The 144,179-nt window shown below is 37.3% G+C and overlaps 1 protein-coding gene across 3 annotated transcripts; it reads right to left on the reverse strand.

The window, feature by feature from the left end:
- Positions 1 to 54,717: 54,717 nt before the first annotated feature.
- LOC150079457 (RNA-binding protein 5-like) lies at positions 54,718 to 106,642 on the reverse strand. 3 transcript variants are annotated; one of them, XM_090384058.1, is made up of 2 exons: positions 106,536 to 106,642; positions 54,718 to 57,676 (listed from the first exon to the last, which is right to left on the reverse strand). In XM_090384058.1, exon 2 carries the CDS (start codon positions 57,658 to 57,660, stop codon positions 54,883 to 54,885), a length of 2,778 nt encoding a protein of 925 aa, XP_090240184.1. In that variant the 5' UTR covers positions 57,661 to 57,676; positions 106,536 to 106,642; the 3' UTR covers positions 54,718 to 54,882. The 3 variants fall into 3 exon arrangements, with proteins under 3 accessions (XP_090240184.1, XP_090240183.1, XP_090240182.1); XM_090384057.1 differs by lacking the exon at positions 106,536 to 106,642 and adding an exon at positions 106,208 to 106,525; XM_090384056.1 differs by lacking the exon at positions 106,536 to 106,642 and adding an exon at positions 106,066 to 106,525.
- Between the last annotated feature and the right edge of the window lie 37,537 nt (positions 106,643 to 144,179).

A 144,179-nucleotide genomic window follows, 5' to 3' on the forward strand; every position in this document is an offset into this window, starting at 1 on the left:
TTTGCCTTTAGCCAGCGGGTGGTTAATTGCTGGAACAAACTTCCATCTGTCGTGGAAGTTGATAGGTTAAATAAATTTAAGGAGGAACTGGACAGGCATTTGGAGGGAATGGTGTGATTTTTTTTTTTTTTTTTTTTTGGCTGATGCTGCATAAGCTCCTACACTTGCTTTCTTGCATCACGTGCCACTACTACAAGGAAATGAAGAAAATAAATCTTGCAGATCATTACATTTTGCATTCATGTAATGCCAAGCATGAGGTTGGAAATGCTGACAAGAGAAAGGCTCAATTGGAGAAGAGACCATCATCAAGTTGTGATCTAATGTCCAAGAGCAGTACTTCTCAACCTTTTGCATCCCACCTATTACCTCTTCATTCAATAACCATTGGTCCCACCATAGTAAAAAGAAAAACCTCACTTTTTCTAATTGATGTATTTTTACATTTATAAGTAGTACTATAATTTTGATATGTTTAAGGATTTAATAATTGTAATAATAACAAGCTGTTGTTCCATAAATTATTAATGTAACTAATAGATGACAGACAGTGGTGGATTAAGGATAGTTGGGGCCTCTAGGCAAATTATATTTGGGGGGGCCCCCAAAAAATAATAAAAAATAAATAAAAGTTAGGTGGCAAATAAATGAAATTTTGCACTTTTGAATTTTTTGCTTAAATTTTCGCTTAAATTAATCAAGATTTTTATGATGTTTACTGAAAATATTAATCTATTTTAGAACACTATAGGAAAATGTCTTGGCTTGGGGCCCCCCCAAAGCCTAGGGGCCCCCTAGGCAAGTGCCTCATTGCCTTAATGGGTAATCCGCCATTAGCTGCAATGGCTCAATACATTCTGCGTTATACATCAATTAGTTAAGAAAAGGAGGAATTACCTCTATGAACATTTCTGTGCTGATACTCTCCATTGTAGAATTAACTATGCAAATAATTTACATGAATTCCTCATGCTCTTAGATTGAATCAATGATTTTAAACAGTAATCTGAACTGTGCCAATACTTTCTGTTGTTGAATTAACTATGCAAATAATTTACATGAATTCCTCATGCTCTTAGACAGAATCAATGATCTAATGCACCACGTAATCGGTGGCCCATGGACGCTAAACCTGAACCCAAAATTACATTGAATTACCAATCAAAATCTTTGAGCATGGGAAGACAATAAGTCCATACTTTAAAAACAATTTAAATACTTTGAAACCAATTTAAACAACAAGTCCCTCCTTTAAACACTTTAAAAACAAATGCTAAAAAATAAAAAACGTTAAGAATCCACTGAAACATTAAGGAATTAAAAGAATTTTGTTACTTCCCTGAAGCGGAGGGGAGGGGTGCTTTTCAACTAAAGTCATGATCACAGAAAAGTGAAACCATGAGTTTTGTGACAGAATTTATAGAATGGAGATTAGTTGCTATCTTGGTGCATGCGCATGAAGGACCATGAATCTAATATGGGGGTGGGAGTGATGTACATAGACTGAATTTTGATGCAATTAATAATTTGGTATAATCATGTTGGATGCTAAGTATTTTTGCTTCATTGAATAGAAAGGTGTGGCATTCACTGATCACATGGACAGATGTTGAATGTTGCTTCATCCTCATATTGAGTCCATAGCAAAGAAATCCCTAGTATGAAGAGTTGCAATCCTTGCAAGACAGACTGTAGACTAAATCATTTATTTGGAGCGTGGTAGCGGATCAGACTGAGTGATTATTAAGGGCTGCACATAGTTTGTTTCTTGGTGGGTTTGGCTATGATTTTGAATTGTGTCTTTGAAAATACTATTTAGTTGTTTGTCCATTGTTCAATATATTGTAAAGAAATAAAATATTTTTTTATATTATTATTGATGGCTGGTGCGGTATTATGTAATCTATTTTTTGCTTGTAAACTTATTTCGTTTATAATAGGAAAGGGGTAGCCTCTATTTTGAAATCTGTTTCTTAATGTTTGTATTTCTGTGTTTAGGACTGCTTCGGATGTTGAGTATTTGTAAGCATTGAGAAATTGATTTAGGATAATGGACCTTTTATAAGTAAAGGGATGATAGCTCTTGTAATGTAGAAACATGCTTGTGTTGGTGTACTTTCGTTTCAGTATTTTCTTTTTCCATTGTCAAGTTTAATCTTGTATCAATATTAAAGTTCAGTGAAATGTCCTGTATGGTTCCGGAATCTGTGATGTAAAATATATCATCAAGATTTCTACCGTAGTAGTTGAAATGTGGAAGAAAGGGTTTTAAATGTATTATTTAAATACTGGTAAACTAATAAACCATTCAGATTTAACCCCATGGGTAGACCAAAAAACTGTTTGAAAACTTTACCCTGGAAGGTAATATAATTGGCTTCACTTAAAAGTTTTATCAAATCAAAAATAGCAGGAGTTTTGTATGGTTGATAGCAGTGCTATAGTCTTAAAATTAGCAGAAGGTATACTCTGTGAACGTTACATACGTAGAGATTATACAGTGCTTATTAATCGAATTCCAGAGGGTATACAGTGTATACCCATGTATACAGGGTGTTTCAAAATTATTGGTACAAACATTTAGGGGGAGGTAGGTAACATCTAAAGGAATGTGAATCGCATAGGAACCCATAACCAGAAACATCACCGAAGTCGGTACATGGCGCTGTTCATCAGTTCGCAAGAGGGAAAATTTCTGGTTTACTCATTCAAGCAGTAATTGCCGCACAAAGAGCATGCATCGATATACGAACTGTGAGCTGGTAGACATGCACCTAGTGTATGGATTAGCAGAGGGCAATGGACGAGCCACTCAACAAATTTATGGAGAACGCTTCCGAGACAGACATATACCGAACCACCGTTTGTTTGCGCGTGGGCATCAAAATTTGTGTGATTATGGGTCATTTAGAGGTAACAGGAGTAGTGTGAGCAGACCACGTTCGACGCGAACTCTCGCCATGGAAGAAAGTGTGTTGAATGCTGTCCAGAATGATCCTACTACCAGCACACATGCCGTTGCCTCTGCATTAGGAGTGTCTCGTTGCAGTGTACAGTGTGTCTGGCACGATGACTCCTTACCAATCCTTTCATCTCCAAAGGGTTCAGTTACTGCTCCTCCAAGATCATCCTGGACATGTGACTTTTGCGCAGTGAGTGTTCAAGACTTGAATTTTCCAACCTGTGTTTTGTTCACGGATGAGGCTTATTTCACTCGGGAAGGCTTATTCAACCAGCACAATGCTCATGTGTGGGCTCACAACAACCCACACAGTGTGCGCCCCCATGCGGTATAACATCGTTTTGCAATAAATGTGTGGGCAGGTATGGTCGGTGACTGCTTAGTCAGCCCATACCTGTTACCATCCTGCATGAACTCCGCTAAATATCGGATCTTTCTTGAACAAGTTCTACCAGGGTTACTTGACGATGATCCAGCAAATGTGAGATGCAACATTTGGTTTCAACATGACGGGGCCTGCCCATTATGGAAGGTGTGTTCGTGACCATTTGAACAGGCATTTTGGGCGTCGATGGATTGGCTGTGGTGGACCCGTTGCCTGGTCCCCACGCTCACCTGATTTATCGAGCCTTGTTTTCTTTCTGTGGGAGGGCCCTCAAATCTATCATGTATAAACGCCTGTGGAGACGGAAATGAATCTCGTGGCGAGACTCGTCTGCACTGCTGCTACTGTCAAATAAATTCCAGGTGTGTTTGACCATGTCCGCCTATCCATGCTGCGTCAGTATCACGCATGCATCGTGTCTCATGGTGGAACCTTCAAGCATCTGTTGTAACATCATGAAATGCATCCATCTCGTACTCCACTGTTAATATTATGTCAAATAAATGTTTGCCACTAATTACTGTCTCGTGTCATTTCTGCTTCTTGTGCCTCTGCTACTACTTTCTCGTGACGTTTCCGGTTTCCTATGCGATTCACATTCCTTTAGATGTTACCTACCTCCCATAAACATTTGTACCAATATTTTTGAGACACCCTGTATATATACACTGGCCTACCATTAATATCCAGATATCTGCCTTTAGACAAAAAAGAGCTTTTATTGTGTCATTTAATATTCTGTGCCGAAACCTTTTGCTTTTAAGACGGCTTTAAATCTTCACGGAATACTCTCAACCAGCTTTTTATAAATGCCAGGTGATATGTTCCTCCACTCGGCCTTTAATGCAGCCACCAGTTCAGCCTTGTACTTTGGGCAATCTCAACGTGCACATACTCAACGATTCAATACTTCCCAAAGATAGGATTTAAATCAGCATTCTGGGATGGCCAATCCAACTTTTCCACACCCATATCCTCAAACCACTCTGTTACGACCCAAGCAGTATGGAATGGCACATTGTCTTGCTGATACAGGTATGGGCTTTCCCCGTAGTACTGCCATAATGTTGGAAGTAAATAATTGGCCAAGCTGTCCTGGTATTTTACAGCATTCATGGTTTTGTCAATAACAACTAATGGGCACAAGCCAAACCATGAAACGAGTCCCATACCATGACACTGCCTCCATCAACCTTCATTGTTGGGAGGATACAATCAGGAAGGAACTGTTCTCCTGGCATTTGCACCACTCAGGAACGGCCATCAGACTGGTTAGAGCACGAAACTCGATTCGTCTGTCCATAGGACTGTTTTCCACTGCTCTACAGTCCAGGATTCGCGCTCCTTACACCATATTAATCAGCGTCCAGCATTTGTTAAGGTGATCAATGGCTTGTGAACAGCTGCAACCACTGTAACCCATATCATGCCAGGTTAAAACGTATTGTACTAGTGCTGACATTAGTCCCAACACGCTCACAAAATGGCAAATTAAGATTTTCACGCACAGTTTTTCACAGAATTCTCTTGTTCTGTTCTGTTATTTTTCGGGGTTTACCAGATTCAGTCCCATTCCTCTGCCATTTACATATGATGTCACTAACTCTTGACCTGGGGATCCCCAGAGTGACTGCGATGTCTCGTACAGAATGCTTGCTTATGTGGCATCCTCCTATTATTCCATGTTGGAAGTCTGTTAATTCTGTTGAATGTGTTACTTGCATGCCCACTTTTGCAATTGTCTGTTTGAAGCCCAGTGTACGTATTTATAGCAGGTTCTGTGACGTGTTGCATGCATAGGACCTGTTTCCACATCCACTGAGGGGTGTCCGGATATTAATAGTAAGGCAGTGTACATAATGCCTAAGATAAGTATTGCAATAAGTACAAGTATAACTATAATATTTCCTAAGATTGCTTAACTTAATAACTATAAGTATTGCCTAAGAATCAAATTCTAATAAATTTATTTTTTAATTTTCCTTAAATATTTTAATAATACTTGTTTTTTCAAGTCTTTCAAAAACCAGAAGGTACATGCTATTCACCTAAAAGAATTCAGAGGGTATATAGCATATACTTACTTATTAACCAGCCCTGGTTAATAAGTAAGGAGTTATTGTTTAACATATCCCAGACAATGTCCAAGGTGTATTCAACATTCTTGTTAGTGTAAAGAGGTGACATGTAGTGAAAAAAAGATTGTCATTAAGTACTTTATCTTTCAGGTTATTAAATAGCGAGTCATTTTTTTATCCCAAACTTTAGTTTGTCTGAAAAGTTTGACTTTATTATATATGTGGGAAGATAACACTGAGAATGCAGAATTCTTGCATGAATGTATGAAACGATAGGACAAATGGGGAAACCAGTCTTATGTAGTTTAACCTGGCCGAAAAGTGTGGGTATATTGTACGTTCTAGCTTTTCATTGTTTTAACTGGGCCATCGTAATTTAATTGCTTTTCCAGTATGTCGTTAATGTCTTATTATAATGGTTGACTAAATTGGAAAATAGATCCAGATTGACCTCTTGGTAAGTCAAAGTATATGACAGAATGGAATTTAATTTGATATAATCTTGTTTGTCTAAAAGTACAACAGTGTCACCTTTGTCTGCCATTTGTATCATGATATCTTTGTTTTTTTGAAGGTCATGCAGAGCTGAGATTTCCTTTCTATTTAATTTGGGAAGGTGCAGGCTTTTCAGATTATTCAGATGAAGGATTATGTCTTTCTGTGGAATGTTCCGAAGTCCAAATTTGACGCCTATAATAAGTTGTTTCTTAGGGCAAATTGTAGGGAGGTAAACTGTAATTTAAAACTTTGGACAAAAGTGAAATTTGGTCACGGGTTAGGGAGCTTGTAAAGAGATTAGTGACATGGGGCTGAGCAGGCATGTCCAAGTTGAGCAGGGTGGTTCTGGATATGTAGGTTTTCCATTATCCGGGATACTCTGTTTAGTTTATTTCTGTGTCAGTCTCTAATTTCCAAAGCTAGTGCTTCACGATGAAAATTGACAGTGGTTTTTAATGCTGACCAATTGTTAAGGTGTGTAAGTATTTTCTTAATTTATTAACATTTGTTTAACTTGATGCAGATATCATTGCTTAATAGAATAACGGAATTTCAAGGCAAGGCTAATGATTCTATGTGATGTGGCGTAAGCTAGTTTATTTATGCCCGCTAAATTTTGGTTGAATTTGACGATGGCAAATTTTGGAATAATGTTTTGTTGGAGAAATATTTTATTTCTTTACCATAAATTGAACAATGGTATAAACTAAATAATATATTTTCAAAGACACACAATTCAAAATCATAGCCAAACCCACGAAGAAACTATATGCAGCCCTTAGTCCGACTCAGTCCGATCCGCTACCACATTCCAAAAAAAATGATTGTCTACAATGTATCTTGCAAGGATTGCAACTCTTCATACCAGGGATCTACTCCCTGTACACTCAACACGAGAATGAAGCAACATTCAATGTCCTCTGATTCAGAACTTGCATTCCATGTGATCAGTGAAGGTCACACCTTTCTATTCAACAAAACAAAAATACTTAGCATCCAACATGATTTCACCAAATTATTAATTGCTGAGACTCTAGAAATTAAATTACATCAAAATTCAGTCAATGTACGACCTGCCCCATATCAGATTCATGGTCCTCCACGTGCATGCACCAAGATGGCAACCAATCTCCTTGACAAAACCCCAGACTGTCTGTGTAATAAAATTATAGACAGTCTGTCATGAGCTATCAATAGTGCAGACAGTCTGTCACAAGCTGTCGTGACCGACTGTCTGCAGTGCTCAGAGAACTTCAAAGCTATAAATTCTGGCACAAAACTCACGGTTTCACTTTCCTGTGATAATGACTTTAGTCGAAAAGCCCTGTCCACTTCAAGGAACTAAAAATTCTTTTAATTCCTTAATGTTTCAGTGGATTCTTAATTTTTTTGTTTTAACATTTGTTTTTAAAATGTTTAAAGGAGAGACTCATTGTTTAAATTGGTTTCAAAGCATTTAAATTGTTTTTAAAGTATGGACTTATTGTCTTCCCGCACTTAAAGATTTCGATTGGTGATTCAATGTAATTTTGGGGTCCGCGAGCCACCGATTACGTGGTGCATTGGATCATTGATTCTGTCTAGGAGTGCGAGGAATTCATGTAATTATTTGCATAGTTAATTCAACAACGATGTGTATCAGCACAGAAGTGTTCTACAAGACATAATAAAGGTAATTCCTCCTTTTCTTAACTAATAAATTATTAATGAAAAACAAATGACAAAATTAAAAAATTTTATTAATGAGAAATCTGGGGTTGTGCCTCATTTATAAGAACATTAATTCTTGGATTACTGGAAGAAATAGCTAGTCGAAGCATAGGCTGAAGTTGGAGAAAGTTTTTTTCCTTAGTTTTTAGTTGCCATGACAGAGAAACCCAACTTGCAAAGATATGTTGAAGGAAACAGTACAAGTTCCTTAACAGATACATTTTTGATTAAATTTAAGCAAAACGTATCCAAAGACAAACTCTAAAAGCTTTAGACTTTGGAACACTTACTAATTCAATGAGGCTACCTTGCTCTGAAACTGTAAGCGACAGCTTTTGTTTCACATTCAGAATGAATGGATCTAGTACCCATGAACAATCAATTTTAGGAGCATACTGAGATGCAAGACACTTATTGAAATGTGTTTCCAGTTCATCTAAATGCTAAGAAACGAGCTTGTCAATATTGTTAATGCCATACCCTCTTCAGTTGACAATTTCTGAAAAACAATGAAACATATCAAATACTCCTTCATTTACCCTATTTTTCCAAACAATTAATTTCTTTTTAAATGCTTTTGTCGTAGTTGAGTGGAAGATAGATGCCTTGTAATTGCAAATTTAGTTCATTAAGAAGTAAGAATATATCTGCCAAATTTGCCAATTTTGAAACCCAATTTGTGTTATTGGATAACTCTGCTAGCTTTAATTTTTTTAAAACCAAGAAACTCCTAATTTTCTCACTGAGTTCAAAGACACGAGCATCAAAGATCTTTTCACACTACAACTATCTAACTTCCACATGTAACAAGAGTCGCACAATTCTGTACCCATCTCATCACAAAATACTTCAAATAATCGGCTATTTAGTGCATTGGCTTTGATGAAATTCACAACTTCAATACATTAACATTTAGTAAGACAGTCCAGCCAACCCTGCCGTCATTTACAGACAACGCAGCAGTATTTCAATACACACCCTCTCCTGCTGGCCTAACTACATGGAAAGAAAGAGTGACATGACCAAAACAAATACAAATGAAAAAACTGAAAATAATAAAATTACACAAATATATATATATATATAATGAAACATTAAACAGAGTCCAAACTCTGGTTTTGGCTCATCGCAAAGAGCTACACTGCTCAGAATCTATTGTACCAGGAACTCCGTTTAGGAAAGCCAGCAGAACAAGGAGCTGTCAAGAACAGAAATTCCAGCAAAAGGAGCTGGAGTTGCAGTGAACTCATGGCTCCACCAAAGCAAAGCCATTCAGAACAATCACACAGAATTCTAGCTAATCCAGCAGTACACTATATTGCATTACCAAATTACCAATCCTAGGCTTCCATATGAGGGAGTGTCTTTCGCCTAACAAATATAGCAGTTGCAAATTCTTGGGAATACAAGAAGTTCTCCTGTTTACCAACTATAATCATCTCGCAGCCTTTTTCATAAGACTGAGATTACTCACCCAAGATATCAATTGAACTCTTAGATCGCTATACTTCTCACAGTTGTACATATGTTCCCATGATTCTCTTTCACCACACTGGCAACTAGATCTTTTGGTGATTCCTAAATTGTGCAACTTTGCATTAATTGAACCATGACCAGTCAATAAGAACATAGCTTGTAAGTTTGGTGCAAACCATTTAAACTTTATCAATGCAGCATTTCTTTTATCAGAGAAAAATTTTTGTCCTTTATCACAAACACTCCAATGCTTCTGCCAGACATTTATCAGAGCATCCCAGATTCTTGCCTTTTCCTTCTTGGGATCTGCTAAGATACCCACCTCTATATTCAGAAAGAACTGGGACTGGCATGACAGATGGAGTATGCTAATGCACAATACACTAAATGCAGACCAATAGGCAATTTCTGGTCACAACCTGCAAAGCTGGGGTTGATGCAGTCCTGCATGACATGTACATCCTAAGTAGCACTGACTTCAACACAGTCAGATAACACACAAGACAGTTCTGGAACCATTACTTTACCAGCAAGATGTTCGATGTACCATGCAATGTGTGGCTTGAAAACTGCCACGTGCAACTTTGTAAACTTTTGCAGTGGTGCCATCTCTACAAAGACCAACAACACATTTCCAATCCAGGCCATTATTTGAAAAGTAATCATTTATAACACAGAATATTTCTGAGCTTGTCATTTTTGTTGGCATACTACAAACCATAAAAACATCATGAAGTATTTCCTCTTCACAGATGTATTTAACATATCCCATTAAAATGGCACCATTCAAAATATCCATGGATTTCATCTAAGTGAAAAAAGAAAAGCTTTGATTTTTTCAGATGGAAAATGAGTTGATCTTCAATATCACCAGACATGCTTTCAATGCAATGCTTAACTGTATCATTTGAAAGTGGGATTGTAGCAATCTTAGTTACAGCTTCAGTGCCAAGAATCTCTGCAGGTGTCTATCATTGGTGGTTTTATCAATGTTTCCCCTACTGTATGGCTCTTTACTTTTAGCATTTTGTAAAGAGACTAAAAAAGGATACCCGAATGGCAGCGAACCAACATTTGTAAAAGAAAGCATATTTTTTGTTGAGGTTTCATTGCTGAATTAAGTCACTGGAAATACTCGATAGGCTTATCTTTTGGGATTGGATGTCTTCCCTGTAAATGTTGCTTCAAATTTTGAGGCTTCATTCCTTAACTGGTTAATGTTTCTTCACAAACGACACATAATGGAAGAGGTGCATCATCAGTTTCTCTCTTTGGAAAGCCATACTAAATGTATCTTTCATTTTACTTTCTTCTCAGACTGTCTCTTCACCACTTGAATTCTTCCTTCAGAACTCGTTTCTAAAGAGATGAATCCAAATTTTACTCATTTTGATTCTGAGGGTAAAAAATGTAAGTATAGAGCAATAAGTGAAAATGAAATTGGATTTAGAGTTAATTATAATAATTATTGCCATTGCATTCAAAATTAAGACACATTCAACCAAAAACTATTCTGGGCTACTCTACATTACATATTTTGTCTTCATTTGGTTTAATTTTTAAGGAATACCATGAAATGCAGTTGTATTCTGTTGCATTTATGGCATATTGTAATGAAAATGAGAATGTTCACTAAGACCTTTTTTATCACTAAATCAGAATGCAACAGGGAGCTAGGAGGAAAAGAACACAATTGGCAGTATATATTTCCCATGATACTTAAGCATTTTGAACTTTCTCAGAAAAAGACATCAGGAGGTAGTTAAAAGACAAGGCACCAAAAGGAGTTCATTTGTTCATTGTTTCACTTAGGTAGGGGGAAGTGCGAGTAGGGTGACTGGGAACGGTTAGGTTCCTAAGAAAATTCAGTTGCATTCCTGCTGTACAAGCCTGTTTCAGTCTGGAGGTTTGTCAGTCAGCAGGAGGCATTTGCAGAAAGACTGAAAATGAAAAATTTCTGGAACGGGCTTTATAATCAGATTAACCTCGATTTATCACTTCCTGCCATGTTTTTTAAAAGTGCTTAATACTGTAAATTAAGTAACATTTTCTTTGGCCCATTCTAGTCATAACAATAAATTGCCAGGAAACCATACCCTATTAGGGCACCAATATTCCCCTTAGATAGGAGGGCAAAATATTCAGTCTGCTTGAATGGCACCTTGAAGGCTTTCAAGTTCCACTGGTTGAGAAACAATGGCTTGGAGGACCACTCGCCTCAACCATGTACTTAGAAGGGTTGTTTGTGAGGAAAAGGATCAAGAGTGTTGGCTGTGTGGTTAGCATTGTCTGGTAATCTGGTAGGTAACTGAACGATGTGTGTGAGGTCATTAGTAATTGCATAAGTCTCACATCTCAGCCAGCTGGAGTTGTGTCACTAGAAAATGGAAGCCAACTGGAGTTGTGAACATTAAAATCATCAAGGACACTTACCTATTACGAAAGTTGGACTGGAGAATGTCAAGTTTCAAAGTCAAAGAGTTCCAAGTGATTCGGGGAGTCAGGAGAATGATAGAGGCAGCAGATAAATCTAACAGAATGAGGTAGAGATTTTAAGTCAGAGAAGATCGAAAGGAGGGTATTTCAAATTACTAAGTGTCTGACAGGAAATATCAGAGTGGACATATGCACAAGTACCAGCTTTAAAGAAAAAGGAATCATACAACAAATAATTAGGACAAATGAGATGAGCAGGGGTTGAATCAACTGAAAATTGAGATTCTGTCAGAAAGAGAACATGAGGTTTTGCACAATGTAAGTGGAAATGGACATCACTGAGATTGGAACTGAGACTACATATATTTGTGAAATGAAAGGGTTTGGGAGGTTTAGATCTTTTTACAGATAAGTTTGTTCTATTAGTTTGACAATTCATGATGCATTGAGTAGTAAGAAAAGGTGCAGTGGGGGGAACATACTGTATGGATAATGAAATTCTTAAATATGGCGTACATACAACAAGAATATACCCAGCTCCTTGACATAACGTGACCTCAACAATGCCCCCCCCCATATATACACTACTCAGACTCTCCAGTCACTATCTGGTACAACAAAGGCAGTGGGATTATACACTAGATAATCCAGAAGCCTCCTAAAGAGTTACCATTAGGTTCGGCCCAGTAGACTATCTAGCAGCTGGCCTGCAAACACAGTTTTAGAGTTGTATAATCCTCAAAATGTAAGGAAGATTGAATCTTGCCATGATACCCATCATAACTTGAAAATACATCAATCACACTGTATAATGGAAGAGATGGGGATTGGGTGCCAGAGCTTTTTTCTGGAAACTAAACATGAGTTCCACAATTTCAAGCCTCCAATAAGTAAAGTGGTGGTATTGCACTGGTTTATGTAAATCATGAAACACCCAGTATTGCCTGGTAATAAAGAGGGGAAGCATTCCTATGTGCAGTGTAGATGCCATGTGTTGACCCCTGCTAACTTCTAGATGTCGTATTTCAGGACTTGCACATGTGGATTATTCTGTTACCAACAGTCCCCCCATTGTGAAGGTGTTCAATGGTAGAAGAAGAAGAATGAATGGACTTGGCCAAAATTCAGTATACTTGGCTTTTCTGAAAATGTGTTTTGTGAAAATTCTAGGATGCTAAGCATCAGAAATTAATCATACTATTAAAATCATATTCTATTACTGAAAATAATAAACTCAAACTACTTAAAAAATCTGCCTATAAATTTGCAAAAACAAACTTATTAGAGTTAACTGATATTCATTTGATGAATATCATTTCTCCAAAGCTTAACATTTCTGTATGGACAATTGGATACAATTTTCTATATTATGGTTACACTGCATTGGGAATGTTGTATTTAGGTCTGGAAACTGAAACTAAGAAAAGACAGAACTTCTAGAGAGGGTTCAAAGAACAATAACCAGACGTGTTGAGCAGAAATTGATCCACATATGATGAATGGATTAGAAAGTGTGGACTACAAAAGCTTGGCAATTAGTTATCTGAGGGGAGATCTGATTGAGGTGTATGAAGTGCTGAAGGGGTTGAGTAAGATTCATGGGGAAGTTCTATTTTTTCCCAAAAGTGAGATAAGAACTAGAAGATGCAAATATAAAATCTCAGGGAATAACAGAAGACTGGATTTCATGTTTGTTGTTTGTTTGTTATTTGGTTTTAGGAGCATTAGCAACTAAAGCCATATTGCTCTGGGGATATGTGATGGTCATTCCCTGACCTTTCCACATCCTCCGTATTTGGTGGTCATGGGCTCGAACCCCAGTCTAATCAAGAAGCGTGTGCTACGCACTGCTGCTCCTGCTCCCCCCCCCCTGGATCTCATGAAGTTCACTATGAACAGGAGGCTGTTGAACACTGGAATAAGTTGCTTCCTGTGAAAAAGGCACTGAGTCTGGTCCATTTCAAAGAATTGAATTCTGTTCTATTTTATATTCTTTTTTGGTTTATGCAGAAACAGTATGCTTTCTTGCATCTTTTGGTCTTAATAATATTACATGACTAATTAGAGACGATTATATAAAAAAATAGCCTAAGAAGCAGTGAAGTGTGTGTCCTTAATTTTTGGTAAATATCTGATATAGTTTTCTTTTTTTGGTGACACCATCCAACTTCTTAAAAAACACAAAGGGTGCCTGATCAGTCAAAAAAGGTTGCAGCAATAATCTAAACCAAATAGCTTTCAAGTAAAATGTGCTAAAACTGTTCAGAAATATTAGCAATGATAAATGATGGAAGAAAGCAAGCATAAAAACAGCTTATACAGCATAAAAAAAACCCCCATTTCACCTATTCACCCCCACCCCAAAAATTTGTCTATTTCTTCCTAGAATTTATTTAAATTGTCAATTTCCACAACCGACGGAAGTTTGTTCCAATAATCAACCAACTGTTGGCTAAAGGCAAATTTTACAGTATTTATTCTGCAACCATCCTTCCTCAATTTGAATTTCTGCACCCTCGTGTGTGGTCTGGGCAAGAGGAAGAATCCCATCAGAACCTTGAAGAGTATTTCTTAGTTAACATGAAAAGTCTAGTAGTTTCCAAGATTAAATCCTTGAATACTTCGCATTTAAAATTTTCTGTTGGTAACATCATCAGTTGGTCCCACTGTATAGAATTTATAAACTGTCTAAGACCATTTTACTCACCTCTATGAAAGCAAACACACCTCCCTTTACCCTTGATGGTAGTTAAACTTTAAGCAATCGCCTTGTATCCAAATCTCCAGCTTCATTGTTGGCTTACATTGAAGCTTGTAACTTGTTATATTTAGGTTTTCCTAAATATAAAATCAATCTGAGAATTCTCAGCTTAGCAAACTTGCTTCTTGTCCAAATGATGGGGTATATATTATGCAAAAAGGATATTATACAAAATGGTGGAACAGGACCAGGGTATGTCTGCCAGGGGCAAAAGTTGATGATGCTGTAGAGCAGATATCATCTTTTAAGGGCATAAAAGGTGATATTGTTATCACCTTTTATGATATGTTATCTTACTCTTAAGGTTATTAGTGACGTTGGCACTAATAACCTTAAGAGTAAGATATCTGCAAATTTACTTAACAAGTACAGGTCAATGTTGAAAAAAAGTAGTCACAAGTTGCAGTTAATTTGAAAGTATCTGCAATTCTATCCAGACACGACATGAGGGAGTATATGATGAGAGCCTTGTCAATCAGTTCCACCCTGGAGAGATTATGCAAGACTAATGGGGTAGAATTTTTTCCAGCATGGTCTGCACTTGTTAACAGGAGAGACTGCTTTTAGAGAGATGGGATACACTTAAATAGAAAGGGTGCAAGAATATTTACTGTTGCTGTCGAGGCAGTGTTAGGTGGGCCAGAAAACTACTAGCTTGGGAGGATTCACAGACTAAAAGATCAACAGTAGCTGCAGGCAGAGGCGAAAGTGATTCTTGCACTGCTTCTACTCGAATGAGCAGCAGCCTAGAGAGCAAGTTTCTAGGGATTTCAAGAACTGCTTTGAGTCGGCATGGAACAAGTAAACACATGGGTTGCACTGAGGTAACTAACAATACAAACAAGTGCATGTACACTTCAATGTACACCAATGCTAGAAGTATGTAAATAAATTTGATGAATTTGAAGTGCTGGTCAAGACATCAAAGGCAGTTATTGTTGGGATATCAGAGACATGGTGTCACACAAATATAAGCAGTGCGGAATTGGAATTTGGGGTGTACAATGTGTACAGAAAGGATAGACCGAGGGGGCTATCCTGTTAGTTAAGAAACACAAAATCTAAGGAGGTGCATCCAGTTGACATTGGTCGACAGTGCAATGTTGAATCAGTTTGGTATGATATAAGCACTGGGAAAGGGAAAATGAGAGTAGGAGTGTGCTGTAGGCCCAATGACTCTGATGAGCACAATGAACAACTGTGCAGAGAAATAAGATGGGCCAGCAAATCAGAATGTCTTGGGGGATTTTAACTTTCCAGATATTGAGTGGAACTTGTGGATTGGTCACTCACACACCAGCAACACTTTTGTGGATTTATTGTAGGACTGTTTTCTATAGCAACGATTGGGGGCAACAAGAGGGAGTAATATTTTTGATCTGATTATTAGCAGTGATTATTCATGCATTAAGAATTTGCAGATAAAAAGGAACCACTAGGTGACAGTGATCACAGTGTACTGATGTGGGATTTACTTAAAGACGTAACTATCATCAAGGGTAAAGGGAAGGGTTTTTGCTTTAATAAAGGTGACTACAGTGGTCTTTTTTTAAATTCTATACAGTGGGATGAATTGATGATGTTGAAAACAGCAAATTCTAAATGGAAAAAATTCAAGGATTTAATCTTGGAAGCTACCAGGCTTTTCATACCAACAAAGAAATACTATTCAAGATTTAAACCTAAATGGATGTCAAAGGAACTAATGAGGCTTGTGGCAGAAAAGAAAAATGCATAGGATGCATATAAATTATCAGGTGACAAAGAAGCCTATGGCAGATATAAGCTAGACTGTAATCAAGTAACCAAGGAGGTTTGGCAAGCAAAGGCTGATTAAGAGAAATCCTTGACAAAGGATGCAAAGAAAAAAAAGACTTTTTACTTATGTAAACTCTAGAAGGGGATGAATCAGATTGGTCCACTTGATATTGATGGTTCTACTGTTGATCCTGCTCAGACAGCTGACAAACCGAATGAGTATTTTGCATCTACATTCACACATGAGGAATTCTGTTAAGGAAGGGGAGGACAGAAGTATAGTAAACTCTAACAGGGAGATGAATGATTTTGTAATAACTGAGAACAAAGTGGAGGACAAATTGTTGAAATTAAACATAAAAAAGGCCCATGGGTTGGATGGAATCTATCCAGTTATATAAAGGAGGCAGCAAGGGAAGTAAGCAAACCATTAACCATAATCATGAGAGAATTCTTAGATTCAGGTGAGGTCTCCATGGACTGGAGATGTGCGCATGTAACCCAAATTCAAAGTGAATTCAAAGAGTGATGCAAATAATTACAGAACTGTTAGTTTAACTTCTATTCTGGGGAAAATAATGAAGTCACTGGTTAAAGAAGCATTTAGACACAGCATAGGTTTGTTAAGGGGAAGTGTTGTCTGAACAATTTGACTGGATACTACGATGTGGTCACAAAGGAACTGGATTCAAAAAATAATTTTGATATCATATACTTAAGTTTCAGGAAAGCTTTTGATACTATTGCACATGGAAGACAGCTGTACAAATTGGAGTGGTACGGCACTAAGGGTTGGTTGTACGGCACACAGGTGGCTATGTTGAGGAGAGTTTGACAAATGACAACACATTACCTGCATGGCCTTTGGCTAGATACTGTCTAAGTGGTGCCTTCTGTGGGCATTCTGCTGAGGGGGATCACTTCAGCGAGTGTCCTAAAGTTAATGAATCTCCCAGTTATGCAAACTATTGGAGGAGGAAGCTCCCCCTCAGGGCATTCTGCAGTGGACAAGACATGTCCCAATTATGAACATGCATTAGATGTCATTCATCATAGAACTTATGGGTAGTATTCCATATTGCGGTGCCCTGCGGTTGAGTTGACCCAGAAGTTCCATCTACCAGTGCATGAGACTGCTGATTGGCATTTAATAAAGCTGCTGCCTCCATGACATCTTGGAGTCTGCTGTGTTGGGACTGGTGGCCCTTGCCCCTGTGGGATGGTTCAATTGATGTGGTTTCAATGATGTGATCGCCCATTACTGTATTTGTCTTGTTATTCCCTAATGGTACTGCAATACTAGGAGATTAGGTCTGTAGGAGTTTTTCAGTTGAATGTAGTTTTGGTTTGACTGACCATTAGAACAGGTTATTAGATAGTGAGCATTAGATAATAATAGTAACCTACCTCCTCACTGTTGGGATGTGGGGTTCCTGACCCCAACCATGAAGCTGAACGGTTGCTCACTAGTTGAATCTTTTTCAATTTTCTTCGTTTGGTTGAGATGACCAAAAATGCCTGGTCTGTTATTTGTTTGCTGACAATTAACCAACCTATGTAGATGGTTCAGATGATAAATAACAGATGTGCTTAAGATGCATGCATGTGCAAGGGCTCATTCAAATGAAATGAAAAGAAAATGAAACAAATTTACCATTTGAGGGGCTTGACAGACTGGATGTCAAGATCAGGGACTTCGTGGTTCCTGCTCAATGCTACAGATCAATGTCTTTTGGTCATGTTGCTTAGCACTACAGGGGCAATGCCTTCTGCAGGCACTACAGATACAGGAACTGTCCCAAACTGGACAAATCTCCGATATACGCTAATTGCTGGAGGCATAAGGATCCTCTCTAGCTACAATGCAGTGGATGAATTGTCCACAATATAACAGAGTGCTGGATATCGTATGACGCAGGACCGCTTACGGTTAGCCTACCAGCGTGGTTCGGGTCCTCACAGTTGGCTGTGAATTATTTTGATATGACTGACTGCCTTCCCCTGGTGGCTGTTGGGCACACCTCTGGGGTTGCTTGTTGATAATGTAAGCCAGGAGGTTTCCCACCTGACAGGTGACCTTGGAATTAATCAATAATAAAGGTGATGGAACTTTGCTTCTCTAGTCGAGTAAGCTTAAAGTCATTGTAATTGTTATGAGTTAAGATAGTAGTAACCTACCATCTCACGGTAGGTGTGTTATGGACCATTCCCACCACAAGGCTAAATGGTCAACAAATGTAATCTTTTATTTTGTTTGTTCTTTTTGGCAACCTAGCTGGGAGTTGTGTATGTATCACTGTTATAAACATACATAGCTCCCAGTCTTTTCATATACTCTAGATGAAAACCAGACACATAAACAGCAACCCAGATGGCATCTGGGTTGCTGTTTATAACACATTTATGATGTCTCCATGAATATCCTTGCTTGATAATCCCTTTTTGTAAAGATATTTTATAACAGATTGATGTTAAATTTTTAGGTGAAATAGCATGAATGTCTTCACGTCTTTCTTTGTCTGTCCATATGTAATAACTCAGTTCCTACTTGATGTTCATGAAAGTTTATTTGGGCATTTTAAAAAGATCTGCCAAGCCATTCCAAATTTCATTAAAATCAGCACCAATAGAAATCTGGTAATTATTATATCTTTGTCCATCTCCATCGTTGGCACTAATAATATTAAGAGTAGGAGACCGGCAGAATTACTTAACAAGTACAGGTCACTGTTGAACAAAAGCCGAGAATTAGGGTTGAATTTGAAAGTGTCTGCAATTCTGCCCAGACACGATAGGAGGGAGTATATGATGAGAGCCTTGTCGATCAATTCGGCCCTGGAAAGATTGTGCAAGGCTCAAGGGGTAGAATTTTTTTCAGCCTGGACTGTACTTGTTAACAGGAGAGATTGCTTCTACAGGGATGGGATACACTTAAATAGAAAGGGTGCAAGAATATTTGCTGATGCTATCGAGGCAGTGTTAGGTGGGTCGGAAAACTGCTAGCTTGGGGGGAGACAAAGACCAATAGATTGACAGTAGCCACTGGCAGAGGTGAAAGAGATTCTTGCACTGCTTCTATTAGAATGAGCAGAAGCCTGAAAAACAAGATGCATGGTATTTCAGAGACTGCTGGGAGCCATTGCGGTACAAATAAACACATGGGTTGTGTTAGGGCAGCTAAGAATAGAAACAGGTGCAGGTATACTTGCATGTACACCAATGCTAGGAGTTTAGTAAATAAATTTGATGAATTTGAGGTATTGCTCAAAACATCAAAGGCAGATATTGTTGGGATATCAGAGACGTGGTGTCACACAGATATAAGGGATGCAGAACTGCAATTTGGGGAGTACAACGTCTACAGAAAGGATAGACAGGATAGGAAGGGGGGAGGGGTTATGCTATTAGTTAAGAAACACATAAAAACCAAGGAAGTGAAGCCAGTCGACATCGCTGGACAGTGCAGTGTTGAGTCAGTTTGGTGTGACATAAGCATTGGGAGATCAAAATTGAGAGTAGGAGTGTGCTATAGGCCTAATGACTCTGATGAGTATAATAAGGAACTGTACAGGGAAATAGAGTGGGCCAGTAAATCAGAGAGTCTTATAATGGGAGATTTTAATTTCCCAGATATTGACTGGAATTTGGGGGCTGGTTACTCACACACTAGCAGGGCTTTTGTGGATTTATTGGATGATTGTTTTCTACATCAGCATGTTCAGGAGGCAACTAGAGGGAGTAATACTCTTGATTTGATTATCAGCAGTGATTCTTCATGCATTAAGAATCTGCAGATAAATGAACCACTAGGTGGCAGTGATCACAGTGTGCTGAAGTGGGATTTACTGAAAGAGGTAACTACCATTAGGGGTAAAGGGAAGGGTTATTGCTTCCGTAAAGGCGACTACGATGGACTGAGACAGTATTTAAATTCTATACAGTGGGACCAACTGATGATGTTACCAACAGCAAATTCAAAATGGGAAGCATTCAAAGAACATATCTTGGAAGCTACTAGGCTTTACATACCAACTAAGAAATATTGTTCAAGGTTTAGGCCAAAATGGATGTCAGATGAACTAATGAGGCATATGGCAGAGAAGAAAAATGCATGGGATACTTACAAATTAACACATGACACAGAAGCCTATGATAGATACAAGTTGATATGCAACCAAGTTACAAAGGAGGTTAGGAAGGCGAAGGCAGATTACGAGAAATCCTTGGCAAGGGATGCAAAGAAAAACAGCAAAGAGTTCTTTACTTATGTAAACTCTAGAAGGAAGGGGATGAATCAGATTGGTCCACTTGATATTGATGGGTCAACTGTTGATGATCCTGCTCAGGTAGCTAACAAACTAAATGAATATTTTGCATCGACATTCACACATGAGGAGTTATTCAGCAAGGGGAATGCCAGAGGTGTATTCAACTCTAGCAGTAAGCTACAGAATCTTGAAATAACTGGGAGTAAAGTGGAGGAGAAACTGTTGAAGATAAACACAAGAAAGGCACCCGGGGTGGATGGGATCTATCCAGTTATATTAAAGGAGGCAGCAAAGGAAGTAAGCAAACCCTTAGCCATAATTATGAGAGCTTCCTTGGACTCAGGGGAGGTACCCATAGACTGGAAATGTGCAAATGTGACCCCAATTCACAAAGGAGGATCAAAGGCTGACACAAGTAACTATAGACCTGTGAGCTTAACTTCTGTTCCAGGAAAATTAATGGAGGCACTGGTTAAAGAAGCACTGCAGGATCATTTAGACAAGACTTCAGTTATAGCTCAGACACAGCATGGTTTTGTTAAGGGGAAGTCTTGCCTGACCAACTTGATTGGATACTATGATGCAGTCACAAAAGAACTGGATGCAGGGAATAACTTTGATATTATATACTTGGATCTTAGAAAGGCTTTTGATACTGTTGCACATGGAAGACTGCTACACAAATTGGAGCAGTGTGACATTGGAGGCAAATTGCTGCTATGGATAAAGGGGTGGTTGAGTGGGAGAAGACAGAGAGTGGTAATCAATGGACACTGCTCATCGTGGAGTCCCTCAGGACTCAGTGTTGGGTCCATTATTGTTTTCTGTATTTATAAATGATATTGATGATGGTATATCAAGCTTAATGTCCAAGTTTGCAGATGATACAAAGGTTGGCAGGGTTGTCAAGGACACTACTGACACTACATTGCTGCAACAGGATCTGGAAAGGTTGAGCAGATGGGCTGAGAGGTGGCAAATGAAGTTTAACATTGACAAATGTAAAGTACTACACATGGGAAACAGCAACCCCAGGGCAACGTATCAACTCTGTGGTACTACACCGACAGTGGTAGAGAATGTAAGGGACTTGGGGGTGATTGTGCAGGCAGATATGAAGTTCTCTGAGCAGTGCAGACGGGCTGCAAGAGTAGCTCATGGAGTATTGTCAATGATATACAGGAATTTTTCCAGCAGGGATAAGGAGGTGATTATTCCATTGTATAAGGCAATGGTCAGGCCACACCTAGAGTACTGTATACAGGTCTGGAGGCCTCATTTCAAGAAGGATGTAGAGCTGCTGGAACGAGTACAGAGAAGGGCAACAAGATTAGTGAATGGAACAAAGGGGTGCTCTTACGAGGAAAGGCTTAAGTTTTGCAAATTACAGTGTCTGGAGACTAGGCACCAGCGAGGTGATCTGATAGAGGTGTATAAAGCCTTGAATGGTTTAAGCATGCTCAATGCTGATGGGATTCTTCCTCTAGCTCAGAAAAATCACCTGAGAGGGCATAAATTCAAATTGAGGAAAGACAGATGTAGGATAGACGTGCGGAAATTTGCCTTTAGCCAGCGGGTGGTTGGTTGGTGGAACAGACTGCCATCCCTTGTGGTGGAGGTTGATAGCCTAAATAAGTTTAAGGCTCAGCTGGACAGGTATTTTGAACGAACAGAGGGGTGAAGTGGAAGTGGTTTTTTTTTTTTTTTTTTTTTTTGGCTGATGCTGCATAAGCTTGCTTTCTTGCATCAAATGCCTCTACTAATGCTAATGCTAATGCTAATGTAATAATTTGACTCCTAATGAATGAACTTTCATGAAATTTTATATTTAGAGCTGTTTTAGAAATTTGAGTCATCCCAAATTTCATTAAAATTGGATCAAGAGAAATCTGACGATCATCTCTTTGTCTCGCCATCTGCACATAATACCAGGAACTGAACTTAACTGGCGTTATATGCAGTGTGTGCAATTCCCTGGTAGGAAATTGCATTCCATTATATCCAGAGTGAAAACACCTATTCCTCCTTTTTTACAGAGCGGTTCCATTTACTATATCACATGTCTGGATTGCAGAATGTTATGTTAGTGAGACTGCCAGGAGGCTAAAAGATTATGTCTCAGAGCACATAAGGTAGCTCTCCGCACTGCTAACTTTGAATGCTCTACTGTTATTATTATTATTAGCCATACAGTGCAAGGAAGCCTGAGGCTTATGCTGCACCAGCCAAAAAAAAAAAAAAAAAAATTCCAAGTTATCCAGAGAGAGAGAGAGAGAGAGAGAGAGAGAGAGAGAGAGAGAGAGAGAGAGAGAGAGAGTAGAAAGGAATCACCAAGAAACAGAAGAATGATGATATCCAGCTTAGGACTCTGGATGTGCCAAGCCCATACTCACCAGATGTGAGCCCCTGTTGCTGAACATTAGTGGGTCGAGCACCAACACAACATTGAAACTGTCGACTATTCCCTTGATCAGTGCCAGTGTGCATGGCTTGAGACACTCCACATAATCAGCTGTAACTGTCTATGAATCTTAATAGGGGAGTTCACATACACCCCATTATGGAGTCTGTCATTCTACAGTAAGATGAGTGCTAGCGTTCCTTACGCATGCATAATACTGTGTTACCGACACCAGAATTGTGATTTTACAATCATGCCCAGTCACCTTCTGTTATTTTATCCAATACATATATATATATACATACTCTTGGACACTACTTTTAAGCCTATGTTCTATTTTTATTAAATTTACAGTTGTGAAAATGTTGCAGTTATGCAGTGTTAATGCTAATGTAGGATTAAACAATTAAACATAATAAGAGCATTGATATATTAGGTCAAAGTCTCGATGGATTTTTGTTTTGCGAGTGGTAGTGAAAATTTTTATTATTTTGGGCGGGAGGTATTACCAGTAATTAAGGCCTAACTAACTGGCTAGCCATCATTGTTCTAGCAGTTGTTGATTCGCCTATAGTTCTATGTTCACAATTTTTTGTTTGTTATTTGGTTTTTAGGAGCATTAGCAACTAAGGCCATATTGCTCCAGGGATATGCGGTGGTCATTCCCTGACCTTTCTGCATCCACCGTATTTGGTGGTCACGGGCTCGAACCCTGGTCTAATCAAGAAGCATATGCCACGCACTGCTGCTCCTGCCCACGGACGTGCCGGTGTTAACAATTAACATGAACTCAAGTTAAGAAATATATAAATGTAAAGTTTGAAAAGATTAAAGGTTTAAAGTTAGAGGAGAAAGGAAATAAAGGGAATTATTGAAGATTAAATCAATAAAAATAAGGAAAATATCTAGGAAGAATTAGGAAGGTAACATTCCTTCACATGGCCATCTCTCTCTGCTACTTCCTCAGGGGCTCTGAGCAGACAGATAGCCATAGTAAAAGAATATCTCATGCATACCCGTTTCTGTAGTCTCAATAACAGTTTTGCTTAGCAAGTACTCATGCTAAGTTATGGATGTCCTAATGTAATAAGGCAAATAAAAATTTTAATAATTAATTTAGTTTAAAATTTTTGGATTATAATTAGTTGCAAACTGGGATTGGGACCCAAAGCGCAACAACTATGCATCAGAGAACAGTAAACCCCCGCTATTCGCGAGGGTTACGTTCCTGAGAAATTCCGCGAATACCAAAAACGCGAATACTGAGTTATGGCTCCCATAGTAATAAAGGGGTTCCGTTCCAAAGTATGATATAGATAAGAAAAACTAATCTAAAATTTTGTCTATGTATGCATTATATGTACCTTCATAATATGACCATTAGAAATGCAAGCATATGGCATCGAAATGAAAACAAGAAACAATTTAATATTAAATGTAATATTTATTAGAAATTTAACAAATCTTTCAAACCAGCGCCTTTCCTAACTAAAAAACTTATCCCGCCAGTGCTATCACCTGTTTCGCTAAAGTGCTGATAAAAGAGTTTTGCCTTTTCATGAATGATGAGTGAACTTAACGGAATTTTATTTTGAGTTCGGTCTTCTATCCACAGATTTAAAGCCTTTTCCATTTTTTATAATTTAACATCACGAGTTAGAGAGCAAATTTTTGAAGCAATTGGCGTGTTTTCACTTCCGATTTCTTGATTGATCGTACCGTTGACTCATTGATTTTATAATGTTTTGCCACTGAGGAAATGCTTTCACCATTAGAAATTTTGTCTAATAACTCAATTTTATTCGCTAATGTCATCACCTTTGATCTTTTTTGATCAAAGGTGATGATTCTGATCAAAAGATCATTCTTTGATCTTTTCACATTTCCCTTGTTATTCGTAGCCATATTTTTGTATGGGTTAGAAAGAACTTGTCCACAATAAAGTCACTTTCTTCCGTTAACACACTCGAAAAAGTCTGTTTTACACTGCAAAACGGTAGATTTATCGCTTTTGTAAGCATATCAATTTATAAATTTATTCAATTTATAAGCATATAAATTAAAAGCAAATGACGAAACTTTCCATGATAAGCGCATAACACATACTGAACAAGGATTAGCGAGAAACATCCACGCCGCGATTTTTTCACCCCTCTCCCCCCACCCACTGAGCGCTGTTTTGACCGGAAAAGATAATTTTAGCCACGCCCATTTTTTTTATGGCGGAAAATGTTCACGCCACTTTAAAAATTCACATTTTTTCAGGTTTCATTTTATATTAAATCAGAGACCCGCGAATAGCGGGGGTTTACTGTAAATATAAAAAGTATGTAGGTATTTACCTGCGAACACTATAGCTGAAAGCACATGCAATCTGCCCGTGAGATGCTTTATAGGAGGTTGGAGTCGCCATCTGGTCTGTTTTGTTGGTTAGTCTGTCGATAATAATTATACATGCTTAAGAGATGTTAATTGGTTTGTTTGCGATTATGTGACCTGTATTAAATTTGTAATCGATGGTTAGAAATTACGGTGGTATTCACTGCAATTCCTAACCATCGATTACAAATTTAATACAGGTCACATAATCGCAAACAAACCAATTAACCGATCCTTTAAGCATGTATAATTATGACCGACAGAATAACCAACAAACCAGACCACATGGCACCTCGGCCTCCTATAAAGCGGGTCCCAGGCAGATTGCACGTGCTTTCTCATACCAACCACCAGCTATAGTGTTCGCAGGTAAATACCTACATACTTTTTATAATTACTCTGATGCATACCCATTGTGCTTTGGATCCCAATCCCAGTTTGTAGCTAATTAGAATCCAAAAATTTAAAACTAAATTACAGAAACTCCCTGACTTACATAAGGGTTGCATTCCGTGGAATGCAACATAAGTCGGAATTTCCCTAAATAAGCATTTAGGGAAAGTATATACATATTAGCATTAGCATTAGTAGAAGCATATGATACAAGAAAGCAAGCTTATGCAGCATCAGCCAAAAAAAAAAAAAAAAAACCCACTTCCATTTCACCTCCATTCGTTCGAAATACCTGTCCAGCTGAGCTTTAAATTTATTTAGGCTATCAACTTCCACAACAAGGGATGGAAGTCTGTTCCACCAATCAACTACCCGCATATCTATCCAACATCTGTCTTTCCTCAATCTGAATTTATGCCCTCTCAGGTGATTATTCTGAGCAAGAGGAAGAATCCCATCGGCATTGAGCATGCTCAAACCATTCAAGGCTTTAATCAGATCACCTCGCCGGTGCGTAGTCTCCAGACACTATAATTTGCAAAACTTAAGCCTTTCTTCGTAAGAGCAACCCTTTGTTCCATTCACTAATCTTGTTACCCTTCTCTGTACTCGTTCCAGCAGCTCTACATCCTTCTTAAAATGAGGCCTCCAGACCTGTATACAGTACTCAAGGCGTGCTCTGACCATTGCCTTATACAAGGGAATAATCACCTCCTTATCCCTGCTAGAAAAATTCCTGTATATCATTGACAAGACACCATGAGCTACTCTTGCAACCCGTCTGCACTGCTCAGAGAATTTTATATCTGCCTGCACAATTACCCCCAGGTCCGTCCTTTTCATTCTCTACCACTGTCAATGTAGTACCACAGATTTGATACATTGCTCTGGGGTTGCTGTTTCCCATGTGTAGTACTTTACATTTGTCAATGTTAAACTGCTCAACCTTTCCAGATCCTGTTGCAGCAGCATAGCTTCAGTCGTGTCCTTAACAACCCTGCCAACCTTTGTATAGTCCGCAACCTTGGACATTAAGCTTGATATACCATCATCAATACCATTTATAAATACAGAAAACAATAATGGACCCAACACTGAACCCTGAGGGACTCCACTAATAACCTTAGTCCACGATGAGCAGTGTCCATTGATTACCACTCTCTGTCTTCTCCCCCTGAACCATCCCTATGTTTACCTACGAACACTATAGCTGGTGTTTGGTACAAGAAAGCACATGCAATCTGCCCGGGAGCCGCTTTATTAGCATTAGCATTAGTAGAGGCATTTGATGCAAGAAAGCAAGCTTATGCAGCATCAGCCAAAACAAAAAACCACTTCCACTTCACCCCTCTGTTCGTTCAAAATACCTGTCCAGCTGAGCCTTAAACTTATTTAGGCTATCAACTTCCTCGACAAGGGATGGAAGTCTGTTCCACCAACCAACCACCCGCTGGCTAAAGGCAAATTTCCGCACATCTATCCTACATCTGTCTTTCCTCAATTTGAATTTATGCCCTCTCAGGTGATTATTCTGAGAGAGAGAGGAAGAATCCCAACAGCATTGAGCATGCTTAAACCATTCAAGGCTTTATACACCTCTATCAGATCACCTCACTGGTGCCTAGTCTCCAGACACTGTAATTTGCAAAACTTAAGCCTTTCTTCATAAGAGCACCCCTTTGTTCCATTCACTAATCTTGTTGCCCTTCTCTGTACTCGTTCCAGCAGCTCTACATCCTTCTTAAAATGAGGCCTCCAGACCTGTATACAGTACTCTAGGTGTGGCCTGACCATCGCCTTATACAAGGGAATAATCACCTCCTTATCCCTGCTAGAAAAATTCCTATATATCATTGACAATACACCATGAGCTACTCTTGCAGCCCGTCTGCACTGCTCAGAGAACTTCATATCTTCCTGTACAACCACCCCCAGGTCCCTTTCATTCTCTACCACTGTCAGTGTAGTACCACAGAGTTGATACGTTGCTCTGGGGTTGCTGTTTCCCATGTGTAGTACTTTACATTTGTCAATGTTAAACTTCATTTGCCACCTCTCAGCCCATCTGCTCAACCTTTCCAGATCCTGTTGCAGCAGCATAGTGACAGTAGTGTCCTTGACAACCCTGCCTACCTTTCTATCGTCTGCAAACTTGGACATTAAGCTTGATATACCATCATCAATATCATTTATGAATACAGAAAACAATAATGGACCCAACACTGAGCCCTGAGGGACTCCACGACGAGCAATGTCCATTGATTACCACTCTCTGTCTTCTCCCCCTCAACCACCCCTTTATCCACAGCAGCAATTTGCCTCCAATGTCACACTGCTCCAATTTGTGCAGCAGTCTTCCATGTGCAACAGTATCAAAAGCCTTTCTAACATCCAAGTATATAATATCAAAGTTATTCCCTGCATCCAGTTCCTTTGTGACTGCATCATAGTATCCAATCAAATTGGTCAGGCAAGACTTCCCCTTAACAAAACCATGCTATGTCCGAGCTATAACTGAAGTCTTGTCTAAATGATCCTGCAGTGCTTCTTTAACTAGTGCCTCCATTAATTTTCCTGGAACAGAAGTTAAACTCATAGGTCTAGAATTACTTGTGTCAGCCTTTGATCCTCCTTTGTGAATTGGGGTCACATTTGCACATCTCCAGGCTGTGGGTACCTCCCCTGAGTCCAAGGAAGCTCTCATAATTATGGCTAAGGGTTTGCTTACTTCCTCTGCTGCCTCCTTTAATATAACTTATAGGAGGTCGGGGTGCCATCTGGTCTGGTTTCTTGGTCAGTCCGTCGGCAATAATTATATATGCTTAAGGGATCAGTTAAATAAGCATTTAGGGACATTCCACACTGAATTTGATAGAAGCAAAAAAGAAATGTGCATGTAATTAGAATTATTCAATTTTTTTATCTCATGCGCAGGAAAAATTACAAAAGTGTACAAAATTACAAAAATATAAAATTACAAAGAGAGGAGACAGGCATAATGTCAGCAAGTTTCACCTTTCAAGCATCGTTGCCAGAATTAACTCTCCGGCTGATAAGCACGCTGCTGCAGAAGTTGAGGGCTGTGGAGATTTAGGAGTTTTTCTCAACACATCACAAAATTTCTCTGCAGCTGCAAAATCAGCACTGGAGACTTCACCGCATACTTTAATGTTTTCGAAACCAGCGCGAAGCTTGAACCTATTAAACCACCCGTTGCTTGCCACGAACTTGGCCTGGGGTTTGCAGTACTTATCGTTATCTTCATAAATACATCTTGCTTGAATGGGCATTAGATTCAGGGGCACTTGCCTTTGAACCTGATTTTCTATTCATATTATTTATAGCTTTTCCATTTTCGATATAGCATCTGAACACTGTTTTGTGATCACTGTTGGGGTGACTGGTCCCGGTGTGAAATACATTGATCCTTTAACATGTTCTTTTATTATTATTATTATTAGCCATGTGGCGCAAGGAAGCCTCACAGCCAAAAAAAAATTTCTGAGTTACCCTGAGAGAGAGAGAGGGTAAGGAAGAGAAGAATGATGATATCCAGCTTAGGAGCCTGGGTGAGCCAAGCCCATACTCACCACATACGCGCACTGTCCCTTAAAATAGTATTCACTGTTGAAGCAGCGAGACCTAATTCCGTGCAATAGATGACAAACTTTGTTCTGCTTCGTTCTTCTTGATTAATCATCTTCATTTCTAAATCAATTTTGTTTTGTTTCGTTTCCTAACACTTTCCCTTTCATCATTGCTTTCCCTTCATCATTGTAATAAGTAAATAGGAATGAAGAGAAGATTCTGAAAATTTATGTTTTTTATATGATTGAAAATTTCAGTGAAGGGGAAACACATTTCACCATAATAACGTAAAAACCCACACAATTTCAGTTATCGGGATTATCGCAAATGCAATGAGTTCGAGTTTACAACTCGTTTATAATAGATTACGCTAACAGAAAAGCCCAAAAAACCAGAAAGTGCAAATTGTTTTTGTTTTATGGCAGTGACCTCCAGAAATGTGTTTTAGAAAAATATCACAAAGGCGTTCAAAATTGATTCTTATAACGGAACATATGATAACGATGAAAGTGTAGCACAATTTCCGTTATAAAAATGACCTTTTAGAGAGATAAACAGCTTAGTACATAGCAAAAATTTCAACTTCCAAGGAATGAAACGAATTACCAAAAAAAAAAACACAAATGTGTTATTGGGTTCACATTATGGTATTTTCACGATACCTCCATTTATTCCTATGGGATGCAAAATATGTTTTCAGTTTTTTTAAGTTTGCACCCAGCAAAAACTTACATAAAGTTGAATTTGCATAAGTCAAGTAATACATAAGTTAGGGAGTTCTTGTAATAAATTAATTAAAATTTTTATTTGCCTTATTACATTAGGACATCCATAACTTAGCATGAGTACTTACTAAGCAAAACTGTTATTGAAACTACAGAAACGGGTATGCATGAGACTTTCTTTTAGTATGGCTATCTGTTTGCTCAGAGCCCCTGAGGAAGTAGCAGAGAGAGATGGCCATGTGAAGGAATGTTACCTTCCTAATTCTTCCTAGCTATTTTCCTTATTTTTATTGATTTAATCTTCAATAATTCCCTTTATTTCCTTTCTCCTCTAACTTTAAACCTCTAATCTTTTCAAACTTTACATTTATATATTTCTTAACTTGAGAGTTCATTGTTAACTGTTTGTTAACATTGTTGTCACCTATAGTTCTATGTTAATTGTTAACATAGAACTATAGGTGAATCAACAACTGCTAGAACAATGATGGCTAGCCAGTTAGTTAGGCCTTAATTACTGGTAATGTCTCCTGCCCAAAATAATAATAATTTTCACTACCACTCGCAAAACAAAAATCGATTGGGACTTGGGCCTTATATATACACTTAGTACACTATACACCGATGAAGGGACACCTCACCCCAAAAGCATCTACTTTAATGATTTTATTTTATATCCGTTTTAGTACTTTATTTATGTATGTGTATATATATATATTTATTTTATTTATTTTAATAAAATTTAACTTAAACCAGTCTCTGGGTTGTTACTAGAAATTATAGTGATATGCAGCCCGACTTCAAGGCCTGTTTTCTAATTTTATATTTCACTCTGTTAGAATGATTTCATGATCTCTCCCAGAGTTCATTAAAATTGGACCAATAGATATCCAGAAATTATTATTATTTTTGTTTTTTCATACATATCACATAGGCATTCGCACCATACATTACAGCTGAAGCACTAGATATTATGTTTGTTGTTGTCATGTGCAGGTGGGAGAAATGGATGGGCAACATGGTAGATGTGTGGAAAAAAAAAATTTCCCATTTCAAACATGTCTTTTTTTTGTTATAAATCATGAATTATTACTATTTGCTAATGCACATGAAATGTAATTCTCACATACAATAACTTATTTCCATGTATGCAGATTTTAAATACAGCTTTAAAAAAAAACATTTCATATTATACATTATAACTTGGAAAATGTCCATAAAAAGGTTCAAATTACTGGGATTAAAAAAAAAAAAAAAAATGCACACAAAAAATGCACTCCTTTCTAAGAGAGTGCTGGAAACAAACAGCCCTCACAATTATTTTACTCTTCCTGTAACCCTTCCAACAACTATCATGTATATCGCTACACGTTGTGTTGGCTTGAGGAATCCCACTGCTGGGCAAAGGCCTCTCTCGACTTTCTCCATTCATCTCAGTTCAATGCCAGTCATGTCCAAGTGGATCGATCCATAAGGGACGTTAACTCATCTCTCCACCTGGTTTTCTATCTTCCTCTATTTCTCTTTGTAACCAAACAGTTGAGCTTATTCCACAAGTCCTCTTGTTTTCTGGCAAGATGTCCTTGCCCACTTCCATCTGAAAGGAGCAGTCCAAACTCCTTTCATCTTCCAATATAAAGACATTAGAAAAATCCTGAAAAATCTTAATGTCAAGGTGTCTTCAGGTCTCAATAGCATTCCCTTACTTATTCTTAAAACCAGTGCTCCACAGTCAATGCCTGTTAACTGTGGAGTATTGATTTTTAAGAATGTGTTGCCTTTGTACATTTATTTACTTCACAGGTGTGTGTGTTTTTTTTTTTTTTTTTGCATGGAAATTTGCTCATACTAAGCCAATTCTAAAAGGGGTGACAAATCCATTTTTCCTTCAGAATTATTTCACATAAGGCTACTTTAGCACAAATAAGAAATGGTTGATGTTGAAGTTATTGCAATTGACTGCATAATTGTGTAGTTTTTTTCAGGCATAGAGGAAATGTATCATGTTGAAATGCTTGTATATTAGGTCTACTAAAATCAGATTGCCTGATTTTAGCAGGGCAGTAGAATTTTTGACCTCTGTGTTTCATTGCTGCCTCCCACCCCACCAAAAGTTCAGGTCATAGCAAAATATTTTTCTTTACAAAATATCCCAACGAAGTCCAGCTTTTTCAGTGTTTCAATACTGGCTAGAATTCTGCTAAACAATACCAAATCAAATGAGGATTATCATTTGAAAAATGAGATAAAAAGAATTATGTAAATGAGTATACATTAAATTTTTCTATTCTTTTTAGGAGAACAAAATTCTATAATTAAAAGAATGAAATACCATTTAGAGCAATTTGCCATAAGAAAAGCTGAAAATTGAGGGAAGAATAAATAGATGACAAGGAAAAAGCAAAACAAACAGCAGAAGAAATTTCAAAATGAGAAATGGGGTATATTATTTAAAAAAATAAAACTGTTTTCAATAAAAAAGGTAAAAATTTATTTTTTATAATAAAAATAATAAATTGTGATGCCACTTATGTTTCTTTCAGGAATGCTACAGACCTGGGGTTAAGTATGTTTTCACTCTCTCCTACTGCACTGAAAAAATATAGCATTACACATTTTTAGAGTATGCATTAAACTGCAATTCCGAAAAGTGTTCCCAGTTTTAGTATGATTTTATCTTCTTCGTTAAGACATTTCTGTTAAAATATGAGAATTTAAATCAAAATCAGATGACTTGCCAGTTTAAATTAACAATACCTTATTGACCACAAGGTCAATAAGATATTGTTCATAACAGTTTAACTGTTACGAACGATATCGCATACCAAATATCAATACCAATTGGTACTGAAAAATATCCATACCAAGAGCATAACAGTTTAATGGGGTAACAACATGAATCACAAAATTTTGTCAGAATCAATAGGTGAAGCATTATTAACATGTTTCACAAATTAGATGTTTATGTGAACAGAGATCTGACTTGCAATGGTTGTAGGAGATTATCCATAATACTGCTCAATCTGTACTCTTTACACATTTTAAAATTTGTTCATATGTTTACAGGTCATCAGAGTACAGCAATTAAAAGAATCCTGTGATTTTTCAGAAGCTGTATACAGAGAGTTTCTGGGCTAAAGTGAAAAAAGGTGGCTGTCCCTTACACCTACAGTTGAATGCACTTGAAAAACATATCCAGGACTGCAATAATTTTTTTTTTTTTTTTTGAGTCAGCATATGTATCCTAATATTATTATTATTATTTTATTTGTTGAAGACCTTACTACAAAATTTGATTGAATTTTGTTAAGTGCTAGGCAGCTGCATTTAACCAAGTAATTTTTAAAGGTCACAAGGTATCTACAGTTGCCATAATGAATGATATCAAACAATTGAACCAAAATCACAAAAAAAAAAAAAAAATTCTGCTTACCATATTCCATAAGAGCCCATTTAAAAGGGTAAGAAGGTTTCTTAGATAAGTAGCCTGTTCTTAAATTTTTAAATCACTTATGTTTATTATAGCTGTGTCCAACATTTACAGCAGTTGATTTTTGATTTGGTAGTTGTTGGCGCATCGGCTTCCGTGGCCATATTGCACCTCCCAAGGTTTTTTGCAGTATTTTGATCCAAGCCCGAGGCGGGAATCGAACCCGCGACCTTTGGGTTGCCGGGCAGGTACTTTACCCACTCCGCTAGCCTGGTCGGCGCATTTACAGCAGTAGGACGCCCGTTTTAAAGTCTGGATGTTTGAAGTAGACTTCATTATAAGAATGTGCAAAAAACAACAGATTATTTAGCTAAATAAAGAAAGTGAAATTTCACACTGAGTTATATAAATTCAACTGTTTGCAAATTATGCAAATACAGTCAAACCTTTCAGATCCATGCTGGGTCTCGGAATTTTTTAAATTTTGGGTGGACATGTTATTATCATAAAAATGCTACAAAAGATATTGTAATTATTGTACACAGTACTGCACAAGTGTAACCCTTTTTGAGTAAGAAAGGTAATGTACATTACATGGAAAAATAAAGTAAATATTGCACACAATAAAATAATTATACAGTATGGTAAAAATAAAATTATTTCCCCATCCAAAATAGACTATGCTATGTATGGTAACTTTGGAAGTGGAAAGCTGAAATACTTCACAGAATTACTTCTAAGTTTCAACACTGAGTGTCTTAGGCATTAGCTTTATTACAAAAGATAATGACCTGTGTTTAAGTTTCTAAATGCCATAATCCTTCTGGCTACTTAATTATTTTTTGAGGAAGTCTCCAGCAAATACAAATCGACAGAATGATGTTGTTTATAAATAACAATCTAAAAGTTAAAAAACATTTAATAAACATGTTTAGTGAATCACTACCTTAGTTTAATGCTTTGTGTACAAATCATGAAACTCAGAAATGGAAAAATTCATTACTCTAATCAAGTCACTAATTCTGTTCACAGACAGCAATCAGACAATTCCATGACCTGCTGAATTTCTTGGTGTAGTTGACTGCAATAAAAAAATGTGCTATAACTACATCTGAGATGGCTCCAAAATGATAACCCTGCACAATCAAGCTTTAGCACACTACTGTGATAATTGGCCAACTAAATTTGGCCAATTATCACAGTTTAATTTTCTGAGAAATATATTTGCCGTATGGTCATGGTGAGGAAAACCTGATGTCCATATATTTTTTTTGCTATTTTGCAATGCTTTCTAAGATTATTTTTTGTCACAGTTTCTCCATTAAAAATTCAAGAAATCTATTAAATAAATGGGACCAAAATGATTCCAAGTGCCATTATCTTGTATACGATTTCACATGACAAAAGCAGGTTAAACCATACTGAACATTGCAACACCACTCCTTAAACACCGCGTTGTAAACACATACTCTGCAAGAAATAGCACAGACTCATGTCTCTGCCTGGCACTTATCTTTCATATTTGTACATCACAATCTGTATAATCAGCATATCCAATGGGCTGTTATCAGCTGTTCACTTCAGAATGGTAATTAGGCTGAACGTGGAACCACTCTAACCACAACTTTATTAATATTTGAAATCAATCTTTCAGTGGCATTAAGTGCTAATAAAAGACAATCAATCCTCACATTGTAATAATTTACTTATATACAGATTTGTAACAACACATCTAAATAATATTTTATTATACAAATGTTAAATCTCATTGGTAATTAACATGTATTTCATTATACTGGCGCCTGATGGCTGGTAAAACAAAATTCCAGAGCATCTTCCCAGCACATTCCTCCCAAATATAGTCGCAAAGTTGGTACCTACTCACAGACACACAAAAAAAGTTAGTGCATCAGTTATATTACAGTTTTGTGAACTACTGTAAAGATAACTCAGTCACGGTCGCTCACTATGCACGAGTTCATTCCTCAAGGTCAGACTGCCAACAAATCATCCTCATCAATATTCTCCACCATCTTTGTGATGAAATCAAACGAAAACATTCTCACCCACAGCAAACAAAGAACTGGGTTCTCCATCACGATAATGCTCCGTCTCATCAACAAATATCTGAAGAAACACAAGGTACACAACCTTCCACAGCCTTTGCTAACTGGATCCAATTTCAGCAGATATCCAGATATCTCTTCTTGAAAATGAAAGAAGTAATGGGGGGGGTGACATTTCAAGTCAGCCAAGAAGGTACATGGTGATATGTTATGCACTGTGTACTTCCTTGTCTGACTTTAAATGTCAACCCCCATTACTTTTTTCCAAAATATGTTTACAACTGTCAGTGTTCAGGCATAGCATTGCACATTCAAGGATACCACACACAGAAGAGACTGTAGAGTTTTGTAACTGCTAGAGTTCATTATTTTGAAATAATTGTTGCTTAGACTTCTGTATTATTAACTGAAATAAAATCTTTAAACTTCTGTTTATTTTTGACTCCACCATGTTATATATATATATATATAAAATAGTCTGTCTCAAACAAATGCATGTGTTAAGCATATTTTCTCAAAATGAATCAAATGTGGACTTCAAGATGGAAAAAGGACAACTCACCCCTAATAACCCTTAAGGCTTTATTAAATAGTATTTTAATAATATAAAATTCTGTGTAAAAATTTACGGCAGTATTTATTTAAATAATGTTAGGAATGTTTACAATGAAATCAGGACTGATAACAACTGTAACAAAAGAAAATTAAGTAATTAAATATGGTACAGAATTACATAATGAGGAATGTTCAATTAAAACATTAGAGCCTTTAAAAATTTTATTTTTGAAAAATGTAAAATGTCACCTTTGCCATTCAGACATGCACTGCTTCATTAATTTGTATTCTTTTTTTCAAAAATTTTTTTTTGAAATTTAGTGTAACTTCTTAAATGGCTGTTTTGACTTTGCCATCAAAATTAAAACATCTTTTTAATTTTTTTTCCCCCAGTGATAAAATACTTAAGTCACATGGTTACAAATCTGCAATGTGCACAAGGCAACTGAGTATCTCCTAGCACATCTTTCAAAGCAAGGCCTGAATCAGGATGATTCAGTCTGTTGACCCAAGTTGCTTCCATTTGATGCCAAGGCAGTTAAAAGTTTCAACATATACCCTTTAAAGTTAACATGCTCACTGCAACCTATATTTGAGGGAGCCCATTCAATATGCTGAAATTTTCAGAAAGTTGAGAAATAACATTGCAAAAATTTATAAATGGTTGAAGAGTAAAATCCTGGAATTCATAGCTGAAAATAAACAAAAGCTTCAGCCAAAAAGTAATACAGTGACTTCTTACTTTACGCATGTTTAAATTACATGAACTTAAAATAATGTGCGGCAACCATATTTACAGAGAGCACCACAAGAAGCAGCGCAAAAGCCCGCCATTTTCTCATTTTGTTTTGCTGAAGGTTGTCGATTGGCCATCTATTGGCCACCTAGTTGTTATGTTGTTATTTGGTTTTTAGGAGCATTAGCAACTAAGGCCATATTGCTCCAGGGACATGCGGTGGTCATTCACTGAGCTTTCCACATCCTCCGTATTTATGGCTCACGGGCTCGAACCCTGGTCTAATCAAGAAGTGTGTGCTACGCACTGCTGCTCCTGCCCACCTGGCTACGGAGGTGCCAGGGCCACCTAGTAAGCATCCTCGTAGTTTTAGTGGAAGTGATGGTAAACATTCAAGGAAATGAAAGGACTTTAAATGAAACTGGAAATGCTACGAACGAGGTGAGAGCACAGCCCGCATTAAACATGCTATACGTCTGAGTGAGAGTACATTATGTGCTATTTGAGATACCACTATCAAAACCCTCATGTCCTTAAAGGTTACAACAGGTCATACATGCCCGTGTATTGGTACCCAAACCCTAAAGGGTGGATGACTGCTATTATTATTTTCAGAAGTTATCTTGGATCTCAGTTACGACCAGAATTGGAAGTGTAATCAAGGCAGAAGGAACTCCATTCAACATCTTATTTATTCCTGATAATGCCAAAAGCCATCCACCCAGTATTGTTGATATCTTTTTTGTTTTTTATTGTTTTAGATTGTTTTTTTTTTCCCCCGGCAAATACAACCTCAATACTCCAGCCTGTGGATCGACATGTGATTAAATCTTTTAAGGCTCAGTATTTAAAGTGAATTCTGTCTGATCCTCTAGGACCTCTAGGCTTTCGAGGGCCCACCCGTTTGCCTCTGAGCGGTTTCACGTACTCTTGAACTCTCTCTTCAAAGTTCTTTGCAACTTTCCCTCACGGTACTTGTTTGCTATCGGTCTCACGGCCGTATTTAGCCTTAGGTGGAGTTTACCACCCACTTAGGGCTGCACTCACAAACAACCCTTCTAAGTATATGGTCAAGGTGAGTGGTCCCCTAGGCACCTCAGAACAAAACTTGGTGATGGGCTCTTCTCCAATGGAGGCTTTCTCTTGTGGCCATTCTCAACCTTGTGTTGTTTGGCATTACAAGGATGCAAAATGAGATGATCTGTGAGATTTCTTTTCTTTTCCTTGGTGGGTTTATTATTTGAAATCAACGTTTACACAGTTAGTGTCAGTGAAATTATTCTTGTAGGGGTGAATTTATTCCACACTCCACCTTAAAATCTTTTCCTTTCTCTAAACCTGGGTTTTCCCATAAATGTGCTAAGACTGTTTAAGATAAGAATGTTGCATATTGCAATTGGCTTGTATCCAACTTTCCAGCTTCATTTTCTGTCTACTGCAAAGTTTGCAACAATTGGAAAGCACGAAGGAGTTTGTTTATGCATGAGTAATGCACACACATCATTTCTACTCCAATGTAGTTTTAATGTATCATTTTAATTATATCTCATATTGTGAATACCTTCACGAGTTGCCAGGTATTCGAGGTAGTGGTACTGCACTATCTCGAATAAGTAACGCTTCACCTATGGAGAAGACGTGTTACTTAATCTCAACGGATACCACCACCCAGACAGCACTGTTTCAAAGCTTATTGGCTTCTCATATGTGGGTGGGCAGGTACCATGTTGTTGAAATAGTGACAGCCCAGTTATGAAGTATAACTCCATAATTTGAGAGATGCCTGATGGTTTGTGTGTGTGTGGTTTAATCTAGAAGATATTTCTTGGCTAAATGCCTAACAGTATGAAGGAGTTTATGCATGGGTAATTAAAATGATGCATTAAAACTACATTGCTGGTAGAAATGATGTGTGTGCATTACCCATGCATAAACAAACTCCTTCGTACTATTAGGCATTTAGCCAAGAAATACCTTTTAAATTGTAAAGCAGTTATAAATCGGTCCAAACTAGATTTCCAACAGGCTAAGAGAAAACTTGCTTCTTGTCCAAATGGCAGTCAACCATTCTGGTATCTTGCCAAAGCTATATTGGCTAAAGCACCTCCCCTACCATTCCTAGTACACTCTATTCAATTCATACATCCTGTGGTCTTCCATTAAAAGAATGTCAAAAGGATTTTGACTAATGTTGATGCTAAGATCCTGATGGTATTTCTCCACTTGTTCTCAAAACCTGTGCTCCTGAACTTACTCCTATTCTGTGTTGCCTTTTTTCACTTTCTTATTCCAAAGGCATTTCCCCTTCTGCTTATATCCAGCCACTTACTAAAAAGAGTGATAAATCCCTTCCCTATCCAATTATTGTCCAATTGCACTTACTTCTACTCTTTCTAAAGTAATGGAGAAATCAATTAACTAACAACTCTTAAACTATCTACAAAAATTCCATTTGATTAAAGATTGTCAGTATGGATTCTGTCAGTGTTGATCCAAGTGATATCCTGGCTTATCTTACCCATCTATGGGCAAATTCAATGGAAAAGTTTGATAAAACTCAAGCAGTTGCTCTTGACATTTCAAAGGCTTTTGATAGTGTTTGGCATTTAAAGGTCTTCTAAATAAGCTTCCATCATATGGTTTGTCAACTGTTTTTTTTTGTAATTGGGCATTCAGTTTTCTCTGACCACTCACTGCTTGGTAATGGTAGATAGCTCTCTGTCTTCTAACTTCTCTACTAATGCTGGTGTTCCCCAAGATTCAGTTCTTTCTCCCACTCTTTTCCTCTTGTATATTAATGACCTTCTTCGATTGACCAGAAATCCTATCTATAGTTCTGTTGATGATAGCACATTGCATTCCACCTTCCAGTTTAAGAAACTTTGCCCTGCACAAACAGCTACGTTTTGAATATCCACTATTAATTCCATAAATGCTGATATCCAGGTAATTCTCCATTGGGACAATGATAACTTAGTTGATTTCAATCCTTCTAAAACTCAGTCCTGTTCTTATATCTCACAAAAAGGATTCTTCTGTTCCTATGCTTAGCTTTGATGGTATTCTGATTTCTAGGCAAGATCATATATCTCTATTGGGGATTACTCTGATTTCTAATCCCTCTTGGCATAAGCACATTACTGTCTTCCAAACAGCTGTTTACTTTTTACAAATTGCAAATCCATCCTACCATGGAATATTGTTTCCACATGTGGGGTGGTGCCCCCAAAACTTCTCTCAGGCTTCTGGATTTCATACAAAAGAGGGCAGTTAGGTTAATTAATGACTCATCTCTAACAAAGTCTCTCCACTCTCTATCTCATAGATGTTCTGTTTCTACTCCATGCCTTTTCTATAGATACTTTCATGGGCACTGTTCTTCTGAATTGGCTTCTATAATTCCCCCTCTTTCTTTCAAACCAGTCCAAACATGCTGCAACCAGTCAGCAACCTTTTACTCTGCAACTTCAAACTCACAGAACCAACTTTTCTTCTTCCTCATTTATTCATTCAACTTTGGTTTTCTGGAACAATCTCCCTTCATAAATATTTCTTATGAATCTAAGAGCAACTATGGCTCAATATATCCTATGTTTTTTTAATACTGTACTTGAAAATTACAAAAGAGTTAACTCAGTACTTCTTCAGGATGACTTCTATACTCTACTCTCCAGGTCCAATTTAAAATGCATAAAAACTTCTTTTCAACTGTGATCCTGGGACAAACGTCCCAGGATCACTGTTGAAAGCCCCAACCAGACCCATCAAAGCCTTGAGTGACTGAAGACATTATGACATAATGTCTTCAGGTTTCATGGGTCTGGGGTCAGGTTGGGGCTTTTGGCTGTGATCCCGGGGCATTAGATCGTTCATGTACTAGGAGTGTTGAACACATTTAATGATTTTAAAAGAAGTTTTTATGCATTTTAAATTGGACCTGGAGAGTGCTGCAGTATAGAAGTCATCCTATGAAGAAGTATGAGGTAACTCTTTTGTAATTTTTATAAATATTTCCTGAAAATTACAATCTATAGAAATTCAAGTCTAATGTCAACAAGTATCTTCTTTCATCTTCTCAACCCATGCACGATACTAAGTACTATAAATTCTATTACCTCGGGTGCTTGGGGATAGGAAAAAAAAAAAAAAGTTAAGTTACCTACGTGAAGAGAGAAGTACATAATTTGTATTTTTTTTATCTACTTTCTCTCATTTTTTGGCCAGTGCAGCAAAAGCTTGTGGCTTTCTTGCACTATATGACTAATACTAATATTAACAATATATAGATGCCAACTTTTGGGGGCCAAAAGAGTGAAAACCAATAGTTTTTTTTAAGTCCACACTGCACCAGAAATTAAATTTCACTGGCAAAGTACACATTTCATATTAAAATAAAGCCATAATACTGTTTATTGACCAATAGAGCATGCCTACAAACATTCGCTTACCTAACTTTTTTTTTTTTGTATGTAGGTTTGTGTTGGGATGTGCTATTATACATTAACTGATTATGATTTTTTTTTTTTTTTTTTTTTTATGTGAACCCCAAACACAAGAGGTATTAGAACCTATAGTACTTAGTACCGTGCTTGGGTTGGAGGTTGAGAAGATGAAAGAAGATATTTGTTGACATTGGACTTGAACTTCTGTAGATTGTAATTTTCAGGAAATACGTATGAAGGAAGGTTGTTCCAGAAAACAGCAGTTGAATGAATAAATGAGGAAGATGAAAAGTTGGTTCTGTGGGTTTGAAGTTGGACAGTAAATGGATGTTGGCTGGTGGCGGCACGTGTTCGGACTGTTTTGAAAGAGAGAGCGGGAATTATAGAAGCCAATTCAGAAGAACAGAGCCCATGGAAGTATCTGTAAAAGAGGCAAGCAGCAGAAACAGTGCGTCTATGAGAAAGCGAGTGGAGAGACTCTGTTAGAGATGAGTCATTAATTAACCTAACTGCCCTCTTATGAATGGAATCAAGAAGCCTGAGAGAGGTTTTGGGGGCACCACCCCAAATGTGGGAACAATATTCCATGGCAGGGCAGATTTGCGATTTATACAGAGTGAGCAGCTGTTTGGAAGAAAAGTAATGCTGAGAGCGAAAGAGAAAACCAAGTTTTTTAGATGCAGAGGAAGCAATATTTGTAATGTGCTTGTGTCAAGAGAGATTAGAAGTCAGGGTAATCCCCAAAAGAGATATATCCTTTTGCCTAGAAATTGGAGTGTCACTAAAGATAAGCATAGGAGCAGAAGAATCCTTTTTGCGAGATATAAGACAAGACTGAGTTTTAGAAGGGTTGAAATCAACTAAGTTGTCTTTGCCCCACTGGAAAATTACCTGAAGATTGCCATTTAAGGAATTGGTAGCAGATTTTCAAGAAGTTGAAGCTGATTGAGCAGGACAAGATTTCTCAAAACAGAAAGTTGAATGCAATGTGCTATCATCGGCAAAACTATGGATAGGATTTCCAGTCAATGGAAGAAGGTCATTGATATACAAGAGGAAAAGAGTGGGGGAAAGAACTGAACCTTGGGGGACACCGGCATTAGTGGAGAAGTTAGAAGACAGAGAGCCATCTACCATCACCCTCAGTGAGCAATCACAGAGAAAACTGGATAACCAATTACTAAAAACAGTTGGCAAACCATAAGATGGAAGCTTGTTTAGAAGACCTTTATGCCAAACACGATCAAAAGCCTTTGAGATGTCAAGAGCAACTACTTGTGTTTCACCAAACCTTTCCATTGAAGTAGTCCATAAATGGGTAACATAAGCCAGAATATCACCAGTGGATCGACACTGACGGAATCCATACTGGCGATCGTTGATCAGACGGAAGGTTTCTAGGTAGTTTAAGAGTTGGCGGTTAATTGATTTCTCCATTACTTTAGAAAGAGTAGAAGTAATTGCAATGGGACGATAATTGGATGGGAGGGATTTGTCACCCTTTTTAGGAACTGGCTGGATATGAGCAAATTTCCAAGCAGAAGGAAAAACACCTTTGGAATAAGTGAAAAAAGGCGGCAAAGAAAAGGAGTAAGTTCAGGAGCACAGATTTTGAGAACAAGTGGAGAAATACCATCAGGACCTGGAGCTTTCTTAGCACCAAGATTCATCAAAATCCTTCTGATATCCTTTTGACGGAAGACCACAGGAGGCATTGAATAGGCCGTGTTGGGAATGGTGGGAGGTGTTTTACCAAGTTCATTAATACATGAGCTGGAAGAAAAATGGGATGTAGCAGGTCAGCTTTATCCTTGGCTGAAGTGACAACAGAACCATCTGGTTTGGACAGAGGTGGAAGCAGAGATGGGCAAAAGTTGCAGCCAATAGCTTTGGCAAGAGACCAGAATGCTCGGCTACCATTAGGGCAAGAAGCAAGTTTTCTACTCTTAGCCTGTTCAAACTCTAGTTTGGACTGATTAATAACTGCTTTACAATTGTTGCGAGCTTTGGTGTAGGAAGAAAATGAAACTGAAGAATTAGAAACAAGCCAATTACGATATGCAACATTCTTCTCTTGAACAGCCTTAGCACATTTATTGGAAAACCAAGGTTTTAGATAAAGGACGAGATTTTAAAGTGGAGTGTGGGATAAAGGATTCCATTCCTGCAAGAATAATTTCACTGACACGATCTGAGCAAACGTTGACATCAGAAGTTTTGAAACAGTAATCCGACCAAGTAAAAGAAATCTCGTAGGTCATCCCATTTTGCATTCTTGTAATGCCAAACAATATGAGGTTGGGAATAGCCATGAGATAAAGGCTCCATTGGAGAAGAGAATGACAAAGTTGTGATCTGAGGTGCCCAAACCCCCAGGGGCTCACTTCTGGTGAGTATGGGCTTGGCATACCCAGGGTCTTGAGCTGGATATCATCATTCTTCTCTTTCTTGGTGATTCCTTTCTACTTCTCTCTCTCTCAGGGTAATAGGGAAATTTTTTTTGGCCGGTGCAGCATAAGCCTCAGGCTTCCTTGCACCATATGCCTATTAATAATAATAATAATAATAATATGGACCACTCACTTCGATCGTATACTTAAAAGGGTTGTTTGTGAGAAAAAGATCAAGCGTGTTGGCTGCATGGTTAGGAATGTCCGGTATTCGTGTAGGTAAATGAACAATCTGTTTTTTTTTTTTTTTTTTGGTAGTTGTTGGCGCATCGGCTTCTGTGGCCATATTGCACCTCCCAAGGTTTTTGCAGTACTCTGATCCAAGCCCGAGGCGGGAATCGAACCCGCGACCTTTGGGTTGCTGGGCAGGTACTTTACCCACTCGGCTAGCCTGAACAATCTGTGCAAGGTCATTAGTAATTGCAAAAGCCTCAGCATCTCAACCAGCTGGGTCGGTGTGACTAGAAAACAGAAGCCAGCTGGAGTGGTGAACATTAAAATCGCCAAGGAAAATTACCTCACTGTTAGGAAAGTTGGACTGGAGAAAGTCAAGTCGCAAAGAGAGGAAGTCAAAGAGCTCCAAGTGATTAGCGTAGTTAGGAGAATGGTAGAGACAACAGATTAATTTGACACAATGAGGTAGAGAGATTTTAAGCCAGAGAAGATCAAAAAGAGGAGATTCCAAATTACCAAGTCTCTGACAGGGAATATTGGAACGGATATATGCACAAGTATCACCTCTGAGGCGAGCAGTGGTTGAATCAACCGATAACTGAGATTCTGTCAGAAAAAGTACATGGGGTTTGGCAGACTGCAAGTGGAAATGAACATCGTTGAGATTAGAATTGAGATTAGAATTAGAATATTTGTGAAATGAACTAGGAAGTGTTTATATATCTCCAACACTAAAGCCTGTCAGCAACCTACATGCTTTTATTAAAGGGTAAATTAAAATTACAAAAAAAAAAAAAAAGTGCTAAGATGCAGCCTTGTGCTACTCAAGTTTCACCTTAATCCATTTGCCAATGCTTCCTTCAATCCCCACTGCAATTTGTTATTTTTATACAAATTTTTCTTTTCCCTTGGATGGCAACTGTTGATGCTACATTTTTCTAAAATAAAACTAAAAGAGAAAACAAATTTCTTCTAGGTACTATGGTATGCTTTATCAAGATCAGCAAATCCTAAATACAGGTACTTGTTATTTTTAAAATATGAACTAATAATGCTCTGAGCCTGTCTGTATATAATACAGAAAAAAAGGGCACCAAATCTGATGAAAAGCACTGATCTCTCAAACCATAAGGATTTTGCCATGATCACTGCATTGTCAGATGCTGTACTGAGGGGGCTTAATCTCCTAGCAAAGGTACCAATGAGCACTGAAATAGCCCTTCTGGGGGAAACCACATTACTAATAAATAACATTATACTACCATTTTAAGAAAAAAATGTTATTTAGTGGTAGTACAGCATAGGACAATTTGTGTCTTACAATGTGGGAGATCAATGACTTTCATAAGATGGCATCTTTTTTTTCTGCCTATGCTATAAAACATGGATATAAGTTCTTGTTATATTCCCATCACTTTTCTATGTCTTTGTGAAAATATTTGACCCTTGCATTTCTGTCCTTCCCAAAAGTTACATTCAACAATACTTCTCTCAGATTCTTGAAGAGCATCAAGATCATATTTTTAATGCACAGATGATCCTAAAGATCTAAATAAAATATTTTACTTGCTTTCCCTATACAGATTTTTAAATATTTTACCAATACAGATTTTACCTGTTACACTAATGAGTGAGATTATTCTGTAATTTCTACACTCAGCTTTATTTCAAAGTTTAAGAAATCTGAGATAGTAAATGCATTTTGGATGGTCATTTATTGTGCCAGGTTTGGGTTAAGACCTAAGTGATAACTTAATTTCTGGAATTTTGTAAAGTTATTTTCTATGGTTAAAGGATACAATAAAAGGCTATCTCTAAAGAAAAGTATCCTTAATGGAACAAAGCATGAGTTTATGATGTCCTGCCTGAACCTAGTTTATCATTATTATGGCAGTCATAAAATAGTTAGATGCAAGAAACAACTCTGACATTATTTACCTAGACTTCAGTATGACTTCTGAAAGGCTATTATACAAACTGTGATATTCGTAAGATCTTTCAATGGACTAAAGGCTGGCTAAAAAATAGGAGAAAAATGGAAAATGCAAGGTCTTTCACATGGATAGCAGTAATCCTAAAGTAAAATACCAATTTGGCACTATCAAATTCAAGACTTTAGATAAGGGGGCTAGCTGTAGTTGTGGATAACGTGCAGATCCAAATTTGCACATTGTGAAATCAAGCCCATTTACTGTCACAAAAAAGTGCATAGCCCATTGTTAGCTGTTGTGTTGTTATGTCAAATGCATTGAAACATTTACAATGAAACTGTAAGTGCTTCTGGCCTTGGTCAACCACCATACAGAGAGTACAAATGGACATTTATTTATATATGAAAAGGACTTTGGTGTAACTATACATGCTAATATGAAGTTTTCTGAACAGTGTGGATAGGTGGTTGCAAGAACAGCTCATGGGTTTTGTCAATGATATATAGGAACGCTGCCAATAAAGATAAAGAGGTTATTATTCCATTCTATATAAAGGATGTGTGGGGTGACCTGATTAAGGCATTTAAAGTCTTGAAAGGTTTGGGTAAACTAAGTGTCTTAATCAAGAAGGCATAAATTTAAACTGCAGTTAAAGACTGGATGTCCAGAAATTTTCCTTTAGTCAAGGAGTGATTTCTGTTGAAATAAACTGCCACTTAATCTTGTGAAAGTTACAAATTTATCTAAATTTAAGGGGTGACTGGATAAATCCTTGAAAGAAATAAGCAAATAAAAGGAGGGAAGGTAACACTGGTTACTGTAATTTAAATTTTATTTTATTTATCTTTGAACTGATGCTAAATGCACTTGTTTCCTTGCACTCTTCTGATTCTAATATTTATTTCCCTTTTTATATATTGCTATAATATATAAAACAATCCAATTTTTTGGAATTTGTCCCTCAGAAAACCACCTCTGAATAACATGATGTAACCACTATGATGACATTTTCACTCAAACTTTCAATATTATAACTAATTTCATCTGCATCTGCTGTCATTCAATAGTATATTATTCATTACCTTTTCCAACTCAATAACAGAGATAGAAGTCAGAATTACTGCCAATTTCAACCTTTTCCTCTCTTTCACTTAGAAATTCAAAGTATTTACTACATACTTCTAAAATATCCCTTCACATTATTCACATACAGCAAAAATTTTGATTTTCAGGAATAAATGGGAAATAAGATTATTATGATATACATATTGGTTGTCTGAATGTTTAATAATGCTGTACAATATTAGCCATAATAAAGTATTCCAGTAGCCAAAACAAATCACTTTACATAGCTACACTAAATATCTTCATTAAATAAGTGTGTTCAAAAAGAATTGCAACCCATGAAAGAAACCAACATTAACACATAATTACCTTTAGTATTAGTATGCCAACTGATGCAAGAAAGCAAGCTTATGAAGTATCAGCCAAAAACACATCACCTGCCCATTCCCTCCAATAATTTATAGAGTTCTTCCTTGAATTTATTCAAGGAAGAACCATCAGTATTAAGATGTATTATATTACATCAATATTAAGAGTAACCATCATCTCAATCCATTCAAGGCTTTAAACACCCCAATCATATCACCTTGCAGGTGCCTAATCTCCAGATGCTGCAATTTTCAGAACTAAAGCCATTCTTGATAAGATCACCATTTTGTTCCATTCACCAATATCACTGCCCTTCTCTGCACCCATTCCAGCAGAACTGTATCCTTCAGACCTATATGCAATACTCAAGATGCAGCTGAACCATTGCCTTATACAATGGGGTAATCACCTCCTTATTCCTGCTAACAAAAAAATTTCTGTATATCACTGATAAAACCCCATAAGTTGTTCTAGCAACCTGACTGCACTACTCAGAGATCTTCATATTTGACTGCACAAATCCCCAGGTCTTTTTTGTTTTCTGCTATACTCAGTGTAGTACCACATAGTTGATAATTAATCTGGGATTACTACTTCCCATATGCAGTATCCTGCATTTGTCAAAATTAAACTTCAGGTGCCATTTCTCGGCTCATATGCCTAATTTTTCTAGATATTGTTGCAGCTAGCTTACGTTGATTACTGACATTAATTCCACTTCCACTTTTTGTATCATCTGCAAACTTATACATTAAGCCTGATATACCATTATCAATATCATTAATAAATATTGAGAACAACATAATGTAAGTATACATGACAAATAGCATTACAGAACACTTGTAATGTTATCTATTTTTATAGCTTCTACTGCATGATGAATTGCATCCTACAGCTCTTCCAATGAATGGTGATCTGAGTACACAGTAATCATTATATTTGGGCTGCAGTTTTGACCTACCAGTGCCCATAATCTTTCTGAAATTATATGTCTATGAAATGCACGTCATAAGTATTCCAACAAAATGAACAAAGTAACAAACTTCCTAAAATATTGTTGATACAATATTCTCTCTCCCCTCCACCAAACCTGCCATGAAATTGCACAGCAGCCTTCAATTTTTTTGGGAATGCAATGCATCCAATTAACATACTTATCTAAATGAAACCATGCCTTTCTGCACATATCATTTGGTTAAAGTTATGCTAGAATTATTTTTATTATAAAGGCATAATTCATTGTGAATTCACACAGGAGATCATACTGTTAATGAGACTATGCACTTGAGAGATGTAATAAGAAGGAAGAGTATGACATCCTGAAGGAAGAAAGAAAGATGTAATCAGAAGGAATCAAAAAAAAATCTAAAAATTACTCTATGGCAATGGTCCTGTACTTGATATGTGACAAATTTCCTAACATTCTGTAACTATCTTATAACATCATTCCTATTTAACTGCACTTGCACCATGATTTTTATTTTTTTCCCTCCCCAACTACAGAACTCATTAAAGTGATCACAATTTTTCAGTAAAGCACCTGTAACACTTTATTATGATGCATTTGTTAAAGTTTGAGAAGACTAAAGAGACTTTTAGACAATGAAGTTTGTTCCAACAATCAAATTTCTACAGTTTGTTATAGAAACAGAGAATGGAAGGGATAAATGAAGAAGAGGCAAAGTTATGGCAGATATAACAAATACAATCAGGACACTCAAAAAACCTTCATGGGAGGTCCCTACAGATTATAGATGTGTAACCCCAGGGGCTCACATCTGGTGAGTATGGGCTTGGCACACCCAGGGTCCTGAGCTGGATATCATCATTCATCATTCTTCTCTTTCTTGGTGATTCCCTTTACTTCAAATTCTCTTTCTTGGTGATTCCCTTTACTTCAAACTCTCTCTCTCTCTGTCTCTTGGGGGTTATTGAAAATTTTTTTTTTTTTTTTTTTTTGTTTTGGCTGGTGCAGTATAAGCCTCAGGCTTCCTTACACCATAATAAAATGTCTCTACTATGCACAAAGGGGGAAGGAGATTGAAAGCAATGTGAGAAATTACAGATTTGTAAGCTTGACTCTTGTTCCAGGATGAATAATGGAATCAGTGGTTAAAAAAAGTACTGCAGGATTATATTAAAAGAAATTTAATTACAAAGAAATCACAGCATGGGTTTGTTAAAGCAGGGGTCATGTCTGACCAATCACGTTGGCTACTATGACACAGTAACAAATGAACTGGATGCAACACATCCAGTTGTTCAACACAAAAAACTGCTGTACAAAATGGAGCAGTGGAGCAGGGTGAGCAAGCTACTCCTATGAATAAAGGGATGGTTGAGTGGCAGATGATTATAAATGGGCAATGCTTTTCTTGGACTAATGTTGTGGTGTCCTCAGGGTTCACAATATTTATTAACAGTACTGATGATGGCATATCAAGCTTACTGTTTAAGTTTGTAGATGAGACAAAGGTTTGGCAAGGTGATTAATGACAGTAATCATGGCATACTGCTAAAGCAAGACTTACAAAAATTAGGCATATGGGCTGAGAAGTGGTAATTGAGGTTTAAATTGATAAATGCAAGATACTGTATATGGGAACAGTAATCCCAAAACAGAATAACATACTAATTAGGTGATAGGGAATGAAAGAAACGTAGAGATAATTGTATAGTCCAACGTGATGTTCTGTGAGGGGTGCAAACTGTCTGCTAGAACAGGTCATCGGGTTCTGTCAATGATACAAGGTCATGGAGGTAATATCCTATTATAAGGCAATGGTTAGGCCACATCTTGAGTACTGCATACATGCAACCAGAAGACTAATTTTAAGAAAAATGTAGGTTTCTTGGAAGAACAGTTGCAGAGAAGAGAAACCAGATCAACAAGAACACAAAGAAGTACTCTTATCACGAAATAAATAAATTTAATGATGATGGTATTCTTTCTCTGACAACACACACAAGGGACAAACTTAAACTGAAAAGGGATGGCTGCAAAACAGATGTACAAAAATTTGCTTTCAGCCAAAAAAAAGTAACTGATTGCTGGAACAAACTGCCACCTGAGTCTTTGGTTCTTACAAAATTGCATTGGAGGCAAAACTTACAGAATAGTGGTTGAATTACACTTAAAACACAAACTCATCCATAAAATCTTAACTTTCTAACTTCAAAATGAGATAGTTTGTTCTCCTTTCACACATGTACAAAAATTTTAGCAGATAAAATCTATCTACGGATCATGAGACATATCTGTTGTGTGTGTGTGTGTGTGTGTGTGTGTGTGTGTGTGTGTGAGAGAGAGAGAGAGAGAGAGAGAGAGAGAGAGAGAGAGAGATTATAAAATGGTTACTATGGACAACAGAATACAATACTGACAAATACCAAAACACAATAATTATTTACAAGTTATGCTCCAAGTTGGTTTGTAGAGACCAAATTATATTAATGACAACTGAATTATACAATATCACTTTGTATAAAAATATATTTTTTCTCAATAAAGGAAGGGGGAATAAGTTCTGCTCTTGGAAAATTTATATCAAAAAGCCTACACACACACACACACACATATATATATATATATTTTTTTTTTTTTAATATATAAATTTTAAACCTGCAATTTCAAGGAAAGTCAACACTGAACTTCATCAACTTAATGTTATTTTCAATGTCAATAACTTCATTTTTATTATCAGAAAAGCAAAAAATGTATCAATGTTAATAATTTCTGGGATAGTACACTATGAAAGAACCTCTCCTACTCTGAACTGATAATCACCATATTTTCAAGAGTATATGATGCACTTTTTTTTTCTTTTTTTAAATAGAAAATGTTGCTGTCTGTTATTTGGTTTTTAGGAGCATTAGCAACTAAGGCCATATTGCTCCGGGATATGTGGTGGTCATTCTCTGACCTTTCCGCATCCTCCGTATTTGGTAGTGGCGGACTCGAACCCCAGTCTAATCAAGAAGCGTGTGCTACGCACTGCTGCTCCTTCCCACCTGGCTACGGAGGCGCCTCAGAGAAAATGTTGCCTAAAATCCCATGTCCAATGGTAGACTAAGTGTATGACATAATGATTTTTCAACTCTGGTTCTGACTATAAAAAATATGGTTGAAAAATCCAGATGGCCTGCTGAAAAAGCTAGCTGTTTTAATGTTTAATGTGTGACCAGTTCAGATGGCACATAATGAAAAGCACAGCAGTTGCTGAATTAAACAAAGTTAACTGTGATTCCAAGAGGCCTTAGCCAAGTGCAACCACTAGACATCGCAATTAATAAACCCTTTAAAGCATTCGTGTGCAGAGAGAACCAAATGGACAGAGGCATCATATCATGGTTTATCATCAACAGGACCAGTGAAGCAACAACAGTTTCACAGGCAAATGGCTGAAAAATTCATGGGAGTAAGTGAAGCAAGAGACAGCTTCCAAGTCTTTCAAAAAATGTGGAATCAGCAATACCTTTTATAGCAGTGAAGATGATACACTCTTTGAAGAAAATGAAAGTTCGGAACATAACATTAGTTATGAGTGATAGATAGTGATAATTTTTGGCATTCTATGATAGGTAAAAGCTGCATTCTATACTAATAAGTTGTTAGGAAGCACGTAGGAATTTTTTTCAAAAAATTTGCTTTCTAAAACATGCTTGTGTACCACACATTCAGAAAATGCACCCCCCCCTTTATATCATGATTACAGGCCACATAAAATGCATAATCAAATCTAATAAATGCATCATTTACCCTCATGAATTATTGGTGGGGAGGGGTTTAAATATTTGGTAATTCAGTTGAAAGTAATATTATTCACATGCCACTACTACTACTATTCCAATTCAAAGCTAAAAACACTTATTTTAAAATAAATAAAAAGCTTAAATTAGGAAAAAATTACCCATTTTTGTAGTAAATGAATAAAAAAGAAAAAAAAATTCATAAACACAATGCCCTGCCTCATAAAATGCCAAAACTATCAACAATTCAAACAAATGCTATAAAAAATAAAAGTAGATGCAATATGAAAGCATATAATGAAGTAACAAACATGAAAACATTTTCAGTCATCAAAATTTGTAAAGATATCAGAGGTGATTCTCAAATGCATGTCAAAAAATGGCTTTCACCATGTTTTTGAAGAATGGTAGAAATGTTAGAGTAAGTGCACTTAATCAAATGGAGACCACTTTGAAAATGATCATCAAAATATGGATAATTAACACAGGTATGTTGTGAAAAAAAAAAATTATGATCATTCTTTATTGCGCAGCCCTCATATTAATATATGTATGATTGAGACTTCATAAAAGTTAAAAGATTACACAAATGATAACATTATCTGTGATCACAATAAGCCACATGCACTGTATATGAAAAAATAAAAAAAATAAATGAAATGGACTTGGCTCGGCTCTCAGAGTTGAAAATAGTGAATGGCTGAAATGCTGTAAAAAAAAAAAAACTGCTATTTTCCTTGGCTACTATCAGTAACTACTGTTAGTTTACAGGCTAGAGACTTATGGGGACTAATACTACAAAGGAACTATTGGAACTAATGGCACAGGAACTAAAGGTGATCCCTACTTGAGTGTCTGCTTATTTTGCTCTATTGACTTCATCCAAAATAAATAAAGAAATGCTGAAAACCTGATATTTTCTTTTGGCAGTCGGTCACTAACTCTTAATTAAAAGGCAGAGAAACTTCAGCATTCACAAATTAGTGATTAGTTGATTTTATCATTTCAATTCAGTGAATACAGGGGTTTCTGGGCCTCTAAAGTAAACAGTAGTTACTGAAAGCTGAAAGAAAATATCAGTAGTTTTCAGCATTTCTCGTTATTTAAGCTGAAGTCAGAGCAAAATAAGCACAGATTCAAATAGGCTCACACCATTCTAGTATTAGTTCCTGGTATTAGTCCCTATTCCTTTAGTTCCAATAATTCCTTTCTAGTATTAGTTCCCATAAATCTCTAGCCCATAAACTAACAGTACTTACTATATTTTGCCTATTATTAGCTTGCTAATTCCTTGCTGTAATGCATGGGATATGTAGATAGCACTCTTCTTGTATTCTGTTATTCTTTTCTTTTATTCCCTTAATTCTACTAGTCTTACATTAACATTAATAGCTCCATTTTCATATATATATATATATATATATATATATATCCAATATTTTAAATTAAATAAAATAAAACATAAGCCAGTAGTATGGCAAAAACTGTAGAGGGAAAATTAACATAAAAATAACCCAAATAAACAAACGAACGAAAAACAAGAATAGACAATAAATAATTATGTCTATTCTTGTTTTTCGTTCGTTTGTTTATTTGGGTTATTTTTATGTTAATTTTCGCTCTACAGTTTTTGCCATACTACTGGCTTATGTTTTATTTTATTTAATTTAAAATATTGGATGTATTTCAGCTTCATATGGAGGAATTGCATATCGCTGCCTCTAATGAATGCTTAATTATTTAATTATTTATTTTCACTTTATTATAATTTAACTTATTTTAATATAATTCAAGGATAGTATATATATATATATATATATATATATATATATATATATATATATATATATATCTGTATTTTTTTTATGTGAAAGTATTAAATCTTCTTTCAATTGATTATTTTTTATTTTATTACCCTTTGTAACAATGACCTGTAATATATTAGAGTGTCAATCAGCCAACTACACATTCCTATACATACTAAGATCTGAAATAATATTTCAGACATCTTTCTGAACTTGAGAGAAAAACTTTTAATGTTTTTACAGGCAAAAAAATTTATCAAACATTTTTCTGGAGTGAAACTATTCAAATTATCATATACTGAATAATAAGGAATGACATAGATAAACAATAAAACATTTTACACAACACAAAAAATAAAGAAAGGAAAAATAGGAATAATAAGAATTTCAAAGGAGGAACAATGAAATTATATCCAAATCAACACAGAACTATAATTGCTATCCTACTATGGTACAGCAATTATAGTTCATTATCTACAACAGTACTGCACTGTAACATACCCTATTCATATTACTTGATTGTTACAATTTTTTGCTAAAGTATAATTTTGGAAATTAAAATTATACTTAAACCATGCATCTATTACCCTACCACAAAAAGACTGATGCAAACTAAGGTAACAACAAATGGATTTAAATGTAACTTTTTATATTATAATATGGTAGGGCCTTTACAATGCTTTAAATATTTCCATGCAGTGTTTTTTTTTTTTTTTTTTTTTGGTTTTTTAAAGAAAGATTAAGGCTTTCTATAACTAGAAATACAATGCAAATCATTAGATCTAAGATAGCAGTCAGTACAATTTTGACATACAAGTTCAGCCCAGGCGAAAATAATATCATGAAATACCAAACCTCTTCTGGATAATTCAACAAATTAACTTTTCACCTTTTTTTTTTTTTTTTTTTTGATACCTGAAGTTAGATAAGTGCTGACAATGTCATTAATTGGCAGGTTCACACTAGTCTTTAGTCCACTTACATAATGTATTTATGATAAAGAAGCACTGCATGAATAAACAGTTTTTTTAGGATACACAGTGAATATCCAAAAACTCACATTCCATTTTTTTATGAAAAGTACAATAATTAATGAATTCAAATAAAAAATAGTAATGCTAAGGATGACAATGAAGTAACTGCTTTATTCTGTTTAAAGACAAGTTAGTAATATTCATACTATACGACAAGCAAAAGCACAAAAATGGCATAAAACAAGATATATAAAATAACTAATAACATATTACATCCTGTTGAACACCTGTTGGCAAGACAATTTCTATACAATAGTTCTAAGACAGTTCATTATATCTAGCACGCATTGCCTTCTTAACTGCATCTCTATAGGAGTCACCTGCTGTGGCACCATACGTTGCTCCTTTCATTCCTAATCCTGCAGTTCCCACACGCCTATGAACTTGCACTATGTCTGCTGTACCCTGCCCTGATTTTCCAAGGCCTTGCCCTTCACTCCAACCCATTGCTTTTAACATCTTATTACCTATGTTATCACTACTGATACCCTCCTTTGTTGGTTCCTCATATGATACATGCTCAAACTGTTTCAAATATTTTGTCTTCAACTTGCTAGTATGCACTACATCTGGCTGGCCAAATTTTTCTCTGCGTTCCTTAGCTCTATCACGATAGCCAGCTTCTCTTTCTTTCTTCACAAGTTCTGCAAGTTCTATAGTTGATAATTTTGTCCTTTTTAATACTTCCATATTTTGTTTATGAAGATCAGATAACTGCTGATGTCTCTGGAGAGCTTCCTTGCTAGGAAACTGCCTTTTACACAAAAGGCAAGCCATTTTATTCCAGTCTGTGAGTTTCTGTTCCTCAGCTCTTACTCTATCTTCAATGCTTAAACCTTCTTCACCACCTCCACCACCACCTTCTGGTTCAGAGTCACTGTCACTGTATGCTGCAACAAGAGTAGGTTTTTCCTTAGGTATAAAAGAACAAGATAATATATTCTTTTCATCTTTTTTCAAAACTTCATCAAGAAATATGCGTCGTTCTGCTGGAGATCTGTTTTCCAAAATAGCAAAACCAGCATCAGCTGTAGCAGACAGCCGGGAAACTTCTGAAAGCATTAATTCTTGAGACAGTGTCACTGTTCTTGTAGAAACCAAACCAAGTTTTGCACTCTCCTTCTTCTGGTTAAGAGTTTTTGCCCATCTCTCCATTTCTTTTGCAACCTTCCTAGCAATTTTGACTTTATCTTGTTTCTCTTTCTTTTTATTTTTTGATTTATCTTCCTGGTTAGTAGAACTATCTGCTTCTGCAGAAGATGTTGTTGATACATCTTGTGTGGTACTTGAAGCTGTTGATACAGATGATGGTACAGGAAGGTATGTTTGTTTTTCACCATCCCACATAAGATACTGCTGGCTTTTCGAATTGTAATAGTACTGTGAGTTAGCATCATAATATAGACCAGTCGTAGGGTCATAATAAAAACCAGAAGATTTATCATATTGATAAGTTGTAACATCTGGGGTGGGATATTTCTGATAAATGACACCATCTACTACCACAGTACCTAAATTGGAAATATGAGCATTTGTTGTCTGTTGTGCAGTTCCTTTATCTCCATGAGACTCATAATTATAATTACTACTCTGGTTTTGTGTAGTAGATGAATCTGCTTCTTGATAGTGATAAGATGACTGACTTTTATTCGGTTGATCTGTAGAATTATTAGTCCACTGACCTGCAGCTAGAGCCATACTGGCTGCATTGTCCATGGCTGTTATTGAACGCTTTGCATAGGAAACTGTCACTTGTCTGCCATCAATGCTAAATTTTTCTCCCATTGATAACAGCAGATCTCGAAGCTCTGTAGCATCAGAAACAGAATGCAATTCTATGAAACAGTATCCTCGAGAAGTATTAATAAGGGGATCTTTAGCTATTCGCAAACTTTTAATGGAAAGTGAAGTCAGCTGGCCAAGCATAGACATTATCTGTTCTTCTGTTGTCAATATGTCTAAATTTCGAAATAAAAGAGTGTTAGATGAAGAAGAACTAACTTCATCAAATCCTTCACCTCCTCTTCCTGCTTCAGCTTCTTCCCGACGAGCATTACATTGAAAACATGCATCTCTTCTTCGAAAATTGTTAACTCCACACTTAGTGCAGTTCCAGTCAGTTTTATTAGAATCACGACGATCAAAGCCACTTCCATCTTTTGGAATGCTATAATGTAATGTTGCTCGATGCTTTCCATCAAACAATATAACACCCTGAGTTAGTTCCTTCCAGCGTACAGCTTCAGAAAGCAAGTGAAATTCCACAAAGGCAAAGCTTCGTGGTTCACCTGTATCCTTTTTTCGGACTAATCTAATATCTTTGGGTTTTAATCCACAACGTGTAACCTCATTTCTAAGGTCAACTTCTGTAATGTGTGAAGCTATTCCACGAACCCAGATAGTATGATAAGGAATCTCTTTCTCTTGTGCTTGATCCCGTTCTCTTTCTCTATCCCGTGATCTATCTCTGCTCCTTTCCCGATCTCTGTTATGATCTCGGTCTCTATTACGGCTACGCATATGTTCTCTATCATTATCACGCCCTCTATCACGATCTCTACGTCTTTGCCTATCATCTCGATTTCCTGAATCATCGTACCTATCATTGTAGTTGGAGCTCACTTCTCTACGAGTAGCAAAACCTCTATCACGGCTATGTTCCCGATCTCTGTTATGATTACTATCTCCATTAAAGTAAGTATCCTTATGAGTGTTATAATTTTCATGCATAGATACATCACGACTGGATGGCCCATCATAAAATCTCTTTTCATTTCTTTCAGAGTATTCTCGTTCCCTACTAATTTTGTAATCCCTATTTCGAATGTTATCTTGTCGTCTATTCCTGTCTCTCTCTCTTTGACGATCTAAATCTCTAGAAGCAGAATATAACAAACTGGTATTGTTATTTAACTCAGAATTCTTCCGACTATTGTGTTTAGAACTACCTGTTCCTTCACCGTTACCATCAATATCCCATGGGTGTACACCAGATAAACTCGTCCCATAATATTCTGAGCCTGGTGAGAGATCCATGTCCGCTTCCCTTTGCCTAAAAATGTAAAAATTAAACTGTGTTGACAACAGTATACATATTCTCATATCACCAGACAAAAATCGTAATAAATGTTCAAATTATTTTAAGGAAAGAAAAGTTGTGGAGTAACTTCTACTCAAGAACACAGATGAGGTAATTAACCTGCGAAGTGCTTGAGAGTGGCCTGCAATGATATAGCAACTACCAAGAAAACACAAGTAATCAAACAATATTTAAAGTCTACATCAATACTCAGAATCATTTTCAAATTAAAAGAAATAATAAAAGTGTGACAAATTTTATAGTTCATTAGCAATTTTCCTGAATATGCACCTATGCTGTCCTAAACAAATTAACACATGACACAGAAGCCTATGATAGATACAAGTTGATATGCAACCAAGTTACAAAGGAGGTTAGGCAGGCGAAGGCAGATTACGAGAAATCCTTGGCAAGGGATGCAAAGAAAAACAGCAAAGAGTTCTTTACTTATGTAAACTCTAGAAGGAAGGGGATGAATCAGATTGGTCCACTTGATATTGATGGGTCAAGTGTTGATGATCCTGCTCAGGTAGCTAACAAACTAAATGAATATTTTGCAACGACATTCACACATGAGGAGTTATTCAGCGAGGGGAATGCCAGAGGTGTATTCAACTCTAGCAGTAAGCTACAGAATCTTGAAATAACTGGGAGTAAAGTGGAGGAGAAACTGTTGAAGATAAACACAAGAAAGGCACCCGGTGTGGATGGGATCTATCCAGTTATATTAAAGGAGGCAGCAAAGGAAGTAAGCAAACCTTTAGCCATAATTATGAGAGCTTCCTTGGACTCAGGGGAGGTACCCATAGACTGGAAATGTGCAAATGTGACCCCAATTCACAAAGGAGGATCAAAGGCTGACACAAGTAATTATAGACCTGTGAGCTTAACTTCTGTTCCAGGAAAATTAATGGAGGCACTGGTTAAAGAAGCACTGCAGGATCATTTAGACAAGACTTCAGTTATAGCTCAGACACAGCATGGCTTTGTTAAGGGGAAGTCTTGCCTGACCAACTTGATTGGATACTATGATGCAGTCACAAAAGAACTGGATGCAGGGAATAACTTTGATATTATATACTTGGATCTTAGAAAGGCTTTTGATACTGTTGCACATGGAAGACTGCTACACAAATTGGAGCAGTGTGACATTGGAGGCAAATTGCTGCTATGGATAAAGGGGTGGTTGAGGGGGAGAAGACAGAGAGTGGTAATCAATGGACACTGCTCATCGTGGACTGACGTTATTAGTGGAGTCCCTCAGGGCTCAGTGTTGGGTCCATTATTGTTTTCTGTATTTATAAATGATATTGATGATGGTATATCGGGCTTAATGTCCAAGTTTGCAGACGATACAAAGGTTGGCAGGGTTGTCAAGGACACTACTGACACTATGCTGCTGCAACAGGATCTGGAAAGGTTGAGCAGATGGGCTGAGAGGTGGCAAATGAAGTTTAACATTGATAAATGTAAAGTACTACACATGGGAAACAGCAACCCCAGAGCAACGTATCAACTCTGTGGTACTACACTGACAGTGGTAGAGAATGAAAGGGACTTGGGGGTGGTTGTGCAGGCAGATATGAAGTTCTCTGAGCAGTGCAGACGGGCTGCAAGAGTAGCTCATGGAGTATTGTCAATGATATACAGGAATTTTTCCAGCAGGGATAAGGAGGTGATTATTCCATTGTATAAGGCGATGGTCAGGCCACACCTAGAGTACTGTATACAGGTCTGGAGACCTCATTTCAAGAAGGATGTAGAGCTGCTGGAACGAGTACAGAGAAGGGCAACAAGATTAGTGAATGGAACAAAGGGGTGCTCTTACGAAGAAAGGCTTAAGTTTTGCAAATTACAGTGTCTGGAGACTAGGCACCAGCGAGGTGATCTGATAGAGGTGTATAAAGCCTTGAATGGTTTAAGCATGCTCAATGCTGATGGGATTCTTCCTCTAGCTCAGAAAAATCACCTGAGAGGGCATAAATTCAAATTGAGGAAAGACAGATGTAGGATAGACGTGCGGAAATTTGCCTTTAGCCAGCGGGTGGTTGGTTGGTGGAACAGACTTCCATCCCTTGTGGTGGAGGTTGATAGCCTAAATAAGTTTAAGGCTCAGCTGGACAGATATTTTGAACAAACAGAGGGGTGAAGTGGAAGTGGGTTTTTTTTTTTTTTGGCTGATGCTGCATAAGCTTGCTTTCTTGCATCAAATGCCTCTACTAATGCTAATGCTAATGCTAAACTGTATTATTTACCAGTGATTTTTTAAATTTTTTACTCAGTTTTTTGGAAGGAAAGAGAAAAAAAAATAATAAAAAGTTGGCTAAGATCTTTGATGACTCTGAATATAATTTTTAATATAAATTTATAAGAATCTTACCTAAATATCTTAAAATAGATAAGTGTAATCGCTGCATAGATCCAATGCAAAATAGAAATACATCTGTACATATTTACATCAATACAAAAATTCACAAATACAGGATGTTTTCAGTCCATCTACACCCACCACCCATGAGTGTTAACAGGATCAACTGTACAGAACTCAGATAATTTCTACTCAAACTGATGAAGCATCTCAGCTGAGTAAATGATACCAGTCAGTTCAGTGGAGAGAGAAGTTTCTAACATACCTGGATATTATCAGAGGACACTATAGAGTAACTCGCAAAATAATATCCACAAATTTATATTCAAACTTCAGGCTAAAAAATGTAATTAGGCAAATTCTTCGAACAGAACAATTTTTGAAATCAAATAGACTTCTCAAGATTTATTTCAGTGTAATCAGTTGATCAAGCTCTTATATCTTGAAGCACGGATAAAATTAGAGATTTCTCTATATCAGTGTGCTGTGAGATTACGAAAAATTCCATTGAGTTCAATGGCAATAACTATTTTGGTGTGCAGTTGATATTCGTCTTTTAACTTAAAGTGTGACTTGAATGACAAAAGATTGGGAACCACTGCTCTATATGAAAGAATGCTCTTGACATTAAATGTTGCAAAGCCTTTTCATATTCCACTTTCAATCTGTTCTTTTAATCTGGCATATCAACAAAAATAACAAGGACAAAACCTAGTAGCAATGAAACTTGCATGCCTGTTCTAAAACCAGGAAGCTCACGTAAATGTTTTCCTCATTGAAATGTTATGTTTACATGATAGGCAGGACCGCTGCACCCCTATATGCCGCCAGTAAGCAAAATCAAATTTGCCATCCTAAAATATTTCGATTAAAAATAAATTTAGGCATAAATTAATTATTATTAATTTATTGAAAAAGAAAACAATTACAGCATATCTCACATATAATATAATGAAACAACAAACAAAAATAACAATTTCATTCTGAAAATAATCTTTAAATTATAATCACAGTAATCGTACTCTATTACAATAATAAAATAAAAGGAAAATTATAATGTTATACAAATTTGTTTCCTTGCTTTAAGAGATGCAAATTTATTAATTATTTCATTTATGTTTATTTGTTCCAAATGATCATTTTCTATTGAAATTATTTCCAAATTAGAGGCGTTGTTGAGACACTGTTGTCGTAAAAAATTTTTGATTAATTTTAATTTTGAAAAACTGCGTTCAACTGAGGCAACAAACTGGTAAAGTTATAAAAATCTGGCATTAGCATTAGTGGTGGCATATGATGCAAGAAAGCAAAATTATACAGCATCAGCCAAAAAAAAAAAGTGGGAAAAACCCACTTCCCATTCACCTCTGCATCCATTTCAAAGGTTTGTCCAGTTCCACCTTGAATTTATTTAAGCTATAAACTTCCACAATGATAGATGGAAGTTTGTTCCAACATTCAACCACTCGCTGGCTAAAAACAAATTTCCGAATATCTATTCCGCAACTGTCTTTCCTCAATTTGAATTTATGCCCCCTCAACTGCGTAATGTGAGCAAGAGGAAGAATCCCATCAGCATTCAGCTTGCTCAAACCATTTAAAGCCTTAAACACATCAATCAGATCACCTCGCAGGAGCCTAGTCTCCAGATGCTGCAATTTGCAGAACTTAAGCTTTTCTTGGTAAGAGCACCCATTTGTTCCCCTCATTTGCATAAATTCTTAATGCTACATTTGGAAAAGTATCTGTAAAATTGTTTTTAAAAATATATTGTAACACATAAAAGGAGTAATATTGTCTTTAAATATAAATTTGAAGTACTCTTAAGTTCTTCAAATAATGCTAAACCATCAATAACAGACTCATTATGATCAATGTCACTTAATTCAATATGTAAATCTTTTCAGTGATTTAATAAATCGTCTTATGACAATTTTTTTAATTCAGAAATATTATAAAATATTTTAAATATTTCTACATGTTCTTTCATATTTCTAAACCTTTCAGTTAACGAGAAAATTGTTGTCCATAATTTGAAAGAAAAAATTAATTTTGAAATTTTGTTTCGGATCCTGAATAGCTTCCGCTCTACTTTCATAATCGAAATGGCCTCTTTTCAATCTTTTCCTTACAATGTTTGCTTCTAGAAACGAAGCGTCAATGCCAATGATAGTAGACATTATTAGCCGAATCAAGATTTGTTTGGAATGCTGCCTCTGCTCTATTTTCTTTAAAATATTCCGTGATTTCCCATCGGTAGGAGTATAAGGCGAGGATGTTCCATGTTTCCCATGCTATTTGATTCATACATAAAAGCACTGATGAAAGAGTTCAGAGAAGAGCAGAAAGGAGGTGTAAAAGTAGGAGAGAAGATAAAGACAATATGATTTGCAGATGACTAGATATTGATTGCTTGCTAATAATGAAGAATTATAGAGCTCCTTGGACATCTTGAACAGCACAATAAAGGAGTACAATATTAAGATTAACAGCAATAAAACCAAGGTAATGTTAATTTCAAAGTGACCAGGAAGAAGAATCAATATAACATTAGGTGGAATAATTCTGGAACAGGTCGACAGATACTTGGGAAGCATAATGACAGAAAATGGAAAAAATAAAATCAAGAATTGCAATGGGCAAAGAGGCATTTAGTAAGAGAAAAGAACTATTGAGAAGAAATTTCAAGGAGTTAAGAAAGCAAATGGTGAAAACATTAATATGGACTGTTCCTATGTGGCTCCAAGAAGTGGACACTGGGAAAGAGGAGATGACGGCTAGAAGCTTTCAAGATGTGGGTGTGGAAGAGAACAGAAAGGGTGAAATGGGTGAACAGAGCGAGTAATGAGATTTTGAGGAAAGTAGGAGAGAATGCTAGTAAAGAATTAAGGAGACAAAATAACTTTATAGGATAGGTATTGAGAAGAGAAAGCATGTAGAGGGAAGGGATTGAGGGGTAGATGTGTGGAAAGAGAACTACTGGGAGAAGGAGAATTGGAATGGATTGGATGATAAGAGGAAATTATGTAGGAATTAAAAGGATAGCACAAGATAGAGAATCACGGCTTCAATGGAGCCCTGAACCTGCCTGAGGGCAGAGAACTTGAAGAAAAAGAAGATTTTGTAACTGCAAAATATAAATATGAAGCACAGATCCAGATAAGTAAATTAACGTGTCTGCAATTTTATGTACTGTATTCATTTCAAATGAATTATTTGCCTGCCTTGTTGAATACTGGTAAGCAGTGGCGGATCCAGAAAAAAAAAAAAAAATTACGGGAGGAGCACTATTTGTGACAGGGGAGCACCATAGCACTATTTTGTGCACAAAGCATAAAATAATACACAGAACAAAACAAATATGACACTCAAACAGAATGTGACTGGTGGACACAGGCACACAGCAAAAGTCTGAATTACTTTGAAGTAAACATTATGCAAGACCAAACTGTGTGACGCCTCGAACTAGAATGGCAATCACATCGCAGTGTTGTCAACTGTAGTCAGTTGAAAATAGCTGAGCCACAATGCAAAAATAGATTACTATATTAAAAATGAAAAAAAAATTTTTTTTTGTAGCTAAAGAGAATTTAAATGATTGGTGTATATTCTCTGAAAAATGGCAGAACACGTGCCCCACCCTGTATTCACCATTGCTGGTAAACGATGGAAGTCTTGCTGGTGATCTGATTGGTTTTAACCAATCAGGTTACCAGCACGACTTTTGGGTACATGGGACAGGCAGTTGGATAGGTTTTAAGAGTACTCAATTTCTTGAAGGTCAGAGGTGTGAAACAATGCGTTCCCAGTAAAGTCTCTCGTAATCCATTGGTTATATGGAAGTTTCATTTTACTGAAACTATTTTAAATGTTTCCATTTAAAATAGTTTCAGTAAATTTTAATTACCAAGGGGAATTTAAAGAAATCGGTATATAGAAAAATTTCTATAAATAAAGAAGTTCGTTAAACTGAGGTCCAACTTGTACATGTCAAAAATATTTTTGGTGCCCTCCTGAACTGCCGCCCGTAAGCAATGCTTACCTCACCTACCCATTTGCGGCGGTCCTGATGATATGTGAAGTTCATTTCATGAAATGAAGATGAATTATTCATGCTGAGACAGGCAAAAAATAAAAGTGGTATACCAGTTAATTGAACTGTTAGTTTCTTTCAACAAAAAATTAATTACAAGCTTGAATCCATAATAAATGAGTAAGAGGTTTAGAAATTATGAAAGAAACATTTCATTTTCTACTGAACTGGTGCTGTTTTCACTTTAACTTCTGCAGCAGTTTCTACGTCTCCCACAGACATAAAAACTGTCGAAAAGAGTCACTGATACTGACACTTTCCAAAACTATTCTCAATATGAACTGGAAGTAATGAACAGTTCTCAATCATCCCAATTCATAGACAAAATTTTCACTTAAGTTCCTAGAGCATTCAAATTAATATGAAAATATATGATAACAGCTGTCCATTAAAAACATGAGACAGTTAGGAATTAATAGCAGAGAAAGTTAATAAACACAATTCCCCATAATGGTTGCAAAATAACACTGATTACAAAATAATATTACTAAACGAAACTATTCCATTAAAATTAACAATCTGGTGACTTCATATCTGTACAGCTATACAAACACTTTCCCCCCCCCCAAGTATGAAACATGAAAAGTTATTACTATATGAATAGCAGAACAACCTTGCAAAGAATCAAGATGTTATAATGGTAACAGCTGTTATTTGTTATTTGGTTTTTTTAGGAGCATTAGCAACTAAGGCCATATTGCTCCGGGGATGTGCGGTGGTCATTTCCTGACCTTTCCGCATCCACCGTATTTGGTGATCACGGGCTCAAACCCTGGTCTAATCAAGAAGCGTGTGCTACGCACTGTGCTCCTGCCCACCTGGCTACGGAGGCGCCGATGGTAACAGCCTACTCACTCTTATTTCAAATCTGAACACGCACATAGCTGATAAAAGCTCTCAATGGTCAAATGCCAAAGTACTACCATCTGGCAAGATGTTATGTTAAAGACACATTACCTAAATTCAAGATCTGCATTGAGAACTATTGTTGTTTTGTTTGGTTTTTTTTTTTAGGAGCATTAGCAACTAAGGCCATATTGCTCCGGGATATGCGGTGGCCATTCCCTGACCTTTCCGCATCCTCCGTATTTGGTGGTGGCGGGCTCGAACCCCGGTCTAATCAAGAAGCGTGTGCTACGCACTGCTGCTCCTTCCCACCTGGCTACGGAGGCACCTTGAGAACTATCTTGAATTATCTAAATTCAAGATCTGCATTTATAAATTAAATGAAACAGAAATTATTACACTAGTTATTTTCGAGAAATTGTACTGCACGTACTGTAGCCCATTCCATGCATGATACAGTCATAAGAACTGCTTGTTATTGGATTTGTGGTTTTATATTGTTTTTGTAAAACTAAAGGTGGAAAGGATTTAACCATTTTTACTTATTTTTGCTCTACTTTAATTTCATCTGCACCAAAATTAATATACAGGGTGTCTCAAAAATATTGGTACAAACGTTTAGGGGAGATAGGTAACATCTAAAGGAATGTGAATCGCATAGGAACCCATAACCGGAAACGTCACGAGAAAGTAGTAGCAGAGGCACAAGAAGCAGAAATGACAAAAGACAGTAATTAGCGGCAAACATTTATTTGACATAATATTAACAATGGAGTACGAGATGGATGCATTTCATGATGTTACAACAGATGCTCGAAGGTTCCACCATGAGACGCGATGCATGCGTGACACCGACGCTGCATGGATTGGCGGACACGGTCGAACACACCTGGAGTTTCTTTGACAGTAGCAGCAGTGCAGGCGAATCTCGCCACGAGATCCATTTCCGTCTCCACAGGTGATTCATGAACGATAGATTTGAGGGTCCCCCCCACAGAAAGAAATCAAGGCTCGATAAATCAGGTGAGCGTGGGGGCCAGGCAACGGGTCCACCACGGCCAATCCATTGATGCCCAAAAAGCCTGTTCAAACGGTCACAAACACACCTTCCATAATGGGCAGGCGCCCCATCATGTTGAAACCAAATGTTGCGTCTCACATTTGCTGGAACATCATTAAGTAACCCTGGTAGAACTTGTTTAAGAAAGATCTGATATTTAGCGGAGCTCGTGCGGGATGGTAACAGGTATGGGCCGACTAAGCAGTCACCGACCATACCCGCCCACACATTTATTGCGAAGCGATGTTGTGCCCCATGGGGGCGCACACCGTGTGGGTTGTCGTGAGCCCACACATGAGCATTGTGCTGATTGAATAAGCCTTCCCGAATGAAATAAGCCTCATCCGTGACCAAAACATAGGCCGGAAAATTCAAGCCTTGAACACTTTCTTGGAGAAAACCACTGCGCAAAAGCCACACGTGCAGGATGACCTTGGGGGAGCAGTAACTGAGCCCTTTGGAGATGAAAGGGGTGTAAGGAATCGTCATGCTAGACACGCTGTACACTGCAACGAGACACTCCTAGGGCAGAGAACAATGGCATGTGTGCTGGTAGTAGGATTATTCTGGATGGCATTCACCACACTTTCTTCCATGGCGGGAGTTCGCGTCGAATGTGGTCTGCCCGGGCTACTACTGTTACCTCTAAATGACCCATAATCGCACAAATTTTGATGCACACATGCAAACAAACGGTGGTCCGGTACATGTCTGTCTGGGAAGCGTTCTCCATAAATTCGTTGAGCGGCTCGTCCATTGCCCTCTGCTAACCCATACACTAGGTGCATGTCTGCCAGCTCACAGTTTGTATATCGATGCATGCTCTTTGTGAAGCGACTACTGCCTGAATGAGTAAACCAGAAATTTTCCCTCTCGCGAACTCATGAACAGTGCAGTGTACCGACTCACGTTGACATTTCTGGTTATGGGTTCCTATGCGATTCACATTCCTTTAGATGTTACCTACCTCCCCTAAACGTTTGTACCAATATTTTTGAAACACCTTGTATATTGCTACATATGGTTCTGGATATGATACACATTTTTTTTTCTGGTATGTTGCCTAGGACTGTCTAATTAACTTCTAAATTGAATATCTGCCTGAAAAGTCACTTGCGAATTGCTTACTGCAGCAAATAATTTTAGTAATCATTTGCTATTGTAATGAACATATCTTAAACAAAGTAAGACTAAGTATTCATTCATTATTTATACTATAAAAAAGACATATGAATGAATATTTGAGAGGTGTGGACAGTGAAAATAATCAATCAACATTTACTCAGGGTGCAAGGTTCATTACTGAAGTGAACAGACCACTGGTACTTCAGCAATTGACCAATGAGAAGTTTCAAGGTTAGTATTTTACAAGGATGTTCTACACTGAAACACAAAATATCCTAGTGGCATTTTTGGATTGACAGCATTGTTATTGAATAATATGATCTTTTGTGATATCATCTGTTCAGGGATATGGAAGCTATAAGGTTAACATAAGGATAAGCAATAAACAAAATAAACATTGCTCAAAACACCAAACTTTAGTGATGTATATAAGATACCAGGCTCATCCTGATCTAATCAAAACCTCCTATTTGGAGGACAATGCTAGTCACAGACATTCAAAGTGACCACAATCAGCCCAGATACGTGTTTCAGAGCGTTGAAAGAAAGATAGAGAACAATAAGTACAGCTAAACTCTCCACAGAACTTTGTAATTATCTGCTGAGTTATATGACAGTAACAAATTTTATGTAATGATAAGCAATAAATAAAATAAGCACTGCTCAAATGATCAACTTTAATGATACATAAATACCAGGCTCATCCTGATTGATTTAAAATATACTGTTTATGTGGTGCAATGTCACTGACAGAAGAGGTTCAAAGGAACTACAGCTGGCTCACAATACACACTTTACAACACTTCAAATGAAATGCAAATTCTCCAGGGAACTGAAGAAGAGCAACAAATGAATACAGTTTAATATATTAATAAGATATTTTATGTGTCCCTAAGAACACTGACATAACTGAGTGGTCAATTGCCTGGGTTCAGCAGTACATTTGTTCAACCATGGTCCAAGCCTAAATACCATAATCTGCTTGTACAGTCGGTCCTCGTATAACACGTGTTTACATTACACGAATTCGATCATACACGATTTATAAATAGGGGAACGCTATCTTATATAGTACGAACCGAATTCGCTTATACACGATTCGCCTTTGTGTTTACAAGAAATGGCAGTCGAACGCGGAATCACCCCAACTGAACGCAACACGATAGGAATGAAGAAGATTCTGAAAATGTATTTTTTTTTTTTTTTTTATCAGTGAAGGGGAAACGCATTTCACCATAATAACGTAAAAAACCAACACAATTCCAGCTATCGATATAATCGCAAATGCAATTAGATCCAGTTTACTACCAGTTTATAACAGATTCCACTAGCAGAAACGCAACAGGAAATTGTTTTTATTGTTTTATGGTAGTAATCCCCAGAAATGTGATTTAGTAAAATGTGAGGTGTTAATAGCGTATCTCGGCCTTGACGGTGTTGTTTATTCAGTTGCTACACGCGCGCAGCTTTGTTTATGTGTATCAAGCGTGCCTCCTCGTTTTGTAATTGTGCTTTATTCCCTAAAAATGAGTAAAATGCTTAAAAGGTGTGAAAAGGAAGCGTCCTGGTGAAGACAGTACAGATTCAGAGAGAAAAAGAAAAGCAATATCGATAAACAGAGGCGGACTGGTCAAAAATTCTTACCCGGGAAAATTTATAGTGGCCTCATACTACGGTTTATGGCCAAAATCACACCGGCCTCCGGCCCACCGGGATTTCCCGGGTAAGGCTTATGGCCAGTCCGCCTCTGTCGATAGAGAAAAAAATATGAAATTGTGAAACGCTTTGAGCGAAATGAAAGACCGTGTGATATTGCACGTGCTACAGACCTAAATGAGGCAACGCCGAGAATTACAAAGAATGCAGAGAAAATAAAAACAACTTTCATAGCAGGAACAACTCAAAGTGTAATTAAAATCCATTAGATGAAGACACAAGAATTGGGAGAGATGGAACGGCTGTCATCTGTTTGAATAGAAAATCAAACAAAAAACAAGTTTGCTTACGATAGAAGCAAAAGCAATATTTTATTATGTAATAAAATACGTAAGCATTTTATTACGATTTACGTATTATAATTTATACTTACGTATTATAAAATACGTAAAAAATAATACGTAAGTATTTTATTACGACAATTTTATTTAATATAATAATTTTTTTACGAATAAAATACGTATTTTATTCGTAAAAATACTTTTTTATAATATAATAAAAATAAATATTTTTTATTATTTATTATATATTTTATAACGATTAAAGTTACCCGATTATTTATTGTGTTTGGTAATGTTTTGGTTCCAAATGTGTGTTCAATCTTGGGGTCGGCACCTAACCCCACTTTTCCCATAGGGCCTGTTGTTTATATTGCACGAGGGTTTCTAGGAACACAACTATCGTGCTATACGAGGACAGACTGTATTCGCAATCCTGTAAACTACTCTAGCCCTATGCAGACTTCCCAAATTATAAACAGAAAATTTATTTACTAGTTGGTCTTTTGTCACCAATCTAGCAGTGTTAGTAGTGTCCATTCAGCCAAGCCCAGGTCTACTATCCAAAAATGAGGGGTCTCTGCCATGTTGAAAGAACCTGCAGCATGAATCCTTAAAAGAACATCCAATAATGTAGGCAATCTCAACTGCAAAAACTCAAAGTATCAGTCAGAATTAAATCATTCAGGAAATTTGTGCAGTCCAATCAAGCAATTTTAAGTCGCGTTAATATGGCACACCACTGTAATGTGTGTGGAGGCACTGCGGGGGACGTGCCACTTCATATATTAACAATAAATTAAAACATTCCACTTCAAATATTAACATTAAATTGCACTCTAGGCAAATTAGAATTGCCTAACAATGCACAAATTCCTCACTAACCAAAAATTGCAGTGCAAATGTTAAGCACCCCCCCCCCCACACACACACTTTGAAGTGTATTTGGACTATCCAGACATTCTCTTCAATGTTCCCCATACTTCAATGTTGGAGGATAATGCACAGTTGTACATTATCCTCCAACCAAATCTGCCTTCCTGGCTTAAGTAACTATGCTGGTACTGATGCAAATTTGATGTATGCAGTGTGCACAAAAGGAGACTGAGTAGTTGGTCCCATAAACAGGTCAAGTCACAGCATTCAGTACAGCTGATTCTTATTCTAAATTCTGCCTCAAATGAAGACAGAAGTTGTCACTTTTCCCTGATAGGGAAATCCATTTCCTGAAGTTGTGGTGGCTGGTGATAAAGACAAGCTTTTGGTCATCACCACCACGACTTCTTCAGAAATTGACAACAATGTTTGGCTGATGCAGCTGTAGCATTTCTTTAAAGCATACCATACACAATATGCAAATCAATATTATTGACGGTATTCATTCTATGCTCCACTTATGAATGCTTATCCATGCAGTTAAACGGTCTCATATTTTTTGTAATGTAATTTACATGTTAATGTGTAATACAGCCAGCTACCACCAAAACACACTAATTCTTTCAGCCTGATGGTGAATATATAGTTCAAACAAAAAATTTTGGCAAATGCGATTGCCTAACGAGGAATCTCACTAAGTGAAATTTCTTAATATTTCCAATGATTTAAAAACATCAACCACAAGAAAAAAAATAATAATAATGTGAAATGCAGTCTCCATCATTCTGTAAACAAGATGTTTGACAGAAATTAAAGATAATATATACTAGAATGAATAAAAATATAAGTAATGATAATGTTAATCAAATCAATAAGATGAATGAGAAGTAATAACATAAACAATAAATAACACTAGCCAACAAAAAAAAAAATTTTGTCACATCTCCGCAATGAAAATATGTGATTCTGGAGGAAATAAAAGTGCTGATTCCGAAAATCACGATAAAAAGTCTCTATCACGTCGACACCAAAAGATGTACCAACGTTTAATATTAAAATAAAAGGATATATACATATAATTCAAGTTTGTAATACAAGTGTAAAAAAAATATTAAATCTTATACATTCTCTATAAATCATTTAACTTCCAAAAAAATATCATAAATCATTGTGAAATATGATTAAAGAGGTCTGTGCACTCTGGATTCATTATTAATATCGCATTACTGTGGCACAGAGCGAAACAGAAAAAGTTATGATAGGTTTAATAAAGGAAATACATACATATATTAGATTAGATACATATAAAAGCTTTCGGCTGTTTTGTCAACCTTCCTCAGTTAAACTGACAGTTAAGAATGGAACAATTAATCACGCACTTCACGTACATGATTGGCAGTACACGCCCTCATGTTCCATTCTTAACTGTCAGTTTAACTGAGGAAGGTTGAAAAAACAGCCGAAAGCTTTTGTATGTATCTAATCTAATATATGTATGTATTTCCTTTATAAAACCTATCATAACATGTTCTGTCTCCGTTTCGCTCTGTGCCATAGTAATTCGATATTGTCAAATAATTATATTTCAATAATATTTGTATAATCAGATACCTGTAACTGTCCTTAAAAATGTTTACTACTAAGGGATTTTCTCTTGTATTTCTGCTTTCTCTCCCTCATAAGGAGGTGAGCAGTAATCCCCCATCATTACAGGATCACAGCAGCCATGGTACCGCTTTTCCATTGTGGAAATATCTTCATGAATTTCGGGGGGAAATTCGAGATGGGAATGAAGAAAACGAATTTTCAACAACATTCGACAGTCAATGTTTTTATAGCACTCAAGTGAATTAGACACCAACATTTCATAGTTTTCTTCTTTCGTATTACACAAAAAACCATATACTAATGCCTTAAATGATCACCAAACTGCCAATTCGACCTCATTTAACTGGGTTTCAAACACATCGACTTTCTGGAGTTCCCAATTTGGGGTCCTACAAAAATTTCTTCCTTTAAGTTTGGCATATGTTAAATTAAGAAACACACTTCTCAAGTATGTGAATCTGTTACCGTCTTTAGTCTTTTCATCAATCCAAGTTTGATGTGCAGTGGTGGAAGAAGAACATTGTTTGACTGCACTAAAGGAATATATTTTAAATTACGCTGTCCTGGTATGAACTTGTCCCACTTGACCCAATGTTGCACAACAATGTTCTTCTGTCACAAGGCTGTCCCACAAACACAAAAAACAACAAGATTTTGTGAAACCACCCTGCAATAACCTCAATAACCTCAAGATCACTGCATATGTTCCAACCATAATGCTGGTATTTAATAACATTATGACCTTAGACATGCTTTCATGGCTTTCAAGTCCAACTAATGGAAATTTGTTGCCATTAAGAAGCAAAACTGCTTTTAAACTTAATTTTATGAAAAAACGCAATTCATTTGACATGCACAACACCTAGTTCTTTCGGAAATCCAATAATGTCTTTCCATAATCACATATTGCCCTCCATATCAAAATATTTTGAAAACTTTTCATGTCTGTTTTCAAAACACTGAAATCTTTGTTCCTGATTGGAGTATATTCCAACTGCTGTAACCTTCCAACAGCTTGTTCTTTCGGAAAATTTAAGTCTCAAACCAAATCATTCAACTCATCTTGTTTGATTAAATGTACCTCACTACCTGAACTTAATGGCTGATAGTCGACATCTTGTGAAGTAGTAGGATGCCGCACCCTTCTACTCGAGTGGCTGTTCATGTTTGAAGGATAGATTTACAACCCTAAGAACATGTCATGATCAGTTAATACTTGAAAAACCTTGGCACCGCCTACAAAAATCCTCACCAAAAATGCTAAGTGTGCCCTCTTCAAATTGTAAATTGTTGCATCAGAATTTGAAACTAAGAACCATAGGTAGAAGTTTGATTATGTTTATCACAAGAAAACAGAGGCTAGAATCAAATTCTAGCCTCGGTTTTCTTGTTAAAATAGTTTCAGTAAAATGAAGACTACTTCCATATAACCAATTACGAGAGATTACGAGAGACTTTACTGGGAATGCATTGTTTCTCACCTCTGACCTTCAAGAAATTGAGTAGTGTTACTCTTAAAACCTATCCAACTGCCTGTCCCATGTACCCAGAAGTCGCGCTGGTAACCTGATTGGTTAAAACCAATCATATCACCAGCAAGACTCCCATCATTTACCAGCAATGGTGAATACAGGGTGGGGCACTTGTTCTGCCATTTTTCAGAGAATATACACCAATCATTTAAATTCTCTTTAGCTACAAAAAAAAAAAAATTTTTTTTAGAGAATTAGCTTATATCCTTTAAAATAAATTAGTATGTCATACATTACTGCTAGAGTATACAAAACTGGCATATTGTGGTAAAACGTAACTACCTCAATATTTAATATAACCTTGATGTGAAATAAAACTATCATGGTGATTTTCGAAATCTATGCATAAAAATTGGTTAAAAACAGCATTTAAATTCTTGGAGGTAAAAATCATATTGGCTAGTGTAATGTTTACAAAAAATAAAATTTTGAACTGACTATAATGTATCAGAAACAAATATTCAATCAAAAGATATTCTATCAAAAAATTATTTTTGTACACATGAATTAAGAGGGATTTGAAGGCAGAAGCATAAATAGGAATTTTAACACCTGTAGCCAAATATCTGAAATTAGCCATGGTTTTCATTAATAATTATTTAATTATTATACATGACATGGTATTTTTTTTTTTTTTATAGAAACTGATTTAGGTAACTAGTATTATATTTAAAAAAAACTACATATTTAGTTATTCTGAGCCTAATTCCATTTGGCACCTACATTGAATTGGCAACCACACTCACCAAACGTTAGTTATACCTCCATTTGATGCCAAACTGACTTCCAAGAGTTACAGTAATTTCATTTAGGACAGAAATCTCGGTAAATGCAGTAAACTTTTCTATTGATACTGAATTATAATTATTAGTTTAATATTACAGTGTAACACAATTACAATTTTGTTATACTTTTTGTCCTCCAGTTAAACACACTGATTTGGATAAATAAAATAATATACTTGATGACTGACTACAGGGAAATATTAATTTTCATATTGACAGACCATCTGTTATGCATATAATCGGCTTCTAAGAACTCATTAATATGTAGATTAATGAATTATTAGGAGCCAATTTCCTATGTTATTAGTTACCAGTCATAAGCTTAACAACAATGGTGTGAAGTTGCTAACAGAAAAGATAGTGATGTTTGATTTTTAATACTATAGTGACAAACAAAGACAAATATATATATATATATATGATGAATATCATTCCATCTGATTTCACTCTAGAAATGAAGCTGTTGAATAAGACAGAAATTAACGAAGTGAAGGGGTTAAGAAGAATTATAACTTAAATAAATGGGTTGTTATTAATGCTGGATAAGCTATGATTGGCTAGAAGAACAATTACTAAGTTTGCATACTCAACTCAGATTTGAATGGAATGGTGGATAAATTAAAAATTTTGTAAGTACAGTATAGCTGCAGAAGATTTTCAGAAAAACTTTAAGGTAATATTAAAGGCCATTTCCCAAAATGTGTTTTGCTCTCCCTAGGAGTGTTGCATATCTTTAACCTAAAAAAAATAAAAATTTCCAACAGAGTAATAACTACATGAATTTTAGTATCCCATCGATGTCAGTTTGACTTTTCATCTACATTATTAACCATTAGAATTCAAGCACAGAATGTGTAGTATACAAAATACACTGCAACCACCATTCATGTAACTAACACTTTTGAGATGTCCAATTTTATTAAAAAAAAAAAATAAGTCAAAATACAAAGAACAATTACTTACTTCAAATTACTTTCCTTCCCCCCAAAACAACATGTTGGATAGTGTAAAAAAATATATTGTACACCTGTTCGTGTGGTACCTACGTCAACAAAGGTGGCTGTCACCAATGAAATATGTTGCACTGTTATAATTTAAGAAAAACTTTTTCTTAATTGTATATTTAAAAAATGGACAGAAACAAATTTCCACCTCCTCAAAAAAAGCAGGCCTGTTCATGCAGCTTTTCATGACACACCCAATGGGTTAAAAAAAAAAAAAAAAGAACTGATAAGTGATTTGAGCAATCCGAAGTACCTCCGAACAAATTTAAGTCGTGAGATAATTATATTATAATTAATAAGTACAATAATGTTAACTTTTTTTCATAAAAAGTTAAATTCTTAAGATTTAAAGGAGGTTAGTGAAGCAAAGGCACATTACAAGAAATCTTTAGCAAAGGATGCAAAGAAAAACAGCAAAGACTTCTTTACTTATATAAACTCAAGATGGAAGGGGATAAATTCGATTGGTCCATTTGTTATCGATGGTTCGACTGTTGATGATCCTGCTCAGATAGCTGACAAATTGAATGAGTATTCTGATCTATAGTCACACAAGAAGAATTATGTAGGGAAGTAGAAGCTTATTAAACTCTAACAGGGAGCTAAATGATTTTGTAATAACTGAGAGCAAAGTGGAGGAGAAATTGTTGAAGGTAAACATGAGAAAGGCACCTGGGATGGATGGGATCTATCCAGGTATATTAGAGGCAGCAAAATGAAGTAAGCAGGATCATCTAGACAAGACTGCAGTTATAATTCAGACACAGCATGAGTTTATTAAGATGAAATCTTGTCTGACCAATTTGACTGGATACTACAATGGGGTCACAAAGGAACTGGATGCAAGAAATAATTTTGATATCATATACTTGGATTTCAGTAAAACTTTTGATACTGTTGCACATGGAACAACACTGCTCTACAAATTGGAGCAGTATGGCATTAAGGGCAAGTTGCTGCTATGGATAAAGAAATGGTTGAATGGGAGAAGACAGGGAGTGGTAATCAATGGACACTGCTCTTCGTGGACTAATGTTATTAGTGGTATTCTCCAGGATTTGGTGTTGTACCCAGTGTTGTTTTCTATATTTATCAATGATATGTATCAGACTTAATGTCCAAGTTTGCAGACAACATGAAGTTTGGCAGGTTGTTAATGACAGTATGCTACCGTAACCAGTACCTAGAAAAGTTGGGAAGATTAGCTGAATGGTGCCAACTGAAGTTTAACATTGACAAATGGAAGTATTGCATATGGCTAGCAGTAACCTCAGAGTAATGTTTCTACTGTGGTACTACACTCAGGGTAGTGGAGAATGTAAAAGACCTGTAGGTAATTGTGCAGTGAGAAATGAGCAGTGCAGACAGTCTGCCAGAGCAGCTCATGGGGTCTTGTCAATGAAACACAGGAATTTTGCTAGCAGGAATAGGAGATGATTATCCCTTTGTATATGGCAATGGTCAGACTATACCTTGAGTACTGCATACAGGTATGGAGGCCTCATTTTAGTTAGGATAGCTACTAGAACATGTATTGAGAAGGACAACAAGATTGGCCAACAAAAAAAGCATACTATTTATGCACAACATTTGCTCAGGCATTGTCTTCAGTAGATGATGAAAAAAATTTTACGTTAAGACTTTTAGAAATCTTACAATATTTACCTGTGCAGAAATTGCTAAAAGTTGTTTAAATGGCACATGGAAGAAAATATGCCCACGGCACATAAAAGGCTTCGAAGGAGTCGAAAAAAGACAAATCATATGAAGAGGTTACAGATAAGATTGTAAAGGTTGCAAGCTGTTTCAGTTGGAGGTTGGTGCCAAAGACGTGAAGGAGTTAATAGAGGAAGAAGAGGAGGAATTATCTAACAAAGAACTTATTAACTTGAAGGCAGCGATAGTGAAAGAAGAAAATCAAATTGAACCAAATGAGGAGCCGAGCCACTTCATCACCAGAGAGATGGCAATGGCAATTCATGAAATTGCATCAGCAGTGGTGAGGTTTGAGAAGATGGATCCCGACAGCAAATGATTCTTACAAGTTAATAGAGGGGTGATATGCTTGCTTGCATTGAATGATATGCTTGCTTGCTACAAAGAAATCTACGATGAAAAGAAAAAAGCCACTGTCCAGTCATCCATTAATATGTTCTTTCCTAAGGTTGAACAGCCGATCCCTTCTAAATCTCCACAGCCTCAACCTTTGCATCAGCGTACTTATCAGCTGAAGGCGCTGATTCTGGCAATGATGCTCGAGAGGTAAAACTGACATTATGCTTGTCTGCTCTTTTTTTGCAATTTTATAATTTGAAATATTTTAAATTGCATGTTTTTGTAATTTTTCCTGTGCATGAGATAAAAAATTGAATAAATACAATAAATAATTCTATTTACATGTTCGTTGAACATTTCTTTTTTGATTCAATCAATTCAACGAGCACAGTTGCGAGTGCTGCACGAGCATGGGGGGAAATTCCAACTTACGTAGAGTTCTGCGGAATGCAACCCTTACATTAATTGGGGAGTGGCTGTATAATGGTTCTTATACGATCCACTTTCGGTACAAAGTTCAAGGACATCATGACTCTAGACATTTCTGGTGTGAGTCACAAGTTCACCATTTTTATAGTCTGTGGTGTATTTTAAGGTCAGTCCAGTAGACAAACCAAGCTCAAGTGATAATTCTTTTCTTTACATCCAATGTAAGGAACATACAGATCCCAAATTAAAACTTGGTGCATTACTAAAAAATTTGAGTCACTGAAGAAACAACTTCTTGTCCTAGAAACAAATGTAAATGAGAGCTTGCCAGAAACTCAAGTATCTCATGCCCTGCCAAGTGATTCACCCCATTCGGGTATCAGAACAAAATAATCAAGTGCATACTATTCTGGTTGAAGGAGATTTAGTTTTATTGGAAGAACGTTGTCAGAGAAAAAGTAACTTTTTGTAATAAAGACAGGTGTGCTTGCCAGGAGCAACAAATGATGTTAAGAACAGGCTGTCACATTTTAAGGGAGCATTATTATTCATGTAGGAACTAATGATATTAAATGAAAACGACCTGGCGAATTGTTGGATAAATAGGACCATGCTGCAAAACTTCTGCAAGTCAGTTCAGAATGTGTTTGTGTATTCAATTCTGCCCAGACATGATAAGGATTACATGCTGAAAGCCTTGTGAATTAATTCTAGTCTTGGGGAAGTCTGCAAGGCTCTAGGGGAGAAATTATTAACAGTGGTGTGGCCCACACTTATAGGTAAAAGGAATCTATTTTGTGCAAACAGTAATTACAGTATTTGAACAAAGACAGTGCAAGGATTTTTGTCAGTATCATTGAGGATACCTTAAGGTTTCTGGGAAACTGCCAGTTAATGGAGGAAGAAGAGTGATATAGACCCATGTTTATCTGATGATATGGATCAAAGTAATGCTTGCACACATCTCAAGAATTATTGTTTGTTGCCACAACAGCAGATCTCATCAAAATGTTCTGAGGGTGGCAATATTTCAAATGAGCAGGAAGTCAAAGCTAGGGAAACAAGCCAAAATAACTTCAAAAGGTGTGTTAAGGTATAAACTATATAAAAACTTATAGTCTCAACTGTGTCTACAGTAATGTCAGGAGTGCTGTCAACAAAATGGACAAATTCGAATTCCTGGTTCGGACATCTAACACTAACACTACAGACCAGTAGATTGTGAGGAGTGTTATGAGTCTCTAAAATGGAAGTAGAGAGAATAACTGAGGAAGAATAACTTGGTTTGGAAGAGAGAGCGGGAATTACAGAAGCCAATTCAGAAGAACAGTGCCCATAAAAGTATCGACAGAAAATGGATGTGGCAGTAACAGAACATCTATGAGAAAGAGAGTGGGGGCACCTTGTAGGAGATGGATCATTAATTAACCTAATTGTCCTTTTTTAATGGGATTTAGAAGGCTGAGAGAAGTTATGAGTCACCACCTGATATGTGGGAACAATATACCATGGCAGGGAAGATTTCAGATTTGGACAGAGTGATTAGTGGTTTAGAAGAAAAGCAATGCAGAGAGAAAAGAGAAAACCCAGTTTTCTATATGCACAGGAAACAATGTTTGTGATGTGTTCATGCCAAGAGATATTAGAAGTCAGGATAATCCCTAACAGAGAGTTATGATATTGTCTAGAAATTTGAGTGTTGCAGAAGATAAGAATATTCAGGGGTGGGCAGAAGGAGCATGTGCCCTCCCTTAACCAAAAATTTGAAATTAAAGAAAAAGAAGGCAGGAGGCAATCTAAAAAAAAATCAAAACCCTGGTCACCATGCACCTGTTACGATGACACCTGGATACACCACTGAATAATAAAACAGTGATCCTCACTTGATAGGATTGATCATAGAACCAAAAGAAAAGAGACCTAAAAAGCAGGAGTATTTAAACTATAATATAATAGTAACTATAACTGTAACTAAATTATAAAATAAAATAATTAAATTATATGGAATTAGAATTATCCTGTTCTGGTTCTTTTTTTTTTTTTTTTTGTAACCATTAGAATTTAAACCTTTTAATTAATGCAATTGTTTTAATGCTAACAGCAGAGCTGCCTTCACAATGAGTTATACTGGTATTTCACTATATTCAAACAACTGACATCGCCTTTTGGTGATGTCAACTGTTTCACTTATTTAAAAGATGAGACAATGGATAAACAGCAGATTAACATTTGGGTAATGCAAGGTCATTGCTAAAAGGTTAAATTGCCAAATGAAATACTGATTGATTTTAAATAAATGTCTGATTGTGGTGCAAGACCTTCACAACTCTTTGTGAAGGCTTGATAATTTCTATAGTGATAATCGAGACAATGACATTAATTAAACAGTTTAAATCTTGTTGGTCACAAAAAAATGACAGGGAAATCCTAACTCCATGATTTCGATGTGGCAAAATAGCATTATTAAAATAAAATAGCTAATGCTATTTTATTTTACAGTTACTAAATTTCTATCATTTGCAGCTTTTATATAAAAGCTAGAGACTAATAATAACTGATTGAGACAATAAAATTTGCAGTCATATTAAATAAAAATATAGTTAACCCAACTCTTTTCTTTAACTCCATTTGGAACCTATGTTCAAGCCAACCATATCCAACTTATGCCACTGATGTTCATACTACTGCAGGTGTTAAAAAAAAAAAAAAAAAAAAAAACTGCAGCCATTATCAACCCACTGCAGGATGGAAACCTCCTGAACAATTCATGTTGAGAGAAATGGACCATAATCTGCGACGCTGGTCCAGTGTAGGTTGGCAGATCGACCTTATTTAGCAGTCGGGGGCTTGAAACCCAGTCTACTCAAGGAGCGTGTGCTACTGCACGCCCGCTCCTGACCACTCGGCTACGGAGGCCTCTAGTAAGCAAACATATTAGTGTTAACCATTTGAAGAGAGATCACTTATGTAATGAGCAGAATGCTGACCTGGAAAGACAGTGGTCTGAAGTGATTATGCACTCCTTGTGAGTACCTATTCCTACACATTCTCAAACTAGGAGACAATCCAGGGACATAGTCTAAAAACACATTCTAAAAATCAAGAACAAATAATTTCCAGGGACAGCTAGTCGATTCCAGGGCTTTTCCCCTGGGGTAATCCCACCACAGGCTCCTGTCTTATTTACACCTGGGTATCATATCTGGAAAAAGTGGAATTTAAACTAAATGTGTTTAGCTTCATTTCTGATTTTTCAAATCAGAATTTATTTTGTTACAGTATATTTTTTTTCACATTAAGAGGTATACCACTAACAGCATGCATGTCACAGATTGGCCACCCCTGTTCTAAACCCTGCAGTGGGTGTGGTACTGTATGCCATTTACCAATCTGCCCCCTTAACCTTCAGCAATATCAGGATTACACTTGTTGGCTTAAGATCAATCTGTGATTTTCTGAACCTTCCTAAATATAGACAAATTTTTACTTGGTATGGTTTTTGAATTTTTATTGTTTTTCCATTACAGCATGAGTGCAAAAAAAAAGATGGTAATTCTAACTCCAAGATGGCATAGCCCTACCACTTTTGCTCTACTTTTAACTCATAGTAATGGCAGTGCAGGAAACTGACTGCTAACTTAGAATTATGCATTTGTTTCTAGTCTAAGACTATGTATATATTAAGTGCAATAGCATCATTAATACACAGCCATTTCTGAATAAACAGAATATTTGTAAGGCGGCATCATTTTAAGTTATATCTCATATTGTGAATACCTTCACAACGAGTTGCCATGATATTGCACTACTTCGAATGAGTAACCCTTCACCTAAGGAGAAGACTAATGTTACTTATTCTCAGGTAGGTACCACCACCCAGACGACATCATTTCAGGGCTATTTTGTATTTGTGTGGGATAATAACTCTACTATCCAGTTGTCCCTATTAGACTTAGAAAAGCAAAAAGGTAGAGGGAAAGTAATACTAGGAGTAGAAGAGGAAAATAAACAGTGTAGAAGAATGAAAGGAACAGTAACTCCTTCAACTCACACCACTCAAAAACTCAAACTTCTCGAATAGGAAACGCTTCCCCAGTGGAGAAGGCTGTTGTTACCTATTCTTGGAAACTCCAGACATCATCAGGCTCCCCCTGGTGCCGTTTCAGGGCTATTTGGCCCTTCTTCAGTGGGTGGGTAGGTACCCTAGTGGCACCGTTTCAGGGCCTTTCTTCGGTGGTTGGGTAGGTACCCAGGTGATGCAATGATGGCAAAAAGTTAGGAAGTATAACTCCACAATATGAGAGATGCCTGAGGGTGTATGATGTATTTAGACTAAGATGCATTTAGGGTTAAAGTCTCAAGCTGCGAGTAAATTTAGACTATGTATATATCAAGTGCAATAGCATCATTAATACACAGCCATTTCTGAATAAACAGAATATTTGTAAGGCGGCATCGTTTTAAGTTATATCTCATATTCTGAATACCTTCACAACGAGTTGCCATGATATTGCACTACTTCGAATAAGTAACACTTCACCTAAGGAGAAGACTAATGTTACTTATTCTCAGGTAGGTACCCAAGTGATGCAATGATGGCAAAACAGTTATGAAGTATAACTCCACAATATGAGAGATGCCTGATGGTGTATGATGTATTTAGACTAAGATGCATTTAGGGCAATATGAGATATAACTTAAAACGATGCTGCCTTACAAATATTCTGTTTATTCAGAAATGGCTGTGTATTAATGATCCTATTGCACTTATATATACATAGTCTAAGTTTACTCGCAGCTTGAGGCTTTAGCCCTAAATGCATCTTAGTCTAAATATATCATACACTATCAGGCATCTCTCATATTGTGGAGTTATACTTCATTACTGTTTTGTCATCATTGCATCACTTGGGTACCTACCCACCCACTGAAGAAGGGCCAAATAGCCCTGAAACGGCACCAGGGGGAGCCTGATGATGTCCGGAGTTTCCAAGAATAGGCAACAACAGCCTTCTCCACTGGGGAAGCGTTGCCTGTTCGAGGAGTTTATGAGTTTTTGAGTGGTGTGAGTTGAAGGAGTTACTGTCCCTTTCATTCTTCTACACCGTTTCTTTTCCTCTTCCACTCCTAATATTACTTTCCTTCTACCTTTTTGCTTTTCTAAGTCTAATAGGGACAACTGGATAGTCGAGTTATTATCCCACACAAATACAAAATAGCCCTGAAACGGAGCCGTCTGGGTAGTGGTACCTACCTGAGAATAAGTAACATTAGTCTTCTCCTTAGGTGAAGTGTTACTTATTCGAAGTAGTGCAATATCATGGCAACTCGTTGTGAAGGTATTCACAATATGAGATATAACTTAAAACGATGCCGCCTTACAAATATTCTGTTTATTCAGAAATGGCTGTGTATTAATGATGCCATTGCACTTAATATATACATAGTCTAAATTTATTCGCAGCTTAAATTTTGCAGGTTTAACAGCATGCCAAATTTCACATAAATTTGAAAATGGAAATAAATAATAGCATCAAACATGTGCATGTTTTAAATTTCTTACATTTAACAATTTTTTTGTAAACTGGAAAAATGGAAGAGGCTAACAGTTTCATCCTCATATTTTATGCCTATAAAATTTTAAAAATATAACATTTATGCTTATGTTTTTTTTTAAAACATTATAGGCATAATTTTCAACAGAATTAATATTACTTTTGTTCTCTTTTTAAATAAAAGATGTAAAAAACAGTTTTCAAATATTTAATTTTTTTTATCAAAAACTAAGAGTTCCAGAAATGCTTGCAATCATGGCAAAAGAGAATATTTTAGGTAGAGCTGTACAAAGGAACTACTTTTGAGGAGATAATTGTTAAGTGCAATACATACTGACATAAAGTCATTTCATTCTTTTCTTCATTCATTTTCATTCCCCATAAAAAATGGTTAATGTATTTTGTGTATTGAAAATCTTTATGCATTTAACTTTACCAAATTGCATCTTTTAATGATACCATATATCCCATTCTTTATTCATTTTAAAAAACTGATCCTTCGAACACTAATAACTGGCCCAGAACAATTACTTTATAACAGGTTTCATACAGCTTTATTTAGCACCTGGCCCTGCAAACTCTAGAACCAGCCCTCTTATTTTGTTGGCTACAGAAACAAGAATAAATGTATTCAGCAATTACAACCAAATTCTTCCTACATTTTCTGTCATTCAAAAATCAATATATTTATGCATGAATGTGGAGACACTCATGCAATACTTGGGCTTTTGCAACTGTGAAGAATGGGATTTATTCACTCCTCAAAGATTTACTTAATTTTCCAAGACTTGTGGCATCTAGCAGATACACTGTTTTTCTTTTGCATATTATTTTTTAAATTTTTGGAGTGGGATCAAATCCTCTCATGTACTCCCTCCCCATCTATTCTGCATAACATATTCTCTATTTTTGTTTCAATTTATGAGAAGTTAAGTCTAATAGATGCCATGTGAGTATGTGGTCTAATTTTTAGGATATATATGTATGTGTGTGTGTGTGTGTGTGTGTGTGTGTGTGTGTGTGTGTTAAAAAGTAAATGTTTGCAGAAATGGGAGGACAGATGAATAAGCTAAGAACCCCTATACAATGGACCTTTTCATTGCACAGAATTCCAGTTTGGAAGTAGGGATATAAAAGAAGAATAAATGCAAAAATGGAAGAATCTCAAGAAATTCCAAATAATGACTAAAGGAATAAATTATGTAAATCCTAAATAAATATAATACGATCTAATTCAAATAATAAATAAAAGCTAATAAAAGTAACATGATTACTTTTATTAGCTTTTTACAAATGGTAATGCTAACAGAAGTACCAGATGGTTAAAAGTAGTTTTACTGTATAAAGGCAATTAAAAAAAAGTCCGTGTGTACCCTCCCTGTATGCATGAAAGATATTTTATGTGAAAACATCTTTGAAGAAAATGTGAAACGGAAATGAAGTAAATTACGTCACTTCCTAAATGATGTCAATGCTGTCACTAACGTTGATTCAGTAGAGTAAGTAGATGGCACGAGCCTGCAATTTACTGGTGGAAGGTCAAAGATGTTGTTACCAATTCCGGCCCATTTAAACTTGTTCCTCATCATCCTTTTCTCGTACTTATCAAACCAATTCTCTTTCCAAATGTCGGTAGAACTGTCACCCATGTTTTCTCATTCCATTTCTTCATTCGATTTTCTATTACACTGTCGCTCGATAGGTCACACGGTAAGTATATAAGTTACAACGGAAGTCTCGGATATCGGTTGAAGAAGCAAAATACCAAACAGCCTCCTGACCAGTAACTTCAACAGAGTTGAGCATATCAATGCTTACTTTTCTTGTAATTTCAATGATGCCAAGCTCAGGATACTTCTTCATAATTTCAATAATTTTACATTGTAAATTGCTAATCCCGCGATTGGTCTTATTTACATATTTGACAACATAAGCAGCACAAGATTTTTTCTGTGATGAATTGAATGTCCATGTTAGACTTTAAAATGCTAAACACAAAAGGATTGAAGGGGTCATGTCATTTTTGATGAGGTTCTCGTTTCAGAAAGACTTTTGGCTGAGTAATACCAGCTCAAAGTAAATCGATATAACATGATTCCGAATGAATGTGATTTTCTTTAAAGAAGTGATCGATGCTAGTATATTCGTTATCCTCTAGATTCTTCCACGATTTCTTGTATTCAGCATTATATTTGACTCGTTGAGTGTCTGCTTTTGGCATGGGAAATAAAATCAATGTAGATCGTGATGGCATAAAATGGAGCTTCAAAACTCCAAACAAGTAAAAGTATGTTTGTGAGTTTGGATTTTTTTCAAGAGGTATAGTTTCGCTCATTACACCATGTGTAGGAAAATGATCGTGTTCCACGTCTTCATCGAAGAATGCTTCATCAATCTCGGTATCATACAGACGATACAATTAAGTAGATACTTTCACCCAACCCTTACATCTCGTTTATGAACCAAGCCCTTTAAATTACTCGATTTGTGAATTTTTTCTTATGTTTGATATGAACATTAAACACAATAATCATCATCTATTCTCAGAGGTAAATAACTGATCATCAAATTAACATTTACAGGAATATATATAATTTGGCCCAAAATTCCCTACTGACTGAAACCATGTCTTAAGTCTTCTAATTTGCAGGAATGGTATACAAGGAGAAATGAGCCCCTCTGTCACACTAGATCCATTCGAGGCAGATGAGGTGGAATAGCTGGATAAACAAAACCATTGCTCTTCGAAAATGTTGGAATGGAATCATTTTTGAAAGATGCTCAACAAATATTACGACCTTTCATAGTACAGTAAACCCCCGCTATTCGCGGGGGTTACGTTCCTGAGAAATGCCGCAAATACCGAAAATGCGAATACTGAGTTATGGCTCCCATAGTAATAAAGGGGTTCCGTTCCAAAGTATGAAATACTGTATGTAAGAAAAACTAGTCTAAAATTTTGTCTATGTATGTATTATATGTACCTTCATAATATGACTATGTACATAGACAGTACATAGTGAAATGCAAGCATATGGCATCGAAATGAAAATAAGAAACAATTTAATATTAACTGTAATATTTATAAGAAATTTCAAACCAGCACCTTTGCTAACTAAAAAACTTATCCTGCCAGTGCTATCACCAGTTTCGCTAAAGTGTTGATAAAGGAGTTTTGCCTTTTCACGAACGATGAGTGAACTTAACGGAATTTTATTTTGAGTTCGGTCTTCTATCCACAGATTTAAAGCTTTTTCCATTTTTTTCTAATTTAACATCACGAGTTACAGAGCAAATTTTTGAAGCAATTAGCGCGTTTTCACGGACACTACGGTGGATTTTTTCTTCTGATTTTTTGATTGATCGTACCATTGACTCATTAATTTTATGTTTTGCCACTGAGGAGACACTTTCACCATTATAAATTTTGTCTAATAACTCAATTTTATTTGCTAATGTCATCACCTTCTTTGATATTTTCACATTTCTCTTGTTATTCGTAGCCACATTTTTGTACGGGTTAGAAAGAACTTGTCCACAATAAAGTCACTTTCTTCCATTAACACACTCGAAAAAGTCTGTTTTACACTGCAAAATGGTAGATTTATCACTTTTGTAAGCATATCAATTTATAAATTGATAAATTTATTCAATTTATAAGCATATAAATTAAAAGCAAACGACAAAACTGTCCATGACAAGCGCATAACACATACTGAACAAGGATTAGAGAGAAACATCCACGCTCGCGATTTTGTCACCCCTCTCCCCCCACCCACTGAGCACTGTTTTAACTGGGAAAGATAATTTTAGCCACGCCCATGTATTTTTTTTGGGGGAAAATGTTCACGGCGCTTTAAAATTCATTTTTTTAGGTTTCATTTTATATTAAATCAGCGACCGCAAATACAGATACCGCGAATAGCGGGGGGTTTACTGTAGTTACATCTGCAGTTGGAAATTATAGATTAACGGGCTCCAAACTTTTTTTTTTCAGAGTTTAATAAAATAAAAAGTTTAATAATAAAAGATTTTTATTTTATTAATTCTTCAGCAGCTTTGAAGCTTTTATTCTTGCATACTTCTCTCAATTTCAGTCAGCTAGAGTTTTACCCATCTTCGAAATACTCTTATAGGTTGTTAACTGAAATTAGATTTGGTATTTTCACAATTCAATAGTTAGCGAAATCCATTTGTAGACTAGTATGACATCATAACTAAAAACTACTGCAAGAAGGGATTGTTTTTTGTTCGTGTGATTGTTTTATTGCTGCATTCTTGAATCAAAACCGTTTAGATTTTTAAATGGTTTGATTGAAACTTACTTTCTTATGCTACTTAGAAAGTTGATGTTGATCAAAATCTTGAGAAGCAGATTTTATTTTAAAGTCTGCATTTTTTTGTTCTCCATGTTTTTGAACTTGTTCCTTTTCAACACGAGAGGCTTCTTCGGTGGCTTTGAAGCTTTTATTCTTGCATAATATTACTACCTGCTGCTTACTCTACCGAATCAACATTAGTGCTTGAGTTAGCATCATTTAGGAAGTGATGTCATTTCTGTATCTTAGTATGAACTTTACTGAATCAACTACTTATCCTACCAAATCAATGTCAGTGACTGAGTTAGCATTGTTAATGCCATTTAGGAAGGAAAAATTTTGTTACCAATCAATTGCGTCATTTCCATTACTGTACGAAAATTTTGCTACAAATGATTTTACTCTAGTGCCACCACAGCTGTTTTCACATCAAAATCTCCAATCACCATAGCTCATGTTATCACCATAGCCCTTGATACTAAGTACAACACTGAATAAATAATAACGTGACCATATGTTATGTTATTTGGTTTTTAGGAGCATTAGCAACTAAGGCCATATTGCTCCGGGGATATGCGGTGGTCATTCCCTGACCTTTCCGCATCCTCCGTATTTGGTGGTCACGGGCTTGAACCCCAATCTAATCAAGAAGCGTGTGCTACACACTGCTGCTCCTGCCCACCTGGCTACAGAGGCACCAACACAACCATAAAGGTATTTAATATACCTAATAACAGTAGAGCCACATTTGGCCTGTATAACCTCAAAGCTTTAAGCTTCCTACGACAGCCTCAAACTTTCTACAAGTTTTCCTACTAGAAAGTTTGTAGAAAGGACACCCAGGGGTCATATCTCCAATATTTTGGCAAAGCAACTGACAAAACCAGCTTGGAAGAAGAATATTTTGTCTGCAGCCTAATTTGGTGCTCTAATTCATTCACAAATGCTCAATGGGGGTTGAGGCATGAGCACTGACAAGCCAGCCCAAGTTTTTTGATATTGTCCCCAAACCAGTCCTGTATGACCCTTGCTGAATGACATTCGGCACTGTAATGCAGATGAGACCTATTTCCACAGTAATGTTCAAAACATCCAAGTACATTGCAGATGGTGTGCTTTTCGTTGCTACCACCAACAGACTAAAGTCTGAACCAACTAAAACTGCCACTAGCATCAGAACTTCATCATTCAGACAATACACACTGGCAGGAAGTGCTTTCCATGCAATCTCTGCACCCAAACGGGTCCGTCAAAACGAAATATAGTGTAGCAAGAATTGTTACTCAATAGTATCCTGATATTTATGTACTCTATTGTTAAAGAGTACATAAATGTCAGGAACAATGCTACTCCAAATGCCATTTCACATTGATGAGTGTGATATTGGACTGATGTGCAGCTGTTTTACCATTAAATCCAAATTATGCAGCTCTCTACAGAGCTAATATACTAACAGACGTTTCTGTGGCCTCTTGTATGCTCCATTATGTTTACTGCAGATGATTTGTGAGACACAAACCACCCTTTTTAAGGTTCATTGGATAAGTTCTGCAAATTGAGGTTATAAGTCTAGAACATTTGCCAAAGCATATTTTGGGAGGTTCAGATGAGTCACAGTTGCATACATCAGAAATATTACTAATGTAGCATTCAACCACAATTCCAAGTTGAAAGTCCAAATTCCAATCCACAACTCATACTGGCTTCTAACATACCGGAACCTGATAAACAAGCACACTCACAAGATTCATATTAGTTGGGCTCAGCCAATATACATTATGGGAGCCTTCTAGAACAGAACAAAATATTCACGAAGAGGTGCCCAAATACTTTTGGACATAGTGTTAAATGAATATGGATGGCAGATATGTGGAAATTCTCGGAAGTTTTAAAAAATGCTGTTGCTTCCTCTGCATTTGGGATAGCCATGCTACTTCAAAGCATATCCTCAAAAACGCCTCTGAGGTTGGGAGAATAGTTCATATCACAAATTTAAATAAATACACCAACTGTTTTGATTAAAATAGTTTAATACTGTAAAAATATAAAATATAAATATAATAAAATATACCAAGCGATACAGTGGATACTTTAAAATAATATTTACAAAACTGATTTACTATAAAATAAAATAAAATTTATTACAAAAATGTTAAAATACAATAAAATACTAAAATTAAAAGTGATAAAACAATGATTGTAGCTTTCGGGGACATCCGCCTCCTTTCTCAACAACAATGCTACTTGGGCAACACATCCTTTAGTATCAGGTTCACAGCACCTGTGGCTGACCAGGCACATGTTCAGTATTACTTTCACGTGCGCCAGAACCGGAAAAGTGGCTCGAGAATGTGGAAATGTGAAGCGCTCATCTCTTGTAAGGACTACAGCTTCCAAGATGGGGTGGAGCCGAACACCCCTATAACTATTCATGCTACTGTTTTCGGACGAGCTAATCCACAAACTCTCCAACCACTTACGGTCCCAGAATCTGTGCGCCCGGGTCAAGGATGACAGCATTCTCGGGGGAGACTTGGTGCTGTTTTTCCCAATAATGCTCAACAATCGCGGACTAATTGAACTCTGCATGGCTCTCATGTCCCCAGACGGTCTTTTAGTTGCCGTCCTGTCTCCCCCATATAACACTCCCCACAATCCAGGCATCTGATCTCATATATAACCCCACTACTAGAGTCTCTAGCAATGGGGGTCTTTGACCTGTGACACTACCATGTGCAACCTCTGGCCCGGAAGTTGCACACAGAGTGCCTGAAAGTCATGAAGCATCCTTGCAATACGATCTGATAAGCCCGGATAGTAGGGAATATAAACTGTGGTGACTGGAACAGACAGTGTTGTTCCATGATTAGATTGCACGTCTCTACTATATTTATCAATGACCCTCTGGGGGTAACCGCATTTTATAAGATGCATCCTGACTTGCTCAGTATCTTTCTCTCTCTCTCTCTCTCTCTCTCTCTCTCTCTCTCTCTCTCTCTCTCTCTCTCTCCCCCCCCTCAGAGGTACTACAGTGTCCTAACCCTACCCAAAAGTGCCCTGACAATGCTATTTTTACGCTGCGCAGTCTGCACAGCATAAAAATAGCATTGCCAGGGCACTTTTGGGTAAAAATAATTTTATTCAGAATTTAAGTGATAAACTACTAACTAAAGAACAAGAAGAGGTATTGGCTTTAGGACCTAAGTTTGCCCTGTTACCCTCTAAACTTCCGATTACTGAGACAACTATGGGTATTGAGAGGGCAATTAACAAATTACCGGAGCCTATTGCTAACCGAATCTGGGTTAAAGCCTCTGCCATTTTCTGTCAGGCAAAGGTCAATTCTAATCACACCCGTAACCAGAAGAGAGCGTTAAAGGAACTCAAGCAGGATGATAGTATCGTTGTTTTACCGGCAGATAAGGGTAGATCAACAGTGGTATTAAGTAGGAATGATTATCACAAAAAAGTTTTAGATCTGTTACAGGATAGTGGTACATATAAGATCACCCGAAGAAATCCATTAGCCGGGTTAGAACAACGTGTTAACAACTCTGGTTAAAAACGGGAAAGATTTCTAAAGAGAGATATTGTTCTATGCATGCATCAGGGTGTCAGCTGCCCAGATTTTATGGGCTACCAAAAAAGCATAAAGTGGGGATCCTGCTACGACCCATTGTTTCTTTTTATTGGTAACCCTACTTATGCTTTGTCAAAATTTCTGGCGTAGCTGATTTCCTCTATAGTGGGACGATCTGTGTTTGTTATCAAAGATAGTGTGAAATTTGTGAGCTTTGTAAAGAACCAAAATGTAGAAGAGAATGAGATAATGATATCGTTAAATGTAATATCATTATTTACTTGTATCCCCATAGCACATGAGGTGGAATGTGCAAAGTTAGCCCTGCAGAAAGATGATACCTTAAGTGCAGATCTCATTTAAGTTTGGAGGATATATGTTGTGGCGTAGAATTATGCCTCTCTAGTACCACCTTAGTATTTCAAGGAGTAATGTACATGCAGGTTCACGGCACAGCTATGGGTTCTCCGATTAGCGTGATTGTCGCAAACCTAGCAACGGAAGAATTAGAGAATAGGGATTTTTGCAAACTCGGAGTTCCCTATGCGTAGGTGGAAAAGATACATGGATGACACATTCACTATGGTACAGAAGGGGAGAGAGGAGGATGTTGTTAGTTTTCTCAATGGTTTCTCTCCTTTTATACAGTTTACCTCAGAGGTAGAAGTGAATGGTACTTCTCTTCTTCTTTGGTAGTTATTGGCGCATCGGCTTCTGTGGCTATAATGCACCTCCCAAGGTTTTTGCAGTACTTTGATCCAAGCCCAAGGTGGGATTCGAACCCGCGACCTTTGGGTTGCCAGGCAGACACTTTACTCACCCGGCTAGCCTGGTCAGCAGTGAATGGTACCCTCCCATTCCTGTATGTAATGGTATACAGAGAAGGTTCCAGGCTTAGAACTACAATCTTTAGGAAACCAATGTGTAGGAGCCAGTACACCCAATTACAGATAAGCGCAGACAGTGCAGCATAAAAACAGCGTTGCACCTTTGGGTAGGGTTAGGACACATTGTAGCACCTCTGAGGAGAGAGAGAGAAAGAAACTGAGCAAGTCGGGACGGACCTATTAAAATGCGGTTACCCCCAGAGGGTCATTGATAAATATAGTAGAGACATGCAATCTAATCATGAAACAACACCGTCCGTTCCAGTCACCACAGTTTATATTCCCTACTATCCGGGCTTATCAGATCGTATTGCAAGGATGCTTCGTGACTTTCAGGCACGCTGTGTGCAACTTCCGGGCCAGAGGTTGCACACGGTAGTGTCACAGGTCATAGACCCCATTGCTAAGGACTCTAGTAGTGGGGTTATATATGAGATCAGATGCCAGGATTGTAGGGAGTGTTATGTGGGGAGACAGGACGGCGACTAAAAGACCGTCTGGGAGAACACATGAGCCATAGAGACCGCAGAGTTCAATTAGTCCGCGATTGTTGAGCATTATTGGGAAAAACAGCACCAAGTCTCCCCCGAGAATGTTGTCATCCTTGACCGGGCACACAGGTTCTGGGACCGTAAGTGGTTGGAGAGTTTGTGGATTGGCTCGTCCGAAAACAGTAGCATGAATAGGGATTAAGGGATGTTCGACTCCACCCCATCTTGGAAGCTGTAGTCCTTGCAAGAGATGAGCGCTTCACGTTTCCACATTCTCGAGCCACTTCCGGTACTGACGCACGTGAAAGTAATACTGAACATGCGCCTGGTCAGCCATGGGTGCCGTGAACCTGATACTAAAGGATGTGTTGCCCAAGTAGCATTGTTGCTGAGAAAGAAGGCGGATGACCCCGAAAGCTACAGTCATTGTTTTATCGCTTATAATTTTCGTATTTTATTGTATTTTAACATTTTTGTAATAAATTTTATTTTATTTTATAGTAAATCAGTTTTGTAAATATTATTTTAAAGTATCCACAGTATCGCTTGGTATATTTTATTATATGTATATTTTATATTTTTACAGTATTAAACTATTTTAATCAAAACAGTTGGTGTATTTATTTAAATTTGTGATACTTCAAAGGACTACAAGGTTAAAAAATAAAGAATAAGGACAATTTGTTTCCAGAATAGGAAGATCTGATATGGACAGTGCTATTCTATTAGACACTAGTGTATAAATCCACCGAAATTAGCACTGGAACATGATGCAAGAAAGCAAGTTTATATAGCATCAGCCAAAAAAAAAAAAAAACCTTATTTCATCCATCCACTCGCTCCATATGTTTGTCAAGTTCTGCCTTGAATCTATTTAAGCTATCAACTTCTACAACGACAGATGGAAGTTTGTTCCAGCAGTCACCCACCTGCTGGCTAAAGGCAAACTTCCGCACATCTATCCTACAACTGTCTTTCCTCAATTTGAATTTATGCCCTCTCAGGCGATTATTCTGAGCAAGAGGAAGAATCCCATCAGCATTGAGCATGCTCAAACTGTTCAAGGCTTTATATATCTCAATCAGATCACGTCGCAGGTGCCTAGTCTCCAGACACAAACTTAACCTTTCTTCATAAGAGCAACCGTTTGTTCCATTCACTAATCTTGTTGCCTGTCTCTGTACTCATTCCAACAGCTCTACATCCTTCTTAAAATGAGGCCTCCAGACCTGTATACAGTACTCAAGGCGTGCTCTGCCCATTGCCTTATACAAGGGGATAATCACCTCCTTATCTCTGCTAGAAAAATTCCTGTATATCATTGACAAGACACCATGAGTGACTCTTCCAGACTGTCTGCACTGCTCAGAAAACTTCAAATCTGCCTGCACAATTACCCCCAGGTCTTTTTCATTCTCTACCACTGTCAGTGTGGTACCACGGAGTTGATACGTTACTCTGGGATTACTGCTTCCCATAGGTAGTACTTTATATTTGTCAATGTTAAACTTCATTTGCCACCTCTCAGCCCATCTGCTCAACTTTTCGAGATCCTGTTGCAGCAGTGTACTGCCATTAACAACACTGCCAACCTTCGTACCATCTGCAAACTTGTACTTAAATTTTAATGATGATATACCATCATCAATATCATTTATAAATACAGAAAACAACAATGGACCCAACACTAAACTCTGAGGGATTCCACTAATAACATTAGTCCACGGAGAGCAGTGTCCATTGATTATCACTCTCTGTCTTCTCCCACTCAACCATCCCTTTATCCATAGCAGAGGAAGTCAAAGAGCTTTAAGTGATTAGTGGAGTTGGGAGAACGGTAGAGACAACAGATGAATTTGACACAATGTGAGGTAGAGAGATTTTAAGCCAGAGAAGATCAAAGAGAGGGATTCCAAATTGCCACGTCTCTGACAGGGAATATCAGAACGGACATATGCACAAGTACCACCTTTGAGGCGAAAGGAATCATACAGCGAATAATTTGGACATCTGAGATGAGCAGTAGTTGAATCAACCGATAACTGAGATTCTGTCAGAAAAGGTACATGGGGTTTGGCAGACTGCAAGTGGAAATGGACATCGTTGAGATTAGAATTGAGACCACGTATATTTGTGAAATGAATTAGGAAGTCCTTGGAAGATTTAGATCTTTTCGCAGATAAGCTTGCTCTATTAGTTTGACAATTCAATGTGTATTCAATAGTAAGAAAAAGTGGGTGGGACATGCTGTATGAAGTAATGAAATTTTTGGATATGGCGTACATGTGGTAAGAATATACCCAGATCCTTGACATAACATGGCCTCGACAATGCTCCCCGCATACACACTACTTGGACTCCCTCCAGTCACTATCTGGTAGAGTAGAGGTAGCAAGATTATACACTAGCTGATCCGGAAGCCTCCTAGAGAGTTACCAATAGGTTCAGTCCGGTGTACTAACTAGCGGTCGGCCTGCGAACACCGTTTTAGAGCTGGACCCTCGAAATGTAAGGAATATTGGATCTCGCCACGACGTTCATCATAACCTCAAAACTCATCAATCATACTGCATGATGGAAGAGATAGGGAAGGGTTGACCAGAACGTAGCTCTAGAGACTAAACATGGGTTCCACCACTTCAAGCTTCCAATAAGCAAAGTGGTGGTATTTCACCGGTTGATGAGAGTCATCTACCACCTAGTACTGTTTGGTAACACAGAGGGGTGGCGTTCCTCCATGTGGTGTGGGCGCCACACCTCGACCCCTGCTTACATTTGTTCACACCTGGGTGGTCACCCACCATGTACTTGTGCATGGAGGTTATACCCAGGATTACTAACAGTCCCACCATCGTGAAGGTGCAAGCAGAGGATTTGGCTGTCACAGACCGTCCGGACTTCGCCGAAATTGGGTCCACTTGACTTGAGTGTCACCCGAATATCAGTTCCATCAGCGTTTTAGACTCCCAGGTAGCAAGTACAGCTTGTCTGGCATATCTGAGAGAATGTCTGTGACAACCTCAAAGGGTAAATAATATCTGAAAAATATCTGAGCTCTAATGTGATTGATATTTTTATAATGTAATGAACTTGGATTTGACATTATAAGTCAGGAAATGCTCATCTGAATTCCAATTTTAATTTGCCTTTGTGGCAGCCACTGTTGAATATATTATCTCTAGGTCTTTCCTCAAGAAAATTTCTTAGTTTTAAAAATTCACAAATAATTGTCATTTGATCACAATTGTATTCTTCAGTATTTGGTTCTTCTTCAGAATTCTGAGCCTCGTTTTGACTTCCGTATATGTACTTCTATTTATTAAAATTTCAAGCCATATTCATTTATAACACTGGAATGCACTTCTGAATTTCGCATTGTCAGTTGGTCATATGATGTTAACTTGCTCAAGTGTTTCATTTGCTCTTACAGTAGCCATTAATTTTGCATTTAAAATTCTTATCCATTATCAGACTTCAACAGTGTAACCAGTGCTGTCTTTAGTTTGTCACTATTTTCTTTTCTCAGGAATCTGTCACTCTTCCATCTTAAATGTTTCAAAATACCAATCACCTTATCTGATCTCAAATTATGCTTTGAAATAAATTTTAATGAAAAGTAAAATTGTTCATAAACAAACAGTAAAAATATGCAGAACGACACCTGGATACGAACAGTCATCCTCAATATACTTGTGTATAGTTTCTAACCCTTTGAAACAATAATAAATAAGTGCCATTCACATTATACGTAACAAAATATAAACTGGAACCACTGCATTGACTAATGTTGCAGGACATAAGTGAGTTTTCACATACTATAAGACACCTCAAAAATTGCATCCCATGATATAATATCTCACATTTATATTGTGACAGGACAATATCAGAGCCAATTTTCTACTGGTGCAAACAATTGAAACAATGGCAAATGTGCTTTACCAAAATATTTAGGATTTTATGTAACAATAAGGATGGGGTAAATAATGAGTGTAAAAGAATTCGATAAAATATATTAACTGTTTCAACTACTTTAACCAAATGCTTCAAAAATAAAACAAAGCTTAATCCTTTTGCATGAGTTCCTGGATGCACATGGGTTTGCAGCAGCAGTGGACTCTGCAAAAGTTTCTTTGTGGAAGTTTTGTAAAAAAGAACACTTGTACTTATGTGATTTTAAATATTAATTTGTTCTTATTTTGACCTGACCTTTCAACATTAGAGTGAACTGTCAAAAATCAAATCAGAATTTTAAAAAAAACTTGAGAAAGTGAAAAAATAAAAAAATCACAAAAAAAAAGCTCACTGTTACTTTTTTCTAATGGACATTACTGCATCAGATCACAGCTTCTTTTACTTCAATTCAATTTCATCAACTTCCAGTTCAGAAATCCCAAAAATTTATTAAATTTCAGCTCTTATAGCAAAAAAACAGACAACTGAAGCTAATACGTGTGAGATTTTCTTTCAATATTTACAACTATTTTCTAGCTGCCATCTATCATAAGCTATGTTTACAATTACTTAGAAACAGATAAGATATGGCAGTACCTACTTAAATATTTCTAGACAACTAATACATATATGAACACATTCAAAACAGCCATCGAAGCGTGTTTGTGTGTGTTCATAACGAAAGGCAAGGTTGGCACTAGCGTTTGTGACGTCTAAGGCAAACCCTTGTAATGGCACCTAATTCATATCATATATATGCAGTAGCACATCTAGCAGAACCTATTTTAAATGCTGCTAGACTGTGGCAAGTGCCTCACTTGCATACCCCTAGCACCCTTCTTTTAAATCTCTGGCCTTAACAGTGATCTGTTACACCCACAAAGAAAACCACATGGAAATGGGGGAACTCCCTGGTGCTGTTTGACACGAATACACTTTACACTCACTTTACCCCTAGCATCGGCCGTAACCAAAGGAAACACACATGAAAATTGTATGTGTGTTCTCTACATGTGAAAAATGTATATACAGTAACAAATATTAACAAAGTAATATTTGTTAAACTGAAAACCAAGGAATTTAATTGATTCAGTAAGTGTTCAGCCAAAACTTAAACAAGACTGAATGAGCTCAAGACATTTATTTAAAAATGTGGGGAGGGTATAAAACTCAAATATGACAGTAAACCCTTAATTTCATGAACTCAATTTAAACAGATGAAAAAATCTTATTGGAACCAGGGTGTATTCTGAGTGTGCTCATGAAATGGGGAATAGTTGGATCTCATTAGTCATGGCAGCTGACAGCAAGCATCTCAAGCTGTTTACCAATACACTTCTCATTATATCATTAAGTGCTTGCCTGTGCCCTGTTTCTTTATCATAACCTCACAGTGTATCACCATGGGCCCTAAGAAAATTGGCAAAAGGAGTGCACAAACCCAAGCATACGAATGCTGTATAGAAATCAACGTTGTCAGAGAAGTTAAACTCAGGTGTGCCTGTTTCCAACATTTACAAGGAATATGACATGAAAAAACAAACCGTATCAAACATAAAAAAACAATGTCAGATGTAAAAATCAGTGCTAAGCATAAGAAAGTTTTTAAGGAAGATTCACCACTGTCTCAACTTCCTTAGTTCTCTGAATAGTTTTTCCAGTCACCACTATATGATCATGGTCTAATTATCCTCTACATACTATGCACCAAATAATAAAATCATGGTAAATAAAAAGCTTGTTTTTTATTAACTTTATTTCAGTGTTTCTAATATATACATATACAGAATAACTTTTTAAATTGTCAGTTATGTGGAGTATAAATGGTCTTGAAAAAAAAAAAAAAAACAACTTTCAATTTTATGGTTGTTCAGCATTAATAGACCCCCCTCCCCACTACTACTATTAGACTGTAAAATAAAGAGTTTACTGTAATACCAAATGTCTAAAAGTCCACTTTTTATTTTCAATGAAAGGTTTTCATCAGTTTACCGAAACACAATATCTCAGATGTACAAATTTTCTGCAATAATTTTACCACTAAAATGAATAACAAATGATAAATACTAAGGATGCACCGATTAATTGGTACATAATCAGTAATCGGCCATTTCCTGCTAAATTTAAGCCAGTTAATCGCTACCAAGAGATTCATCAGTTAGCTTTGATAGACTGAAATAGATTAAGTAAACATTTTCTGAGTTTGGCTGCTGTTATAGCCAATTTATTTTTATTAATACACTGAATACAATAAAAAAATGCAACCTAACAGGTATTTCAATCAAATTTATCACCTTTTTTAACAGTATAAAGGGAAACCACAAATTAGTAGTTTACCGCAGAGTAATCAAAATTGAATACTCTTAAATTGTAATTCAAAAACAATGGAGTTTCCCCATTTTCAGGATAGCCTATTTCTTGCAGGTTCATACAAATCACCACCAGTACTAAATATTCTTTCACTTTCAACTGATGAAGCTGGTGCACTTTAATATTTCAAAGCTAGTTTACTCAGAAGAGGTAGTTTGTCTCGCATGTTTTTCCACCACAGAAATGGGCTATTGTTTCTAGGCAGTAATGGCAAACGTAAATACTGATTCAATTCTTGAGTGCAACACTGAATACTGCTTGTTTTTTTTTGAGGATTGCTTCTCTTATGAACTTACTCTGGGTGACATTTCTTCTGTTCCTTCGTTTTGAACACTATCCGTCTTAGCAGAAGCTAAGTCATCAAACAAATTTGAAAAAGTCATAGTAAAGCCTGGGGTATCTCGATCTTCAGAAGAACTGGTCGAAGCATATCCTGTTGAAATATCATCAAGAGAATACCCTCTTACCTCCACTGGATCTTGCTACAGAGCTTCTAAAAGCCAATCCTTTATTTTGTTTTTCATATCACATCTTTGAAATTTCATCTTAAATCTAGGATCTATAAAAGTAAATAAACACCAAGATTTATTTTCTATGTAAACGGAAAATCTTTTCATGATTGATCATTTAAGCTCTTCAACTGTGGTAAAAATTCCACTGAAATTATCATTTTGGACAGCTTTGGACATACATAAATTAAGAGTCGAAATTGTAGGGATTATCACTGAAGTGGTTGATTCTCTTTTACTAGTTTCTTTAGCAATTTCTTCAAACGGACCTAGGAGTTGGACAATCAATTTTTTCTACAAGATCCCACTGGTATAAACTTGATGTTGGAATATTGTTGCAAGAGCTTTTCACTGTTCTGTGTTTCTTTCCAACCAGTGGATACATTAGAATTAGCAGAGGCATATGATGCAAGATAGCAAGCTTATATAGTATCAGCAAAAAAAAAAACCTTCCAATTTCACCCATTCATTCACTCCAAATGTTGTCTAGTTCTGCCTTGAATTTATTTAAGTTGTTGACCTACAATACAACAGATGGAAGTTTGTTCCAACTATCAACCACCTGCTGGCTAAAGGCAAATTTCTGCACATCTATTCTACAACTGTCTTTCCTCAATTTGAATTTGTCTCTTCAGGTGAGTAATCTGAGCAAGAGGAAGAATCCCATAAGAATTGAGCTTGCTCAAACCATTCAAGGCCTTATACACCTTGATTAGATCACCTCACAGGTGCCTAGTCTCAAGATGAAGCAATTTGCAAAACTTAAGCCTTTCTTGGTAACAGCAACGCTATATTCCACTCACCAATCTCGTTGCCCTTCTCTGTGCTTGTTCAAACAGCTCTACATCCTTCTTAAAATGAGGCCTCCAGACCAGTATGCAGTACTCAAGGTGTGGCCTGACCATTGCCTTATACCAGGGTACAATCACCTCCTTATCCCTGCTAGCAAAATTCCTGTATATCATTGACAAGACAGCATGAGCTACTCTTGCAGCCTGTCTGCACTGCTCAGAAAACCATATCTGACTGCACAATTACCCCAAGTCCTTTTCATTTTCCACTACCCATTGTAGCAACTTGCCCTTAATGCCATACTGCTCAGTACAGTAGTCTTCCATGTGCAAAAGTATCAAAAGCTTTCCTAAAATCCAAGTATATAATATCAAAATTATTTTTTGCATCCAGTTCCTTTGTGATCACATCATAGTATCCAATCAAATTTGTCAGACAAGACTTCCCCTTAACAAACCTGTGCTGTGTCTGAACTATAACTGCAATCTTGTCCAGATGATCCTGCATTGCTTCTTTAACCAGTGACTCCATTATTTTCCCTGGAACAGAAGGAAGTTATTGAAGATACACCTTGAATTAATTTATGCTTCTCTGAATTTAGCTGCTCCTGTATTTCCATTAATTTGTTAACTGCTGAAGCAGAATGGCTGAAGTATTTCACAATATTCCTATTAATAGTAACAACAGTCCTTAGCCTGCTGGGCAAACATGTAATCATTTACTGAAAAATTGCAATGTGTGTATGAAACATGATTGTGACTGTAAACCGGTACAAGTGACCCCAGCTACCATATTTGCTCCAGAATCTCGCAGTATAAGGAAGACTGCTTTTTGAGATCTTATATTCTTCTAGCACATTGTTCAACTCTTCACTGATCGATATCCCTGTATGAGAGCCTGAAAATGGAAGAATTATTAGGACAGCCCTGTGTTGTTCAAACTCACTTGAAAGCCAGTGGCTGTAATACTCAGAAATTGAGAATTATTTGTAGTAGCTGTCCAAATATCAGTGGTTAAAGAAATATTGATGGCTTTATCAAGGTGTTTGAAGTTTTGTTTTTATCTTCTGAAATATATCTGGATATCAGTGAAATATTTTCTACTTGGAATATTATAATTTGGGCAAATTTTTTTTAATAGCTTTTGGAATCCAATGTCATGTGTTATAGAATATGGTTGAAGGTCAACAGCTATCATTTCTCCAATTAAATAATGGAGCTCTTTAGCCTTGTGGTCATTAACATCCCAAAAGCTTCTTCTTTATTAATACTGCTTCTATAGTAGTTTGCACTTTAGTAGGAGGTTCAGTGGTGGTGCTACTTCCCAAACATTCAGCATATGTCCTTTTCAACTTATCTGATGCTTCTGTTTCTTTTGGATGGAACTTTTTGATATGATTCATCATATTTGTGGTTGTAAATGTTTTGGTTGTTTTACCACCCCTTGATATGGTGGTTTCACATAAATTACATATGCAAACAGTTTTGTCCTTTGGATTTATTGCAAAATACTTCCATGCAGTACTTGGTGCCATAATGATCACTTTGACAATTACTTAAATCCAGGGCTGTAGTGGAGGGTATACACCATATACTCTCTAAATTTTTTTTTTAGGTGAATAGCATATACCTTCTGGTTTTTGAAAGACTTGAAAAAACAAATATTATTAAAATATTTACTGAAAATTAAAAAATAAATTTATCAGAATTTGATTCCTAGGCAATACTTATAATTTTATGCAACTTCTATGAGACCAAAGTGAATTAAATTAATAAGCCTGATAGGCACAATATACTCTACTTTTAACATTCATACAGTATACCTTCTGCTGTATTTACAACTACAGTACTGCTTAAATATTAATAAAATTTAATCTGAAAAAATATTAAGAGGGATTAGAAACACATTATGGATTAATAAGGTGTGCAAAGAAACTGAATACAACATGGGGCGAAGGTAAATAAAGCCGACACGAGAACCACAGGAAACTAATTGATAACATGCATCATCTGTTTACGGAGAATGCAGTGAAAAACTGTGGTAGTGGAAAAGCAGTTTGTCGGGTACGTTTCCCGTAATTTGCCATGATTCTCGTGTTGACTTTCGTTCCAAATTTCCAGCATCCCCCTCGTAAATAACATTTTCAAGTTCAAATTTTGACAAAAATAACCATGAATATGTATTCTAACACCATTATTAATACTGAAAATAACAAAATATCACTTCAATTTACCTATAAAACCATTAAAAATCATTAAACTCATTGGTGACAAGTAGAACTGTCAGTCCCCAGCGCTGCCAAAAGTCCAGAATGGTAGCAACATAGAAAATCGAGTAGAAAAAAAAAAATTTTTTCATCCAAGAGTTGCAATTCTTCTTAACAGGTTCAAGTGAGATGGGCAGACTATCAAAGTAGGAGTCACGTGAGTGGCGTTTAACCATCTGTGTGTATCAGGGAAATGCTTCTGGGATGCAAATGATGTATCGGTGTCAGCAGGATGCAAAAAATGCCCACAAGCAGTTGGTCTAAAAGAATTAGTTACATATACTTATAAAACTAGTTACAGTTATGTAACTAGTTTTCTGTAATTGAACACTCTTACACATGAACCACTGTAATATTCCATATATTAGTATTATTCAGTTGATATTTGACTGCATGTACTGTACTATAATTAATACTGAAATACACCTTGACTTTTTCAGTTTGTTTGGGGATTTTTTAGGCACATCAGCATCTATGGCCACAGTACAGCAGACTTTTTCAGTGGGCTGCTGACTATGTTAGGAAAGCATTGTAATGACTAATCAGCCGGTAATCAGGCAATTTTCTTATCAGTGCAACTCTAATTACCAACATTTTCTTTATTAAACAAAACCTGAAGCTCAAAATCTTTATGTGACATTAGATTTTGAATAATAATTTTGAAATCATTTATCAAAATTAGTCAAATCACCTATTTTAATCTCAATTATTATTATTTTTTTATTTATTTGTTGGACAGGGCAATTTTTTCCTGCCCTAATAAGTCATTTAAAAATACAAGTTTCCCAGCTGCCCATACACACTAACTGTATGTACTACCATACAGGTTACATAAAATTAGCATAATCAGATTATACACTTTTAACAACAAAAATGCTGACATTTCATGTTTAATGATGAATCCAATGGCATTGATAGGTTCAACAAAGCTAACAATGATTATAAACATTTTAGTTAAATTTTATCTGTAGCTATGACATTATATACATTTATGGTATTTTAATATGCCAGTTATTTTATACCATTCTTGTATATTTATGAAATCAATATATTTTATGTATTTAATTACTTCTATTATTTCAAATAAGGAAGATATATAAAATCGGTGTGTTGTCTGTGGTTATTTTAATAAAAATTTAATCCTGCAATGATTAAATATATATTTTTAGAGGCCTATACTTTGTGTACTGAAATGTATTAAAGAAAATTATTTACTTCTTATTGAATCTAGCACATTTCATTACCTAATTCTGTGTATTCATGCATTTAATATACTAGCATTTTTAAGTATCATTCATTTTTTTAAAATTTATATAATACACTCCTTATACTGAAAAAAATTTTCTGTTTGACAATACACACACACACATATATATATATATATATATATATTTTTTATATATATGTATATATATATATAAATATACACATACACTCAGTGATTAATGAATTGTGATAACCCCATCCATAATGGGCTATGCCACAGCTCCAGTTTAAAAAGCCAAACAGCTTCCTAGGCTAGAGCAGCGATAATTTGCACCTGGCATCATGCAAATAAAAGTGATAAAGTAGTATTTATGGGGTGTAGTAAAGACATCGCAGAATTTCAAAATGGTCTGATTGTGGGAGTTCATGCATTGGGTGCTTCCATATCAGAAACTGCATGTCTTGTCAGATGCTCACGGCCCACTGTGGTTAAGGTGTACAAAGCATGGTGTTGAATTGGTCAAACCATCTCCCAAAAACAGAACTGTAGAGGATTACACAAGGTGGATGTTTGTGGGAAGCGAATGGCACAGCACATTGTACGGGATCAACAGCAAATCACTGTGCAACAGTTGGCACTTTGATACAACATGGATAATGCAAGAACTATATCCCAAATGACAACGCATCTCTCACACACACACACACACACACACAGATGTACGGAGTTCAGCAGCAGACAACACAAGAGACACCCTCTCCTCACCAATGATCATCGATGGCAAATGTTGTCGTCAACATTTGCCATCGATGATCATTCAACTAGAAACAAGTGTGCTGGTCAGATGAGTCTAAATACCTGATGCCTTCATGTGTGGTACAAGCAACATGAGTCCATGAACCATCATGCATGGTGCCCATTATCCAGGAAGGTGGCAGTGTTTGAATAATATGGGGCATGTTTTTCTGGCAATAACTAGGATCCCTGGTGCATATATATCAACGTTTCACTGGTGAGGTCTACCAGCAGCTCTTAGGAGACCATGTGCACCCTGCCACATTTCTTTTTTTCCTGAACAGAAATGAAATCTTTCAAGGCTATAACATGCCATATCATCAGGCCCACACTGTGCACAAGTGATTCAAGGAAGACAGTGAAGATATCACCCATCTTGATTGGCTTCCAAATTTGCCTAACTTGAATCCAATTGAACACCTGTGGAATGGTTTGGAATGGAAAGTGGAACATAGCAAGGCCACTGTAGCCTAGTGGTCAGGTGTGCGGGTGCATAAGTACACATGCCTTGAGTGACCAGGGTTCAAGCCCATGACTGCTGAATACGGTACTGTTTCTTGTATTCTGTCTATCTTGTGAACTCCTCTGACTGTTTGGTCGTCCCGGAGTATAAACAGAAAATTTAATTTAATTAAATTTTTTTTAATATGGACACAAGCATAATTTATTCCAACATTGTGCCGTGCAGATCCCTACAGATGTCTTCAGACCTCTAGTGGAGTCAATGCACAGCTAACGGCTGTTATCTGTGACCCAGAATGGTACTATGTAGGTGATCATAATTCAGTGATCACTGAGTATATACATCTCTCACTACTAATAAAAATTATAAAAAAATAATAATAAAAATCACTAGGTGCAATATAAATGATGGTACTTAAATATAGTCGACAAGTTACTTGAAGGCTTGAAACTTTACTATCAAAACTCAACACCTCTAATACTCTTCAAGGGGAGGGAAAATCAACAGTCTAAGGGCAGTAGTTTCAAATGTTAATTAGCATTGCCTACCATCTTTATATGGCAGTCCAGAATTTGGAAGTGTATGTTTCTACAGTGATTACTGAGCTGAAAAACAAACCATTCTTTAAAATGAAAAGGTTAGGTTAGACTATGTATACAATGCCATAGATGAGATTTTTAATCAGCTTCTTTTTAAATTACTATTACTAAACTAAACACCATAAACAGAATGCCTCTCCATGCAGATAAAAGCATTAATAAAACACCAATTAAATGCTTTGATAAAATTTTAAGGACTAGCCATTCAACCAACATGCTGATGCCATTTTCATTCATGGAAACTTACTAAGTGGGTAGGTAACTTGGTTAATAAGTGGGTGGCAACAGCAACCACTGCAACCAGAATACTACTAAATAAGTATTGAATAATTTTCATTTATTTTTCATCTTTCTATGCTAAATATAAGCAAACAGCACAGACAGATGATAAAATAAGTAATTGGATGAAATATCATGACTTAATTAACAGATGCAATGGAAACTATTGAGCACCAATAAAATAGTCTAAAATTTCTTAATGTGAATAAACAGAAAACTGGTAGTTAAAAATCAACACAAATATAATCACACTACAAATATCAACACAAATATAATCACACTCCTAGAAAACAACACTTTATTTAATCCATTAGGTGACAAAATTTCATCTGCCTAGTGTACCTACATCCCTTTTAAACACAAATGTGCACTTCTTTAAAATTAAAAATGTCATAACATTCAGATTGCTAAAACTCAATTATGTTCTCAATAAATATAGTCTAACATAATTACTTATGGATTAAAAAATGTATGTACATAACTAAAATTATCATTTACTTAAATAGCAATTAATGTTTTATTACCTACTGAGGGATAATCTCACATCTTGTCTATCAAAACAATGACAAAGGGCTACGAAAGCAAGTTTTAGCTCGAAATTATGAAAATTTTTCACTTTGCTTGATTAAATATGGTCACACCATGAAATTACTTAGTTGGGCTTACCAGTGATAATAGGGACGAAAAGTATTATTCAAGTGGCCGTTGTTGGAGTGCAATGAATGTACACTCAAATGGACTTCATTTCCCAATACGCCGAAGTAAACGTGATAACTACACTTGCAGTCATTAAAAGGCAAAGGAACTTAGCAAATTCTCAGATTTGTCTATTTTAATGTATGCCATGCACCTCTTGACTGAAAGCACTATTTTAAGGAATTATATGTTGAATATAGTGCCAACTGTTTAAAATTTCGCTAGATCGCATTGTGATTTTTGTTAGCGGATGCATTAGTGTAGCCAAAAACCAAAGAAAGCGAGAATATCGCCTCACCTTTACTTGAATATAATGAACTTTATATAAACTCTACTCTTTATATGACGCTTAATATAATTCATGGACACTTCACTGTAATTAACATTCACAGATAATTATCAACATACGCAATTAAAAAAACAACTTCCCAAATTGTTAATAACAAAAACGCTACAGGCGCCACCCCACAAAAGATAGATGTTACTGACATCTACAATGGTAAGAAGCCATTATCCATAGTTGATTGAGTGATAATAGAGTAAATTTTCCAAAATAAATTTCTAATCAAGCGGTATCATTTTTACGCACTCCCGGTCAAGGCCCTTTTTTGTTCAATTAGATTTCACAAAACTTCAAGGTAAAAATCATGATCCTCAGATCGAAACAACTACAATTCGGCTTCACTTCACATCTTAACTAAAAATCTTTTTTTTTTCTTTTTTTTCAAAACAAAAACAAAGAACTGTTTCTTAGAACACAATGGTTTTTTGCGAAGGAAAAATTATTAGAGACAATGTTCACAACAGTAAGAAAATTAATTTAATTTACCTTAAAGGACTATTCCTTTTGCCTGAACCTTCTAATAATTACTCCACGCCATCCTTAATCCTTTATTAATCACATGGATTGTATTAGAAATTTGGCGCAATCACTTACAGAGGCCGACGTTGTAGAAAATCGCTAAGCGCGAAACATTTGAAAAGATACCAAATTTTACTCCTACAACGTAAGACAGATCTTCAACGTTCATACAAAAAAGTCCCAATGTTGTTGTTGTTGTTGTTGTTGTTGTTGTTGTTGTTGTTGTTGTTGTTGTTGTTGTTGTTGTTGTTGAAGGTTTTGGCACAAGGACTACATTGTGCCTTTCAAGTTATTAGCATAATAGTTTTAAGGTTGTAAGTTTTTAGAGGGTGAGAGAACATCTTCATCTTCTTTAGAAAGGAGAAAAGTTCATCTTGGTCTGCTTCATTTCCTAACATGTGCTTCACCATTATAGGCTCCTGCAAACTTTTGTGAGACAGGAATGTTTCTAGCCTTTCTCGCTAATAACAGCAGCAGTCAAGTGAAATATGATTCACTGTGAGTACATTATGGCAGTGGGTACACTGTGGAGGGCATTCGCTTCTGAGAATGCCCTCCACATTGTACTCACTGTGTTCTGAGAATGGTAAAGGTGTTATATCAGATTGTCCAATGCGCGCTTTTGCAAGAATCACTTCAACTTTTCTTACGTTCCTGGTGCTGGAAGTCCAAAATGATGACTAGGTCTTAATTTCCATAAATTTGTTGTTGCTATGTTCTTGTCTTCTTTTCCATTGCGGGTAGTAATCTTTTTGTATAATGCTTTTGTAACCTTGAACAGCAACCTTCATGTCAATTAAATTTGAACATAATATGTTGTTTTGATGCCTGATCTGCGTTTTCATTTCCGAGTATGGGACCTAGCATAATACCGTTGTATGTTGTTTGCCTAGTAGCTGGATCAGTTCGGATTTCAAAGAGCTTAAAGAATCAATATACAATATATGATATGCTGTGGGCTAATTTCACAATCTAGAAGCTTAGGAGTGAGAGAGATAGTTCTCAACAGAAATTGATGAAATCTCTTGATAGAGAAGCTGCTGCTGCTGTTGTTGTTGTTGTTGTTGTTGGATTTTAGGCGCATCGGCTATTTAGGCCAAGTTGCTCCGTGTATATTGTCTGTGAATTGAGTGCGCTTTATGGTCAATTTTCTGTTTTGCTGTAAGAAAAACTTGAGTTTCCGGGAGAAAAACCATTCTACCCTCACCTGAGACAGACTATCTCAGCCACGTTGTGAAAAATACCCATACAAATTCCTCACGTCATCGACGGGATTCGAACTCAGGTCTTTCCCACCTGGTGTGGGAAGAACGGCAGGTAGAGAAGCAGAAACAGTGAAAGCAGATAACACTGCCGCAGCACCAACTGTTTTATCTGATTTCGAACCATCATCTCAATATATGTGATTATATTCAATACATAGTGACATAGTGTTTTTTGACAAGCAGCACCGGTGCTCTCGCACAACTCCGCATTTGAATCTCTTGTGAAGTAAGACAGTACTGTCAAGGCCAGATAGCATATGTTAGTGTATGTTCAAGTTTGCTTAATGCGGTTTATGTTGTTCTTCTGCTTGCTTAATGCGGTTTACGTTGTTCTTCTGCTTGCTTAATGCGGTTTATGTTGTTCATCTGCTTGCTTAGCCTAGGGTCTGTGGAGCACCACAGACCGCTAGTTACTCACTGGCACTGGGAGCCGGAGCAGGTAAGTGGGAAGAGAACTCTGGCTAGCTGACCCTGGGGTTAGCCTGAGCTTCCCAGGGAGGGCAAAAAAAAAAAAAAAAAAAAAAAGAAAAGAAAAAAAAATTCTTTTTTGAAATAGGAGAAGGGGTGAGAGATTGAGAAGAAGAAAGAGGGAGAGGTAGAGGGGGGAGCCCACCCTACCTCAGGAAGAAGAGAAAAGATTGTGAGGTCAAGTGACCCACAAAGTCAGGTTGCCTAATAGCATTACCCTGCATTTGACAAGTGAAATGCCAGTCCCACTCCCAGGGGAGTATTTATGTGAGTTCCTACACAAGTAGGAAAATCAGATATTGTTCTACACCTCTCTTCGAGGTGTAGAACAATATCAAATTTTGTGAGTGGGTTCCACATTGGGCAAGGGCCCAGCGTCAGCAATTAAATCTTCTTCAACCAAGGGTGACTTGTAGGCAATGAGCAGTGTCCCACACTGGGTAGTGGATTTGGATCATCTTCTCTTAGGGGATGAGAGGAGGCACATGGATTCATGAAGCTCAAGGATTGCTTGGAGTTCTTGTGTCTATTGTAGAAAAGTCCTTTTGGATTGGTGGGTTTGTAAGATAGCTCCCTTTGTGAACGTGAAGAGATTCCTGTTATGTCAGGCTAAAGATCAATATCATGTTGGTGTTTTCTTTGTTTCCATTCAGGGTATGTTCTGTGAATTGAGTTTCGGGTTCATTATATGATGGGGATGCGCTGAACAGATTGCTGTATGTGAATTTGACGCATTTCAAATACAGTCTGGACAAAAGTACTGAAGGCTTTGTAGTTGGTTTTGTCAATTATGTAGAGATGTTCCTGGGTACTGGGTATATTTCCAGTTCTGGTAATTAGGAGACCTCTGGGTAAATCATAAAGAGGGCAATTCTACATAAGATGAATCCAGTCTTCATTGTCACCGCATGTGCAGAGAGGAGAATCGGTGAGACCCAGGGTATGCAGCTTGGCCCGAAACGATCCATGACCAGTGAGGAAAAACGAGACGTGAAGGCCTGGTGAGTACTACGGAGGAGGTTTTGGTGCAGTTATCAAAACTTGTGGAAGAAATCTATTAGTTGTTTCACCTTTTAGCTGTTTGCTCCCAAGATCTTTGCCAATGCTGGAAAAGCTTAGAGTAAATCTGTTTCATGTCGTTTTTTGGATCATTAGCTAGATCGAGTGTTATATCCAGAATGGTGGTGGGAATTCCTCTCTTTATGCGGTATGCAAGGCCGCAACGAATAACCTCCAGATCCAGAGGAAGAGTACCTGCTAAGACCTGCAGGGCAGGATTACTGACTGTGCGGCAAGCTCTGGTCACAGTGAGTAGGATATTGCATTGAATTGTATGTAACGTTGCTTTATTACGTGCAATGATGGCACGAGGGAACCATATGCCTGCACCATAGCACACAGATGGTAAGAAGATGGTTTTGTAAAGTAGCATGAGAATCCTCCTCTTCATACCCCAATCTGCTCTGCTAATTCTTACGATCATGGCAGTATAACGACGTATTTTGTTGGAGAGGTAATTAAGATGAGGTAAGAATGTTAATCGGAAGTCGAAAGTTATTCCTAGATATTTTAGTTCTGTTTTGAGTTGCAATGTCTGCCCAGGGATTTCAATTTGGGGCAGTCTTCTTATGTCCAAGGATCCTTTGAGGAGGATAGTTTTCGTTTTTTCCCCAGAGATGACTAACTTGTGGTTGTTTACCCAATTTTGGAGGATCGTTAAGACAGGGGAGGCAATTTTCTCAAGCTGAGTTCTAGAATCAGCTTTGATAAGGAGGATGAGGTCATCTGCATAAACCATGCAGTCCACAGGACCTAGTTCCATAAGAAGAAATTCATCTAGTATTAAGTTCCAGAAGTAGGGCCCAAGAACTGAGCCCTGTGGACAACCTCTAACAACTGGTCGGGAAGTTTTCTGAAAATTTGTTTGAACAGTTACTGAGCGATTGAAGAGGTAGTTCTGGAGATAGCGGTAGAGGTTGAGTGGAATATTGAGTTGACGTGATCTCCTGACAATGCTGGGCCACCAGATGGAATCGAAGGTACCAGCAAAATCAATGAAGATAGCCAGTAGATATTTTTCTGTGGTTGATTTTGCTGTGTTGAGGTGATTGTTCATAGCGTCTTTAGTGGAGTCTCCTGGCTTAAAGCCATTCTGCTTTGGAGAGTCTGAGTTGGCTGTCTGGTAGTAGGTGGATAATCTGGATTGAAGCAGCCGCTCCATTATCTTGCACAAGACCGGAGAGGAGCAATGGGGCGGTAAGATTTGGGCAGAGTGGGATCGTTATCTGGACCTTTTAGGATGAGTCAAAGCACCGCCTGTTTCCAAGAATCAGGGAAATATACAAATTTCAGTGTGAGTAGTATGACATTGTCTTTTACTTAAGCTGGCAAGAAACTGCGCCCTCGTGGGTATCACAGTTACTAGAATCGCCATCCTACCCACACCGGAGGGGACAAGACTAGAGTTCGAATCCCGTGGATGACGTGAGGAATTTTGATTGGCCTTTTTCACAACGAGGGTAGCAAGGTTTTTCTACGGGAAACTCAGGCTTTTAGTACAGCAAACAGAAAATTGACCACAGAACACACACTATACACGGAGCAATATGGCGTTAGTCGCTGCTGCTCCTAAAACTCCATTACAACAAAAACAGCATGAGAATGTGTAAGTAACTGACTGATACAAACAAAAATTTAACTACAGTTGTAGCCCAACTATATTTTTTCAATCTGTAGATTCCAATCTAAAGTAATCTCATACAGACTATGACCCAGGTTTATTGAAATGCAGAATATTTCTATTTTAAGGCTGGAAAAGGTATGGAGAAATAGGATGATTTAGCAGGCGCCAAACTTTGGATGCACAAACAACTAATAGAATTTTCCTGCTGAGATGTAAAGGTTCACGTGAGCTTCTACATATAAACTTTGAGCTGGTGAAGTTCTAAAGGTCGCTGATTCGCTTGCTCTCTCCCAGCTCCTGCGTACTTCATATATTTTTACAGGCCCGAAAATAAATCCAAGAGAGCCTGAGCTTGGGCCACCCTCCAGCGTGTAGTTCGTGGAGCAACTGAGCCAGTGCACCTCGGTCAATTCGACATTGGTTATAACTGCAAAGAAGAGGTTAACACTTGCTTTATTTCTAAAAGAAAAGGAGTTGGCATAGAAGAATAAACTTATTGCGGATTTTTCAATGGTAACCCTAAACTAGGGTAATCAGATGTTTGAAAAAGATAAGTTGCATTGCCATGCATTAAGGAAAAGCATTTCTGCAATTTGCATAAATTAAGCATTTCTTGGTAAGGGTAACCCATTGTTCCCCTCACCAAACTCGTTTCCCTTCGCTGTATTCTTTCCACAAGCAGAGCCGCCTCAAGTGGGTAGGCGAGGTAAGAGTCGCTTACGGGAGACAGTTCCCAGGGCGCCAAAATTTTTTTTTTACACATACAAGCGGAACTCTATTTAACGAACTTCTTAATAGCGAAATTTTCAATTTAGCGATTTTTTTTTTAAATTTTTCCTTCTTAATTATATTTAATAAATATTGACTCAACTATATCATTATCAACTGATCCAGGTAATTCGTCAGAAAACCTAACAAAGAAACAACGCGATTTTTTGATTCAAAATTATCCTACTCAAATTAAAAATTGGGAATATCCTTCCGATTAAAGTCAAAAGAAAATTTTCAGGTGTTTATTATATGAAAATTGTGAAAAAAGTGGAGAAAAGGGTCAAAGGTTACTTTATTCGTCATCGTGAAATTCTATATTTTGCTTTCATTGCATATGGCGATTGTAAAAACCAACTAAGTAATCAATTTGGACAGTAATTGCAGAAATTTATGTGCCATTTTAGGTAAGCATGAAACAAGTACAGTACATATTAAAAATCATAAAAAATGGCATAAAAATCATAAAACTAAAAAAAAAAACAAGTGTAGTAGATATTAAAAATCACAGTCGCTAAAGACAAACATTACAATCGACGCTGGACAATAGCGATTATGTGACATAGAAAAAAAGAGGTATTGGTATTCGGTAATTGAAAGAATAATATATATGATACTATTTTTAGCAAGGCAGTGTATAGCGTTTGGGGCATCTTCAAAAGATTTATATGAAAATAACAATGGCAACTTTTTAAAACTTACTGAAACAATTGCTAAATTGATTCAGAACATACACTGTGCTGCCATTTATTAGGTACACCTACCTAGTAGAGTGCTAAGCCTCCTTCAGCATTCAAAACAGCCTGAATTCGTTAGGCATGGATTGAACAAGATGCTGAAAACGTTGTGCAGGAATGGAGTACCATGCAGACATGAGTGTGTCACGCAGTTTTTTTTTTTTTTTTTTTTATGAGAACCCCAAACACGAGAGGTATTATAACCTATAGTACTTAGTACCGTGCTTGGGTTGGAGGTTGAGAAGACGAAAGAAGATATTTGTTGATATTGGACTTGAACATCTGTAGATTGTAATTTTCAGGAAATACGTATGAAGGAAAGTTGTTCCAGAAAACGGCAGTTGAATGAATAAATGAGGAAGATGAAAAGTTGGTTCTGTAGGTTTGAAGTTGGACAGTAAATGGATGTTGGCTGGTGGCGGCACGTGTTCGGACTGTTTTGAAAGAGAGAGTGGGAATTATAGAAGCCAATTCAGAAGAACAGTGCCCATGGAAGTATCTGTAGAAGAGGCATGCAGCAGAAACAGTGCATCTATGAGACAGCGAGTGGAGAGACTCCATTAGATATGAATCATTAATTAACCTAACTGCCCTCTTCTGAATGGAATCAAGAAGCCTGAGAGAGGTTTTGGGAGCACCACCCCAGATGCGGGAACAATATTCCATGGCAGGGCGGATTTGCGATTTATACAGAGTGAGCAGCTGTTTGGGAGAAAAGTAACGCCGAGAGCAAAAGAGAAAACCAAGTTTTTTAGATGCAGAGGAAGCAATATTTGTAATGTGCTTGTGCCAAGAGAGATTAGAAGTCAGGGTAATCCCCAAAAGAGATATATCATTTTGCCTAGAAATCGGAGTGTCACTAAAGATAAACATAGGAGCAGAAGAATCCTTTTTGCGAGATATAAGACAAGATTGAGTTTTAGAAGGGTTGACATCAACTAAGCTGTCTTTGCCCCACTGGAGAATTACCTGAAGATCGGCATTTAAGGAATTGGCAGCAGATTTTCGAGAACTTGAAGCTGATTGAGCTGGACAAGGTTTCTCAAAATGGAAAGTTGAATGCAATGTGCTATCATCGGCAAAACTATGGATAGGATTTCCAGTCAATGGAAGAAGGTCATTGATATACAAGAGGAAAAGAGTGGGGGAAAGAACTGAACCTTGGGGGACACCGGCATTAGTGGAGAAGTTAGAAGACAGAGAGCCATCTACCATCACACTCAGTGAGCAATCACAGAGAAAACTGGATAACCAATTACTAAAAACAGTTGGCAAACCATAAGATGGAAGCTTGTTTAGAAGACCTTTATGCCAAACACGATCAAAAGCCTTTGAGATGTCAAGAGCAACTACTTGTGTTTCACCAAACCTTTCCATTGAAGTAGTCCATAAATGGGTAACATAAGCCAGAATATCACCAATGGATCGACACTGACGGAATCTATACTGGCGATCGTTGATCAGACGGAAGGTTTCTAGGTAGTTTAAGAGTTGGCGGTTAATTGATTTCTCCATTACTTTAGAAAGAGTAGAAGTAATTGCAATGGGACGATAATTGGATGGGAGGGATTTGCCACCCTTTTTAGAAACTGGCTGGATATGAGAAAATTTCCAAGCAGAAGGAAAAACACCTTTGGAATAAGTGAAAAAAGGCGGCAAAGAATAGGAGTAAGTTCAGGAGCACAGGTTTTGAGAACAAGTGGAGAAATACCATCAGGACCTGGAGCTTTCTTAGCATCAAGATTCATCAAAATCCTTCTGACATCCTTTTGACGGAAGACCACAGGAGGCATTGAATGGAGCGTGTTATGAATGGTGGGAGGTGTTTTACCAAGATCATCAATACATGAGCTCAATGAAAAATGGGATGCTAGCAGGTCAGCTTTATCCTTGGCTGAAGTGACAACAGAACCATCTGGTTTGGACAGAGGTGGGAGCAGAGATGGGCAAAAGTTGCGGCCAATAGCTTTGGCAAGAGACCAGAATGCTCGGCTACCATTAGGGCAAGAAGCAAGTTTTCTACTCTTAGCCTGTTCAAACTTTAGTTTGGACTGATTAATAACTGCTTTACAATTGTTGCGAGCTTTGGTGTAGGCAGAAAATGAAACTGAAGAATTAGAAACAAGCCAATTACGATATGCAACGTTCTTCTCTTGGACAGCCTTAGCACATTTATTGGAAAACCAAGGTTTAGATAAAGGACGAGATTTTAAAGTGGAGTGTGGGATAAAGGATTCCATTCCTGCAAGAATAATTTCACTGACACGATCTGAGCAAACGTTGACATCAGAAGTTTTGAAACAGTAATCAGACGAGAAAAGAAGAAAAGAAGTCTCGCAGGTCATCCCATTTTGCATTCTTGTAATGCCAAACAGTACGAGGTTGGGAATAGTCATGAGATAAAGGTTCCATTGGAGAAGAGGCAATCACCAAGTTGTGAGCTGAAGTGCCTAAAGGACCTCTCACTTCAACCTTGTACTTAGAAGGGTTGTTTGTGAGAAAACGATCAAGCGTATTGGCTGTATGATTAGGACTGTCCGGTATTCTTGTAGGTAAATGAACAATCTGTGCTAGGTCATTAGTAATTGCAAGAGCCTCAGCATCTCGACCTGCTGGGTCGGTGTGACTAGAAAACGGAAGCCAGCTGGAGTTGTGAACATTAAAATCACAAAGGAAAATTACCTCACTGTTAGGAAAGTTGGACTGGAGAAAGTCAAGTTGCAAAGAGAGGAAGTCAAAGAGCTCCAAGTGATTAGTGGAGTTGGGAGAACGGTAGAGACAACAGATGAATTTTACACAATGAGGTAGAGAGATTTTAAGCCAGAGAAGATCAAAGAGAGGAGATTCCAACTTGCCAAGTCTCTGACAGGGAATATCAGAACGGACATATGCACAAGTACCACCTTTGAGGCGAAAGGAATCATACAGCAAATAATTTGGACTTCTGAGATGAGCAGTAGTTGAATCAACTGATAACTGAGATTCAGTCAGAAAAAGTACATGGGGTTTGGAAGACTGCAAGTGGAAATGGACATCGTTGAGATTAGAATTGAGACCATGTATATTTGTGAAATGAATTAGGAAGTCCTTGGGAGGTTTAGATCTTTTCGCAGATAAGCTTGCTCTATTATTTTGACAATTCATGGTGTATTCAATAGTAAGAAAAGGTGGGTGGGACATGCTGTATGAAGTAATGAAATTTTTGGATATGGCGTACATGTGGTAAGAATATACCCAGATCCTTGACATAACGTGGCCTCGACAATGCTCCCCGCATACACACTACTCGGACTCCCTCCAGTCACTATCTGGCAGAGTAGAGGTAGCAAGATTATACACTAGCTGATCCGGAAGCTTCCTAGAGAGTTACCAATAGGTTCAGTCCGGTGTACTAACTAGCGGCCGGCCTGCGAACACCGTTTTAGAGCTGTACCCTCGAAATGTAAGGAATATTGGATCTCGCCACGACATTCATCATAACCTCAAAAATCATCAATCATACTGCATGATGGAAGAGATAGGGAAGGGTTGGCCAGAACTTAGCTCTAGAGACTAAACATGGGTTCCACCACTTCAAGCCTCCAATAAGCAAAGTGGTGGTATTTCACCGGTTGATGAGAGTCATCTACCACCTAGTGTTCCTTGAGATTTGAAGGAGGTGTAGGCCTGCAGCGAACAGCCCTTTCCCAAAGATGTTCAATAGGATTGAGATCCGCGGACTGAACGGGCCGCTGCAGTAAAGAAAATCATTATCCTATTCCTGGAACCATTCCATAGTGATTCATGGTTTGTGCACCGGCGCAATTATCCTGCTGTAAGTAACCATGTGACTGAGGATCAACTGTCAACATGAACGGATGCACTTGGTCAGCAACGATGTTTAGGTACGCTGGTGCATTCAGACGTGAATCTATGGGTATCAATGGACCCAACGTGTGCCAAGAAAACATTCCCCACAGCATAACACTGCCCCACCACCTTACATAGCAGTTGTCAGACAAGACGGGTCCATGGATTCATGTTGTTTTCGCGAAATTCTGAGCCTTCCATCAACATGATACACCAGGAACTTCGACTCGTGAGACCAAGCAACTGTTTTCCAATCCTTGATAGTCCAGTGCTGGCGTTGCTGTACCCACAGGAGGCATGCTCTCTTGTTCTTCATTGAAAACAAAGGTGTGCAATGTGGCCGTCGGTTGTTGTAGCCCACGACATTGCGGCCCGTCTGTTTGCTTGCACAATTCTAGCCATCCTCCTCTGACGTCTCTCATCAACAAGCGATTTTCTTCCACAGGAGTGCCGTTTCTGTTCGTTGCACCATTCTCGATAGACCCTTGAAACTGTAGTGCGTTAAAAGTTCAGGAGAACTGCCGTTTCAGAGATGCTTTGCCCAGCACGTCTTGCACCTACTACCATGCCACGTTCGAAGTCCGTTATATCACTCCTTTTCCCCATTCTTGCTACGGTTTGTACGCTTAACTGATACTACAAAGGTTGTTCTGCTGCATTTATATCCCCAACTGTGGCCATGTGACTTGCAACGTTGTGGGACAAACCATTTGTGTGCACAGCAGGGGTGTACCTAATAAAGGGGCAGCACAGTGTATTTGCCATATTCAGAAATCTGAATCAAAAAATATCGGCATTATTTGGGTGATCAAAATACAAAATGAAATTATCAAAATAATTTCAAAAAATATTATAGATAAAATAGCAGAAATGACTAGATATTTTGCTATGATTTTGGATACAACGTCCAATGTAAGTCAGGTTCAACAGATGATTGTGATACTTTGATATGTGTTTAGAGACATAAGAACTATGAAAGTTGAAATAGGAGAACATTTTCTTGGATTTTGTCCTGTGGGTGATTCTACCAGACAGGAATTAATTGAATATATATGATATATACCAGTGGCGTAGCTACTATGTAGGCAGGCAAGACAATTGCCTCCGGATCCAGGCCCTTTAGGGGCCCGGCGTCTTTTTGCTGTCTCCTGTTTTTGCAATTTTCATTAATTAAGTAGGAACCCGAACATGTTCTTTGCCTCCGGGCCCGAAAAAGGGTAGCCACGCTGGTGGGAGTGCCCATGGTGTCCTATCGATGATTTATCGAACAATCGCTAGTAGAGATAAGGACGTTATAATCCCATTATATAAGGCTACTGTTACACCATACTTGGAATACTGTGTCTCAAGTATGGACTCCCACACCTAAAGAAAGACATTGTTCTTCTTGAAAGGGTCCAAAGATGGGTAACTCGTCTGGTGAGATCGGCCCTTTTGCTGATCTCACCAGGCCATAATCAATTCGAAGTCTTTCCATATGTAGAAAGACTTCGAATATGTGGGTTCTGCAACTCACATATTCGAAGTTTCCAACCCACATGCAACATGTGGGTTGGAAACTAGACCCTTAGAGAAGATTTGATTGTGGTGTTTAAAGCTCTGAAAGGCATAAGCAAAATTACGATTTTCATTGTAATAAATGATTCTAGAACTAGGAGCCATAATTTGAAGTTACAGGGAGCAGTTGTTTAGACTGGATTGCAGGAAGTTTTATTTTAGCCAGCAAGTTATAAATTACTGGAATAAGTTACCTACTGGTGGGGGAGTTTAATGGGGCATAAGCTACTATGCCTATAATGCACCTACATGGGTGGTAGAGGCTGACAGTCTGGGGAAATTCAAAGGTCAGCTGTATAGTTACCTAAGGGAGGAGGGAAATGCATAGGTTGTCCATTTCCTGTTCTCTTATTAATTATTATTATTTTATTTATTTATTTTTTTAATTTTCTTCTACTTCATAACTGGGTTGTCACTATTGTAACACCAGGGTACCTGCCCACCCACCGAAGAGCAACCAACAAGCTTTGAAACCGTGACATCTGGGTGGTGGTGTGTGCTGAGAATAAATAACAATAGTCTTCTCCACTGGTGAAGTGTTACTTATTCGAGATAGTACAATACCATGGCAACCCGTTGTGAAGGCAGTCACAATATGAGATATAACCAAAACGATGTCGATTTAATTGATTAATTAATTTAACTACTTTGGTAGATAGCCATGTTAAAATGATGCATTTGTACTAACCTACATATTAGTCATTCTACCTCATAGCATGAGGCCTTTGCCCTTAAATAATTTATAATCTATATCACTACGCACCATCAGGCATCCCTCATATTGTGAAGTTATACTTCATAACTGGGTTGTCACTATTGCAACACCAGGGTATGCACCGAAGAAAGACCGGATAAACCTACCCGCCCACTGATGACGAAACCAAAAAGCTTCGAAACGATCGTCTGGGGGAGGAGCCTGGTAGTCACGGAGTTTCCGAGAATGGGTAACAACAGTCTTCTCTACTGGGGAAGCGTTACCTATTGGAGGAATTTATGAGTTTTTGAGTGGTGTGAGTTTTTTTTTTTTTTCCTCTTCCACTCCTACTATTACTTTCCCTCTACCTTTTTGCTTTTCTAAGTCTAATAGGGACAATGGTTTGAATAGATCTGGTCCAATGGGTTTTTTTCACATTAAATTCACAAACGTTTCTCTTTTAGAAAGTCGCTCGACTTAAGTTTTCTTTGCTGACCCTGCGAAAGTTCCAAGGTGGGATTAGTGCCTGTGGGGACGACTGTTGTTGGTTTTTTTTTTTTTTTTTTTGCTAAATGAGTTTTTATATACGTGAGGATCTTGGAATTCACTCTGGATGCAGAATATGAACCAAGAAAAGTGATTGAGGGTTGAGCGAAATGCGTAAATTTATCCAGATTGCAGGGGTTTACTCTCCTTCCCTTGAGGAAATAACGGGTAGTTTGTAAAGATTGTGTGACAAGAGACACATTGCTGAGGGGCTTCCCTTTTGAAAACCAAGTGATACACCCTCATTTGGTGGGTAGTATCAGAAAATACATCACTCTAGACCGGTATCCAGTCGAAATGCGGAATACATATCTAAAAACTTCATTAGAAGCATATGGTTAAGTCTCGGGAATAGAAATGCATGCGTGAGAGGGCTTTCCAGAGTTGTATACGGGAAAAGTTATAGTGCAAATGTTAATGAGAAAGCCGATTCCAAATATTATCTATGTTATGGGGAATCGACTACTGAATTGCAGAGGGGTAGAGAAGAAATGCGGTAGCTTGGATCATTTAGGTGAGAATTCCACGAAAGGGCGTTGTTTTAATTGCAAAGAAGTGGGGCACATTAGTAGGGACTGCTCCAAAGCATGCAATAAATATGGGGGGAACAAGCCACAAAACGGACAGCTGCTCAGTTAGATCATATGCAGATGCCATCAGAGGAGGGGAAGAAAAACGAGGCGAAGAGAATTCGAAAAAGGGAAACATGGTCATTTTAAGGCCACAGGAGGGTGTATCACTTGGGAGCCATAAAAAAGATATTGTCAATAGAATTAGCGAATTTAACTACAGAAACAGAGGAGGGGAAAGGGGCTATAGATATAAAACATGATACCTCCAATTTAATGGAAACAGAAGAAATAGCAAGAGGTCGAAAGAGGGGGGAAAACAAAGACGAAGAAAATCTAGGGGGAGAAGGAAAAAGAAAGAGGCAAATTGTAGAAAAGGGAAAGGACATAATACAAGATCTGAATGAGTTAAGTTCAGACGACTCCGAAACAGGAGGGGCATTAAGCGAGGGAAGTGACAAGTTACTGGGGGAGGAACATTTAACGAAACATGTGCCAGTAGGATTGGAAACATTAACTGTTAAGTTAGCAGAATGGGAGCAGCAGCTATTGAAGCCTAGAATAGTGCTAGAGCATACCCAGGAAGGCAAAGTAGGCAACATTCAATTCATGTGGAGGGACTTATTTTTTGGAAATTTGGTGGGACAGACGTTACTGGGAATAGTTCAGCAGCTAATCAATTCCCGAATTTCATGGTTATTAGGACATGGACAAGAGTTAGGCAGGACCTTGTATGCTTTAAGCATATCTCTGACACAATAGATAAAAATTTCTAAGGTAAAACGAATTGTATCTACATGGTAATCATTGGCACTTGGAATATATGAGGCTTTGTTCAGCATCATGTATGGAGAAGCATGTTGTTACTAGGTGTAAATATTTTATTCATTCAAGAAAGTCACTTTTTAACAGTGTACTACTGCGAAATTTCCAGAACAGATACAAATGTCTAAGTTTCTGGAGTTTTGGCTCAAGGAATGCCAAGGGGGTAGGCATCATAGTCTTACCGCCAATTATAGGAAAATTCTGCAATCTTCAAAGGGACATAGAAGGGAGAATAATCTGCATTGGCTGGAGACTAGGGTTGCACACAATAAGACTGATGAATGTATATGCACCAAACACCGCTCCAGAGCGGAGGCGGATATTTAGTAGCTTACATCTTTTTATGTTGGAGGCCCGATTGATTATACTAGGAGGAGACTGGAATTGTGTGTTAGACACAGTTGACAAGACAGGTACGGGGGATCCAACAAGAGTCACAGGGGCTCCTTGGAGCTCAAAGTTTGTGCTTAAAGCACGACCTGATAGATATATGGGGAAAGAAATATCCCATAAGTCATGGTGCAACCTGGTCTAGGGGAACGGTAGGGACCCGCATTGACCGGTTCAATGTCCCAAGCAAGATGGCAGACAAGGTAAATCGGATAAGACATATTAACATTTCGGGACCTCGCGCAATAATAGATCACAAATTAGTCATAATGGACTTTCCATTAAGTTTAACTATAGAACAGGGGAAGGGCACCTGGAGGTTAAAACCGGTGCTCTTGCAAGGTGACCCACAGGACATTAAAGGATTAACGCAGCATTTGAGAAATTCCAATTACTGGACAGAAGGAAGCTAGGCGAACTACAAAAATGCAATAAAAACAGCTTTTCAAAAACTAACAAGGGAAAAGAACTTGGAAAGTAGGAGGGAGCTAAGGAATCTCTATGAAGTTCGGAGGCTCCTAAAATCTTGTCAGGATGGAGTGGGAGAAAGGGAAGTACAAAAGGAAATTCTGTCGCTATTAGAGAGGCAGACAGAAAACGCTCTCCAGATGCGTATATGTTATAGCAGATAAGTCATCTGCTTTCTTTTTCAAGCAATTCAATAGATCACACAGAGACAGCAGTCTAATTCATCAAATACAGGAATGCCCACACCAATATCAGAAAATTAGTGACATTGTTAAGTGTTTTGCACATGTTTATAAGCAAATGTATACAGCATTTAGAGGACCAGCTTTACTAGAGAGCTCTGGAAAATACCAGGGTTTTTGGCAGTTCATAGACAAGAAGAGGATCAACCTATCTCGTTGAGTGCACTGTCATTAGCATTGAAAGATATGAAAGGAGGTAAAGCGTCAGGTCCAGATGGGCTAACAGTGGAGTTTTATAAAAAATACTGGAAGGAAATTGGGCCAATCTTGGCAGTCATTTTCTCCAAATTTTCTCAGAAGGGGTAGTCCTGGAAGAATTTATAGAAGCCCAAACCATATTTCTTAAAAAACAGGGTAAAACGGGGAAAGAAGTGGGTGAATGGAGGCCAGTGTCACTGCTTAATACAGATTATAAGTTGTATGCCAAAGTGCTAAACGCCCGACTTAAAAGGCACTTAGGGCATATTATAGGTCCCAATCAAACATATGCAATTCCAACAAGATCCATGATGGCAAATCTGTCATTTCTAAAAGATTTGCAAGGATACTGTAAGCAGAAACAATACAATGTAGTGGTGGCTGTACTTGATTTGGCAAAGGCCTTCGATAAGCTTTCCCATGAGTACCTAAGAAATTTGCTGCATACAGTCCGAATGGATTCTTTGCTAAGAACAGCTATCATAAGTCTGTACAAAGGGACACAAACTACTCTTTTGATCAATGGTTACAGATCAGAGAAAATAAAAGAGGACAATTAGCCATTTCTAAAAACATCAGCGGGGTTCATCTTCCTGGCCCACACTCTGATTGCAAATATGTAGCACATGCGGATGACGTGATCCTAACGTTAGCGGATAGCAGTTCTCTACAAAGAGTGCTGGATACTTTCAGTCTATCTAGTGGTCTATTTCAGTTTACCTAGTGGTCTATGTCTAAACAAAAGCAAGACCAAATGCCAACAGTGGGGAATTGAGGTTCCAATACAATTTCCAGCGGGCCTCACCACAGTCTCGACAGCACCTGAGCGTACCTTTTGCGAAATGTCCAGCAGTATCGTCCCGGCAATTACTAGACTCTTGAGAGGACGCTCTGTCAGAGTGGAATCTGGGGATGCTATCTTTCTCCGGAAGGGTGTGTATTATGTGGACGATTCTGGTACCGATTTTGATGAACATGGTGTCAATTACATCATTCAATTACTGCACGCAGAGAAAGTTAACTCGAAGACTATTTAAGTTTTTCTGGAACAGCAGACAGCAAGAAGTGACGCAGCAGAGGCTATACTGCAGGAAGTGTGAGGGGGCTATTCAGTACCACGGTTAAAGTTGTTAAGGTGGGCATATGTGTTAAAGCACATTCGGACTGCCCTATGGGGAGCCCATGCAGCAGCTGCCTTAGTAAAGTATAATATGGGGAGGTTTATTGAATTGTTAGGAAAGGAACATACTGGTCCAACAGTAGAAATAATAACACCTTTTTATAAATTGATAATCAAACATTTACAATAATTTTCTGCAGGGGGCTTTTACATGGGAAACAAGCTCAAGATTTCAGAAATATATTGGAAGTCATCCGATATGAATGTACCGCCAGTACCGGTGCCACGTAGCTGCCTGAGACTGGACACGACTATGATGATATAGGTTACTACCTATATCATCATATAGGTTATGAGTCACGGAAAGACCTGGCATGGAGAATAATACACGGACACTTGCCAGTGGAGAGGAATAAAGCCAAATTTCGAGGGCATATGAATGTTGAGTGTTTATACTGTAAGGCGTGTGAAACAGTGGAATATGCATTCTTCTTTTGTCCGGTTATTCAGCGCATCTGGCTCGGTGTGCATAAAACAATGGGAATACCGTGCTTGACCAGGGAACAAGTACTATTTTTACAGTTTCCGGCCCCGATTTCCAGAGCGACGCGCATCCTGATGTTCCTCTTAAATGATTGTAAATATCAGGCTTGGAAAATCAGGGAAAAAAAAGAGGAAGGCTCTGCAGCGGAGGTGTCAAAATGCGCCCTTCGAATGATGCACGCTGCAATAAGATTTTTGGTACTAGAGTTACTACAACTTGGAAAGCAAAGATTTTTACAATTATGGCGTTTTTCCACACCTTTATTTCGGCTAATAGATGACAACATATATCTGCAGTTTAGATGGTAATGATCAGTCTAGGCTAGGGGAATGTATTTACCAACCAGATTAGCTTAGTTATTAGAGGAAAGGGACCAAGTCAGCTGCAGGCATTTGGTCTCTCTCTCCCGTATGTACGGCGGCTGGGCTTTGAAAGCTGCATGTAGTAAAAGGAGTGTGGAAGAGGGGGACGACCCTAGAGCCCATGTAGGGCAAGCCTACTCCAGGCGGCCGCCAACCTGGTGGTCACATGGACTGGGCCTTCCTCGGAGTGTGTCATTGGCAGAGTGAGCAGCCCAATTGGGTTGAGGTATATAGATATGAGTGAATAAGGGTGACTGGCCCTTTCCGCTCATTACAGCGTTTTTTTTTTTTTTTTCAAGCCATACAGGCCACTAGGTAGTTCCAAAGCAGGACCCATATAGGGTCCTTGATGGGTTAATTCCATAGAAATATCTGGAAACTGGAAAGCACGTCTGGTCTAACCAGCACGCCTACCTACCCACTGATGAAGGCTAAAGAGCCAGAAACGGCACCGGGGGGGGGGAAGAATTTAATCATCTTTGCAGGACTCTGATTGGGTAATAACAGTCCCCGTCAGGGGGATGCATTGCCCAGTCGGGGCATGGAGCTTAGAGTTTGTGTGAATTACAATTAACTGTCCCTTTCATTTTTCTATGGCATATTTTCCCTCTCTTACTGTCACTTTCCTACTTCTTTTTTTTCTTTGCTCGGTCTAATAGGGATATTGAGGATAACTGATATCTTCATCCAATACTATTTTCAAACACGGTGCCGTCTGGGGGGGGGGCTGATGGCCACTGAGTTTCCTCGAATAGGGAACAACAATCTTCTCTACTGGGGAAGCGTTGCCTATTCGAGGAATATATGAGCTTTTGAGTGTGAGTTGAAGGAGCAACTGTCCCTTTCTTCCTTCTACAGCATTTCCTTCCTCTACCTCTCCTACTATCACCTTCCTACATCTTTATCTCTTTTCTAATTCTAATAGGGATAGTATGAGGATAACTGAGAACTTTATCCAGTACCATATTTCAAAACGGTGCCGTCTGGGTGGTGGTATCCGCCGAGAATAAATAACAATAGTCTTCTCCATTGGTGAAGTGTTATTTATTCGAGGTAGTACAATACCATGACAACTCGTTGTGAAGGCAATCACAATATGAGATATAACCAAAACGATGCCAATTTAATTAATTAATTAATTTAACTACTTTGGTAGATAGCTATGTTAAAATTATGCATTTGCACTAACCTACATATTAGTTCTACTTATTATTATTAATTTGGTTTTATTCTTATTATTTTATTTTATGTATTTTTTTGTTATTTTATTTTATTATTATTTTTTTATTTATTTATTATTTTTTTTTTTATTATTATTATTATTTTTTTGGCTGGTGTAGCATAACCGTAGGCTTCCTTGCACCATCTGGCCGTTACTAGTACTAATGACATACCCACTGATTTTCACAGCGCTAACTCTAACCGTTTTGACACTAGGGTCTCCTGAACAGGAAAATTTATTGTATAACCACCCGGTGTATATATTACAGGGGCTTCGAATTTAAATATGGGCAGGGGTGGCCTCTTTCATTCTTAATCCGGCCCTGCCAATACCTATCATCAGAGCATGCTGCTACTGCTGCCAAGTTTTTATCCTGGATCCGGGGTCCTTGTGTATTATGCACAGAGGTCAAATGTTTCCATTTCATTATATTCTTCTTCCAGATAAGTCAAAATCAACTTACAATCGCATGTTCTGATTAATTCAACAGAAAGCATTGCAAATCGGAACAACGTTTGAACCAAGAAAATTCCGAGTTGATTACGAAAGTACTGTGATTATATCCATAGAAGAAACATTTTCTGATGTTGATATTAAGGGCTGTTTATCAGTCAAGCAATTTTGCGGAAAGTACAGCATTTAGGATTACAATTGGCATACGTTGAGGAACAAATTTTCAGAAAATTAGTGAAGTCAATGGTGGGATTAGCATTTGTTTTTTTAGAGGAAGGAATCATTCGGAAAGTCCACCGTTAGAATATCCTTAATATGAAAAGTGTGAAGTCTTTATAAAATACTTCGAAACAAATTGGATTGGACCCATTGCTCACTTTCATCATTGTGGAATCATCATGGTAATTTTGGTCCTCGGATAAGAAATCATGTGGAAGGATAGCATTATGCCTTAAATAAATTTGTGGGGCATCATCATGTTAATATAAGGAAGATGATTACCCCTTAAAGAAAAAAAAAAAAAAAAAAAAAAACAAGATAACTTTAAGAGAATACTAAGATTAGTAAATGTTGGAAATCTTTCACCTCGTAAAAAACCTAAATACGAGGGCATTAATAACAAATTAATGAAATTAACAGCAGATAGACAAAACGGGGACATCGATTTACACACTTTTGTGCAAGCAGTTGGTTGCTTTCTTCCACTAAATGATTAGTATAATATAAACTTTAATAAATTTTATTTGTATTTTAAACCTGTGTTTATTTCTTTATTTGATATCAAGACATTTGTATTTGTATTTGCATAAAGAAAATAAATTGATTATTATTTTGATGTTTTATTTGTTTAATTTTTTCATTACGTTTTTGAAGTCCATTTTTATATATTATCGCTCCGAAAAAATAGGATACGGTTACATACACACAATAGAAATTTTTCATTCATTCATTTATTAATTACACACAATATAGTCTCAACATTATGTACATAAAAGTATATACATGATTTATATACAAGATATATTTACATATAATTATATGCTCTGACAAACATTAAACTCTCGTGTGTGTGTCTGTGCAAGTGTGCTCTTATTCAGGGTAGCTTCCAGGCATAAGCCCAAATCTACCTTGAGAACTTGGGAATATGTAGTCTTCACAACGCAGTCCTGAAAAAGTATGTTAAATTACCTGAGTCTGATTTTACTGTAGCGTAATTCGCACATGAAATCCCGCACCCACTGGAGGTAGTGCAATATCAGTGAGTGCCAGCAATCCCGCGCCCCGGGTTGCCCATACCAGGGAGCCAGCAGGGAAAAAAAAAAAAAAAAAAAAATATATATATATATATATATATATATATATATATATATATATATAATAAAACAACAATAATATTCAATAGTCTGGATGGCACAACTATAAACTTCAAAAATCACATGTCAACTGAATATTTCCTCAGTTGCTGTTTCACATGCACTGGAACCTCTAAAACCAATAACGGTACTATCCAGCAAATCTCCAACTTTACGCCATGGATAATAGAACCTTTAGACCACCAGACCCGACCCAATGAATCAGATCCAGCACCCCAGAATCCAGAATTGAGTATTCATGATCGCAGCGCAAAAGACAACTAACCAGAGCACCAGACTCAACACCGCGAATCAGATCCAGCACCCCAGCTGCTAGCCAGAGATAGAAACAAATAGTGAAACTCCATGAAGACAATTAAGTCACTAAGTTTGCCTCTCAAGAAAGGCTCTGAGAACAGTTCTTCTTCCAAAAACAGCAGCTGAAAACTCCTGAAATAAATTAAAACAGTCACGATTTGCAATAAGCAAATGCACTGTATCAAATGATAAAAAATTACTGTATTAGGGTTACCCGTAAATGATTACATTAACTCGTATTCGTGTCTGTAAATTGCGTGTGTTCTCTGGTCGATTTGCCTGTTTTGCTGGACGAAAAAACCCCAGTTTCTGAGGAAAAAAACCTTGCTATCTACTCCTGAGACCGACTAACTCAGCCACGGAGTGAAAAAAGCCCACTAAAGTTCCTCGCGTCATCGACGGGATTCGAATCCGGGCCTTTTCCACCCGGTGTGGGGAGGAAGGTGACGATGCCACTGTGCTACCCACGCAGACGTATCAAATGATAAGTCAGGAATATGCGCCATCAAAATCCGCTTTTGGTCTTCATACTCCCGACATAAAAAAATTACATGCATCCAAGTCTCCTGCTCGCCACATGTACAGAAAGGATCTGTCTCCAACCCTCTCTCATATAATTTGGCCCTAAGTGAGGCCTGTCCTGTTAACAAATAAGAAGTGTACATAGAAGGCGTAAACCAAGATGCCACGGTTTTTGCCAATGCATAGTTCACCTGGGGAATATATTTCCTCGTCACAGCTCCAACATCACCACTTTCCCATCTGGTCTGCGATAAATCCATTAATTTGTTCCATTAGGGCAAGTCGAAAATAGGGCTTAAGCTATTAGGACAAGTGGTAAATAGGGCTTAAGATATTAGGGCAAGTGGGGTAACGCCGGACAAGAAGCGAGTTTTCCATTCTTAGCCTGTTCGGAACCGAGTTTGGACTGATGAATAACTGCTTTGTAATTGTTGTGAGCTTTCGTGTAGGCAGTAAATGAAGCTATGGATTTGTATACAAGCCAACAGCGATAGGCAACATTCTTATCTTGAACATTCTAAGAACATTTATTAGAAAACTAAGGTTTAGATAAAGGACGAAATTTTAAGGTGGAGGCAGGGTCGGATTAAGGATGTTACAGGACCCCGGGCATATTTAAATTTAAGGCCCCTTTAATATATATATACACACACACATTCAGAGATCACTGAATTATGACCACCTACCTAATACATCGTAGGTCCTTCTTTTTTCCCTCAGTACAGCAGCTATCCGACGTGGCATTGATTCAACAAGATGTCGGAAGCATTCGGGAGGTAGGGTCAACCAAGTTGTGTGTAATGCGGCTAGGAATGGAAGTATGGAGGTAATTGGTGTATCCAGACGCCTGATATGTCTTTCCATAGTGTCCCACTATGGGGTTGATATCGGTGGAGTTCGGAGGGCAATCGATATGCTGGAAGTCAGAACTGTGTTCCTCATACCATTCCTGCACATCAAATGCCCGATGACTCGGCGCATTGTCATCTTGGAAGACACCATCGCCATTGGGAAAAAGTGTAACATAGCGTGGTGTACACATTCAGCAAGCAGTTGACGATAGCGGAGACCAGTGATACGTTTTTCCACATGCACCAGGGGTCCAAGTTCCTGCCAGTGAAACATGCCCCACACTATACAACCGCCTCCACCGGCCTACACTTTTGATACCATGCATGATGGATAAAGAGCCTCATGTTGTTGACGCCAAATCCGCACACCACCATCCACAGTGTGGTAAATGACCTGACTCATCCGACCAGCACACGTTGGACATTAGAAGGGTTGTTGGATGTCCATGCGGAGGTGGACGTTAGAAGACTGGACTTCTTCCAGCCTTCTAACGTCCAACTTGCATGCTCTTTGCACCAGGCGAGTCTTTTACGCCGATGAACCTTGTTAAGGAGAGGATGCCGTAGGAGTCATCTGCTGGTATAGCCCATACGTGGGAGCGTGCAACGCATGGTCATGCCCGATATGGTTCCGGGTTGGCCCATGTTGTATTGGGTAGTCCACTCTTCAACAGTGTCTTCAAGCCTGTACGAGTCGTCGGACCCAGCGCTCACTACTAACATCAACCTTTTGCTGACCTTTGCAATTTTGCAATCGGGTAGTTGTTTGACCATTTTAACGCCAGTCCTGGTACACTTTAACAACAGCAGCTCTCGAACACCCCACCAGTTCAGCCATTTGGGAAACCGAAGCACCAGTTCGTTGAGCTTCCACAATCTGCCCTTTATCAAAGTCCGATAAATCCTTTCTTTTACCCATCACGCTCGGAATTTTACTACCTACTGAATCACTGACACCTTATCTGTGCTACTTTGGTCGACTAACTGCGCAATCTCGTACCTCACGTGGTCAACGAGTCGCATTCAGTTTTCATAGGAGTGGTCATAATTCAGTGATCACTCAGTGTATATATACAGGGTGATTCGGGAGGAACATTAAATATTTTGGGAGGTTATAGTATCGATTATTCTGAGTAAAAAAATTCATATAAACATGTGTCCAATTCTCAATGGATGCGGAGGTACATCTGTTTGGAACTGGTGAGCACAAAGATATAACAGGTGTGAAAGAACGAGAAATGACTTATTGATTCACAGACTTCATATATACAGTGGCGGGCTAAAAAACTGCATCACCTGTGAATTTTGCTAATAATGTGTTTTTCGCTGCATTGTGGGTTACAGAAATGTTCGAAATGCATTTGTGAGATGGGATATATTTCTCTATGAATGAAATCCAATAAAAAGACTCTGTCTGATATGCCTAATTCCCATAAATATCTTCCCAAAGGGTAACATGCGTAATTAATAGAAATATGAGAAATCATGCAAATAGCTATCACGACAACCAAACATATATTTCATTGCATTTACGTGTACAAACTGAAATGACACGTTAATCTAATAGGATTATGTACTGTAAAACAGCAAAATAAGTCCTCAATATTTTGTTGTTCCTCCTCGAGCTGCAATTACAGCCTTGCAACGATTTGGCATAGAGTTAATCAATTGTAAAGCTGTGGTACCACAGCTTTACAATACTCTCCTGCAGCTGAATCTTACTTATTGGCTTCTTCTAAGCAATTTTAAACGACATTTTGTACCAGTAATTTTCAATAGGGTTCAAATGTGAACTGTTGCCGGGCCAGTCCAACATTGTAATGCCCGCATTTCTGAGTTATGACTAAACCTTAAGGGAGAAAAACGAGGGAAAACATTGGTGTAAGTATGTTTTAAGCCTTGTGAGACAAGAAGACAAACTCATCATTAAATCTAAATAGCATAAAACTGTACCAATTTTGCTGTGTGGCAAGGTGCTGAGTCCTGTTGAAAAATGCAGTTTTGGACGTCTGAGTTGTTATCCCTAATAACGTGTTTCAGGCAGTCCTCCAAGATAGCAGTGTAGGTTTCTGCATTCAACGTTCCGTTAATAAACTTAATTCGCCCCAATCCTTTGATTGTTATGCATCCCAAGACCATCTGAATGGCAGGGAACTTGACTGTTGGTGTTATGCAGTCAGGATAGTATGTCTCCAATTTTCGTCTTCTGACATATCGCTTCCCATCTGAGCCATGCAGGTTGAATTTCGATTCGTCAGAAAAGATGACGATGTCCCATTGCTCTTTTGTCCATTAAACATGCGTTTTAGCCCAGGCAAGTCGCTTCTTCCTGATTTGTTAGGTCAAAAAAGGCTTCTTCTTGAGCCGATAGGCATGCAGACCACATTCCGAAAGCCGTGTTTGGAAAATTAACAGGAGCAGGGTATGTCTTCAACTAGGACCGGGTATGTCTGCCAGGGGCAAAGGTTGATGACTTTGTAGGGCAGATATCATCCTTTAAGGGAACAAAGGGTAATACTGTTGTACAAGTTGGAACTAATGATATTAATAGTAGGAGACCGGCAGAATTACTTAACAAGTACAAGACAATGCTGAAAAAAAGCCGTGAATTAGGGTTGAATTTTAAAATGTCTGCAATTCTGCCCAGACACGATAGGAGGGAGCATATATGATGAGAGCTTTGTCGTTCAATTCGGCCCTGGAGAGATTGTGCAGGGCTCAAAGGGTAGAATTTTTCTCAGCCTGGTTCTGTGCTTGTTAACAGGAAAGACTGCTTCTACAGGGATGGAATACACTTAAATAGAAAGGGTGCAAGAATATTTGCTGATGCTATCGAGGCAGAGTTAGGTGGGTCGTTTTTTTGTTATTTGGTTTTTAGGAGCATTAGCAACTAGGCCATATTGCTCCGGGGATATGCAGTGGTCATTCCCTGACCTTTCCGCATCCTCCGTATTTGGTAGTCACGGGCTCCGACCCCGATCAAGAAGCAAGTGCTATGCATTGCTGCTCCTGTCTACCTGGCTAAGGAGGCGCCATTTAGGTGGGTCGGAAAACTGCTAGCTTGGGGGGGATACAAGGACTAATAGATTAACAGTAGCCGCTGACAGAGGTAAAAGTGATTCTTGCACTACTTCTATTGAAATGCAATTGAGCAGCAGCCTGCAAAGAAAGGCAATGGGAATTTCCAGAAGCAATAGTGGAACAAGTAAATACATGGGCTGTGTTTGAGTAACTAAGAGTAGAAACAGGTGCATGTATACTTGCATGTACACCAATGCTAGGAGTATAGTTAATAAATTCGATGAGCTTGACGTGCTAGTCAAGACATCAGAGGCAGATATTGTTGGGATATCAGAGACATGGTGTGACACAGACATAAGCAGTGCAGAACTGGAATTTGGGGAATACAATGTATAGAGAAAGGATAGACAGCACAAGAAGGGAGGAGGGGTTATGCTGTTAGTTAAGAAACACATAAAATCTAAGGAAGTGCATTCAATTGATGTGTGTGGACAATGCAATGTTGAGTCTGTTTGATGTGACATAATCACTGGGGAAGGAAAAATGTGAGTGGATGTGTGTTATAGGCCTGATGAATCTGATGAGTATAATTAGCAATTGAGCAGAGAAATAGAGTGAGCCAGTAAATTAGTGTCTTATAATTGTAGATTTTAATTTCCCCGATATTGACTGGAATTGGTGGGTTGGTCACTCACATACTAGCAAGGCTTATGTGGATTCATTGGATGATTGTTTTCTACAGCAGCATGTTCGGGAGGGAACTAGAGGGAGTAATACTCTTGATCTGATTATCAGTAGTGATTCTTCATGCATTAAGAATCTGCAGATAAAGGAACCACTAGGTGGCAGTGATCACAGTGTGCTGAAGTTGGATTTACTCAAAGAGGTAACTACCATCAAGGGTAAATGGAAGGATTTTTACTTTCGTAATGGTGACTACTGTGATCTGAGACTATTTAAATTCTATACGGTGGGACCAACTGATGTTGTTACCAACAGCAAATTCAAAATGGGAAGCATTGAAAGAATTAATCTTGGAAGCCACTAGGCTTTTCATACCAACAAAGAAATATTTTTCAAGATTTGGGCCTAAATGGATGTCAGATGAACTAATTAGACATGTGACAGAGAAGAAAAATGCATGGAATACATAAAAATTAACATGACACAGAAGCCTATGATAGATAAAAGCTGGTCTGTAACCAAGTTACAAAGGAGGTTAGGGAGGCGAAGGCAGATTACGAGATATTTTTGGCATAGAATGCAAAGAAAAACAGCAAAGAATTCTTTATTTATGTAAACTCTAGAAAGGAGGGGATGAATCAGATTGGTCCACTTGATATCGATGGTTCAACTGTTGATGATCCTGGTCAGGTAGCTAACAAACTAAATTAATATTTTGCATGGACATTCACACATGAGGAGTTATTCAGGGAGGGCAATGCCAGAGGTGTATTCAAGTCTGGCAGTAAGCTAGATAATCTTGTAATAACTGAGAGTAAAGTGGAGGAGAAATTGTTGAATATAAACACAAGAAAGGCACCTGGGGTGGATGGAATCTATCCAGTTATATTAAAGGAGGCGGCAAAGGAAGTAAGCAAACCCTTAGCCATAATTATGAGAGCTTCCCTGGACTCAGGGGAGGTACCCTTGGACTGGAGATGTGCAAATGTGGCCCCAATCCACAAAGGAGGATCAAAGGGAGACACAGGTAATTACAGACCTGTTATTTTAACTTCTGTTCCAGGGAAATTAATGGAGGAACTGGTTAAAGAAGCATTGCAGGATCATCTAGACAAGACTTCAGTTATAGCTGGGACAGAGCATGGGTTTGTTAATGGGAAGTCTTGTCTGACTAATTTGACTGGATACTATGACGTAGTCACAAAGGAACTGGATGCAAAGAATAACTTTGATATCATATGTTTGGATCTTAGAAAAGCCTTTGATACTGTTGCACATGGAAGACTGCTGCACAAATTGGAGCAGTGTGGCATTGGAAGGAAATTGCTGCTATGGATAAAAGGATGGTTGAGTGGGAGAAGGCAGAGAGTGGTAATCAATGGGAACTGCTCTTCGTGGACTAATGTTATTAGTGGAGTCCCTCAGGGGTTTAGTGTTACGTCCATTGTTGTTTTCTGTATTTATAAATGATATTGATGATGGTATATCAAGCTTACTGTCCATGTTTGCAGACGATACGAAGGTTGGCAGGGTCGTTAATGACACTAATGACAGTACACTGCTGCAACAGGATCTAGAAAATTTGAGCAGATTGGCTGAGCGGTGGCAAATGAAGTTTAACATTGACAAATATAAAGTACTACATATGGGAAGCAGTAATCCCAGAGTAACGTATCAACTCTGGTACCACACTGACAGTGGTAGAGAATGAAAAGGACCTGTGGGTAATCGTGCAGACAGATATGAAATTTTCTGAGCAGTGCAGATGGTCTGCAAGAGTAGCTCATGGTGTCTTGTCAATGATATACAGGAATTTTTCTAGCAGGGATAAGGAGGTGATTATCCCCTTGTATATGTTTAGGCCACATGTATACATCCCCTTGTATATGTTTAGGCCACATGTATACATCTATTTGTATATGTTTAGTCAATGGTTAGGCCACATCTTCAGTACTGTATAGAACTCTGTGAGCCTCATTTTAAGAAGGATGTAGAGCTGTTGGAACGAGTACAGAGAAGGGCAACAAAATTAATGAATGGCACAAAGGGTTGCCTTATGAAGCTATAGGGAGGACAGTGATGATCCCACCGTACTACTCGCGCAGACTTTGGATAGTTCGCACAATTGTTTCAACACCAGAGGCCATCTCAAAGTTCACTTTTAGATCAGGAGCACTAGCATGGCGATTAAGAAGGCATATCTATTTCAAATATCGAACTTTGGAAGGTGTGTTCGCTCTCTTACAGCCTGATCCAGGTCTTCTCTTCACATCACTGTTTTCACGCTTCAACTTCAGCACTCCCCGATACTGTTGACTGCTTATTTTATCAGCAATAGCATGCATAGAAAGCCCTACCTGGGACAGAGCAACAGCTTGGTGTCAACAGAACATATGGAGCCATGCTGACACCTCCGCAAAAAAGGAGACTAATTAGCGTGTATACCCTTCCAACGCGGTATTTATAGAAACGGCTGATGCAATATCTTACAATTACTGTTTGATGCAACAGAAGCGTTATCTGGCGCAATACCTTTGCTTTGCAACAAGCAAAATGAATGTAATAAAACAATATCTTATACGTTTCACTAGAAATGTTAATTTTTTTAAGGTGATGCAGTTTTTTTTGTCCGCCACTCTATGTATACCTGTGCCACAGTGGTACCAGGACTATTCGTACATCTCCACCAATTATCATATAAAAAAAAAAATCCCTTAAACACATTGGCCTGATGTGTAAGTGTAAATTTACCAGGCCTCTGTCATCAGATGGTAGCCACAAAGTTGGACAAATACCACTCATGCCAGTCCGTGGCACAAGGAGTCCACCCGAGGTCTAAATTAGTGCTAAAATAGCACCAGGAAATCCACCACCCACCAGTGGTCGCTCACACCCGAGAGCAGGCAAAAAAAAAAAAAAAAAAAAAAAAAATTGGATGCCAGCAATCCTTCTTATCAATTACAATGTGCACATTTTAGCCAGCATGCAGATTGCAGTTGAGAGCGAGCAAAGAAAAAAATATATATATAAATAAACAAAATAAAATAAAAAATAAGAAGTCATATCTGCTGGAATATAAATCCAAACTGGGGATACAATATCCCGCCTACAGTCACTCTGAAACTGCAGGCCAGGAAAAAAAAAAATAATAATAAATAAACTAAAATAAATACATTTTACTGCACTGCAAGAGCAGAAGTTGACATTACAAGGAAAGACATCTGTCTCTGCTTATTAAAGACCAAACTTGCAAGGTATTTTCTTAAATTTTGCCTGTATTGCTCATAAATAATGCAATCATACAATATATAATCCCCGGTTTCAACACACGTACAGTAGCAAAACGGGTTAGGTTTTAACCTAAAATAATGCAGTTTGTAATTAAAATATCCATGTCCTGTCATAAAATACGAGGTTTCCATTTCTAGAAACAACCAGGTGTTTTTTGTTTTTTTTTTATCAAAGATAAAGTTAACATCTGGAAGAAACAAGCGGGTAACCTGACCAGTCTCACTACTGCACCATCTTGGCCTACCATTTATCCATCAAAGCAGTCATTACCAATTTCTTAGCCTTAAACTTATATCTAAATTATTAGTAATACCATGTAGCGTAGCTACCCTTTTTCGGGCCCGGAGGCAAAGAACATGTTCGGGCCCCTACTTAATTAATGAAAATTGCAAAAAGAGGAGACAGCCAAAGACGCCGGGCCCCTAAAGGGACCGGAGGCATTTGCCTTGTCTGCATATATGGTAGCTACGCCACTGGGCTCTCCTTGCAAGCAGTCTACAATGCTCGGAGAATTTAGGGTATGGGGAAGCGATTTGTTGAAGAAAAAAAATTAGTTAAAATTTTCACTACCAGGGGAGAAATTGGCACTGTAAACATGAGATGGAATACTTAACTTAGGATTAGATTTTAATATCATAACTTAGAAATCTACAGATATTGTTCTATGTGTGCTTTCCTTCACTTGAGATGATATTTTGAAAACGGAGGACTGCATGCGACACAGTTTGCGTAGCGTCTCATTGGGGGATGTTGGCTACATGATGTTTAATTCTTGCTTTCAAATCGACAAGCGTCTGTATGCAGCCACGGTAAACTCTGTCTTTCAGGTATTCCCATAGCCAGAAATCACAGGGATTGAGATCTGCTGATCGGGCTGGCCAGAACTGCGGAAAGTCTCTAGAAATGATGCGATCATTTCCGAATGTTGAACGGAGCAGTTCCTTCACTTGTCGGCCAACGTGGGGAGAGGCACCATCTTGCATGAAAACTACGGTCTTTAAGCATTGCCTTTCTTGCAGAGCGGGAATAATGTGATCTCTTATTCCCGAAGAGTGCAATACCGTGTACTAGTTACCGTACCCCGTAGGTGGGGGTGCCATGAGGTGTAGACTCTTAAAAGAAAAATGGTCCGATTATAAACTCTGCTGTGAATCCACACCATACTGTAACGTATGGACTTTGTAGTGGTCTTTCATGCACAGCAGATGCCCCATATTCGGCAGTTTTGTGCATTTACAGCCCCATGAAGAGTGAAATGTGCCTCATCAGACCACAAGATCATTCAAGCCCATGTATCCTCAAGTTCCATACGAGCCAGAAATCGTAGAGCAAAGTCTATTCGCCGATCACAAGACTTTAGTTCTTGCACTACGTGAATCTTGTATGGTAACCAGCGTAAAATTATTCGAAGCACTTTACGTACAGTAGACCAAGGAAGGTTGAATTCTCTTGACACACCTATGGTATTACTGACTGGTAGTGTTTCGCATTCTAACCTGTAGGCCATTGCAACCGCCACTTCATTCACTACCTCCGTTCCGATACGTGGTCGGAACGGAGGTAGTGAATTACACCTAACTCCCCGGTCGCTTCAAATTTCTTTATTAGTTTTCCGAAGCCCCACTGACGTCAAAGGTTCTTTACGCAAACCTTTAAGTTCCGATATTCACGTAGTACTATTATTCTGGTAGAACAGTTTTCCAAAATGAGCACATTCCTTTTTTGTAAGAGCCATAATGGTTATTGACGGTGGCGTTGGCCTTCCTAACAGACATCTAGATGAGGGAGAAAACATTGATATTGTTAGGTTGGTCCTTTATGTTGTCAGTTATTGTCGAGAATTATGTAGAAGTAAGAAGTATTTTGTGGAAAATTATAAATTATTTCCTGATTTCAAAATATCAGACATAAGGTTTCTGAATTTTGTTCTGTAGGATAAGAAATTAAATATTTGAAGTGCTGAAAAAAAAAAGTAAAAGAACTTTTAACTGTTTCATTAATGTATTGTGTATATTCAAATTTAAGATGACATTTTCAGTGATAAAATTTTAGATTTTTTTAGAACTGATCATTTGTATTCAAGAACTATGTTAAATATGACAAAGGTTGTGTGAAATCCAAGCAAAGTTGTTAGCATCACCAATTATTAAATTGGCATAAACTTATTTATAAAAGCTTTATAAACAGACACTGAAGGAAAATGTAAAGGCCATTTTAACAGATTTTTACAATTTTGTTAAACCCTAATTTTTTGATGTTTTACTACTAATAAAACATTTCTTACAAAAAAATTAAAATATTTCATTCACAGGTGTGAACAAGTAGATATGTATAGCTCGAATATACTTTAGCAGTACTATGCTAGTATAGAGTATTACTTTTTATTATATAGCTGCAACAGCAACGATTATGCATTTATAAGTTTTTAATGACCCTAAACACAAAAGGTATTGGAACCTGTAGTACTCAAGCACCATGTTGTAGGATAAAAGATGATGGACTTCAATTTCTATAGATATAAAATTTTTAATAAAAAATGCCAAAGAAGATTGTAACCAAAGTAAAAGGGATAAATAAAGAAAAGGATAAGTTTCTTTGGTGTGTTTTGAGTTGAACAGTAAATGGATATTGACTAGTTGATGCACAAATTTGGATTCGCTTGAAAGAAAGAGGTGGAATCACAGATTCTGTTTCAGAAGTGTCCTGAAAATATTTGTAGAAAACAAATGCAGCCAAAACTGAACGTCTGTGCGATGGGGAATCAAGTGAGTTTTAAGTATGGGGGGGTCATTAAATTTAAGAGGGGTTTTAGGGACACCAGCCCAGATATGGAAATAATATTTTAGGATAGAGTGAATTTATAATGAATTGGGAGCTGATCAGAAAAAAAGTAATACTGAGAGCAAAAATGTAATATACCAATGTCAAGAAAGAATAAAGGTCAAAGTTATAATTAGAAAAAATCAGTGTTATTGAAGATGAGCATGGCATGGGAGGAGAATCCTTTTTTTTTCTTTTTAAGAGAAAAACAGTAAATATATCGGTGCCCCACAAAATCCCGACATACCGATTGTATTTAAAAAAACAACGTTAAGAGTCTATATCTCAGAAACTGTTTTTGCACTAAAAAATGTTTTTCATGTAATCAAAACGGCCACAAAAAACATTAAAATTTTATTTGAACACATGTAACATGTACATTGCAGTTATGCAAACAGTATATGATAATGTTAATGTTTTATGTCATATTAATGAATAAACAACACAACTTTTATATATACTAATAGAATACAATCAGTTCACAAAAACCACATTACTGACATCACAGTTTAATGAAATCAAAATCACAGATTAAAATTTGCAAAAAATCATAATAAAATATTTTAAGTGTTATTTTATTTAATTATTTTTTTGTCCTCACCTTTTCAATTATTATATGGGGTCAGCGTTTTTATTGTTTTGGCATGCAATTTTTACGGCCGGATGCCGTTCCTGGCGTCAACCCTCACCCTTTATCTGTGCTGGAAATATGCGGTGGTCATTCCCTGACCTGGCGCATCCTCCGTATTTGGTGGTGTACGGGCTCGAACCCCGGTCTAATCAAGAAGCGGGTGCTACTGCTCCTGCCCACCTGGCTAGGGAGGCGCTCAGATATTTAAGTGTTTTAATAATCTTAATATACTCAGCGGTGTATTCGGGCCGGAACGCACTGGAAAAACGTTCCAGTACTTTTTTCTAAATGTCATAATAAAAAATCGTTAAATTTATACACCTAATATTATGAAACAATGGCATAATCAAAGGGGGGGGGAAATAATATCTATTTTACTCATTGCTACTACAAATATATATTAATAGCAATCTTTAAAATTAATAGATTTCTTTTAAAATTTATTTAAAAACAAAAATATAAATTTCGCAATGAAACTTGAACGTTTCTTACTAAAGTACAATGTGTTAGATAAAGAGATCCAACGAATGAGATATACTGTGATGCGTGCGAACGCTGCATTTTGATTCGCGATAAGCTGAACGCTAGAACTGGTTGTTCTATGAACCGTGAGTCTGAAGTCTGATCAGTACTGTCCAGTCGATGTGGTGTGATCATATAGTCTTCCGGAGAACGACGTACAGGATTTTTTTTTTGTCATTCATGTATGTATTATATATATATAATATGTACATGTGAGTTTATGACCGATCTCTACTGTTTAGATTAATTAATTTATTTATTACTGTTTCTTCTAAGGTAAAAATTAACTTTTACGGGATTAAATATATAAATTTAAATTTGCGTAATTTCAATATTTAAAAATTAAAAGAATAAATTTTCATTAAATACACAACGAGCAAAACAGGCAAGCAAACAACATTAAATAAATTTCTTGATAAAAAAAAACTGAAACTGTGCAAGAAAATGTACAAATGTTTCAATTTTAACTGTAAAATTAAAAGGAAATCTACCTTTTCTGTTTCAAGAAATTTAAGTCCAGTTTGCAAACCAGTGAGTACCTCTGCAATACAAATCAACAAGTAAAGTTACATGTCATTTATTATCGTTCTTATGGAAATAAAAGGATAATACGTATCGCGGATTTGCATTAAACTGAAAATATCTCCACGTGTTCACAAGGAATCCAAAATGTCGATCTTCAATGACTAAAAACATGTTTCAACTAACGAAAAATGACTTGGTAATTTATTGTAGGCTTTCTTCTAGTAAATATGTGTTAGCTCTGTTTGTGGCGCTTTCGACACAGCGTGGTATGAGAGCGTCCTTCAATTTCTGCGGGCGTTTAATTGTCCTGATTTGTTATATAACACTGTTAAAAATTATTTATGTGGAAGAAGGATTTTGGTTAGATCTCAACATTTAGTGTATAAAAGGGATTATAGATAGAGGGGTGTCCACAAGGGTCAAGTTGAGGTCCAGTATTCTGGAACCTAGTTCTTAATCAATGGTTTCAAACTGAGTCACTGGAGTGCACAAAGGCCACAAAGTGGCTTATGCTGATGACTTGGTTATTTCTATTCAAGGAAACTCTAGAATGAAAATAGAAAGAAAAATGAATTGATGTAGTTAACACCTTCATTGAATGGACTAAAAACAATAAACTCATAGTACCATCTATTAAGACAGTAATGATGATATTCAGAGGGAAGTTAGATTATGGTAGGCCCCCTAAGTTACATATAAATGGTAAACAAATACCCTTAGTATCTAAGGTGAAGTATTTAGGAATAATTAAAGACGACAGGTTGTTATTTACCGTACACCTTGAAAATATAAGTATTAAAATTAAAACGTTTACAACATCTATTGTCCGTATCATTAAATCAGACTGGGGACTAGGAAAACGTGTTTTAAGTCTGTATTATAGGGCACTTTTTATTCCTATTATTTCGTATGCAGCCTCAGTGTGGCATCATAGGATTACTAATGTTAAGTTCCAGAAGACATTACTATCAGTTCAAATAGTCATGCTTTTGACTATAGTGAGAGCATGTAAAACTGCATCAAATAATGCACTGCAGTTTTCAGCTGGGGCACTTCATTTAGGGCGCCTCCGTAGCCAGGTGGGCAGGAGCAGCAGTGTGTAGCACACACTTCTTGATTAGAACGGGGTTCGAGCCCGTGACCACCAAATACGGAGAATGCGGAAAGGTGAGGGAATAACCACCGCATATCCCCAGAGCAATATGGCCTTAGTTGCTAATGCTCCTAAAAACTCAACAACAACTTCAAGCCATCAATAAGGAAAATGACGGTATTGCACCGATTGATGAGTCATCTACTACCTAGTAATGCCTGGGAACACAAAGGGGTGGCATTCTTTCGTGAGGTGTGAGCTCCACACGCCCATGTATAGACATTCTGTTTCTGCTGCATTCCTTTTTTTTTTTTCTCTCATGACTTTGTCGTGATACAGATTAGGAACACGATAGTAGATTCTGGCCGCCTCCACGTGGTGGATGGGACCTGGTGAGCAGGTGTTGCAGCTTCCCACCGGACAATATAAGAACAGAACACATAATGACATTTACACACCCAACATGCTCCATACAAATGGCCGGCCTTGGTGTACAAGAAGTACAATAGCAGCTAATGGGGGAACCCTGGGGGCTGCCAAAACAACACATGAATTTCTTTTTTATAGATACTTCTATGGGCACTGTTCTTCTAAATTGGCTTCTATAATTACAGCCTCTCTTCTAAAGCACTGGAAATATGTGCCACAACCAGTCAACACCCTTTCACAGTCTAACTTAAAACTCACAGAACCAACTTTTCTTCTTCCTCATTTAGTCATTCAATTTCTGTTTTCTTGAACAACCTTCCTTCACAAGTTTTTCCTGAAAATTGCAATGTATAGAAATTTAAGTGTAATGTCAACAGGTATCTTGTTTCATCTTCTCAAACTTCAGCCCATGCATGGTATTAATACTATAGGTTTTAACATCTCTGGTGTTAGGGGTTTCATAAATAAAAAAAAAAAAAAAAAGAACTCTGAAGACGAAAATAAAGACATGGATACAAGGAATCATGCTAAATCAATGTCTTATGAGTTTCATACAGAATTATAATTCGACATGATATTTTGAATAAAATTAATCCGGCGAGTAAAATTTTCCAAAAAAAACCTAAATTTGTTATGATTGAGACGTGAATGTCTACGAAATATCATGGATTTTTAAAAAGAAAATAGAGCACAGGAATCATTCGACAAAAAAAAAAAAAAAATCTCGATTTTACTATCAGAATTAAGCACTGTAAAAACAAATTGGAAAAAAAAAAAAAAAAAAAGAAGAAGTTATTTCTATTATAAAAGTAAAGATGAAGTTATTCAGTATCGGCAACAAAATTTTGAAATTAATTTTTTCTTCCAAATTGTGGACACAACAGTTTTCTCGTTAACTGAAAATATTTAAAATGTTTTGTATTTCTGAATTTAAAAAAATGGTCAGATGACGATTTATTAAATCATTGCCAAGATTTACATAGTAAATTAAGCGACATTGATTGTAATGAGTCTGGTATTGACGTTTAACATTATTTTAAGCTTAGAGTAGTTCAAATTAATATCAAAGACAATATAACTCCTTATGAAGTGTTACAATATTTTTTTTTTTTTTAAAAAAACGAGTTTGCAGTTACTTTTGCAAATGTAGCAGTTGCGTCAGCTGAACGGAATTTAAAAAAAAATAAGAGTATGTGATCGACAGTGTCTCAACCACGACTCTCTAATTTGGCAATAATTTAGAAAATTATCTTTTGGAACAAATAAATATAAATGAAACAATTAATAAATTCCATCTCTTAAAACAACAAAACATAAACTTGATTTTTTTTTTTAACCTAAATATCTTCTTTTATTTTATTATTGTCATTGAATAGAGTACATTAGCTGTGATTTAAAATTTAAAGTTTATTTTCAGAATGATTTTGTTATTTTTGTTTGTTGCTTCATTATATTATATATGAGGTGAGACGTAATTCTTTCCTTTTTCAATAAATTAAAAGTAACTATTTAAGCCGTTATTTTATTTTTAATCTAAATATTTAGGGCGGTAAATTTTATTTCGCCGACTAGCGGCACTTAGGGTCGCAGCAACCCCTGATAACGTTATGTACATAAGCAGCTTACTGAGTGTGTATCTGATTGATTGTTGGTCTTTATCTGAATGGAAAACGAACTGAGTTCGTTCGATTGATCTACAAACAAATAAGTCCATTGTTTGAAACAATGGAATAATTCGAAAGTTTCATTCTATTGTACTGGCTTTGTTAGCCAACCAATTACTCTGAAGTTTCCTAATAATTACTTATTATTGTATGGGGCCGGGGAGGTGCTCTCGTGAACCTTCCTATTACCTGAAAAACTGCTGGGTAATTCTATAGTATAGTATCGCATATTCCAGATTTCTAAGCAGGCATAGTGTTTAGGTAAGGCGCCACCTGTGGTCTCCTACATATGCCCAAGCACTATGCCAGAACATACAGAACTGACTATGCCGAATTGCATCAGCATATCAGGCGGATTGTGAAGGTTATCTTAAGTGTAGCAGAAACAAGAGATTAC

The sequence above is a fragment of the Mastigoproctus giganteus genome, chromosome 10, assembly GCF_048544385.1.
Source record: "Mastigoproctus giganteus isolate SK-2022 chromosome 10, ASM4854438v1, whole genome shotgun sequence".
Classification (NCBI taxonomy): Eukaryota; Metazoa; Arthropoda; class Arachnida; order Uropygi; family Thelyphonidae; genus Mastigoproctus; species Mastigoproctus giganteus.

What these genes read in the sequence shown, in the direction of transcription:
- LOC150079457 (XM_090384058.1), bottom strand. Translation starts at nt 57,660, where the DNA reads ATGGATCTCTCACCAGGCTCAGAATATTATGGGACGAGTTTATCTGGT.